We start from the raw sequence: 107,347 nt of genomic DNA, 5'->3' as shown, positions 1-107,347 counted from the left end.
TTTTATTAATAAGTTCATTTGTATCATTTTTTTAGATTCCATATGTAAGTGACATCATAGGATATTTGTCTTTCTCTGTCTGACTTACTTCACTTAGTATGATCATCTCTAGGTCCATCTATGTTGCTGCAAATGGCATTATTTCATTCTTTCTGTGACTGAGTAATATTCCATTGTATATATGTACCACATCTTCTATATCCATTCGTCTGTTGATGGACACTTAGGTTGCGTCCATGTCTTGGCTATTATAAATTGTGCTAGATGCATGGTCTTTAAGCAAACATGCTTAGAAGGTTTTGTTTTGTTTTGTTTTGTTTAAAATCTAGCTGAGAAAGCACAGGAATTAACATCCCGTTTGTTTTTTTTTGTTTTTTTTTTATAATTTATTTTATTTATTTATTATTATTTTTTTAAATTTTATAGCTACTTTATTTATTTATTTATTTATTTTTGGCTGTATTGGGTCTTCGGTTCGTGCGAGGGCTTTCTCTAGTTACGGCAAGTGGGGGCCACTCCTCATCACGGTGCAGGGACCGCTCTTCATCGCGGTGCGCGGGCCTTTCACTATCGCAGCCCCTCCCGTTGCGGGGCACAGGCTCCAGACGCACAGGCTCAGTAGTTGTGGCTCACGGGCCCAGCTGCTCCGTGGCATGTGGGATCTTCCCAGACCAGGGCTCGAACCCGTGTCCCCTGCATTAGCAGGCAGATTCTCAACCACTGCGCCACCAGGGAAGCCCCCCTGTTTGTTTGTACAAGCAAAACAGAGCTTGGAAAACCAGTGAGGAAGCCACTTCCACTCCTCCCACCCGACAGAAGCGTATTGCTTTCACATTTTCCCTCCCCGTACTCCCCATTGGCACAAATGCTTCATATGGTTGTACATGTAAGATACGTACACCCAAAAGCACAAATTTTGTTTTGTCTTTCCGCAATGTTGCCACATCTACATTCTTTGGTTTCACAGATATAGCCAAGCTCATCATTTTATTTTTTTTATTTTTTTACCTTTCTGTAGCATTTGTGTCTTGGCCTGACTCTTAAAAGCCCCCAAATATTAGGTGTTTTCTGTCCCACCTGAAAGCCCACTGCTCTTATTTCCATTGTTTGTTTGTTGCACTCATGGCTGTGCCTGACCTATGTCTGTCACATTATTTTCTGTGGTTTGTTTATTGTTCTATCACCTGACTTTGGCTCTGTAGAATATTTTATTTGTTTATCATTTCTGCAAAGGTTTGGACAATAAATATATGCTTGGTAAATCTCTAGCAGTGGTTGTTCAAAACAGCATGAAACTCATATTTATGTAATTATTGAAGACAAAAACTGGGAAATGAAGAGAAGTCAAACAAAAATAGTAACTTCACAATATGAAGAATTCAGTGTCTTTGCTTTTTACTGCTCTGGTCCCAGTTCTTCATCTCTATTGGGGTTACAAAGCCAGCCATTTTAAACTGATACTAAGCATCCTATTCAAAATAAATTTTTTAGTTCAACATCTGCAAATCAATGTGATGCACCACATCAACAAAAGAAAAGACAAAAACCCCATGATCATCTCAATAGATGCAGAAAAAGCTCTTGATAAAATTCACCATCCATTCATGGTAAAAACTCAAAATTAATTTTTGATTTATATTTAGTAGTTTATAGCATTTAAAACTATATTTTTCTAATTATAAAAATTCTTATTATAATATATAAATGTAGATTATCTAGAATTTATACAAATATATAGAACATGTAATGAATGCTTATTATAGAATATATGAAGGACACTGAAAAGTATGGTATAAAAAAGAAAACTAATGTCACCCATATTTCACAACTCAGGGAAAAATCACTGGAAGAGTTTTGATGTTCCTTTTTGGTTTTCCTCTATGTACACATTCACACAAACACACGCCCCTAAAAACATAGGCTATTGGGGCTTCCCTGGTGGCGCAGTGGTTGAGAATCTGCCTGCTAATGCAGGGGACACGGGTTCGAGCCCTGGTTTGGGAAGATCCCACATGCCGCGGAGCAACTAGGCCTGTGACCCACAACTACTGAGCCTGCGCGTCTGGAGCCTGTGCTCCGCAACAAGAGAGGCCACGATAGTGAGAGGCCCACGCACCGCGATGAAGAGTGGCCCGTGCTTGCCGCAGCTAGAGAAAGCCCTCGCGCAGAAACAAAGACCCAACACAGCCAAAAAAACAAAACAAAACAAAACCATAGGCTGTTAATTGTGCACCTCATCTGGAACGTAAGTCCATATTCTTTCAATAAAGTGCAAGTCTGGCTCTCTCAGGCCAACATTCGACATCAAGGGCGGGGGGCTTGGGCACAGTTCATCCCCTGCTGGCCATGCTTACCCCCCACCACTGAGGAACAATCTGTCAGGGACACTGAGACTTTCTGGTGACCTCCTCCTGACCTTTGACCCCGAGGGCTGGCTCAGATGTGAGAGGCAGGGGCGGGAGGAAACGTCCCAGAGGGCAGGGGTCATTCCCAGGGGATGAGACAGGGGTGCCCGGCAGCCACTTGTCCTTCACTGGAGCCCTGATGACTTACACCAGTACCTGGGCCCTCATTCAGGACAGACGCTTGGGCCGCCTCCTCTGGGCCGACAGTAGATTGCACAGCCGTGAAGGGCAGGAGTGCTGTGACCGCGGACTGGCCTGTCCTTGTCCCAAACAGCGTCTCAAGAGCCATGATTACAAGTCCAGCGGGAACTGACCTACAGCAGAATCCTCCTACAAGAGGCCAGAGGCCTCAATAACCCTGAGAAATATCTTTGCAATGACCACTTTATTCAGATTATTTGGCAACACTTGCCCCTTTTTAAATCTTCTAAACAAAGAGTTGTGAAAAAGAGTCTTTTAGGTGTTGAACTTTGGAAGACCCATTTCTCCTTGCAACTGGGTGAATTCACTCTACTTTCTAAAGAAACGCTTCTGTCAGCCGTACTGGACTGAGGCCGGTGTGGATCTTTTCTCTTCACGGTTTGGCCTTGGTGGGCATTGCCACTTTCCTAAGAGAGTCACATTGGGAGCTGGAAATTGGCCACAGTGGGGACATTTACACCATGACAAACATTTTTTCCCTCCAGAGACCCAGGTGTTAAACTTTTACCAGCACACCACTGGAGTCACCCCCAAGAAATGATAAGAACCAGTTCCCGGTGTTCTTGCCAAAACGTTAAGTTCTAAACCACAGAAGAGTGCCCCACGCCAGTGAATTCTTCTCCAGCCACCAACCTAGCCTGGTAGTCCTCCCCCTGCAGCACTTTGAAGACCCACCATCACACAGGTACTTCAGGTCCTGTGGGTACATGTCAACCAGGCTTGCAATTCCTTTGGCGTGTGGGCTGTTTCTTGCCAGGGCAGGGCTTATCTTCCCTGCTCCAGCTATGCTGAAACCCGATTCTCCTCATAGGGCTGGAATCAAAGAGGCACGCTGAGAGGAGGTCTTGAGAACAAGCATCATTTTGCAGGGCACCTGCTCCAGGTGAGGCATCCAACAAGGACAGTCAGCTCTCTGGAAGGGGGAAGTGATTGTTTCTGCCGACGAGGAGACTCCTGGGAACTTGGGGCTTTGAAAATTTCAGCTCATCCATAACCCAGGATCATTCCCTATCTGACTCCTGACCTTGACATAAGGGACCTGTCAAGCCTGTGACTTGGTCTCCTTTGTAGCTCTGGGAACCTCATAATCAGAGTCTAGGCCTGATTTCCACCAGTCTACCCAGTGGCCGTGGGAGATGTGAATCTGCTGGGCTGCAAAGGAGCCCTCAGGCTTACAGAGTTGGTCAAGTTGGCAGTGAGCTGTCCTAAGCCCACCAGTTTCTTTTTCCAAGGTCTCCAGCACCAGCATAAGGAGCCACTCTTCTCCACGATCAATATCATTACCATTGTCCCCTCTGATGAAGTACCACCTCTGCTTGATCCCCCAGGGCCTTGCTCTCTGCCTGTGCCCCATCATAACTGACCACCCGAGAAAACCTAAGGAACTGCAACGCTCCTGCCTGGCAAGTTACTACCAGCGGTCAGCAAACTTTCTCTGCAAATGGCCAGAGAGTAAATAATCCAGGCTTTGTGGGCCTAGTGTGATCTCTGTAGCATATTCTTTGACTTTTTTATTCCTCCTTTTTCCCTTTAAAAAATAAAAACCATTCTTGGGACTTCCCTGGTGGTCCAGGGGTTAAGACTCCACGCTCCTAATGCAGGGGGCCCAGGTTCGATCCCCGGTCAGGGAACTAGATCCCGCATGCCACAACTAAGACCCGGCACAGTCAAATAAATAAATATTTAAAAATAAAAACCATTCTTAGCTCAAGGACCATACAAAACAAGCCATGACCGAACCCTGGTTGTTACAATCCCACTTACCCCTAGGAATGGATAAAGCTGTGGCTTTAAGACAAGTGGGCAGTTCAGTTCCAGAATGAAACCCTGAGGGTCTGCTTTCTAAAACCATTTTCAGTCTCCAGTATCTTAGTTTAGATTCCCTGGAAAACAGAGCCTGAGGAAAGGCTTAAGAACTCACACTTTATCAGGAGGCGCGATCCCAGGGCAGTGAGCGCGAAGGAATAGGGAAGAAAATGCGAAATGCAGCATTTCTGTGGCCACCTCTGCTTCCCAATGAACCACGTGAGACACACCAGACAGTCAGCAGGTTCATGTGCTCAGCCCATGAATTTCTCTGGAACAGCTGGGATTTTTGTTCCCTGGAGGGTGAAGGGTGAGGCACTGGTGAGCTGGCCCTCTCCTGCCTCTTACTGGAGAAGTGCAAGGCCGGCTCGACAGTCCCACCAGGGACATGGGAACAACCAGGACAGCAGTTACCACAGTGACCTTTCTTGGGTTCCATCTGGGACCCCAGGCCTAGGATCCCTCCCCTTTCCAGCGTATATGACACAGAGGCTTCAATCCCCACCCAGGCCCAAGGGAGCAGAGGGCCAGGGCCTCAGTCCTCATCTTCTTCTGGTTTGAAGGACTCAGGGTGTAGGGAGGCCCGACCAGGGCTGGTCTGGCTGGGTGGACCCTCCAACCACAAGCCTTCCTTTCAGGAATGCGTTTCAATGTTGTTAGAACCTGGCATGGCAGCTCTTCGGCTCCACTCCCGAGTCCTTCAGAGGCGCAGGAGCTCTGCAGGGTGGACCACAAAGGTGAGGGTGATGGGCTCCTCTCTCCTAGGGACCGCCCCGGCCCCTGTCTTCCTCTTGCCCTCCCTTCCTAGTTTTCATCACCATCTCCCCACCCCTGTCCACACACTTCCTTACAAACGGTCCCTTCCCTACTCTCGCCATGGGCCCCTTTGTCCTTCTTCGTGATCTACCAGCCTTCCATGGTGTAGGGTTAAGCAGGCCACCATTTCCCTACTCAGCACCGTTTGTCCCCAAGCCATAGCCACACCGTTTGGGAGGGGGGCAGGCCCTCCCCCTCTTTGCTCCCCTTTCCTATCTCAGGCAGAGATCTGGGAGGACCGTTCCATCCCTGGCACTGCCTCGGGGCTGGAGGAGCAAAGCCAAGGACATCCCCCCTTGGAGGCCTCACAACGTTAAATCACTTGGCATTTTCTGACTCCAGAAACTGTAGTCAGGGGTTCTTCCTGGTTTCCCACAAGTTCCCTCAGTGACCCCATGGCCTCAGTGGGGTGTCCTAGTTTATCCCAAGGTCTCAGGAGCTCCCCCGGGTAGAGTGGGGGGTGTGACGGATACCCTTGAGCACCCACTCCAAGACGCAGGTGGGAATGCCAGTCTCCAGACCACAGACTCCGAGGCAGGGGTCCTGGACTGGCCCCCGCCCCCTGCCCTTTGCTTCGCTCGGCAGCACCACTGTTGGCTCTCATTGTGCAGACGAACCCTCCAGGCTTCCTGAGAGTCCGGAGTGCTGGTGGCAGCAACGCCAGGGGGAGCCCATCTCTTTAATGAGCACCCACATATATCCCACCAACACGTGGTCTTCTCCCTGCACCACGGGGCCCCAGAAGCTTCAGTAGTGCCATGGGGGTGGGGGTCTCCTATTTTCCCTTCCTCCTCCCTCGCAGGGCTTGATCTGTTGAGGAGGAGTGGGGGATGGGCACACAGCGGCCTTCTCCCCTCAAGGGTCTCTTTCACAATGGGACCACCATGTGCCCCAAGGCTGCTGCCTTCCACAGCTAAGTCACCTGGGCTCCTGCCTTGGCAACTCAGCCAGGTGACCCATCACCATCCCCAGAGGTGGTGTTGCCCATCCTGCGAGTGGTCTAGTCAAACCCCTTTGTTGCTTCCAAGAAGGTTTGGTCCGGGCACAAGTGGTATATTTTCCACGCTGGGCAGCAAGGAGAAGCAGGTGAGCAAGGACCAACACGGCAGGTAACGCAGGTGAGACACACGCCGCAGTTTACTGGAGGGGAAACTTAGAGGTTCAGGCGGAAGGCAGGGGCCCTGCCATCCAGGGAGGCCCTGCGGGTGGCAGGGCCAGTGGTGGGTGGTGGTCCACGAGGGGGACCTGAGCTCCAGCCACTCCCGCCCCCCATTCCCCACGACCGTGAGCCTCTATGTATTTAAAGGCGGGTGCGGAGGGTGCTGGGACCTGGCCAGCCACATCACAGAGGGAGATTTTGGGTGGGCTTAATGTTCTGGGGACGAGAGAGACATTGGAGCTTGGACTTTGGTTGCCTTGTTCCCAGGCTCTGCAGGAGCAAGCAGTGAGGACGGCCACGAGATCGTCCTACAGACAAAGACCGTCTCTCCTTGATGACATGAGACACGGCTCTGCACGATTCCTTAGTGCGTCCTGACGTCAAGGGTGTCTTTTGCGCAGGGACCGTGGGGATCTGGATACGCGCCTCACAGAGCTGTGAGGATGAAGGAAGAGCATTCACGTAAAGTGCTGCCAGTGGTGAGCACGTGCCAAGTCATAGCTCGTCCGCAGGGTGAGAGGCCTCCTGAGGTTCAGGCCCGTTCATGAACGTGGAGCTCACCTCAGCCTCCTGAAGGATCACACGCCCTGACAGGAGGGCCCCTCTGGCCTCCCGAAGCATGCAGTGTTCCAATTCCAGACTCTGCCCAGGATACGGATGTTTGCGGGGGTACCGGCTGGGCTACCCTTCAGCACCAACCCCAGCAATGCTGGCAGAACCAGCCTCGGGGACACACAGCAGGCAGAGTGTGACAGGGCGAGAGACTCCGCCCCAGGGGCCTGCCCGGTCCAGTCCAGGGGCCCAAAGACCAGCTGGACGGCATGCCAGCCGATGAGAGACCTTCTGCCCTCTGAAGAAAGGGGCACCTCGGACATGGGGGTCACCTTGGACATGGGGGGTCTTGTTGGTAAGCTGTCTTTCTTTGGGCTGTTCCAGGAGAGTGAGGGATATTAGTGGCCCAGAAACTCTAGGAAGGGGCTCAAGCTTCCAGAGACCAGAAAATCTGACCCATAAATCAGCCATCAAAGTCTCGAGGCAAAAATCTGACCAGCAAAATCAACCTCCCCACTGTCACCTCCCTCTCCCTCACCAAAGGGCACAGGTTTCAGCTCAGTGAAACCCTCAGGTTACCTTTTAATGGCCTCCTGATTAGGAAGTTTGAAGTTTTAATCCCTTCTCAAGTGACGGAACAGCAAACAGTTTTTTGGCTTCCGTTAAAACCATGCCTTTTATTTGCAAAATTGATAATAAGAGAATTCCGTTGGGTACACATTTAATCATTGGGTTCCGATAGCAAAAAGAAGAAACTGACAACATGAAAAAGGCAGAGTCTTAGGCACTAATTTTTTCATTCATTAATATTTTTTATTTTAAGACACAATCATGAAGTAAGCAAGTCTATACACAGTGTTGCATAGTAAAGACAAAGTTATGGTGATTTTTTAAAAAAGTTATGGTAATTTAAATTATTTGCAGATCTAAGAAAATAGATTAGATTTATTTGTGGGGGATTTTTAAAATAATAATAATTGCCATGGATTAAAAGTCATTGAACCAATGCATGAGTTTAAAAAAAACTCTCAAAGGGACTTCCCTAGCAGTCCAGTGGTTAGGACTCCGCACTGCCGCTGCCAGGGGCCGGGGTTCGATCCCTGGTCTGGGAACAAAGATCCCACACGCCGCGCAGCATGGCCAAAGGAAAAAAAAAAAGAAAAAAGAGAAAAGAAAAATACTCTCAGCAAACTATACTAATAGAGAATAATATTTACATTAGTAATATAGTAGATAACATGATTATATTAATAATAATATAATAGAAGGACACTTTCTCTATGTGACAGAGGACATGTGTAAAACACTAAACACCTAAGGCTCACATCATACTTCGTGGAGAACTATTGAGCACTTTTTCTCCAGTTGGGGACTGGGCACGGGTGTCCACCGTCACCACTTGTATTCTACGTCGTACTGGAGGTCCTAGCCTGTGCCGTCAGGACCGTGATGCTGGGATGTCACCTGCAAAGGGGCCGCGGGGATGCGGGGGCCAGCGCTCCCGGCCAGGTAATGCTGTGCAGACTCGCTCAGTCATTTTCAAAGTCTCTTCTCCGCGGTGAGGTGAAGAAACATGTTGGCTGCACACTCACTGTTGATGGCTCGGTCTACCACTTCCCGGGGGAGGACTATGGACACACACATGCACACACACGTGTGTCGTGCACGTGCAACACAAACACACGTCTCCCCAAAACAAAGTACAGCCTTCCCTGCATCTATATTTAGTTTAAAAAAAAAACAAACCTTTTCAGTAGATGGCTAGCACAATAAAGACACCTTCTTTACACTGGTCCCCAGACCACCTCACAGCCAGGGAGGAGCACCAGCCCCCTGGTCACTGCCTGGTTCAGGAAACTTCCCAACCATGAGGCGCAGGTAGGCCTTGTCTCACCCGTGTCTTCAGACCCTGGACACAGCTGCCCCTGCCTTTGGACCCACCTCTGGGAGATGGCTGAGGGTGTCCCTGACGGGAGCTGCCTCTGTGCCCAGTGCCCAGCATGAGGGAGGCTGGAGAGGGAGGATCAGGGTCCGGCGTTCTCATGTCCAATGTCCCTAGAGCCAGAAAGATCCACAGTGTCCCCTCCATCTCCCTAGAGAGGACATGATAGCCCCCTCCCCATTTACAGACCTAATTCTCTTCCCGGCCCCTGTCCCTTGCCTTCCCAGCTCGCGCCCCAGCTTGCCAACTCACAAACCACGTGATCCAGGAGGCGAGGAAGCAGTGGCCAGCACCGTGCTCATCGCACAGTAGTTGCCCAGTAAACAGCTGGCCGACTGGGTGCAGGAGCAAACGAGAGAGCCAGTGCCCTGGCAAGGGCACGGGGCCCAGGGGCAGAGGGGCCCTCCAGGCAGGGCCCAGCAGGAGTGGGCAGGGCTGACCTGGGCCAGGCCCCCTGGAAGAAGCGGGCTGCTGGGAATGGACCGGGCGTCCGGGCAGAGCAGCTTGGCTGGGAGGCGGGGTGAAGGCTGAGACCAGAGGCCAGCTCCTTCCACAGACAGCATTCCCCAGGCACCTGGGGACCCTGGCTCACCACCCCTGCACCCAGACTTCCTTCTCGCCAGCATGCCTCCCCCACTGCCAAGAGCTCTGCGCTAGAGGTGACGGCTAATCTGAACACATTTCCAGGTCAGCGTAGACTGACCAGGAAAGGATATATGCCCCCCTGCCCCTCCAACCTGAAAGCACTAATGTGTGCACCTGAGTGCACACACACACAATCTCTCACACACACACACACACACACACACACACACTCACCCACCATCTTGGTTCAGTGAGAATGTCATCATGGACTTGGCCTGGTACTAGGGGTTTGCACCCTATTGGAGCTGGGGTGGACGCTTCCACCCAGGTCTATGCAGTTCTCCTGGGACTTAAAACCCATCTTAGATGAAATTGCCTTCGGACCTGCCTCGTCACCCCTTCTATGTTGCAAACTCCTTACAAGCAAAGGATCCAATGAGATGCATTTTTCCACACCCCCCAATACTCAGGTGTCAACAAATATTTGTGGAGTGAATGAAAATTTCCAGAAACAAGAATAAAGAAACCGGATGTGAGACATTGAAAATAGATTCAATTCCAAAGAGTTCTCGAGGTCCATAATGTTTGATAATTTCTAAAATAATGGATTTCACTTTTTACCAGATTTATGGGTGGAAATACAAATGGCTAAATTTAGGGAGGAAACGTGACGTTAAGCTGAAGGCTGAATAGGGAGCAAGACCAAAGAAAAGCTGAGCAGGAGGAGAATCTCTGTGTGATGTGAATGATCTGTCTGTTTTCTCCCGTTTCCAGGACAATGGAGCTCACCACTGTTGTCAACGTATGTGAAGAAACAAAAGGCCTCTGGGTGTGTGCAGGGTGCAGCTGGGCCTGGATTTGCTTGGGTTTGTGTATGTGTATTTAGGGAGGGGGGTGGGGAGTACGTCGTCAAGGTGTCAATGTCAGAGGAACAGGAGGGGCCGCTCTCACCAAGGAGTGTGCGGCACGCAGCGGGCCTGCCAGGACTTATGTGGGGAGGATTGTCCTGATGAACTTGGCATTGCTCCGCTTTGCATCTGTGTGTGATGAAGCTGCACACACACTTTGCCCAGGAGAGGGAAAGAAGTGACTTGCACATAGGAAATCCTGAATGTGCCTTTGGCTTTGGGAACAAGCAGCTTGGTTTGTTGCAGGCCACCAGATCATAACTCTTCCCTCCCTCCCATCCCTCGTCCCCAGGAAAGCCCAGGAAGAAGAATGGACAAATGGAGGGAGATTCTACAGGCCACTTCAGCCCTTCGGAGCCCAACCAGCCTCGCCTCCCCCATCAGACCCTGCAGTTTCAGAGCCCGCTGCAGCTGAGCTACCTTGGAGTCTGCCTGCTGTTTCATGTCCCACGGGAAAGTCTTGGCCCTCTACCTGGTCTGAGAGGAGGTTCTACTCTCTCCTGACACTTTAGACGGAAGGCTGGGGCTTCATATGCCACAAACAATGCTCACTGAAGAACAAATGCCCACAGCCAAGGTACTCAGAGTACAGCGCTCTCTCCCAGAACTGCCCACACCTGGTTCATTTGTCTCTGTGGCTTCCGCCTTCAGAAAACCCTCCTTCGGGGGCTTCCCCGGTGGCGCAGTGGTTGAGAATCTGCCTGCCAATGCAGGGGACACGGGTTCGAGCCCTGGTCTGGGAAGATCCCACATGCCGCGGAGCAAATAGGCCCGTGAGCCACAACTACTGAGGCTGCGCGTTTGGAGCCTGTGCTCTGCAACAAGAGAGGCCACGATAGTGAGAGGCCCGCGCACCGCGATGAAGAGTGGCCCCCACTTGCCGCAATTAGAGAAAGCCCTCGCACAGAAACGAAGACCCAACACAGCCATAAATAAATAAATAAATAAAATTAAAAAAAATAATAATAATAAAAAAAAGATGGCAACTTTAAAAAAAAAAAAAAGAAAGAAAAAAGAAAACCCTCCTTCGACTTCCCTGGTGGTGCAGTGCTTAAGAATCCGCCTGCCAATGCAGGGGACACGGGTTCAAGCCCTGGTCCAGGAAGATCCCACATGCCGCGAACAACTAAGCCCTTGTGCCACAACTACTGAGCCTGCGCTCTAGAGCCCACATGCCACAACTACTGAGCCCGTGCGCCTAGAGCCTGTACTCTGCAAAGAGAAGCCACCGCAACGAGAAGCCTGTGCACGGCAACCAAGAGTAGCCCCCGCTCGCCGCAACTAGAGAAAGCCCAAGTGCAGCAACGAAGACCCAACACAGCCAAAAATAAATAAATTAATAAATTAATTAAAGAAAAAAAAGAAAACCCTCCTTTTCCAAAGGCCTTTCCCACTCTTCAAGCGCTGCCTCCTCCATGGAGCCTCTGGCATGACTCTAGCCCCGGTTAATTTATGATCCATACAGCCCAATTTAGTATTTGATTAAGCTCCCTTTTCATGAGACGTCCTTTCTCACTAATGACGTGGTTGGGGGCAGAGACAACATCATTTATTTCTTTTGTACATCCTTCCAGTAACACGGACCCTATTTGCTGAACCAAAACTTGAGACACATGGTCTGAAAAATAAGAAAGGCCACCTGGAAGCTAACTGTCCGGGCAGATCTGGGACAAGTGTCAACCTCAGTGGCCTGGGTGGGCGTGCACCGGGAGCTCCTGCAGGGGCGCCCAGTCTCCTGGGCAGCTACAGCGCCTAGCGATGAATGAATGAGAGTGAGTAAATGAATGAATGTGAATGAGTGAATGAAAGATATCTGCGGGGGGCGCGCCTCTGGCCGGTTGCTCGAGGTGACAGCCTCTGGGGGCCTGGGCTTCAGCGGGGGTTCGGCTGCCCGGCGGGCCGGCGCGGGTGCACAGGAGCCCCCGTCCCGCGCCCAACTCCCCCCGCCCCGCGGTGGTAGGCGCCACTCCGCACTCCCTGAGCCGGCGGACCCGAGCTGTCTTGAATGGAAGGCGCCGAGGCCGGAAGTGGAAGGGCCCACTCGTGAGGACAAGGAGGGGGGCACGAGCGCGCCGCGTCTTCATTGAGGAACCGAATCTGTGAACATGGAATTCCATGTGCGTCTTATGTAAAGAAAGCGACGGGCGCCGCAGCCAATGGACGCGCGGCACTTGCAGGCCCGGCCCCCCTGGTATGCAGATGAGGCGGCACCCCGGCCAATGGCGGGTGCCGGGGGCGGGCGCGGCGAGCGGTCACGTTTTCCACTATGTGACAGCGGCGAGTCCCCAGCGGCGGCGGAGGCGGGCGGCCCTGCGGGCTCAGTGCAGCTTTTGGCGGCGGCGGCGACGGGGTCGGCGGGCGACTAGCAGACGGTCTTGCGGACAGGCGAGGACGCGGTTCCGGTGAGTGCGCGGCGCGGCGGGAAGGGCGAGCCAGCCTGGGCGCCGACCGGCGTCTGGCCGCCTGGCTCGCTGGTTACGTAACCGCCTCCAGGCCAGCCTCGGCCCTGGCCTCGGGCTGGCGGGCTGGCGGTCTGGGGTCTCGGCGGGCGGGCTGCGGGAGGCGGCAGAGGATCCTCTAGCCCACGGAGGCGCGAGCCGAGGGTTTCCTGGGCCCTTTTACTCCTCGTCTTGAAACCAGCCTCCTCGTCTTGAAACCGGCCTGGGGTGGGGACTGTTATTCCCATTTTGCAGATCAAGAAACTGAGGTCCTGAGTGGTTAGGCCCATGTCTGAGGTCACAGAGCTACTGAGTGGCTATATGTCGGACTGTCCTTCTCTAGACGATTTTCTTTTATGAACCCCTCCTCTTCTCCCTCCCTGACCCCGTCCCTCCCCCCCCACCACCCCCGTGGGAGAAGGCTGAGAAAGGCCAAGGCAACTGAGGGTCAGTGCGACAGTCCCTGGGAACATGGAGGGACCCTTGGGGAGCCGGCTTCCTGCTCTGAGGCCACAGAGTCAAGTCTCTGGCTGGGGAAAGGCCACTGCTGGGCACTAGTCTAGGAGCCCTACCTGGACAGCCCATGGGTCCCCTGGAGTGGGTGAGTAGAGAGACAAGACAGTTCCTGGGCCAAGCCAGGCCTGAGCACCTGATGTTCATCCCCTTTGCCCACCCTGGACCTCTCTGTATTTATTCTCTCTCCCCAGGTTGGGTGGAAGAAGGGGGAGGGTTGTACTTTGTGATGCAGCAATCGCATCATCCTTCTGGGGGGTACTTTGGCTGCCAAGTCCTGGACAGGAACCAGGGGGTGGGTGGTGGCCTGCTTAATCCCTCCAGGAAGGCCAGGATAAGGGATGACAACTCGGTTACCAGGGTTTCTGATATACAGAAGAAACCAATTTGGAAAGCTGATTCATACTCACAGAAAAACGGAGCCAGAAGGTACCCTGGAAATCACCCAGGGTAACCCCTTAGCTTGACAGATGAGGAAACTGAGGCCCAGATGCCTGCTGGGCACACATCACGGCAGGGCCAGGCCCAGGCTCAGGGTGCCAGCAGGGTCTTTCCATCGTCCTGAAGGTCTTGATCTGGCTCAGGATGAGCTTCAGAAGTTCCATGAAGGCCTGAAATTGGCTGCTGCTGCATCTTGAACGAGCTGGAGTTTAGGGAGAGGGGCCTCAGGCCCCCCAAACGTTACGAACCCTAGCACCATGGCAGAAGCCCCTCCATGAATACCTCTCCCCTCCCACGTCCAGTGCAGCAAGGCCACTGGCCTTCTCTCTACCTGCCAAGGGGAGATGCCCATCCCCTGTCCCCAGCCGGGGTTTCTGGTCCTGGGCTGGTTTGGCTGAGGAGGGAACAGCACTCTACCTGAAGGCTTTCACTGGAAATTGAGTTTTTAAATACAAGGCTAATCACTTTTTATAAGGCATCTGAGTAAAATGAGGAAAGGGACTCCTTTTTCTTAAGTGGAAGCTACGTGATATGCCAACAGGGATGGTACCGTGGGTGTTCACAGTTATCTGTCACTGTCATCTTGGTGTGATTCACTGGTACAGAACCAGCACAGCCCTGGCTTTCTGTGGAGGCTGGGGTGCTGGTGAGGAGGGGGTGGCCTGTCACCAGCCAGCGGGCTGCTGCTGGCTGACTCAGCTCCACCCTGGGGCTGGTCTGTATAGCGGGGCTCAGGGTAGGCGATCTTTGAGGTCTGTTTCCATCCCTAGCTTTTTGGATTCCTGTTACTCCACAGGTGATTTCCTTAGGCACCTACACAGGAGACACAAGTTTCTGACTCTGGGGCACATAATGTTACCCTGTGAGGCTTAGAAGGAAACGGGAAAAATTCCTGTCTTTGTACTATTTCTCAATCACATTTAACTTTCAGAAAAATGCTGGTGGGCACGCCTCTGTTTTTAAATGATGATGTAACCTGTCGGGGCCTCAGCAAATCACAGGCTCTGGCGGGTCACTGAGTCTCTGGCGGGACCTCTCAGCATTCAGTCCAAAGAGAGAGTGACGCAGAAAACTACCGTATTCGGCAAAACTAACTAGAAACACATAACCTGGCATCGCTGCAGACGCTCTGCACCCCTGCCCAGTGACAAGCTGGCCCACCTGCCAACTCACAGAGAACCAGAAAGTCTGGACAGGGCCTCTGATGGGCCTGCCCCGAAGCTTTTCTGTGAAGCGCTCCTTTCAGCTCTGTGCTCTTTGTAGGCACCTCTGTAACAAACTTGTTACTGTATTTCCGAGTCTAGAGCAAATCAGAAGCAGTAAGTGAGCATCCCAGCAGTGCGGGTCAGGGCGAGGCCAAGGCCACTGTGTCATCAGAGGCGGGCAGTTCTGAAGGTGGTGGGGCTCTGGGCTGAGTGCTGGACCCTCCCCAGCCCCCGAAGGCTTTGAGAATCCTAGCACTCTCCCTGGGGTGACAGAAGAATCAGAACAGCTGGGCTATTCCCAGGCACCCCGACGCTGAAGCCAGGAAGCTGACGCCTTTGCATTATTGTTGTTTTAAATTTTGTGCGTTTCTGTATGTGAGGTTTTAAAGGCCGAGCTGAGAGCGCTTGAAGGGGTCTTAGTGAGGCGGAGACAAGCCTCTCCCCAGCCATCTTCCCTGCCATATTTGGACAGCTGCAGTCACATTTTCCTCGGTTACCAACCGTTTCCATGGAGAGTGCGGGTGTTTATTCAGCAGGACAAACATTTTCTCCGGATTACAGCAGGCTGGCCTCAGGGAATTGGCTCCTACCAGGAAGGAGCAACCGTGTTACAATATTTGGGGTTGTAAAGTAGCGAGGGTTTGCAGAGACAAAGTGCAGGCTGTGAGATCCCTGTTACATAAAGTTCGGAAACAGGCAGAATGAACCAGGCTGCGAGAATTCAGGCTCACGGGGCCCTGGGGTGGGAGGGGCAGGGGTGGGGGGACCACCCGGGGCCCCTGGGGGCTGGCAGCATTCTGCCTCCGGGGCTGGGGGCTCAGTTTGTGGACATAGAGCAAGGCCTTACCATCTCAAGTATCTTATCTTCCATTTCAAATCATTGATCGTCTTAAGTGATTGAACCTACACCGGTTTCCGCTTTCCACAGAGAAATGCGCGTTCCCCCTTAGACTCAGGGGTACTGAGTGCGGGGAGCCTTTACCAGTCCTGGCAGTGGCAGTGGAAGGTGGCCCTGGGGCCCAGGCTGTGTTTTTGTTCTCCATTTTATTTTTTTTTTACTATTTATTATGGAAACTATGAGTACATGTGCAAGTAGAGAGGACAGGGTAATGAACCCATAAGCCAGCTTCGCTCTTGGCCCTTCTCCTTCTGTATCCCTGCCCATTTCCTTCCCGTCCCGAATACTGTGAAGCCATCCCAGACGGAGATCTCATCATGGACGGCACTTTCTAAGTGTTCCTCTGTCCAGTCAGGGCAGCCCTCGCTGCTGAAGGTGTGGTCAGGGGCCCGGAGTCAGGGGTGCGAGCTCAGCTCCTTTCCTCCGGTCTGACCGTTTTCCGGGGCAGAACCCGTGTGTGGACGACTGAGAAGCGGCTGCGATGGGCCTCTAGCATTAGGCGCTCGAGCTCATGCCCAGCGGCACACCCGGCTTCTCCGCAGCCCCTTTGCAGCAGGGCTGTCCTTTCCTTCGCGGGGCCCCAGGGCTCACGAGGACCCCCCACTGCCCTGGTGGAGACACAGGTTTCCCGGGGCTTCCTCGGGGCCCTGGCAGTGCTGGCGCGAGCGGACGCTCAGTGGACGTTGGTGGAAGGCAGGAGGCAAAGTCTGCTTTGACGGGCACGTTGGTTTTGCTGACTTGGCAAGATGAGGTCGGTCAGTTAGAGCTGTCGATGCTGAGCGACGCGTTTTTTTGGAATAATGAAGCTCAGATGGTTTGGTTCGTTGTTTCCCATTTCTGCCATGCTTGCCCTACCCTCTTAGCAAAAAGATTCACCTTCCGCCGAAGGTCATCTTGTGACCCCTGCTCGGTGAATCCTACTCAGACAGGCTCCCAGGGGTGGGACTGGTGAAAGCCAGGAGGCCCTCCGAGGAGCCGAGCGGCAAGCCTGGGCGAGCGTGGAAGCAAAGCGCGTGACGCGTCCGCCAAGGGTCGTCCTCATTGCCTGGGGCGGCCAGAAACAGCGCTCGTGACAATGAAATTCAACTTTTTTTTTTTTTTAATTTGCTTTTTGTTACCCTGTCTCTTTTCCTCTAGTGATTGGCAGTGATGGTAAAATCCAGCGTTTGCTGGACACTTACTGCATTCCAGACACTGCACTGCTGTCCTTTAACCCTCTGAGCAACCAGGAGGAGGCAGGTGCTGCTGTAGCCCCATCTCACAGATGAGGAAGCAAGGCACCGGGACGTGTAGGAACTTGCCCAAGGTGGCGGTCAGGAAGTGGAGGAACCCGCCAAAGCCCCCGCCGTCCAGGGTCTGCTCACTTAGCCCTCTGCTGCTGCCCTGTCACCTTCATAACTTACTCAGCAGGAAGGACCGGCCCTGCTGCTTGTCTGGGGAGGGCTGTGGGATGGGACAGGTGGTGTCCAGAGAGTGGAGGGGACAGAGTGAACGTCCTCTGCACCCTGGGCGGCCCAGAGCCCCCTAAGAGGTGTCCTGGCTTCCACCTTGCCTCTACCCTGTGGCCCTGCTAACACGTGAGTCATACCTTGTTGCACAGGATTCTACAGCAGTTCCACCTCACTCAGAAAGATCCAGGGCCCTGGCTCTGCCCTGCGAGGTGCCACATGACCTGGCTCTGACCTCACGTCAACCCCTACCTTCTGCCTTGCCCTTTCTGCTCCAGACTCGTCCATTGTCCTCAGACCCATCTGCCTCAGGACCTTTGCATGTGCTGGCCTCCTGCCTAGAATACTCTCCTTCCAGCACCCTCCTGGCCCGTTCTGTCACTCTCTTCAGTCTGTCTTAGTTTGGGTTCTCTTAAAAGCAGAGTGCGGGCCGAGGCTTAAATGCTAGTGCTTCCGGCAATCAAAGAAGAAAAAGAAATAAAAGGAATACAAATTGGAAAAGAAGAAGTAAAACTGTCACTGTTTGTAGATGACATGATACTATACATAGAGAATCCTAAAGATGCCACCAGAAAACTACTAGAGCTAATCAATGAATTTGGTAAAGTTGCAGGATACAAAATTAATGCACAGAAATCTTTTGCATTCCTATACACTAATGATGAAAAATCTGAAAGAGAAATTAGGGAAACACTTCCATTTACCATTGCAACAAAAAGGATAAAATACCTAGGAATAAACCTACCTAGGGAGACAAAAGACCTGTATGCAGAAAACTATAAGACTGTTGAAAGAAATTAAAGATGACACCAACAAATGGAGAGATATACCATGTTCTTGGATTGGAAGAATCAATATTGTGAAAATGACCATACTACCCAAAGCAATCTACAGACTCAATGCAATCCCTATCAAATTACCAATGGCATTATTTACAGAACTAGAACAAAAAATCTTAAAATTTATATGGAGACACAAAAGACCCCGAATAGCCAAAGCAGTCTTGAGGGAAAAAAACGGAGCCTGAGGAATTAGACTCCCTGACTTCAAACTATACTACAAAGCTACAGTAATCAAGACAATATGGTACTGGCACAAAAACAGAAATATAGCTCAATGGAACAGGATCGAAAGCCCAGAGATAAACCCAAACACCTATGGTCAACTAATCTATGACAAAGGAGGCAAAGATATACAATGGAGAAAAGACAGTCTCTTCAATAAGTGGTGCTGGGAAAACTGGACAGCTACATGTAAAAGAATGAAATTAGAACACTCCCTAACACCATACACAAAAATAAACTCAAAATGCATTAGAGACCTAAATGTAGGACCGGACACTATAAAACTCTTAGAGGAAAACATAGGAAGAACACTCTTTGACATAAATCACAGCAAGATCTTTTTTGATCCACCTCCTAGAGTAATGGAAATAAAAACAAAAATAAACAAATGGGACGTACTGAAACTTCAAAGCTTTTGCAAAGCAAAGGAAACTACAAACAAGACAAAAAGACAACCCTCAGAATGGGAAAAAATATTTGCAAACGAATCAACGTACAAAGGATTAATCTCCAAAATATATAAACAGCTCATGCAGCTCAATATTAAAAAATCAAACCCAATCAAAAAATGGTCAGAAGACCTAAATAGACATTTCTTCAAAGAAGACATACAGATGGCCAAGAAGCACATGAAAAGCTGCTCAACATCACTAATTATTAGAGAAATACAAATCAAAACTACAATGAGGTATCACCTCCCACCAGTTAGAATGGGCATCTTCAGAAAATCTACAAGCAACGAACGCTGGGGAGGGTGTGGAGAAAAGGGAACCGTCTTGCACTGTTGGTGGGAATGTAAATTGATACAGCCACTATGGAGAACAGTATGGAGTTCCTTAAAAAACTAAAAATAGAATTACCATATGATCCAGCAATCCCACTACTGGGCATATACCCAGAGAAAACCGTAATTCAAAAAGACACATGCACCCGAATGTTCATTGCAGCACTATTTACAATAGCCAGGTCATGGAAGCAACCTAAATGCCCATCGACAGACGAATGGATAAAGAAGTTGTGGTACATATATACAATGGAATATTACTCAGCCATAAAAAGGAACGATATTGGGTCATTTGTAGAGAAGTGGATGAATCTAGAGACTGTCATACAGAGTGAAGTAAGTCAGAAAGAGAAAAACAAATATCGCATATTAACGCATATATGTGGAACCTAGAAAAATGGTACAGATGAACCGGTTTGCAGGGCAGAAATTGAGACACAGATGTAGAGAACAAGCATATGGACACCAAGGGGGGAAAGCAGCCGTAGGTGGAGGTGGTGAGATGAACTGGGCAATTGGGATTGACATGTATACACTGATGGGTATAAAATGGATGACTAATAAGAACCTGCTGTATACAAAATAAAATAAAATAAAATTCAAAAAATTCAAAAAAAAAAATGCTAGTGATTCCCTGGAAGGTGCAATCTCAGGACAGCTGGAGTGAGGGAGAGGGGAGTGCGGAAGAGAAGGCTGTGACACACACAAACACACACACACAAACACGCACATACATGCACACACACACAGGCATGCACACACACGCACACATGCGTTGATACCCTGCTTCACAGACAGCTGGCCGCTCAGCCCCTTGGGGCCTCATCCAAAAAACTATCAAAAAAAAGGAAGGAAGGAAGGACACGAAGAAAAGCTCCAGGACAGTCTATTCGAGGGAGGGGTGGAGAGGGACCATCCTCCCTCCGGGTGCTGTGGTCAGAGCTCGCCCAGGGAGTACACTCTCCCTTGGGTCCAGCTGCCTCGCCGGGCCCTTTGGCAGCAGCGGGGGAAGCAGGGCGCTTCATCCAAGGTCACACGTGTCCGGCAGAGCCAGAGGCTCCTGACGGCCTCAGGTGTGGAGCCAGGAGGGCCGCGTGGGTGTGTGCCTAGCGGTGGCCGGCGGGGAGTGAGGGGCTGCAGGCCGTGGGGAGAGGGAGGCCAAGGGGCTCTGAATCACCACCACGTGGGGGTACAAGGTCAAACATCACTTATCCATGGGCCTCCCCCGGCCACCCTTCCTAATTCACTCCAGCTGCTCCCACACGCCTCCCGGACTCCTGCTCTGCTTCTTTCTCTTAGCACTTACCCTTAATCTGCTCTACACGCCGTTCCCTCTTGATGGTCTGTTTTCCCCACTAGAATGTAAGCTCCATGAGGGCAGGAAAGGCGGCTGTCCCGTTCTCTGCCATCACGGTGGCCCTCAGTGCTGTGCGCAGTCAGAGCAAGTTAATCAGCAGAAACTGCCCTGGAGCAGTGCTGGCACACGCCGAGCCCTGCAAGGTGCTGCCTGTCATTTTTCCTGTCACGCCTCGCTGTTCTGTGGCTTGTCCGTTTACGCCCCAGCGTCTTCCCACATCAGTGTGTCTGGTCTCCGTCTTTTTGATGGAGTGCGTAGTATTCCACAGGGCAGATGTCCCAGGGTTTATGCCTTCACACCACGCGCCAGGCCCTGGGGTACAGCCGTCAGCAAAAGCACCCACGCGTCAGTGTGCAGTCGGGCAGTGTCGGTGCCACGGGAGAGAAAGCCGAGAAGGGGATGCGGGGCTGGCAGGGCCGGGGAGAAGGCAGTGCTGTTTGTGCAGGACGGTCAGGCCATCTGCTGGACAAGTGCTGCGGGCACCAGGGAGCAGCAAATGCAAGGTCCCCGAGGTCGGAGCACAGTGCCTGGGCCAAGGGGGTGGCTGCACGGGAGATCCCAGGAAGCAGCTGGAGGCCTCGCTGAGCTGTTGACCCCTGTGCAGAGCAGGGCTGAGCTCTGCGCCCAGGGGAGAGAGGAGCTCACGTGCCCCGTGTGGACCACAGTGGGGTCAGGTGAGGCAGGGGGCCCAGTTTGGAAGTTGCCCTGGACAGGATGCAGGTAGACTCCTTGCTGGTGGTTCTTTCCAGGTTTTTCTTCCTCCAGACCGCGTGCTCACACACCTCTGGGCGTGGACGAGCGTTCCCACGGCGCAGCTTCCTAGGAGTGGGGAGGGGCTGGGGTGTCAGCATTGCCAGACACGCCCAGAGGCCCCCCAGGAAGACGTCATTAGTCCAACACAGTGCACAGGAGTCCTGCTCCTGGCCAACCCAGGATGCTGTCGGTCCTGTTAGATTTTGGAAACCTCATGCTTTGCGTTTTCCTCATGTCTAACTAGGTTGGGCATCCTTCCAGGTTTATAGCTCTTACCTGGTGTTTCTCTTTGTGGGAACAGTCTGTTCTTAGTCTTTGGTCTCTCTCTTCCCAGATGTTAGCGCCTTTCATTCTTTCATCGAATTAGCTAGAACTTCCCTGAAATGTTGACGACCGAGCAGTAGACTTGCTTGTTTTGTTCCTGACTTTCACTGCAGAGAGCTGGCGTTTGAGGTTCTTTGTGATTCGGGACCAATAAACAGCAGCCATCTAAAGCCATAGCGAGATCCTCTAACTGAGGCTTCCTCCCTGTGGCCGCGACCGTCTCCTCTCAGAGTGTATAGACTTTAGCTTGTGAAAATTTAACATTACAGCAGAGGTGTCCAAGACTAGCAGGACTTAGCATCCTTCGCAGGTAACCTGTTTGTTTTTCCTGTTGGGATGCGGGTAGAATTCTCTTTTTTCTTGAAAACATCATTTTCATCAGGACATAGATGGGCTTTGACACTTCTCGCATAATTTTGCCTGGTCCTCAGGGAGTCACGCAGATGCAAATCTGCCTTCGGGATGGTTTCCTTCACACGTATCTTTCACTGTAGTTTCTGTTTCATTGCTATGGTGTCTTTTTCAGAAAGAGACGTTATCTGCAGGTAAAAATGTGCCTTTAATATCGGCCCTTTCCCTGGGCGTGTTTAAAAAGTTTCTCACTCTCATCCTCCCCATCACTGAGTCTGAACTTTAGCTTTCTAATTATCTGTTGTAATGTGACATTTTCACGTCACTCTGCAGCTTTAGCTCATCCTTCGTTACGTGTTTCATCAAATCCGTCGTTTCTTGATTTTTGTTTATGATACAGAGTTGGTGCTGTCCTAAATTTGCTTGTTTCCTCGTGCCATGGAGGTTGTGTGCATCTTGTCTTCATTGCACTTCTTTTCAGAAGCTGCATGTTGGCTCTTTTCTGTTTATCTGGTTCATGAACAAGACAGGGTCTGATCAGACCTGCTGTTTTCCAAAGAGTAATGTGGTTGGATTCTGCGCGGGTCCCCATCTTCGGCGGGTGGGGGAGCCTGAATCCAGCACTGTCTCCTGCTGTGTGTGGCCTTGGGCAAGTCACCGGCCTGTTTTCCCATCCCTAGAAGGGAATCCTGGTGCGCCGTGGCTGGTGATCATGAGGGTTACGTGAGCCAGCATGTGTCACATCCTCAGCACAGTGTCCACAGAGCCCTCCCTGCGGCCTCTGGTCCAGGTGCCTGAGCACAGGAAAGCTGCAGGGGCACATTCTGCTTTCTGGGGACCCCCCTCGGTGAAGGCACCGCTGCCTGGGCCCTCCAGATCTTCCCCCACTGCTCGGTGACCGAGGCTAGCCTTTGGGGACTGTGTCAGTGGGTCCCTCCGCCTTCTGGCTTCCTGACCTCCGAGCTCAGGAGGTTTATGCCCCCCACAGGCCACAGGTTGTCTGGGTGCCTCTGGTTTCAGTAGCCTTCCTCCTCCTGCCCCTCCGGGCCCAGAGAAAATGACAGCTCCCTCCCCCTAACTGGTTGCCCCCGAGCTGCACATCATTTGTAGTTTCCTTAACCCTGACCACACCCTTTCGTGCCGGGCCTTCCTCGACCTCTCCACTGGGGTGCATGAGTGCCTGCTTCCTCCCGGGACCTCGCAGGGGAGCACCATCCCAGGTCCTGCTTTTACCCTGTGACCTCTCAGTCTCCTGTCCTTAGGCTTCTGGTCGACCCCTCCTGCCCTGGCTACTCACTGTCTTTACTCATCCCAGCCTGTGACCGGTCAGTCTCTCAGCCCCGCTCCATCCACCTACCCCCAAAGCACCAAAGCTAGACTTCTGTCCAAACGCGAGCGAAGTTACAGGAGTGTACTGCCTCCGGCGCTTCAGCGGCCCCTCGCCAATCCCAGGTAACTCCGCGCTGGCCTGTACTGGCCCCTCCGCCTCCCCGCCCCACTCGCACACACCTTAGCCCTCACCTCAGCCAGCCGAGCGCCCGGACGCCCTGCTGCTGCTGCAAGGGCCCCTGCCGCTCCGCCGTCCTCACGCAGTAACGCCTGCTCCCCGCAACATCATTTCTCCCGGAAGCGTCCCTGGCCCGCAGCCTGGTTTCAGGCTCTCCCCCTGCCCGCGGCCCAGTTCAAGGGCCCCCTGTAACTTGTGATGGCCAAGATTTCTGAACCCCGCTGCCCCCTCACGTCACCTGGGGAGGCCATTGGCAACTTGGTGTCTGGGGCTGCGGCCACCTGATTCATCCGCCTTCGCGGTTCACGGCAGGTGGGAGCCCTGGGGATACAAGCGCAGAAGACCCACGGTTGACCGCACCTCCTGCCGGCTCCTCCAGCGAAACGCGGAGAAAGATTCCCACGGGACACTTCACCTGATGGCTGCACGACCCCCTGCCCCCTGAACCCGTGACCTTCTCTCGTTTGCCAGCGTCACTCAGGAGCCAGCATGAACGGATGCGCTGACTACGCCCCCAGCCCCAGTGACCCTTCCAGGGAGGCTGCGGAGCCCTGGCCCGGCCAAGCCCCCCTCCAGGAGGACGTGGACGTGAGCGATGGCGCAGGCGGGCATGAAACCAACAAGAACGGCGTGACGGGGCGGGACTCACGGGGCAGCAACGGTGACGGCAGCGGCCGGGAGCTGGGGATGCCGCGGGGGCCGCCTGGCACCTGCCAGGGGTGGGTGTGTCCGAGGCCCCCACGGCGAGACCGGGCATTTGTTTTCTCAGTGTCTCATTCCGGGCTATTGCGATTGCTTTTGCAGTCTTTAAATCATGATGACCAAGTTTTTTAAGATTTTTGACTCAGAATAACTAAAATTTGCTAGGGTCTGTCCTTCCTTATGACGGTGATTTTGGGTGTCAGACCGCCAGTAGCTAGACACGTAGCATGGTGACCAGATCTTGGGAGGCGGAAGAGTCAGGGAACCCCTTGAGCAGCTACTGAACCGATGCCCCGTGGTTTATAGAAAACAAACTTCTCCTCTAGTCTTGGGTTTATATCCCCCAGTACTTAGTTTTTCCGGTATCCAGAGGTTTCTTGTTCTTTTTCTCTTAAGCTCATTCATATTTTTTCCTAATTGACTTACTGTGATGTAATCCAGCCCGTCATCGCTGGGTGGATGGGGGGAGAAGTGGATGGATACACTCTTCTGAGTTTGGCCTTTATTTTTTGTTCTTTTAGTCCAGGTACATTTAGCCTGATGATGGCGAAGTCTGAACACCACCCGTCCACAAGTGGCTGCAGGTAAGACCAATTAGAACTCCCTCAATTTAGAGCCTTTAGAGAGATGGAAAGATTTGTCATGAGATAAGGTTTTGGGGGTGATGTGACTTTTTTCAGGCTTCTGCTAGAACCTGTTAGTCTGAGCAGCTGTCCCCCTTGTGAACCCAGCCACGCCCTTTCAGACGACTGTCCCCACGGGCTGCTCACAGCCCCTGAGGTTGCCCCAGACCTGTAGCTGCTCCAGCTCTCACTAGGCAGACCTTGTCTGCGTCTTAGACATGTATCTGGAACACTCACTTTTTTTTACGTGTTTGTAACAAACGTGTCCTTAATTTCATATTGACAGACGCTTTCACATCACCACTGGAGCAAAATCCAGATCTCTGTCCTGGGCATATGGGGCCTTTGCCGTCACCCCAGAGGCCCGAGCCCATCACTCTCTCGGTACCCTCTGTCTAAACAGGCCCATCTCCCTCAGCAAGTGCCCCCTGCCCTGCCTCCTACCCCTTCCATGTCCTTGAGTTTGAAATCCTCCTTATAAACCTCCTTTCCTCTCTGAGGCCTTCACACATCATTTATGTCCTCGCCCCAGGACGCCACTGTGCTGCCCTCTGGGGTCTCCGTCACTGTCTCCCTCTCTGTCTGAGATGGGGGTGGGCAGAGCTCAGCAGTGGGGCCGCTGGCCGGGCTGCGGCTGGACCAGCAGGTGGGAGGGCACCCTCCAGCATTCACCTGGGTCAGAGCACTGGTTCTCCCGGGCAGTTCCTCTCCCCGCGAGAGACACGAGGCGATGTCTGCAGACGTTTGTGGTTGTCACAGCTGCTGGGGGCTGCTGCATCCTGCATGCCCACCAGGAACACGTGGACTGCGGTGTCCTCGCGCCCTGGTGGAGAAACTGGACCAGAGGCACGTTTCTTCCGAAAAGGGCACTTAGGGTACCGACGTCTTTCTTTAACTCCGTAGCAGCGAGCAGTCCACCAAAGTGGACGCTCACAAAGAGATGATCAAAACGCTGAAGGAGCTGAAGGTCCACCTCCCTGCGGACAAGAGGGCCAAGGGGAAGGCCAGCACCTTGTTGACCCTCAAGTACGCCCTGAGGAGCGTGAAGCAGGTGAAAGGTACGTCCGCCTCACGCGTTTGTTCCAACCTGTAGAAGTAAGTTTCCCGTCTCCCCAGATTAGAGCTTCAGTTGTGTTGATTTTCTAAAATTCAGTCCTGAAGTAGCAGAAGGAAGTTGGGGAAGTCTGATGAAATCTCAGCTGGTTGGAAATCTCAGTTCATCGGAAGTTTTCTATTGTACTTGATTTTAGAGGAAAAAAAAGCAGGTAGAGAACCAGCTGATAAAAGAAACCTATTTACAACATGAAGCTTTTGTGCCCGGGGCTGGGGTCAGGTCACGTTCAGGAGTGTCCAGCACCTTCCAGGCTCTGGCTGGAGAGTTGTGACGTGTGTGGACACTGGCGACGTGAATAGCCCCCAGCATTTAGCTGAGGGCTTGCCCCTCCTTTAAATAATAATGTGAGGGAAGAAAAGGAAACAAACCAACAGAAAAAGGAGAAGATACAAGGAGGGTATTGCCTGATCTTATCCTTAAAGGACAGTACTTTCGAGCTGCTCCAGATTCAAGACCTTGGGCAGTTCATTTCTCATTTTTCTAAAAATATGTGAATTTCCATCGTGGTGGTCTTTGCACCAGCAAGGCGGGCAGGCGGGACCAGGCGCCCCCTTTCCGTCACGGGCACACAGTAACAGGACCCACGTGATCCAGGTCCTGCTTCCCTTTGGGGGTACGTTCGGGTTTTCCTGTTAGGTGGAAGAACTCGTAAGAGCTTTCAGAGCCGGTCAGTGGAATCGACTGAGGCTTTTACCTGAGATGTGTGTGCAGAACTTTTCGCAGATGCAGTGCAGGAATCCACCAACACACACTGCAGATTCCAAAGGACTTGTGTCATCAAGCTCAGACACTTTGCATTGCAATAAATTCCGGGTCCCTGCCGTAACTTCCAATAGCATGTAGTCTTCCTTCAGTTGCTCGTGTGGCTGGCCCTTCCACTGAGCTGGGGCCCCTTCCCTGGGTGTCAGGTAAACGCAGGTGCCTCTGTCTCCGGGGCAGGTAAGGAACGCACTGCCATGGAGGGAGCGCCAGCATCTCCAGCGCACTGTTCTGCCGACAGCCCATCCCTGGAGACCAGGCCCAGGTCACCCACGCCGGGGGTCACCTCAGCGCGGTTTAGCTGTTGAAGTCGGGCATTCTGGGTTCCACTCGCCTGAGGGCTCCCCTCTGGGTGGAGATAGCTTTGTCACCCTGTACGGGGTGTCCCGGGATGAGCGGGCCTCGTCTTCAGTTCTGTTCTGAACAGTTCGTTCTGAAACAGGGTTGTTTCTCATGCCCGGTGCTTCTAAGAGTCGATTCTGTCCAGACGGGAGCGTCTGACCCCCGAGGGGGCAGATGCAGGGGCTGCCACAGCTGTCCTGCGCGGAAACATAGATGCTGTGTCACGGTTACAGGCCTTTGGGGAAAGTGAGGCTTAGGTAGAACCGTGTGGCTGTGCTATTGAAAATAATGTGTCTTTATCGTTTTAAAAATTTCTGTAATCGAAGGCCTTCTGATTTCTCAGGGAATAAAATCCCGGATTTCTGTTTGTCTAGCCTTCCCATTTCTCTGTGTTCTGTGCCCACTTTCTCATGAGAAAGGTAGAGCCCCCAGCCATGAGTTAGGGCCGCCCTCAGCCCTCCCCTTGGTCTCGCCTACAGCCAATGAGGAGTACTACCAGCTGCTGATGTCCAGCGAGAACCACCCCTGCAGCACCCACGTGCCCTCCTACACGGTGGAAGAAATCGAGAGCATCACTTCCGAGTTCATCGTGAAGAACGTGGTAAGTGTCTTAACAAGCGACGTCTTCACCCAGGAGGCTCAGCTCAGGTGGCCGAGGTCTTCACCCAGGGAAGCTGGCTGAACCTCGGTTTCATAGCAGCAGGGTTGGGAGTTTCAGGAAATGAGTTCCTTCCTTAAAAGAAAAGAATGTAAGTCAGGGATTCCGAAGTGGCGGCCGTGTTGCCGACTTGTGCTGTTCTGAGGCTGTCCTCTTGCGCTGTCCACCCCACACCCCGCGTGTGTGTGTGAGCCCCCCTTGACCAAGGGCGGGGCCCGCACCGGGGGAAGGGACACACTAGGTGACTGTCAGTTCACTCGCGGGGTGGGCGCTTCGTGAGACTTCACAAGCCCATGCATTTTTAAGCAACCCATAAAGATGAGGCCTCCCTGGAGGTCTGGGGAAGGGGGGGGGGAGTTACCCCCAGTTCTCAATTAATGAGAGGAAACCAGAGGGCAGGTGGGGACCCAGAGGTGTGGAATCGCAGCAGTGATGGCCTGCAGAATGGGACTCCCCGGCCCTTCCCGTCTCTTTCCTCCCGTGCCCTCCCTGCAGCTTAACCTGCAGGGAGCCCCACCCTGAGCTCAGAGGGCCAGCCAGCGTGGGGAGAGCCCGTGGTGGGCCAGGGGGCCTGAGGCCTCCAGCCCCCCAGGCAGCCCTGAGCCCCGGGAGAGAGAGGAAGAGGCCCCCTTCCCCCTCCCGCATCACCCAGGCTGGATGCCAGGGAGCTCCATGCCCAGAAGACCGAGCAGGTGACAGCTGCAGGGAATCAGCACAGCTGGGGTTCCTTTTGGCGGTGGAACCCTGATGTGTTTTTTCAGATAATATCCGCCTGGGACCCCAATATATGTGAGAGGGGAAGCAGAGTTACCCTGGTCAGGGCTGAGGAGAGGGGCGCAGAGGCTTCCCCTGACCCTTCACGCGTCCTGCTGCCATCCCGTCTGTCGGCCCCGATTCTCTGCCCCTCGGGGGAGGGTGACCTGTCCAGTCCCCTCCAGCCCGGCCTCACCAGAGTCGTGTTCTCCATTCCAGGACATGTTTGCTGCAGCCGTGTCCCTGGTGACCGGGAAAATCCTGTACATCTCTGACCAAGTGGTCTCCATCTTCCACTGTAAGCGGGGCACCTTCCACGACACCAAGTTCGTGGAGTTCCTGGCGCCCCACGACGTGGGCGTGTTCCACAGCTGCACCACGCCGTGCAAGCTGCCGCCCTGGAGTGTCCGCCGCCGAGCAGGTGAGGGCCCCGCGGCCTGGGCTGCCTTGTCCTTCTCCACAGGCAGCATGGGGAGGGGGCCGGGCGGGGCCGCCCCCGACGGGCTGCTGCCCACCTCTCCTCCGCTGGAGGCCTGCAGTAGGCCCCCGTGAAGGGGCCTGAGGCTGCCTTGTCTGTCCCAGGTGCAAGATTAAAGGTGGTTTGCTCAGAATACATTTAGAGAGAGAAAAAAGTCTTTTCATAAATTTCAGAAAGGGAAAAGTGCTTCAGAAGATTTTAAGACATCAGGCATTTTAGAAAGGAAGTGGATCGGAGCTGGAGTCTGGACATGAGGCTGCAGGGTCAGGGGAAGGACGGAGGTACATCTGGAAGGCTCCCTGCAGGTGTTACAACGATGTCAGCATAGCGGGGGGCTCTTCACCTCCGCCAGAGGCCGCGCCATCCTCCCGGGCTCAGACCCCGGCCTTCCAGGCGCTTCAGGCTCTCGTCTGCGCCCAGGTGGCTGCTTCCTCGGACCTCGGGCCCCCCACCCCCGCCATGTCCCTGGCCACAGGGCTCTCACGGTCAAGTGTCGTGTGTCCTTCTCCTCCTGCAACGTGGTTGGGGAGACTTTGCTTCTGGAAGGCATGGAAGCTCTCTCGTGACCAGCACGGGCCTTCACATGAGTGGGTGCAGGAGGGGACTGGTTGACCAGACACGTCTCAGCAGAAACATGGCATGGGGTCCTGGCAGAAGGTACTGGAGAGGAGAGGGTCCCCACCAGCTCAGGCCTTTCAGTGACCAGGTGGCCAACGGCGTAAGTCCGGCAGCGTCTGTCCACCTGCACCTAGACTGTCATTAGCCCCTCGTTGGGCTCTGATTGCTCAGAGCTGAGATGGACCCAAAGAGGAGAAGCAGGAAACGGACGGGGCCAGGAGTCACCCAGAAAAGCTGGGCCTCAGTCATGATCTTAACCAAGAGCCAGCCCTGGCCGCATCCCCCAAAGCTGACTCCCATTTCGTCCTTGGCTCCTGGGTCAGCATCTCTGCTCACGTCGAAACGCTCCTCAGCCCACGGTCACCACCTCCTGGATCTTGGGTCCCTCCACGCCATGGTGCTCCCCGCGTCCCCCTGCTCCCAGGCAGCCGGCAGCGGGGCCGTGACTGTCACAGCCACCTTTCAGCAGCTGTTCCTCCCTGACAACAGACAACCCGGGGCCAGAAGCGCAGTTTGCTTTAGGGTTGACTCATTAAAGGAGGAGACACTCGCTTCGTGTTTCAGAGGTAGAGCTGTCTGCTTTCTCCCAAAGTCCCAGCGCAAGGACTGTGTAGTCAGATCACTAAAGTTTGTGGTGCACGTTACTAGGACCTGTCAATGCTGGGTCACTGCGTGGAGGGAGGGAGGCAGCTCTGCGTGTGGATTCACAGCACGAAAAGGCCGGCTCCATCTCCCCAGGATGCTTGCCACTGAATTTTTGTCTGAATAGAAAAGAAGGACCAGGTGACTTCTTGAAGGCCTTTCCAGGCCGGAAATTTTATATCATTTTCCCCAACCAGCAATCATCTACTTTTCCTCATTTCTTTTGAGTAGAGGAAGCTTTACGTGAAAGACCAAAGTCTAAGATTTCTTTTTCTAAAATGCGTTTATTGTGGAAACACCATTCCGTCATCTCTGATGAGGTCACCCAGTCGAACTCATGTTTTTACTAGACATTTTAAATTTTAAAGTAAGTTAATATTTAGGAAAAGGATTGATGTTAACTGTGAAATGCCCTGAGTTGCTTCTATTAGAATTGAATATCCCCCAAAATATGTAGGTTGAAATGTCCAGGGCTGTATATGCAAAAATTCTGCACGTCCGTCGTACGTCTTCCACAGTTAAATTGGTCATTAGTTAGTGTGTTCGTAGCAGCGCTTTTAGCACGGCATAATTTGGTGAGTGCACGCTCGTGAAATAGATTTCTCCTTAGTCAGAACTGTGGTACAAGGTCTCTATCTAACCTAAGGGCTCTGCTCAGTGCCAGGTAAATCTGCATCACACCTTGGCTCTCGATTCTCCTGCTTCTGCCTGGTCTGTGGGAAATAAAACCACTGTCCCTGGTCAGTGGTGTGACTGGGTGAGTGACTGGGGCCTTTTCTTTTAGACTCTTTTACTCAAGAATGCACGGAGGAGAAATCTTTCTTTTGCCGTGTCAGGTAAGCCCAGGTTTTCCTGAATTTCATTGCACAGACGTTTCATCCTGAGGGCCTCTCGTGAAGGTGGAGGAGGTGCGGGGGTGCCCTCCACATGCCGCCAGCCGGGGCCACAAACCTGCCCAGGCCCCGTTCTTTGGGGCTGAGGTGCTGCAAGAGCATCCCTGCCACACAGCATGAGTGTTCCTGAAAAGTCCGCGTGCAAACACGTTTCCATAAGCGGAGTTATTTGTTTTGTTTTGTTTGGGGAGGGGGGGCGCCACTCGGCTTGTGGGATCTTAGTTCCCTGACTCGGGATTGAACCCAGTCCCCGGCAGTGAAAGCGCTGACCTAACCACTGGACCGCCAGGGAATTCCCGAGCCGTGTTTTAAATGTGCACAAGATATTAAGACAGCCTGGTCAGCGATGGAGCGGTTTGCCTGCTCCTTGGGGGGAATGTTGGCCTGGGGAGCCCAGACTTGCCGTCCGTCACCCGGGAAGCTGGCCGGCGGCCCCCACCTGGGAAGGCATGAACCCCAGGGTCCGCGCGGACCCCGGAAGCATGTGTGGCCTTTGGTTCGAGTGTACGTTTTTTCAGGGAGAGCCCCGTAGCTTTCCCAACAGGTTTGTGGCCCCAAATCGAGTGACCAGTTGAGCGTCCAGCTGCGGGATCAGGAGTGACCCTGGCCAGACACTGGCACCCCCAGAGGCTGGGGCTGGGACCCCACTGTTGGAGCAGCGTCCTCTCCCCAGTTAAAATGCGAACTACTCCAGAGAAGGGCCCCTGAAGCTCCCACAGCTCAGGCCGGTGACTCTCCAACTGACCCCTCACTGTCACCGGACGTCTGAGGGTGAGGACAGAGGAGCAGGGTTGGGGGTTCCAGACCCTTGGGCGGGACAGAGGCACAGACCACAGACCGAGGGAGCACGTCCGGCTCAGCCTGGGTCCCCAGGTGAGGGGCCTGGCTCTGCTCTGCAGGCGTCCATGCAATAAATAAAAGGATTGCTGAGACGTAACAGCTGCTGCTGGGGGAGAGGTAACCAGCAATGAAGGATGATTCCTGCGGTCGTAATCCCAAACCTCTCATCGTGCCCTCCTCTGCAGTGTCGGCGAAAACCACGAGAGCGAAATCCGCTACCACCCGTTCCGCATGACGCCCTACCTGGCCCAGGTGCACGACCAGCAGGGCACCGAGAGCCAGCTGTGCTGCGTGCTGCTGGCAGAGAGGGTGCACTCGGGCTACGAAGGTAACAGCTGGCCCAGGCCGCTCCCTCGCTTCCTCCCGTGGTTCAGATACATGTGTGTGGGGTGGGCTCCCGGCCCCTGCCTCTCTCCCAGCCTCGGGCAGAGCCTCCATCTCCCTCGAGACTCGGCACCCAGCTTTGTCACCTGGCCCTCCCTGTAGTCCCATCCACACCACCTCCCCTTGTCGGCTAAAGGCTCCGGGCCCTGGCGTCTCTCACCTGGGTCCAGCCCGTCGCTGGACCGTGGGTGCCTTCCCCTTTCCCTGGCCACAGCCTTCCGTCCACGTAGCCTTGATGGGTCCAGGGCCCACGTCCCTTCTGTCCTCGCACCCCCCGGCCTCTGAGGCGCGGAACCCCAAAGCAGCCACCGCCTAAGAAGTAAGTGCTGGGCATTCCTCCCTGCTCACCTGGGCCCGTCCCACCTCCTGCTGGTGTCCCGCCCTCTGGTACAGCCTGGCTTCTGCAGACCAGCTGTGGAGCCTCCAGAGGCCAGCGTTACCCTGACCCCCAGTATCTGTCCTGCTGTTTCCTCCCCAGGGCTCCTCCCCTCCACCTTTGCCTGTAGAAACACAGTCATCGCAGCAGGCTTACCTCACCAGGGGTCCTTATCTGGGCCTGCTGGCTCCTCAGGCCACCCCCTCCCAAAGGACCCAAGGCACTCTGCCACGCTGCTCGTATCCTTCCAGCAGCCCCTCCTCATAGACTTTCTTGTGGCACGGCCTCGCGCTGGCCACAAGACCTGGCCAGGAACCTAGGTCCTCACCATGGCGACTCGGCAAGTCACGTGATTTCAAAATTCTCTGAAAGCAGGGCCATCTGTAACTCCTGAACCACAGGGATCCAGTTTAGTCCAGGTTTAATTGTATTTATAATTGTCTCTCAGTGGTTAATGATGTCTTTTTTAAAAAGGCATTTCTTAAAAGTGGTAGAAATGTTTTAGGTATATGAGTTTCTTTCAGATGTTTGATGGATTCCCACATGTAGAACATTCTCTTCTAAATATTCAGTAAAGATTTAGAGGGGTTACTCAGATCTCGGCAAGTTATTCCCCAAAATGATGAGAGTCTCCTTCAAGAATGAAGAATTTTGGAATTTTGAATGTTTAGTCCATGAATTTGGTAGTTGAGGAAAATTCTGCATATGTGACTTCCTTTATGAAAATTACTCTTATCACCTCTGCCCACCTTAGAAACTGTGAAGTTCCAATACAATGACGTTTGCTGAGAATTTTGAATCCAAATACTTCACTCCTTTAAAAAAAATAATTTGTTCAATTCACTCTTGTTGGACCTTAAACATCATGAAGAGGGCCTTCTAGCGTGATTTTGCCGAAAGAAACCTAACCTCACCACGTGGTTCTGCTAACATGGCAATTCCTGGCTTTCTAGACTAAAACTGGTCCACAAAGAAGTTGAGAAGTCTGGCTGGTGGTCACCAAGCGTAGGGTCTGTTCTTCACCCTTCAGGACGTGCTCTGTTATTGAGTCCACTTTTTTAAAAATTTTTATGTATTTATTTATTTATTTATTTATGGCTGTGTTGGGTCTTCGTTTCTGTGCAAGGGCTTTCTCCAGTTGCGGCAAGTGAGGGCCACTCTTCATCGTGGTGTGCGGGCCTCTCACTATCGCAGCCTCTCTTGTTGTGGAGCACAGGCTCCAGGCGCGCAGGCTCAGTAATTGTGGCTCACGGGCCTAGTTGCTCCGCGGCATGTGGGATCTTCCCAGACCAGGGATTGAACCCGTGTCCCCCGCATTGGCAGGCAGACTCTCAACCACTGCGCCACCAGGGAAGCCCCAGAGTCCACTTTTAATTTTTTCTCTAGCTCCCCATCATTCTGAATCTATCAACACATGGTGTTTTCCAGTAGTTGTAGTATAACTACATAAAGTACGTATGTCTTAGAATCAGAAATCTGTGCAAAATTCTTTTCTTTCAGCCCCTAGAATCCCTCCTGAAAAGAGAATTTTTACGACCACACATTCGCCAAATTGTTTGTTCCAGGACGTGGACGAAAGGTAAGCGATGCAGTGCCGTCCCCCTGCCGGCGCTCGCCTCTCCCGCGCTCCTGGCCTTGAAGTCAGTATCGCATCCTTTATGTCAGCAGTTCGCCCCCTCTCCCCAGATATTTTGTGTTTCAGCATTACCTTGGTAGTTACTTAGTAACTAAATAAAGCTCAATCAATTTTCATGTTTTTGATGCTGAAGCTGTCTAGCTAAAGCTAAGGCTGCATGTTATGTGTAATGATCAACTAAAACATTTAATTATACGTAGACAATGAGATAATTATGGAATTACACTAAAAACCTCCTAAGGTATGGACGCTGTGTAGATGGGGCATTCTAGGGAGCTGGTCATCGTTCTGACTGAGCCTGTCTTTATTACCTTGTTCAAACCCATTTCAAAAATTGGGCACATGAGTAAAGGCTGGTACGACCAGGGACCGTGTGCCTGGGACGGTGTTAGGACACCCTTGGCAGGATCCCAGCACAAGTGCATCTTCCAGCCTGCGTGCCACAGGCTGCTACAGGGAGGGGGCCACCTCGTACCTCTGCCCAGAGCCCACTCGGACTCCCCTTCTGCGTCTCCCACCCGGGGTGCTGTAGCTGGTGCCCATGGCCCCGCTGGAGTCGGGAGCACTGACCATTCTGAGAGGGCTCTGGGTTCTCTGGCATCGGGTCAAGGGCCCTGTGTGACTTCCCCGGCTCCTGGGCAGACGCACAAAGACACAGAGAATGCGGCGGCTGCCGGCAGTGATCGGGGAGAAGTCTCCTCGGAAGACACACGGGAAACGCACTGGGCTTCATGCAGTGGCATCCGTGGAGGGTCAGGGCCTCCTCACTGCCCGCACCTGGTCTGGGGACACGAGGTGCCCCCTCGGATGCAGGCCACGGGGCCTGCTGGACAAGTTCTGCTCTTGGGCAGCCAGGGCCCATCAGCCTCCACCAGCCCCTGACTGCTCCGATGTGCACTGCTGGCCACCTGCGGCAGAATCTCCGGAGGGACAGCGTCGAGGTGCAGGTTCCCAGGCCCAACCCAGCCCTGCCCAACAAGATGTTGGAGGCGGGGGACTGGGAGCTGCATTTGGTAGCAATCCCAGGATAATTCTTATTCCTCCAAAAGACTGAGAACTCCTGTCTGCAGCTACCCCAGGTGTCCACTCATCTGTGTGCAGGAGGGCTGGTGAGCAGGTCGTTACGGGCCAACAGGCTGCAGAGCCTTCCTCAGCAGAGCCCAGGGGGGCAGCCCAGCCCACGGGCCCAGGCTGGCTGGGGCTCCCCCCCCTCCTCCCTCTCCTCCTCCGGCCGGGCCTTGACCAGGGACATTCTGTACATCCTGTCCAAAGGAAGACACGAGGCCTGGAGAGCATGCCTCAGACAAGGAGGAGGGAATCCAAGAATGGCTCCGGGCCCAGGAGGAAGTGCTACCCCGCACAGAACAGGGAGCCTTCACTCTAACGACGCAGGAGGACGTCCTCCACCAGGGCAGAAGGGTTTGGGAAAACAGCTGTTGGGATGAAAGAAGACGGGCCTGAGAATGGGAAGGCCGAGCTGCAGCTCAGAAGAGGGGACGGCAGCTGAGCTGGCAGAGGGTGCTGGACACACAGAGGGGACAGGACACGACAGAGAGAAGGGGGACTACAGAAGTTCAGTGCAAGACATTGCCCAGAAAGCAAAGCAACAGCTCCCAGGGAAGAAGAGCTGATGGGCACAGAGCGAAGGTCCCCAGCCAGTGGTGGCGACTCCTGGGGAGCCGCGGTCAATTGGACCGGACACAGTGACCACACTTAGAACAGAAGGAGAATACCTTGAGCTGGAAAAGACACACGTGGGCGGGGTTTTCCTGGTCCCGGCAAACTCGTTAAAAAAAAGTCCATGTCAGGCCACAACTAGCCAAACTTACGAATGACACAAAACAAGAAAAAGGTCTTAGGAGAAGAAAACAACATTGTCAATGATTGATTCTTTCAGGAAATCAGACACAGAGCTAAAGCACTGAGCCTGTAACGGACAGGGATTTGTAGGGCCTTATTTCCTATCGCAGACCCTCGGCGATGCTGCCATCTTTCCTTTGCTAATTAGTTAAAAGACTGACTGTTTCTTTGTTAGCATGATACCCAAATTTTGGTCTTTGGGGAATTTGGAGTCAGACTTGTTCCTGGAGATGGTCGGCTGCCCCACTTGGAGGCTGTGTTCTGGCTCGTGTCCTGAAGCGCAGCCCTGACCCTGTGTGCACTTGCTTTGCAGGGCGGTCCCCCTCCTGGGCCACCTGCCCCAGGACCTGATCGAGACCCCTGTGCTCGTGCAGCTGCACCCCAGCGACAGGCCCCTGATGCTCGCCATCCACAAAAAGAGTAGGTCCCCTTCTCACGGTCCCTCCTGGGGGCATGGACAAAGCTAGAGCACTCTGGGAGTGTCTCCCCGAGGTCAGCACCCACCGGGAGGGGTCCAATGGGCTGCGGGCAAGGGGTGCCCCGCCTCCTGCCTGAGTCCTGGCCTGTCAGTTGGTTGAGAGTCGCCCTTGACCTCTCATCTTTTACCATTGGCTTCGCCAGCAGGGGGGAGGAGGAGAGACAGGATCAGCTGCCGTGGGGGCTTGGGGGGTGGTCTGCCCAGGCCAGGGTGTGGACGACACATGTCCCCACCAAGCCCAGGCCTCACCGACACAGGTGACACTGAGCGTCCCGCTGACAGCAGACCTGTGAGGCTCGCAGGGAAGCGTGTCCTAGAACATGTAAGGACACTGCCGCAAACAGTCCCCAGTCGCAATTTAAAGCAAGACGGGGGATTGACAGTGGTGGCTTTGAAGAGGTATTGGCATCTCCTAAGTTTTCAGATGATTCCAGAATCAAGTGCACCTCCACGTGTCTTTTCTTGTACCGCGAACACCGGTTGAATCTCTTCGCGCCCTGAACTCTGTTTTCGCTGTCCTAGTCGTGCAGTCCGGTGGGCAGCCTTTCGACTATTCCCCCATCCGGTTCCGTGCCCGGAACGGGGAGTACATCACGCTGGACACCAGCTGGTCCAGCTTCATCAACCCGTGGAGCAGGAAGATCTCCTTCATCATCGGGAGACACAGAGTCAGGGTGTGAGTGCTCCCACTTCCCCGGGGGGCTGGGAGACCAGGACCCAGGTCACCTCCCACCACGTACCTGTGCTGACCTGCCCCCTGCCCCCTGGGGGGGCCGGGCCTCGTTCCGGCAGAGCAGTGAGCTGGGGGGAGGAAGGTGGTGCACAGGCAGGTGGCGGGCCGGGGGTCTGCAGAGAGGAGGCGGGGCCCCGACTCACAGAGACAAACGAAAACCACGCAGGGGGCCTTTGAATGAGGACGTGTTCTCGGCTGAGCCGCACGTGGAGGAGAAGGCCCTGCAGCCCGGCACCCAGGAGCTCACGGAGCAGATCCACCGGCTGCTGCTGCAGGTGGGTGGGCCGCCTGCACGCCCTCCCTGCTGCCCCCGCAGGCAGCCCAGAGCTGCCCTGAGGCCTGGGGTGCCTCCCCCCGCCGTTCTCACGCCCTCTCCTCCTTCCGGCTCTGCCCTGCGCCCTGCTGCCCATGGTGGTGGTCTCTGTCCCACCCGCGTGGGCCTTGCCCGCCTGGGGGCTGCCCCCGCCTCGCACGTTCAGGGTGTCTGTGTCTGAACCACAGGTCTGGGCAAGTGGCTGAAGGGTGCACCCCTGCACCCCAGCCCAGTCCCCACGTCCCAGGCGCCAGCCCACACGTGGCCCCCGTGGGTGGAAGGGGGCGGGGGCATCCCTCCAACGCAGGACGTTGCGCTGGCCCCAGGGGGAACTGAGGGCGCCCCTCCCTGTCCCTGGGGACACAGCACTCAAGACAGATTCCTGCAAGCACATGGGCCCCACGAGGAGTGGCCTCCTGCTTTTCACCTCGGGGGCTGTGGGAACTCTCAGGCACCTTGTTTTGTTTCCAGGCCCCGTGGCCGTGGACTCCCTGTTGGTGGAGTCTCCTGGGGATTGGGATCCGGGACCGGCCCCGTGGGTGGAGCCTGGGAGCCCACTGCAGCCTGACCCTGGGTCCAAGCCCGGCCCCACCTGGTCCCCGCCGAGGGCCCCCGGGCAGGTCGCGGCCCGCCCTGAGAGCAGGCGGGCGCGCCCCGGCCCGTCCAGAGTCCTTCTGTTGCTGTCTCCCCAGCCTGTCCCGCACAGCAGCTCCAGCGGCTACGGGAGCCTGGGCAGCAGCGGGTCCCACGAACACCTCCTGAGCCAGACCTCCTCCAGCGAATGCACCGGCCAGGAGGACCCCTGCCGGAGGAGAGCCGTACGTGCCCCTCTGTGCCCCTCTGTCCCCCTCTGTCCCTCTCTGTCTGTCATCTGTGACTCAAATGACTGAGCACTTTAGAAACAGCCCTCGCCGGGGCTGAGCCTTTCCGACCTCACCTGCTTCTGGCTGCTCTGAACTTGGCTCACCTGGGACTTGCTGTGTAACCTCGAAAGGGTGGAGGCAGCCACAGACTGTGGCTAGAGGTTCGGGTGAAAATTATTTCACAGGCCAATCAAGCAAAAGTGAGGATTTAACTGTAGGGTTAGGGTTAGAAAGAAGAAAGTGTAGCCTGCCATTGCCTTTACTTCTTATCCTTCAGCATTGTAAAATCTGCTTTACCTAGTTCTGCCTCTCAGGTCTCATTCAGAACTTGCTTCTTTTGCTGGGATTAATTCTGCTTTTCTCTTTCCAGGGTGGGGCAAAGGCTGTGGGGTCTCCCAGGGTGAATGATGTGTTTTTCTTCCAGGAGATTTGTAAAAATGGTAACAAGGTCAAAAGCAAAAGCCCTTATCCGGATGAATCTGGAGAACAAAAGAACAAGTCTGCTGCAGGTAACAAATGATCCAGCATTTCCTTAGTGAGACTTCAGCGTGGTGAGGTGAGGAGACAGAAAGCTGTATTGCCGGCAATTATTGTTATAGTTGTTACTCCCGCCAAGTCATGTTTGAAAAGACTGACCCTCTCCAAGGCAGGGAGCGTCGATTGACCATAAGGCGCCTGTGATCTTACTGGCCCTGAAAGTTTCAGGAGTTCACGTTAAGAACTGACCTTTCCCACTGCTGAGTCCCTGACCCTGGGGACAGGCCAGACCGAGTGCCGCAGAGAGAGCACCCCCCAGGCCCCCCTGCGGACGGCACAGCGGTACTGGCCCAGCAGGGCTGCGTGAATACCAGGCTGTCACCGGGTCTCTGTGTCCATGAAGCATATTCTGAGGCCCCAGCCTTATCCTTAGGTAGAATTAAAGTGCTTTGTAAGTATAGAGTACTCTGGGGGAAACGAGGATTAACTGAAAAAATAATGTTGTCGTTCCTCCAGAAATGCAAAGCAGTTCCCCAGCTCAGATGAAAGCTGTTCCAGCCACGGAAAAGGGCAGCTCCAGGACCAGCCTGCCCGAGGCCGGCCTTCCTGAGGAGCTGGCCTTCAAGAACCCGCTCGCCGGCTCCTACCAGCAGATCAGTTGCCTGGACAGTGTCATCAGGTGCGGCCCTTCTGGCCTCCCTCTCCGCCCAGCTGCTCACACTGCGGGGTTCTCTGTTACATGAGGCCCTTACCACCCGCCCGCAGGTACCTGGAGAGCTGCAGTGAGGCCACCACCCTGAAGAGGAAGTGTGAGTTCCCCGCACACCTCCCCACAGCGAAGGCCGGCGACAAGCGCAAGGCCACCGCCGGCCCCGGGCCACATGCCGCAGGTACCTGGTTCGTTTGAACTGTTAACTGCGGCGTAACTTAGACCTTCTCTGGTGGGATCAGGCGTCATTTGAGGCCCTGGAGCCCCTTCTCCCAGGTGGATTCTGAGTGGCTTCAGGGACACGGTACTGGGGTATAGGCTCTTTTTTAAATGACCAAAGTAGCTCAGAACTTTCTTATGAGCTGGAGATAAAGGTGGTTCTGGACTTTGAGGGCAGGATCCTGCGGGGCTGCTGGAGGCCGGGGCCTCTCGGGGTGTCATTCTTGGGCGTCTCAGAGGAGGACTGGCCTCTGAGGGTCAGTGACCCCACGGGTCAGATGAGACCTCAGGCCCTTCCAACGTGAGGGCACCACCAGGGTCAGAAGTAGGGTCTCCCATTGTTGACGGAAGCCCAGGCGACCGGACAGCCGTGCCCTGGCGGAGTCTGGCCCAGCCCGCAGGGAGGGAGCGCCACCTGCCTGCCTGCACTCAGCAGACGGGGTCCTGACTGCCGCGCGGCCCCCCCCGCAGGCCCACGGCAGAGGCCCTGACCCCGGGCGCCGCGGCCACCTGCCGCCTGCCACCTCCCTCCTCTCAGAGGACTCGGGGGGTCAGGGCGGCGTCGTTCCCATTTCACAATCTCCTCTTCTCCGCCATCCCCCGTGAATAAACACCTGAGGACACAGTGTCAGTGTCACCTGCCAGGACGTGTGCAGACTTGCAGCTGCCCCCGCCCCCGCTGCCGCCCCCGGTACTGGGGCACCTCCTAGGCCTCCACGCGGCCTATCCCGACAGTTCGTTTTTATCACGTCTTTGTGTCTTGCTTCCATTTTCCCTTATAAAGAGGCCGCGTCACCCTCCGAGGTGAACAGCCCCGCGGACGGCAGCACGCACTTGCCCTCGCTGACGCTGCCCAGCAAGGCGCAGAGCCTGCTGTCCCTCACCAGCCAGTGCAGCTACAGCAGCACCATCGTCCACGTGGGCGACAAGAAGCCCCAGCCTGAGCTCGGTACGCTTGCTGCCCGTTGGGTGATGTCGGGAGAAATCGGACTTGAACCATAGAGATGAGAAGTTTGGACTGGCGTCCTCAGGTTCTCTTTAAGTTTATCCAAGTGCGGAGGAAGCTACACAGCCCAGTAACAGGGGTGCAGGAAATCCGTGCAATGCCGGGCGGGGGCGGCCACACCTGCCCTGCCCCCGCTGCGCTCTGGCTCCACCTGTGACAGGTGGCTGCTCAGGGGTCGATACGGAGGGGCCTCCCAGGACTGAGCAGGGGTCCCAGGGCTCCCCCTTCGTTGGTGCCGAGAGAAGCCTGGGGACGAGCCCCCCCCACCATCCCGCTTCCTTGGACGGGATTACAAGCCTTGCCGTCCCCATCTGAGGACAGGAGCCAGTACGGGTCGTAATAGTGGGACAACCAAGGGCGTCACGCTGAGCTGTCCTTCCGACACCGCGAGTAAAACGAATCCTGAATTCGTTCTTTGCTTGGAAGAGGGGCGCGATGTGGGCAAAAGTACACGTCAGAGAGTCAGTGCCCAGCCCCTTTCAGGATGGTCCGTGGTCCCACCTGCCCCATCCTGTCTGCACCCGCAGCTCCACGGGCCACACTGTCAAGCCCGTGGTCCTGAGCCAGGATGCAGCCGTGCACCAGCCTTAGCCTCTTATGCTCTGAAAGCACAAGACAGCCTGGAGTGTCTTCAGCGCCAGAGGCTGAGAAACCCCCGAGGTGCCCCAATTTAGAGGACTGATCCCAGAACCCCCTGGGTAATGGGGCTTCCTACCCCTGCTTTTTGCCTTTTGTCATTAACTTTCTCAGAAAGCTAAACAAATCCATCATGAATTTCATCCCCATGCTGTGGGCATCGTGAAGGAATCTTATGTGCAAATGATTTCTGTTCTTTGTAGGTGCAGTATGCGTTTTTTCAGTCGTTTTAAAATAGAAGGGCCCTTGCAGATGAGAGCTCTGCGTCTTCTGTTACAGAGACGGTGGGAGACGCTGCCAGTGGGCCCGAGTCTCTGGACTGCCTGGCGGGCTCCGTGCTGCCCTGCGGCCTCGGCCAGGAGCAGGAGCCCTTCCGGAAGCTGGGCCTCACCAAGGAACTGCTGGCCGCCCACACCCAGAAGGAGGAGCAGAGCTTCCTGCTAAAGTTCAGAGAAATAAGAAAGCTCAATGTTTTCCAGTCTCGCTGCCATTATTACTTACAAGACAGATCCAAGGGGCAGTCGAGCGAAAGAGGTAAGTGGTAGTACCTGAACTAAAAGTGGATTTATTTTTTAACTTTATTCTTTTTTTTTTTTTTAAAACAGAAGGCTGTCTCTCTCTCTTTTTTTTTTTTTTTTATAAATTTATTTATTTATTTATTTTTGCTGTGTTGGGTCTTCGTTTCTGTGCAAGGGCTTTCTCTAGTTGCGGCGAGTGGGGGCCACTCTTCATCGCGGTGCACGGGCCTCTCACTATCGTGGCCTCTCTTGTTGCGGAGCACAGGCTCCAGATGCGCAGGCTCAGTAGTTATGGCTCACGGGCCCAGTTGCTCCGCGGCACGTGGGATCTTCCCAGACCAGGGCTCGAACCCGTGTCCCCTGCATTGGCAGGCAGACTCTCAACCACTGCGCCACCAGGGAAGCCCTTTAACTTTATTCTTAATGCTGCTGAGTCTAGTGCTGCTTTCAGAAGGCGAAATGTCCCCAGTTTGGGACACGTGGGTTTGTAAGAAGCTGTTGGAACTTGACCAGTGATGCTCTCAAGGATGTCACTTTGTGTTCCCAAGGGAGCAGTGCTGTAAATAGTGGTGACAGTCCCAGCCCGGCCCCCTGTGGAATGCAGGGCGGGCAGCTGCAATGCTGCCGTGTCAGACATTTCTTGCCTGGGTGACTCTGAGGAGCAAGAGACCCTACCCCACCTTCCCACCCAGACAGGACCCTCAGAGGACCAGCTGGGCCAATGCACCGCCCAGAGAAGGAGCACGGCACTGACGGCTCCTGAGGGAGGAGGGAGCCCCGGACGACACCATAGGAGGGAACGGCGCCCTTCTCCCCAGAGCACGTACGCTCCTGGCGGATTGGCCTCAGGGCCAGGCTGCAGACTCCAAGCCCGACAGAGCCCAGGGGTGCGTGAAGCTGCCCTTTAGGCTGAGAGCCGTCAGGTGGTCAACGGGCAAGGGATGAAGTGGAACAGACGAGCTTCTCTGCCCCTTTTCTGGTCCAGGCGCCTGGCTCCCAACCCCCAGCCACCTTCCCAGGCCCCACGGACAAGGCCGAGCTAGCTGATCAGAGATGCCGCCTCTTCCCTGGGCTCCCAGGCTGCGACACAGGGATCAGAGCTGAGAGCTAGTGAGCCCAGGGGACACACACCACGAGGACCCAACTCCCCCTGGTCTCTGGGCAGACACACCGAAACAAATGTCCCAGAAGTGAGAGGCTGACAGGCTCCTTAAGGAGTTTATCTTTTCTCCTCTCCTCCTTTCCCCCTTCCTCCCCAGACCCAGGGTTACTGCCAGCGCATCGGGAACCTCTGTGGAAATCAGGAAACGGTGCCCACACCACCGTAGCCCCGGCTTGGTGCAGAATTCCAGCCCCCTCTTGCCCCCTTGGCCACGCATTTTTTGCAGTGTACAGACTGCACAGCTGTCCGCAGCAGCCCTGCCCAGACCCTGGTGTGGCATCCCAGGAGCCCAGTGCTGTAGCTCTGGGTCCCAGTAGGGGACAGATTTCCTGTAGGAAGAACACCAGGCAGAGAGGCTGAATGGCAAAACCTCCACCCGCTTAGCAGTCTGCTTTGGGCTGGCCCATTTGCCTTTAGCATGTAGCACGGCCGGCAGGGGATGTCCTCACACACCTGCTGCAGGAGCCCGGAGTTACCCTCTGTGACAGGAGAGGAAAAGCTGAGGTTCCTGGGACCCGTCCCATTGCCCAGCCCACCCTCCACCCCCGCTCGGCGTGAGCCCCGAGCCCACAGTACTCCCAGCACTGGCTGGTGCCCAGGGGAGGCGGGGGGGACATGCCCAGGGTCCCTTATGTCACTGGGTGGAGCCCCTCCAGCCTCCTGAGAAAGGCCCTCTCAGCAACACTCATCATCAGAAAGGAAGACCTTGGTTCCAAGGGCGAGCGTTCCTTTGGCCTTTTGACTTCACTGGGCTGGAATCACAAGCTTACTAAGCAGGAAACATCTCTTTTTAAGGAACAGCAATGATAAAGCTCGTAAAATTGACAAATAAGGTTAGATGAGATCAGTGGTTCTGCCTTTAAGATTTCACAAACCACCATTGGGGAATAGCATCGACCTGCCAGCCTTCCTACTGTTTTGGACAAATAAAACCTTCTTAATACCACTTATCACTATTAAAGAAACGGCATTTTAATATGAGAAGAAAGCAAGGAATGTGATCTTGCAACAAAGGGTGGTCCTTTAAATGGATTGAATCTAGTTTTATGAAAACCTAACGTTTTGCCCTGATTTTTCTCACTTTACTGAGGATCCGGGAAGACGGGATGGTGGCCGCATGATCCCCAGGCTGGCGATGGGGAGGGTGGGACTGACTGCTGAACGGGGAGGTGTCTTCCGGTTTCTGAGGTTCTACAAACCTCTGAGAATTGACGTAACGCGAAACATAACATAATTTTTACATTTTAACTCTTGTTGTTTTCCCATGATTCTAGCTGCTCCCGGACTAAGAAATACCTCTGGAATAGATTCATCTTGGAAAAAAACCGGGAAGAACAGAAAACTTAAGTCCAGACGGGTCAAGCCTCGAGACTCCTCGGGCAGCACTGGGTCCGGGGGGCCCCCGCCCCAGCGGCTGCCACTGGTGGGCCTGAATGCCACAGCCTGGTCACCGTCGGACACGTCCCAGTCCAGCTGCCCCGCGATGCCCTTCCCCGCCCCAGTGCCCGCTTACTCCCTGCCCCTGTTTCCAGCCCCAGGAGTAGTGCCAGCTCCAGGGACCGTGGCAGCGGCACCCGGAGCTCCCCACGCCGGCCTGGCACTGCCCGTGGACACGCAGCACGAGTTCGCGGTCCAGACCCCATCGTTTGCCGGCCCCTTGGCCCCGGTCGTGGCCTTGGTCTTACCCAGCTGCTCCTTCTCCCCGGTGACCCCGAGCCTGCCCCCGGCTTTCTTCCCCAGCAAGCCGAACTTGCCGTCCGAGGTGATTCCTGCCTCGCAGCCCGAGTTCGCTGGTCGGACCTCATCCCCCAAACAGCCGCACGCGTGTCCGCCGGCAGAGCGTGGGCCGCCCGTGTCGTGCGTGGCTGCCCAGGCTGCCCCGCCCTCAGCCGCGGGGCCCGCAGGCAGGACCTCGCCGCCGCTCTTCCAGTCCCGTGGGAGCTCGCCCCTGCAGCTCAACCTGCTGCAGCTGGAGGAGGCCCCCGACGGCGGCTCTGCGGCCGCAGGGACCACGGGGCCCGACTGCAAGCCTGGCTCAGCCTGGGACCGGCGGCCCGAGGCACCGCCAACCGTAAGGATCTCCCGATGCCCTTTGTCTAACTAAGGCAGGTGGCGAACGCGGGCGCCGCGGGCGGGTCACGGACACCCTCTTCTCAGGTGGTCCCTGCACGGAGGTTACTACCAAAGCATTTCAATTCCGACATAAACACATGTGCTAGGAAGTAACATTTTCCAGGTAAAGGACCCTATCAGAGTAGACCGATTTTTATTGTCTTGGGATCTGAAGGGAAAAAGGGAGATGGATTGTCTGATGGTGGATGCAGGCTCCAAATAGCCACAGGTGATTTTGTGACTCGTCGTCATGGGCCTCCAAGCTTTCAATGAATACTTCGAGGATAAAGCACAGTCAGGCTAAAGGTCAGAACGGAGGCTCCTTGGAGGGCAGCTGGCAGCAGAGGGGCTCACGGTGAGGGAGCAGGGCCAGGAGGGAGCTGGAAACCAGTGCCATGGGTGCCCATCCTCCCAAGTCTTGAGGGACGTTGGCGTGTGACCCGTGGGCCCCCCGGGGAAGGAGCTGCGCGGGGCTCCCCTGCCCGTGCTCCTGGGAGAGCGAGTGGGAACAGGGTGGCTGTCCCAGCACGGCTGCTGCCCTCCTGCCTCCCGGGCCTGCAGTCTGGGTTCCAGGATTGGAGGGTTGGGGTGCTCCCAGGCCAGGCCCCCCTCATGCCCAAGCCCGTCCCCACTCTGGGGGTGCGGGAGCCGGGAAGCCAGAACCCTTCCTCTGTGAGGAGCAGCTTTGGGGTGCTGTCGAAGACACTTGCCCGCCGTGGCGGAGGAACAAGCGTAAGGCTTCCCCCGCGGGGATCCAAGAGCTGCCGTCTTTAGTGGGACTCTCCCCAAATTAAATTTAATTAGATGGCATCCATCCCACCACCAAGAGTCCCGCTGTGGTCCCAGTAACCACGGGGTCTGCGCATGTGGCACGTGAAGGAAGGGCCAGCGGTCCAAGGAAGGGCGCACCCGCTGTGTCCCTGAGAGTCTGGTGCAGACAAGACACCTGACTTGGTGTCTCCTCCCTGTTCCCAAAGTACGACAAGCCCAAGGACGCCCAGAGCAGCGACGCCCTGTCCGTGTCCAGTGGCCTGCTCCGCCTCCTGCTGCACGAGGACCTCTGCTCGGCCGCGGGCTCAGCCCCGTCTGGGAGCGGGGCCTCCGCCACCTCCTGCTCCCTGGGCTCCGGCTCGCTGGGCTGCGACGCATCCAGAAGCGGGGCAGGTACGTAGGTGGTGCTGGGAGCACCTGGGAGTCGGGGCGGGGTGGGAGGTGTTAGGTGTGTTTGGAAGAGTCTCACGTGGTACACCTGGGTGTCCTTGACTCTCCACACCCCAGGGAGCCAGTCACCCCAAAGCCGCAGGCTGACTTGGGCAGGGCCCCGCGTCAGGTGCAGCCTGGGTCCTGACATCCAGGCATCCAGCTGCACCCCAAGCAGCTCCTCGGAGCCCACGGCAGTTCAGACAGGCCCCTGGGCTCCTCCTACCCGGCTCCACCTGTGCGGACGGCAGCCCTGGCCCGTCCCAGTTCCCTCTGTTACCCGTCACTCTCGACCTCAGCGGCACTGCAGGCCCCCACCCCAGCTGGCCCTGGGTGGACTGTCCCTGGGGCTCCCCGGGTGTGCCAGGAGGGCTGGCAGTGGCTCGCCTTCCTGAGTTAGATCCCCTGGTGAGAACCTAGCGTGTGGACCGACCAGGGTCGTTCAGGTGTGATCTGGAACCGCCCCACGGGAAGAGCACACGCTCTCCCCAGACTGTAAGACCCCCGCTTCCCTGAAGTGAGCGGGCCCCTCCCCCTGCGGGAGGCCGGCGGGAAGCGCTCCGGGAGAGCCACCTGCCACTCACAGGGGCAGCTTCTCTGTGGCCTGGCTTAGTCCGGAGGTAGCAAGCCTGGGAGAGAAGAGCACGGCTCCTAAGATACAGCCCCACCTGGACTCCTCGGGGCCTCCCCAGGAGAGAACCACCTCCATGGTACCAGCTGATGTCCCGTTTTTAAATTATCCAGACAATTCGAGAATTGGAAAGAGAAGGGAAGATCCACCAACCCAGGCACCAGTTACCAAATAAAACTCTTCCGCTCCCTAATATTGCCGTTCCTTTACACGAACACAGTGTGCAAGGTCAGTGCAGTAGTCAAGGTTTTGACCTGCCACGCTTTGTGTTTTTAAAGGCAGCAGCAACACAAGTCACACCAGCAAGTATTTTGGAAGCGTCGACTCCTCAGAGAATAACCACAAAGCAAAAGCGAAGGTGGACGTGGAAGAGAGTGAGCGCCTCAAGTACGTCCTCCAGGACCCCGTCTGGCTGCTCGTGGCCGACACGGACGACAGCGTCATGATGGCGTACCAGATGCCTTCGCGGTAACCGTTCGCCGCCGGCTCGGGACGGCGGAGGGCTGGGTTCAGGATTCCCCAGAACCACAGGGCCAGAGGCCTTCCCTCGGGAGCCTTATCTCAGATTGAGCTGAGTGCACAGATAGAAGCAGGGCCCCTCTAGGTGGTGCCGCTGGCCGCACAGAGCCTGCAGAGTGACCTGCTACAGGCCTCCAGGATGACGGGCTCTGGGGACCCGCCACGGTGTCACAAGACGTTTACAAAGCACTCGTGCCAACGTCGTCTCTTTTGCTCTGTTGCCAGCAACCCTGTGTGGTCAGTGATGTGTGTGTGTGTGTGTGTGTGTGTGTCTGTCTGTCTTAGAGATGCAGAAACCAAGAGTCAAGGTGGGTGACCAGCCCAAGGCTGCTGGCTGCTCTGTAGGGACCTGGGTCTGTGCCTCAGCTCTGACCACTCCAGGGAACCTGGAAGCCATCAGGGTCCCTACCCCTGCGCAGTGCCCCCTCGGTGGAGGGAGATGGGGGGGAGGAGGACGGATTAACCCTGCGGCTCAGAGCAGCCAGGCCTCTGGGCCAGGGGAGCCCAGGGCACCGTCTCCAGGACTGCTGCGGGGCAGGCCAGTGTCGGCAGGTGGCAGGGGAGGGCTTCTCTACCTACCACCTCGCTGGTGAGAACCTCCCGGGCACAGAACCAATTGTCTGCACGTACCCGGCTCCCACGGCTGCGCTAAAGTGAAATGAAAATCATAACTCGATGTATCATCTTCAGAGAAAAACTACAGATTATCTACTAGAGAGATGAATTTACCTTAAATAGGGTAATTTATTTTAAATGGAAAGGAAATTTAAACAAAATCATCTAAAGTTACATGATCAATACTGGAAGTGTTGGTAGAAAACGAGCATATTCTTTAAAAAAACAAAGCGCTTGAGACGTTCTAAAGCTTCCCTATTTCTCAATATCTCTTGAAGAAATCCAGAAACGGTCCTGCAGGAGGACAGGGAGAAGCTGAAGGTGCTGCAGAGGCTCCAGCCCAGGTTCACGGACAGGCAGAAGCGGGAGCTGCAGGACGTGCACCCGTGGATGCGCTCGGGCGGCCTGCCCGCGGCCCTCGACGCGGCGGTGAGCTCCGGGACGGCTGTCCTGACTTTGCGTTAAGAGGCACTGTGACGAGAACGCTCTGTGCTGTCTTTGCGACCGTCCTGTACATTTACAACTTCTAAGGTCAAAAGTGCATTAAAAAAAAAAATACCACGACACTGTTAGGTTTCCTTCAAAGAACTGTCTTCCAATGGCTTTTCAACACTGTTTCCAAAAGGGTCTCCTAAATATCTCGTCTCAATCACATGCTGAAATTTGAATTTTTTTTCTTTCAATTCCGTTTCCAATGAAAACACACACACACACTTCCTCTGTCATAAACCCTCAACATCCACATAGACCATTAAGTAACAGGGGGACAGCAGGTCCCCACCACCCTCCCTCCCACTCTCGCCAGGCTGCCCCTCCTGTCTCTGTTCCTTCCCGAGGGTCCCAAAGGTGTCTCCGTACCCCAGCTCCTCTCCCCCGCTCCCCCCAGAGCACCCCCATACCAGCACTGCCCGGGAGGCTGCTCTCGTCAAGACCTCCACGTCCAGCAGCTGAATCCACTGACATCTCCGCCCTCACCCTAACCGACCCACTAGCGGCATTCCGCCACGGCCGGCCCCTCCTCTGAGAGCGCCCCTCCCTTGGCCCCGGCCCCTTGGCCCCTCGCGCTTGTCCCCGTCAGTGTGGACGCGCCCAGGCTCAGGGTTTGCACCTTCCTCTTCTGTCTACACCCTCTCTGGCGCTGTCAGCTCTCTCCTCCTGACCGAGAGTAGCATCTCCGTGCCGAGACTCCCTAGTGTCCACCTCTGTCGAACTTCATCTGCCGTCCTGGTTATGCTCGGAGAGAACCAGCCCACCCACTCGAGGGCGACTCCGTCACCCCTCTTGCTCGGGCCACAGACCTCTGGACTCTCTTCCTCTCGTGCCGCATCCAGTCCACTAGCAGGTCCTACTGGCCTGACCTTCAGGGTGGCTGGAAACCAGCCCCTTCCCATCCCCTCCAGCATCACCACCCCGGCCCACGCCACAGTGCTGCTTCACCTGATTGTCACAGTATCCCCCCCGCTGCACTCTGTCCCCCCTTGTCCCCTACAGTGAGATCACGTCACCCCTCAGCTCTGAGCCCTTCCAGCGGGGCCCTTTCTCAATCAGAATAAATTGCTGCAAAGCCATTAAAATATGACACCCCCTCCCCACAGCTCCCATCTCCCCTCACTCCCTCCTCTCCAGTTGTTCCCTGAAATCAAGCAGGCTTCTGCCTCAGGGCCTTTGCACCTGCCCTTCCCTCTGCTTGGAATCCTCTTTCCTCAGACAGACACATGGCTCACTCCAGCTTCCTTCAAGTCTTTTTTTCACATGCTGCTGTGTTATTTATCTAATACTACCTAGCAAATAACTGCAGAACTTAGCAGCTTAAAATAATAATCATTTATTATCTCCCACTGTTTCTTTGGGTTAGGAATTTACGAGTAACTTAGCTGGGTGGTTCTGGCTCAGGGTCTCTCCTGAGGTCGAAGGTGAGATACTGGCCGGGCTCGTGCCATCTGAAGACAGCATGGTGGCTGGAAGGACCCCTTCCAAGGAGGCTCCCTCACGTGCCTGCACGTTGGTGCTGGCTGTTGGCAGGAGGCCTCAGTTCCTTGCCATGTGGATCTGTCCATCGGGCTGCTTGTGTGTCCTCATGATATGATCCTGGCCTCCCCAGAGAGAACCGAGGGGCTGCAGTGCCTGTTACAACCCACATGTCACCTGCATCACCTCCTCTTTGTTAGTGGCAGGTCACTGAGTCCAGGCCTCCACCTTCTGAGGAAGGGGTGTCAAAGGATTTGTGGGCATATTTTAAAACCACCACAGTCACTCTGTCAGTGGAACGTCAGTAAAATTACAGACATCCTCACATACCTCATTCCATGTCAGCCCCGCACTTCCCATCTTTTAATACACTGTGGAGCATTTCTCATTCGGCTACTAGGAGATCACCTCCACTGGGACACAGATTTTTCGTCTTTGTTCACTGCTGACTCCCAGTGCTTAGAACGTGCCTGGAACACGACAGGTGCTTAACAGATAGTTGGGAAATGAACAAATGAGACAGTACGTTGTTGCTATCCCATTCTACAGATTAGAAAACTGAGGTTAGAGAAGGTAGGTAGCAACTCCAGGTCCCACAGGCAGAAAGAGGAGGAGCTGGCACTAGAGCCTCTGGTTGATGCTGTCCCCTCGCTATGCACAGCCACCTCTCAGACAAGGGATGGGCCTGGGGAGCTGGGAGCGGGGACCCCTTGGGAAGAGCTCTGGCTCCTTGGAGAGCAGGCAGGGGTCCCACGCCCAGTGGCACCTGCTCGCCCTCCAGCAGCCTCACGGCTGACACCTGATCACCTGCACCTCTCTCAGCTTGAACTACTTTTTCGTACCAAAGATCTCATTTTTGGTACTGATTTACATTTTTTCTTTTAAGGAATGCGTTTGCTGTGAAAACAAGGGAAAAGACAACATTTGCGTGCGGTACGAGGAAGCTACCCCTACTCTGGGACTCAGCGGAACGACCGACACCACCGAAGAGGAAAACGGACCCTCCCTGAGTCACAGAAACGAAGGGCAGACGTAACCCCAACCCCCACAGCGGGACAGCCAGTGGCGTACGTCAGATGGTGCTCTGAGGAGAGGGAGGGTCTTCACCTGTGTTTCTAATGAAATGGACGGATATACTTACATGGCTTTTTTTGTTTTAGAAAAAAAACCCATCATTTTCTGAAGGGGTGATTTAAAACCATGGAGGGTAGGAGAAGTTTGGGAAGAAATAGTTTTCTTTATTTAAAATATAAATATGGAGTTTTCGGGGACAGGGGAGGAGATTTTCATCATTGTTTAACTTGAGAAAGGCTGCTTCCCTCCTTGTGTCGGGGAAGCGGCCGAGTGCTCTCAGCCAGAGCGCCGGTGTCTGCTGGCTCCCCGTGGGCGGTCCCGAGGCATCGCACCAGGCTGTGACCAACAGCTGGGATGCCACCGGTGACTCCAAGCTGAGGGGCCGGCCTTTCAGAGCTTCCCCAGGGTGTGTTTGGGTCAGATCAAATTATGTCCTCTCTGGGGGGCTGCTTTTTATCTAAATTATTTAGTCAGACTAGATGTTTTTAAAACATAACAAGTGGAGATCACAGCCTCTGCTAATTTTCTTTCAAAATGTTTTGCGTTAAGTGGCGTGAAGCGTAGTTTGGCAGACCAGCAGCTTCAGCTTCAAGTGTGGTAGCAGCAAACATTTCATCTGACGGAGCTTAAGTTTGGGGTGAACGAAGTTGAAATGCTCGCTCTGGACTAAAGAAGCCTAGTGGTTTGTGTGACCAACTCCATCATAGAAATATACGTCCTCAGGAATACACAGACCCTTCTGTATATTTGATATCATTCTCGTATCCTTTTTAGACCGGGATAGCCAATATGTGGATAAAAAACACATTGTCGGTCATCCCCTTATTGTGACTTCCCTCTGCAAACCAGGCTTTGATCGCCACACTTGGGACCCACTCGTATTTATTCTTTGATTGGCACTTCCCAGACATCAGCTCTGGCCCAGCCAAGACAGCATTTTCTCCTGACTTAGCTAGTGGCTGCATCTGTGTTTTCCAGGGTGCCGTGAGCTAACCACTCCCACCACACCTGGGCTGGAACACTGACCCTCATTCTTTTCATGAACCTGACCTCATTGGTGCGACTTCCGGTCTCTGTGGTGATGTCCACTGGTGTCGCTGGCACTTTCAGGTGAATGGGACACTTGGGGAAAAGTGAGACCAGACGGCCCAACTTTTTGCAAAACCTCGTATTGCATCGTCTATCCCAAAGATTGTCTGGAAAAATGTTACATTGGTCCCTAGGGTGAATGAGAAGCTGCCAGTGATGAAACAACTGACTTACAATTGCATTACGTCTGTAGAAAGTTAAAAGGGGGCAGCTTCCCTTGTTCTTTGATGGAGAAGCAGCTACTAGAACAGGTGAAGTCTCCTTGTAATCCAGTTGGTTTTCATAGTAAAACCACTTTATGCCTGAATATAAATCCTATTTTTCATAAACTCGAACACAGAAAGTTTAATTTTTTTTTTTTTAATTTACAAAGCAACATCACCTGCAGATACCCAAGACAAGGTGTCGTCTATGCATTTGTGTGCAGACTAGATGCTACAAACTGCTTCCTGCCACTAAAGTCAGATCATTAAGGGATTAGATGGGAGTCAAAGTGGCATTGACTTTCCCTAAACACAAGACTGCCAACATGTTCTCTCCTGTTAAGGATGTTTACCGCCAGCATTATCTTACCGTTTATGTATATTCATTGATAACTGCTGCGTAGCTTTGACGTGTGCTGAGAAGTTGACAGCAGGAGCATTTTGTGAAATTGTTTACACGGTACCACGCATCGGGTCTTGCATTTTCGTTAGTACGTGCGCTTACACGGGTGTTATAGAAAACTTCTTCTCGATTTTAAACTGAGCCTTCTTTTTAATATATTCCTAAAAAGATATGTAAATAAGCTCTCAGAGTCTGTGTAATGACGTGTTAAGCCTTGCTGGACAAGTGGTTTGTTTTTATGCGCAAACCAGACTTTCTTCACCCAGTGCAATATGTTTGTTGGACTGCTTGTGTCTTTTTATGACTTTTTGCCTTTTAGAAAATTGGTAAATAAAGCAAGTATATTTTTATTTTTATTTGTGTGTATTTTTAATGTAGCACAGAGGAACAGGGACCTGAATAGAGATCAAAGATTATCAAAATCTTTTTTTAAAAAAAAGAACCCTAGAAATCTGGGTTAGGAACTCTTCTGTCACAAAGGCCCCCCTCACCTCTTCCCCTGCACAGGGTGCCTCTCGCTGGTCCCTTCCTGTCTCTGTGTGTCTCTCTGACATGCAGCCCTACCCCAGTGAACTCCCAACGATTTAGATCTAATCCTGGTGTCCCGTTCCCCCATGGTTTTTCACTCACAGATGGGGAGTAGGGCCACTCAGCTCAGCCCCTCGTGCCCCGTCCACTCTGCGGTGACCCCAGGCACCTGCTCCATTCTCTTCCTGCCTCCTCCAGGGTAGTCTGTCTCACCTGGGCTGGCTGCCTGTGTGCTGGCCACGGGGCTGAAGGCAGAGTGGTCTAAAGGACCTCACGTCTCCATCAGAGGTGATACAGGCAGCGCGGCAGTCTCCTCCCACCCCACCCCCCAGTCCCGCCTTCCACAGCGATGAAGTCGTGCGGGGCCTGGTCAAAACAGTGGAGGCCTGCTCCCCCCGCCACACCCCACTTTTCACACCAGGACCGTATTGTGGTGTCGGAGCAGGGAGATGAATGGATCCTGGCCCTGGTGGCCAGCCTTCCAGAAGCTCCCTGAGCAGGAGGGAGGGCTCAACGCCGTTTCCTGTCCTGGCTGCCTAAATCCAAGTGGTGATTGGGGGCTGCGGAGGCAAAGTCCTCCCAGTGAGCATGGAGGGCTCTGCAAACCCGCTAAGTGGCCAGATACGGCTGTTTCACTGAACGTCTGAGTGCCTTCGGGGGCTCTTAACTGCATTGTTAATCTACCATATATCCCCAAGGGCATGCCCTCCCCTTACTTCTAAACCAAAAGGAGCTTCTCCAAGCCCCTGGGCTGATTGCCCACAAGGGGCCTGGACATCCATAGGCTGGCCACTGTCTTTGTTCCCTGCGGATTTATGGCTCGCCACCCCTGCCGCTAACTGGTCCCCCTGTGGCCACTGCAGCCCTGCCCAGCCTCTGTTGGCCTCTGTTTTTGGATATGAGGGGATCAAAGAGCCCAAATGCTCAGGAAGTCTGTGCTCAGGCAACCTTTGAAGGGGGTATCAGTCCAAGGGGCAAATGGCAGGAATTGTGTCTGCTAGGGGAGGCCATGCAAAGGAGAAAGAAAGGGTGTGGTGGTCCTGAGACGGAGTAGCCAGGCTTCTGGGAGGAAAAGGCCAAGCCAGCCAGCCAATGGGCGCACTCAAGGAAATGGAGGCTGACGTCGAAGATGAGGCCTTCGGCAACTTCCAGTCTAACCAAGAAGGATTTTGCTGACTCACACTCCCTGCTCTATCCCTATACTTTCTTCCCCAAGGGTACTTGGTCAGACTGAGGCATATCCCAGCACTTAATTTCTCCATCCTTAACTCTAGACAGCATTCCTCAATCCCCCCACCCCATGTAAGACAAGGGTTATGAGGTCCCTAGCCCATGCTTCAGCCTCCTCCCTTCTCCTGACAACTGTCATCCGTCCTTTTGTTTTTACAAAGCAACTTTATATCTGTAACCATAATTAAGCCTTCCTTGCCTTTTCTATAGATTGACTCTAAAATGTTGAAACCCTATGAACAGTGTTACATTGTTCTGACTGTGAAAGAATTGGCTACTGGGCCAAGTAAGTGCTAAGATTACACTTCTCTTCTTCAGCAGCTTTTTGTTTTTCCCGGAGCTCCTAGTTGCCTTTCATTTTTTGCTTGCACCATTTGCCTTTATCATTCTTCCTCCACCTCCCACATTCAGTTCCCCTCCAATCAGGAAAAGATTAATAGTCTTTTCCCAGAGGCCTTCCCCAGAGCCCTGATCATCCTGTTCCAATACAAACTGCCTTTCAGGGAGAGCATTCTAAAATACTTGTTTGATCTTATTCAAACAATATAATCAATAACGGGAGGGGTATGAATCAGAGTACAAGAAATATCACTGAGTTTATTTTTCCATATCTGAGTTCCCCAGAGTAGTAGAAACTTAATTGTAGTTTCTTGGGGTGGGGGTGGGATCTCCTTCCCTGGGGTGATGTCTAAATGGTGAGGAAAAGTAAAGTTATAGGCCAGCTATCGGCTCTCTTGGGGTTCACTACTCAAGCCCCTCCCCCACTCTGTCAGTCCCTCCACTAGGAGTACAGGGGGAAGGGTAGTCAGGTCTCTGACCAGGCAGGGGAGGATGGGAGGAAGAGAGCTAAGCTTTCTGGTTTGTGGGGGAGACTGAGGACAACACAGGGTGATTGAAGGAAAGGAGTAGGTTCATACCTGGGTGAACAGTGCAGGGCTGGGGAAGTCTCCGGGCCCTGCTCACAGAAAAGCAAAGAGACAGCCAGGTGAGAATCAGCAGAAGGGGTTCCCAGGTACTTATAGAGGTCAGTGAGGTGACTTTGGGAACCATCAAGCCACTCACCAAACTTGCCCTACCTACAGAGGTCCCTCTGGCGGGGAGCTGAAGTGAAACAGTCACCTGAAGGGCTGCCAGATCCATCTTCAGATGGCTGGGGGCACAGGTGGGTGGCTGTGGCCTAGGCCTGCCACCCCACCACACTGCAGTCCCTGGATTTTTCTCTCCCCTGCTGCCTTCCAGCCAGGCTTGGGACACTCTCTCAATTTCCCTACCTACCCAGCGCTTCTGCTAGGCCAGGCTCTGTGCTGGGGGTAGATAAGGGGTCCTAGGTCAGACTGTACCCCCAGGGATGCTTGGAACCTGGAGGGGCACAGACCAGACCCTGACAATCCCAGTCCCGGGAGGGAAGCAGAGGACTGGGTAAAGGTGCAGTGCTACTCTAGAGCAGGTCCACTCCCACTGGGCTGGGTGGATGGATAGGGAAGCTGAGACCTGAACAGAGAGGAAACAGCCACTGAAGGGAGATCCCAGGGTGTTCCAGGTGTACGGCGCTGTGTGGGCAAAGGCTTCGCGGTCTGAAGGCAAATTGGTATTCTGGCTGTGCCAGGAGACGCCGTGGACCTAGGCCGGTGGGGCTTCGGCCAGGCTGGGGTCCCCAGGGAGCTGCCCCACCGCCCACGCACCCCACCCTCAGGGAGGCTGGGCCAGCAGATGGGCGGCCAGCCGTGGGGGTGGCGGTCTTCTGGCGGACACAGGCGCACCCACCGCCCGCTCCCGCCCGAGTGACAAAGCGGCAGAGACAAAGGCGCGGCCAACACCTGTCGCTCTTGGCTAGGCTGCCGCTTTTCTCCGCCCGAAGCGGCTGCAGCTGCCAACTGTCACGGGCATCAAGTTACGGGGACCAGACGGCGGCCTCCGCCAGCCGGGCGGGGAGTGGGGGGAGGGCTGGGGGGGGGGAAAGGGAGCCGAGGGGGGACGGGGAGGGGGACGAGGGGGACAGGAGGCGGGGAGGGGGGCCGGGGCGAACGAACAAGGGTGCGCGGAAGGGTGGTTGGCAGGGAGGGCGGGGATCAGGGAAGGGCGAGCTCGGGTTGGGGATCAGGGAAGGGCGGGCGGGGGTGGGAATCAGAGAACGTGGGTTGGGGGGCGGGCGGGCAGGGAAGGGAGGGCGGCGGTGGGTGCTGAGGGGGGAAAGGGAAGTGAAAGAGGGGTCGGGGAGCAAAGGGGACGAGAATGAGATGAGGGGAACTCCGGTGCTGAGGGCGATGATGACCAGGAGAGAACAGACGGCCTGTGGGGACAGAGGATGACCCGAGAAGGAGAGCCTAGAGATGGAGAGGTGCGAGCGGGCCTGCGGACCCCGCCCCACTAGGATCCCTGAGCGGGCTGAAGGCGGTGTCGACGTGCGGATGTCAGGATCCACAAGTCCGCAAGAAACGCGCTGGGGCCAAGGGCCCGCTCCCACCCCCGCTGCCCTAGGGGCCCTCACCTCCCTGGGGCTCTGCAGCCACCCCAGCCCGGACCTGTAGCTCCCTCCAGGCCCGGAGACCGCGGCCTTTGCTGTGGCTCTGGCCGCCAGGACCCCGGCACTCGCGCAGGAGCGTTCCTCTCCTGTTGCACCTTCGGTGAACGAAGTCAAGCGTGAATGAATGAACGGGCAGATGGATGCGCCCCTGCTAGCACGCACCGCAGGCCTGGGCGCCTTGCTCGGGGTAGGAAGGGAAACAAGCACACCCAGGGCCACAGCTCTCCGGGTCATCGCCCCCTCCCGTGCCCCACAATGCGGGGGTGGCGCGGAGGCGCGGCTGGACCCCCCGAGTCCCCGGCCGCAGGCCACGCCCCGCCAGCTGCCGGTCGACCCCGGCGGCGGAGCCAGACAAAGCACGCCTCTGCCATTGGCTCTCACGAGCAATCGGCGCCTTGAGATGCAAATAAGGCGCTATAAAAGGGGCGGGCACCGCTGTAGGCGTGAGGACGCGGCGTAAGACGCCAGGGGGCGAGGGCGGCAGCGGCTGAGGGCCGCTGTGCTGCTAGGGGCGCGGGCGCGCTGCGCTCCGGGCGGTAGAGGTCATGGCTCCGCTCCTGGCGCCCGGCCGGGACCGTGCGGCCCGGGAGGATGAGGACGGCTGCGAGGCGCGGGGGGACCGCAAGGTGCTGGCTGTAGCCGCGGATGGGCGGGCGGGCGGGCGGGCGGGGGGCCGCGCAGCGCCGGGGCTCAGTTGCTCGCTTCCCGCAGGCCCGGAAGCCCCTAGTGGAGAAGAAGAGGCGCGCGCGGATCAACGAGAGCTTGCAGGAGCTGCGGCTGCTGCTGGCGGGCGCCGAGGTGAGGCCGGCGGGCGGGCGCCCAGGGGCTGCGGGCGAGCGGGCGGGCGGGGGTCGCCGTCCGGCCTCGCCTCACCGACCCTCCCCACCGGGCGCTCCCGCCGGCGCAGGTGCAGGCCAAGCTGGAGAACGCCGAGGTGCTGGAGCTCACGGTGCGGCGCGTGCAGGGCGCGCTGCGGGGCCGGGCGCGCGGTGAGTGGCGGCGGGGCGCGCGGGCGGGGGCGCGGGGCGCGTTCGCCTGGCCTGCCCCTGCCCGGGACCGAGGACTTCCCCTCCTGGAGCAGGGCGCGCCCCCCGCGTCTCCTGGGTGAGCCTTGCCCCCGCGGGCCGGGCGGGCCGGGCCACAGCAATCAGTTGCCGCTCACCGAACCGGGCGCGGCCGTCTCCCCTCCCACCCCTGAACACAGAACGCGGGCAGCTGCAGGCGGAAGCAAGCGAGCGCTTCGCCGCCGGCTACATCCAGTGCATGCACGAGGTGCACACGTTCGTGTCTACGTGCCAGGCAATCGACGCCACCGTCGCCGCCGAGCTCCTGAACCACCTGCTAGAGTCCATGCCGCTGCGCGAGGGCAGCAGCTTCCGGGATCTGCTGGGGGACGCCCTGTCCGGGCCACCGGGAGCCCATGGGCGGAGCAACTGGCCAGTAGGAGGCGCCCTGGGGTCCCCACTGCCCAGCCCCCGGGGCTCCGGGGACGACCAGTCCTCCGACCTGGAGGAGGTCCCCGAGGCTGAACTGAGCCGGGCGCCTGCTGAGGGGCCGGACTTGGTGCCCGCAGCCCTGGGCAGCCTGACCGCCGCCCGCATAGCCCAGAGTGTCTGGAGACCTTGGTGACCAACGGCAGCCTGGGGCCTAAGGGGTGGCCCCTGCCTTCCCATGCTCTATTCCCTCCTCCCTGGGGTCCAGATATCTGGACAGGGGCAGGGTCCTGGATATCTCCCAGTTCTGCTGCCCTCCTCCAGTGGATGCCTGCAGGGCAGTCCCCGATAACCAGCCCAGCCAGGCCCCTGTTTCTTAAGGGAGTAACATTTATGGACCATCCCACCCCCACCCTCTGCCCCCCTGGCCCTCTGGTGGGTGGAGGGAAGGAGCTACAGGCAGGAGGAAGTATCTTGCAGGGCTACCAGGTCTCTCACCTGCCCCAGACTTCTCAGGCACTGTGTGGGTCTGGGGCCAGAGGTGACAGAGTGGAGCTGAGCCTCTCCTGAGTGCTGGGCACTAGTGTCCTGGCAGAAGGAGACCTCAGGCCCTGGCAGCCCTGGCCATTCAGCCACGACACAGGGGAGGCATTCTGCAGCACTGCCCAGAGCTGCCAAAGAGAAGCATGGCTCTCTGTATGTCTTGCGTTTAGCACGCTCGAGTTTGTGTATTAGGTTGCCATCACTTGTTCCAATTCTGTTAAGTAAAGGGTTTTGGAGAGTTAGTTACCCTTCTGAAGTATTGCTGAATGCTGTGATGTCATTAAGGTGTCAAATGCATAAAGACTAAACCAAGCACATTTTCCCCCCATATCTAATGCTGTGAGTGGTTTTAAAACTTCTGACCCTTTGTCAGCAAAATAAGTAGTGTAATGGCAGTGGAGATGGGACACCCCGTGTCATGTCTCACGTTGGACGGTGCTTCTACCTCCCTACTGCCAGGCCATTCCAGATCGGTTTCCCCTTCAGGTCCCTGGGCCTGGCCTGCGCTGCCTGGGAATTGTGTGCATCCTGGCGATGGAAACCACTGCATGTAGTTTGTCTCCAGAGTAACTAAGCAAGAGGGAAACGGCCTGTCCCTGGACCATTCTCTTGTTTGTGAGCTTCCAGGAATAAAATGAATGCCTGATTACTAGCCATGTGGTTTGGAAGTTTCTTTCAAAAGTCTGTTTTAAGGTCCATGAGTTTGATGCAGACGTCGGTCTACTTAGGTGGCCACTTTTCTTGACTGAAGAGGGAGCTTCCCCATTGCCAGTGACCTCGGGGGCATGGAGACCCACCCAGTTCACGGCCCAGGCAGTTTGGACTTAAGGCCAAATTGAGCCCAGGAGGTCAGAACCCTTGGAAGGAGGGTGACGGGATGGGCAGCTGGCGTGTAGGGAGATGGCCCTCTTGGCCTGGGTCTGCAGACAGCATGCGGTCAGCGGATAGCAGTCACTGCCACAGGTATCCCGGCCCCTGCATCTCCTGCTCCAGGACCCCAAAGCAGCTTGTTCTTGTTCTTACTTGGGGTTGGCAGTGCCCAGGCCGGGTCAAGGTGTGACAATTTAGGATTGACACCTGGGTCTCCTCTCCAGTGTGTGCCTTTGCTTGAAAAACATCTCTCCCAAGAACCCTTTTACAAAAGCCCCCTAGCAGATCCTGGCCACCAGGGGTGTTTCACCGTGGCTCCCTGGTGATTCAGTCTTAGACCTCGGCCACCAGGCTGTAACCAGATGCAGCCTAATTTTAGCCACTGGGGATGAGTTTTTGAGGCGTTGGGGTAAGGAGGCAGGTCCATAAAAGAGAGCTCAAGAGAGATGGAGACTTTTCCCTGGGATTATCTTAATCGCCCCAGTCAGATTGATGTAGGATGTGTCCACAGGGACACGAGAGCAGGCCCACCTGTAAGACCTCTGTCCCGTGTAGCTCCCAGCGGTACCCAAAGGCCACTGTGATGAGCTCTGATGCCATCTGGGGAGCATCAGCCGGCGGCTGTTTAGGAGGAACCACTCTTTCCTCTCATAGCCACACTTGTCACATCCTCCCAAGGGATCCTAGAAGGGGGCCCAGGGGAGCCCAAGACACGGGATTCGAGGTGCAGGAGGCTGACCTGGGGGGAAAGATGTTGCTGGGACCAGGACCCCCCTAAGGTCAGACGCCACTAACCCAGAACTCTGGCCCTGGGCACCCTCCCACCTATGAGTCAGCTTCTCAGGACACCCTCAAGAGTGGTGTCTTGTCTTTTTTTTTTTTCTTCTTTTTAATTAATTAATTAATTTATTTTTGGCTGTGTTGGGTCTTCGTTTCTGTACGAGGGCTTTCTCTAGTTGCAGCAAGCGGGGGCCACTCTTCATCGCGGTGCGCGGGCCTCTTATTATCGTGGCCTCTCTTGTTGTGGAGCACAGGCTCCAGACGCGCAGGCTCAGTAATTGTGGCTCACGGGCCCAGTTGCTCCGCGGCATGTGGGATCTTCCCAGACCAGGGCTCGAACCCGTGTCCCCTGCATTGGCAGGCAGATTCTCAACCACTGCGCCACCAGGGAAGCCCATGAAAACCCATTGAAAAATGAAAGTAGATATACTAAAACTCAAAATATTTTAAGTTTAAATATTTTATTTATGCAAAAACCAATTGATAATTTTGCTTTCCTGGTTTTAGTGGAAACAAATTCAATATTTCCAAAGTCTACTACTTATCCTTTTTTCTTTTTTTAACTTTTATTTTTTGGCTGTGCTGCGCAGCATGTGGAATCTTAGTTCCCCAACCAGGGATCGAACCCGCACCCCCTGCATTAGAAGCATGGAGTCTTAACCACTGGACTGCCAGGGAAGTCCCTACTTATCTTGTTTTTAATGGAGAGAATTGCCACGCTAATTTCTTTTGACCAAGTGATCTTAAATAATTTTTCATTAACTGCTACTCACTGAAATGTCTTACATGATGCCATGGTGACTGGGAGTGCTAACAGCCTTCTCAAGGCCATGTCCAAATTGGAAGGGATTGCACTAAGCAAATCTGTGAATCAGTCTTCGAAGATCCAAGCACAGTGTTAATTTTATATTATAAATTACTGACATTGCATGCTGCTTAAAACTATATCTGATGAAATCCCTATAGGACTTAAATCAGAATATTCGAGTCAAATAAGTGGCTGCTTTGTGTAAATCAGATGTATCCATAGAAAATAACTTCTCCAGTTAAAAATTCAAAATGTAAAGACACTTTAATTTTTCATATCTTTGTATCAAATGTGAAATTAGAGCATCTATAATCTCCTTTCCATTTGATATGCAGGTTTCTCATAACTGACACTCATCCAGTGATTCATTTCCAATTTCTGTACTTTTATTTTAAAGCTGAAGTACAGCATTTGTGGTATAGTGGTAAGCATAGCTGCCTTCCATAAAATTGAAGCAGTATACCCATATCTTTTGCTAAAATTTTACATTCATCAAACATTCTTTCAAAGTTACTGTTATTTATTGTAAGCAAAGGGACAGGCCTTCTGTTAGGCATGCAACTTTATGCACAGTCATTCTTTTTTTATTGTATAGCCTTAATAACTTTTCCACTTGGTTTAGAATATCATCCCACACAGGTAGATTGCATAAAATTATGCAATTATTTACACCAAGATGCTTTTGATGTTAGCATAATGTATTTTTTATTTGATATATATATATATGTTTCAATATTTATGTCTTCGTGTGTGAAGTGCCTTGATTGCATTTAATCTTGATCCTCATGGGGTATCTAGATGTGTTTTTAATGTAGGTTTTAGAACAGACATAAGAATATCCCATCTGCTCATCCATTTTTAAAAATTCACACACAAAATATATATGTATGTATATATATATCTTTTGTACAATGCTTAAAAAGTTATCAAATTTGACTTCCCAGAAGCAGCATTTTTGCATATTAAGGTTATGAGCTGAGGAAGGCACAAATCTGGCATAATCACATTTGGGGAAAATAATGTCTTATACACTCCTGTATAACCTGCCGTATTTTCTCCATTAGCATATACCTGGCCACAAGCGTTTTTCATGTCAATATCTTTTTCCAACCTCTAATTTCATAAGCTAGACTTAGAAAGTTTCTTCTTTCATTCCAATAAAGTCTATGCAACTTATTTTATTGTTATGACATTGTTCTCAATGTGAGCAGACCTCATAGTCTGACACACTTGTTCACAACAGGCTACTTCTGGTGGAAAATCAAAAAGTAAAAAGTACTTGTTCCCGGGCTTCCCTGGTGGCGCAGTGGTTGAGAATCTGCCTGCCAATGCAGGGGACACGGGTTCGAGCCCTGGTCTGGGAAGATCCCACATGCCGCGAAGCAACTAATCCCGTGTGCCACAACTACTGAGCCTGCGCATCTGGAGCCTGTGCTCCTCAACAAGAGAGGCTGCAACAGTGAGAGGCCCGCGCACCACGATGAAGAGTGGCCCCCGCTCGCCGCAACTAGAGAAAGCCCTCGTACAGAAACGAAGACCCAACACAGCCAAAAATAAAAAATAAATAAATAAAAGTGAAATTCTTAAAAAAAAAAAAGTACTTGTTCCCTTCATTCTTTTTTTTTTTTTTTAATTTTAAGTTTTATTTTCACTTCTTTTTGTCATTAGGCTATATCCCACTGGGGATATACAGCTAAATTACTGCTATTTATTTATTTATTTACATACTTACTTACTTATTTATTTATTTATGGCTGTGTTGGGTCTTCGTGTCTGTGCGAGGGCTTTCTCTAGTTGCGGCAAGTGGGGGCCACTCTTCATCGCGGTGCGCGGGCCTCTCACTATCGCGGCCTCTCTTGTTGCGGAGCACAGGCTCCAGGCGCGCAGGCTCAGTAATTGTGGCTCACGGACCCAGTTGCTCCGCGGCATGTGGGATCTTCCCAGACCAGGGCTCGAACCCGTGTCCCCTGCATTGGCAGGCAGATTCTCTACCACTGCGCCACCAGGGAAGCCCTCCCTTCATTCTTGATAGTATTTCAGACCTCCTGTGATTTGCTTGTAGCATGATACATTTGTTTGAATTTCATTAGACAAGACACACGGACTTCCAATAATTTCCTGTGATTCTCTAAGATTGACATTATGTTTTCCTCAGAGCGTAACATCTAAAATCACTCAGCATATCGTCTTTTTGTTTCTTTGATTTTATCATCTTCTGCAAAACATCATCCATTATACTGTCAGTTTGAATGTTTTTAATTATTTTTTAATAGACCTTTATTGGAGTATAATTGCTCCACAATACTGTTAGTTTCTGTTGTACACCAAAGTGAATCAGCTATATGCACACATATGTCCCCTTATCCCCTCCCCCTTGAGCCTCCCTCCCATCCTCCCTATCCCAACCCTTTAGGTCATCGCAAAGCACTGAGCTGATCTCCCTGTTCTATGCTGCTGCTTCCCACTAGCCAACTATTTTACATTCAGTAGTGCATATATGTCGATGCTACTCTCACTTCACCTCAGCTTCCCCCTCCCACCCCGTGTCCTCAAGTCCATTCTCTATGTCTACATCTTTATTCCTGCCCTGCCATTAGGTTCATCAGGACCACTTTTTTTTTTAGATTCCATATATTCTAGAGTCCACATATACGCATTAATATACAATATATGTTTTTCTCTTTCTGACTTACTTCACTCTTTATGACAGACTCTAGGTCCATCCACCTCACTACAAATAACTCAATTTCGTTTCTTTTTATGGCTGAGTAATATTCCATTGTATATATGTGCCACATCTTCTTTATCCATTCATCTGTCGGTGGACATTTAGGTTGCTTCCATGTCCTGGCTATTGTAAATAGTGCTGCAGTGAACATTGTGGTACATGTCTCTTTTTGAATTATGGTTTTCTCAGGGTATATGCCCAGTAGTGGGATTGCTGGGTCATATGGTAGTTCTATGTTTAGTTTTTTAAGGAACCTCCATACTGTTTTCCATAGTGGCTGTATCAATTTACATTCCCACTAATAGTGCAGGAGGGTTCCCTTTTCACCACACCCTTTCCAGCATTTATTGTTTCTAGATTTTTTGATAATGGCCATTCTCACTGGTGTGAGTTAATACCTCACTGTAGTTTTGATTTGCATTTCTCTAATAATTAGTGATGTTGAGCATCTTTCCCTGTGCCTCTTGGCCATCTGTACATCTTCCTCGGTGAAATGTCTATTTAGGTCTTCCGCCCATTTTTTAGCTGGATTGCTTGTTTTTTTGATTTTGAGCTCCATGGGCTGTTTGTATATTTTGGGGATTAATCCTTTGTCTGTTGTTTCCTTGCAAATATTTTCTCCCTGAATGTTTTTTAAAAACACTTCCATTTTAGAGAGCATCACAATGAGATACCAAATTTTCAAGGTCACACCTTCTGTTTAAATTTTTTTAATATTTGAAACCTTCTTGAAGGTTGCAAAAATTTGATTCTGTTGTATTATTGTGGGAAAATATGCATGAAAAATAAAGACACTTCTTTGGAATAAATGAGCCAGTCACAGTGAATTTACTTGCTATTACAATCGTTAAAAAAAGAAAAAAAAAGATTTAGAAGAATCTTTGGCCATCATGTGAAATAGATTCTCTAAAACTACCCTTGTCCTTTGTTGGGTCTGTGTTGCATTACAATCGTTTTTATTTTATCACAAAGTAGCAGCCACAATGGAGAACTATTAAAATGTATTTCAAAATGGCATCTTCTTACTTTTACTCACACTCATAGTGACTAGTTTCTGAAATTTCTAATATTTCTCTTTATTTTCCAACTAAAAATCTTTGGCTCTGAATTTGATGGTAGCTCTGTTCTAATAATGTCAGTGTTAAGGGACCCTCATTTTTAGTAGCTGGAATACTGTTTTTCTAGTCAAACTTGCAATTGTCCCCTATAATTTTGATCCATTTCTGCACATATTTTTCTTCCTTTCCTGAATATTGCACCACTTGGCTTTTTAGTTACCATATTTGTTTAAAACAATTTAGTATACATTTAAAATATATTTATTAATGAATTATTTAATTATAACATAGATAATATTTAATTTACATTAACAATATCAATTATAATATTTAACAAGTAGGCATACATAAAGTTTTGTGTCAAAAATAGAGAAATCAATTGCTGTTTGGAATGTAAAATTGTATAGTCACTGTGGAAAAGAGTTTGATGGGTTTTCAAAAAGTTACACACAGAACTACTTTATGACCTAGCAATTCCACTCCTAGGCAAAAACCCAAAAGAAGTGAAAACAAGCACTCAAACCAATTGTTGTACATCAATGTTCATAGCAGTGTCAGTCATGATAGCGAAAAGGTGGAAACAACTCAAGTGTCCTTCAACAGGTGAATGTTTAAACAAAATGTGGTATATTTATACAATAGAATATTATTTAGCCAAAAAAAAAAAGAATGAAGTTCTAATACAGGCTACACCATGGATGAATCTTGAAAACATTTTGCTAGGTGAAATAAGCCAAACACAAAAGAACAAATAGTGTATGATTGCACTTATATGAAGTACCTACAACAGGCAAATTCATAAAAACAGAATAGAATTGGGGTTACCAGGGGTGGGGGGAAGGGAGGGATAAGGAGATGTCATTTAATGAGTACAGAGTTTCTGCTTGGGATAGCGACAATGTTCTGGAAATAGATAATAATGATGGTTGCCTAACATTGTTAAAGTATTAAAAGCCACTGAATTGTACACTTAAAAATGGGTAAAATCGGAAATTCCCTGGTAGTCCAGTGGTTAGGACTCCACGCTTCCACTACAGGGGGCACAGTTTTGATCCCTGGTCAGGGAACTAAGATACTGCATGCCGTGTGGCATGGCCAAAAAAAAAAAAAAAAAAAGAAAGAGAAGAAAAATGGCTAAAGTGGTAAATTTTCTGTTATGTATATCTTACTACAATAAAAAAAAATCAACTAAAGAGAGTATCGACTAAGCTGAACATAAATGTACCCTATGACCCAATAATTCCATCTCTGGGCATATCCCAATGGAAATGGGTACCAATGTTCACCAAAAGACTCATACAGGAATGTTCATAGCAGCACTATTTGCAATAGCCCTAGACTGGCTACAACTCAGCTTTTCATCAACATGAAGATGCACAAGTAAGTGGTGGTACATCCAGATGAAGAAGTATTACACAGCAATGAACAGGACTGAACTATGGCTAGCAACAATGCAGGTGAATCTCACCAACAAAATGCTGGGCAAGAGAAGTCAGAGGTGGAGGAACACAGACTGTATGACGCCATTTACATAAAATCCAAACTCGGGCAAGACAAATCTGTGGCATAGTGCTAATCTTGGGGGGGGAGTGGCTTCTGGGGTGCATGAAATGTTCTGTTTTTTGATCTGGGCCCAAGTTAATGGGCATATTTACTTTGTGAAAATTCATCAAGCTGTACACTTATGATCTGTGCTTTTCTTTAAGTATGGTTTTACTTCAATTTAAAAAAAAAAGCTTACTTAAAAAAACACACAGAAATCAATTACTACAAATAGCAGAAAATTATGTACCCAGTGGAGATAAAGTAGTAAAGACCTTTTCATATAAAAAGTAAATAATGCTGAACTATTTCTCACAGTCTTAAGTGAATAGAGTATGAAAGTTTCCTGCTAAGTTTATTTTTCTGGTTAAAAAATTTCAGAAAATGTTTGATCAAGTCTCATTTAGGGAAGTCAAATTATATTCATAAATAAAATTTGTATTGCTCACCTAAATGCCCGAGATGGGGGGATCTTCCAATTGGATGACTTAAAGCCAGGAGAGCAATGGGCTGAGTCATATTTTCAAAGAGCTCTCTCCTTTTCTGGAAAATCAGGAGAGCAAGGAATCTACCAGAGAGAAGGCAGTCTCATTTGTCTAGGAAAGAAATACCAGGGCTTGGTGTGTCATCATGGTCGCAGAAATGGGATGTTGAAGAGTTTTGGAAGCAGGACAGGCAAGACCTACCACCTGAATTGGACGTCGGGGTGAAGGAAGGTGGGAATCAAGGGTGACACCCAAGTTTTGGCAGGAGCCACTGGGTGGATGGTGAGTTGAGACAGACTGGGGAGAACAGGTTTGGAGGGAGAGGGCAGGAGTTTTATTTGGCGTATGTTTAATCTGAGATGCCTGTTAGTCATCCAAGTGGGGATGATGAGGCGACAGGTGGAGATGTATGCATGCAGAGTTCCGAGAAGAGGTCAGGGCAAGAGTCATGCATGGATGTGTCATCAGAATATGGTGTCTTTAAAGCCAAAGAACTAGTAAGGATGACTTTGGAAGAGAGTAAAGTGAAGACAAAAGAGGGTCTAAGGACTATGCCCTGGGCACACCAACATTTAAATAAAGAGAAGCCAAAAAATTGAATCTGAAAAAAGGGGCTCAGAGTGGGTCCGCATTTCCCTCTAATGTGAAGCAGGTGGGATTGCAAGGCCTCTGGGGCTCTTTCTGCCCTGATAATATCTGGGTCTATAATTCTGTGAGACGGCTACAGATTGCAGACAGAGGGTGGAGGCAGGGGAGGGTGCAACCGTCCACCACCTTTCGGGAACATGGAGATTTTTCTAACGGTAAAAATGTCTATGGCTCCCCCATTGAGATTGGCTCACCCTCTTGGCATTTAGGACCCTTGCAAAGTGACCCCAAGTTAACTGTCCCACCCGCCAACCCAAGTCCTCTCCATCCCTTATGGAGGCCTAGCAGCCCCATACCCGTGCCTTCCTGCTCTGCCCTCTGCCCACAGTGAATCTCTCATTTTGGTATCTGAACATCACACCCAAATTTCAAGGAAGATTTTCCACTCTGGCTAGTGGATATAGGAACTATTCCTGGCCCTGTGTGAACTGCAAGAATTAGGGTCCCTCTTCCTTCCTGGTTGTTCTTTCCTCAGCCTTAGGGAGATTTCTCACCCAAGTGCTAATGGGTTCTCACCTGAAGCGCCAGGGGCACCCTCTGAAGCCTATCAAAAGGCAATATTACCTTCCTTACAATTTGAGAGACCTACCTGTTTGGTCCCAAACAGGCAAGCTGTGGTCTCAGTTCTCTGCCCCTTTCTTAAAGGACACGTTTCACAATAAAAATAGCACCGCCAATTAATTTTGCACAGTGTGAGAGATTTTCTGACATTTACTCCAATTTCCCCAAAGCAGTGTTGCTATAAAGTTCCTTTACCCATTGCCATGGAAAATAGAACAGTTATTTCTCATTTTCTTCCTTTTCCAGTCCTTTCTCACAGTGCACAAAACATGCCTGAATGACAGGTTGTTCAATTATTATTGCTGCATTTTACAGACCCCCAAACTTGGCAGTTTACGACAACCCCTTCATTTGTGCTTGGCCTGGCACTTCTTGCTTCAGACCCTTCGCTTGGTTGCAGTTGGAACTTCCGACATTTTTCCTGGCAATCTTCTCTTTTTTACTATTGTGGTACTGTTGTACATCCCAGTTGTTGATTCATCTATATTTTTATTTTTATATTCTTTCTAACATATCTGTTAGTTTCCTAGTCTAATTTTATTCTTTACTTTGTTATTGTTCTTTGTTTGTTTGTTTGTTTTTGCTACCCCACGTGGCTTGGGGGATCTTGCTTCACGAGGCGGGGGTCAGGCGAAACTCCTGCGGTGGGAGCTCCAAGTCTAAACCACTGGACTAACAGAGAACCTCAGACCCCAGGGAATATCCATTGGAGTGAGATCTCACGGAGGTCCTCATCTCAGCACCAAGACCCAGCTCTACCAAACAGCCTACAAACTCCAGTGTTGGAAGCCTCAGGCCAAAAAACCAGTAAGTCAGGAACACAATCCCACTCATAAAAAAAATTAAAAAATGAGAGAGCAAAAAATATGTCACAGATGAAGGAGCAAGGTAAAAACATACAAGACCAAATAAATGAAGAGGAAATAGGCAATCTACCTGAAAAAGAATTCAGAGTAATGACAGTAAAGATGATCCAGAATCTCGGAAATAGAATGGAGGCACGGATTGAGAAAATACAAGAAATGTATAACAAAGATCTAGAAGAATTCAGGGCTTCCCCAGTGGCACAGGAGTGAACAATCTGCCTGCCAATGCAGGAGACATGGGTTCGAGCCCTGGTCCAGGAAGATCCCACATGCCGTGAAGCAACTAAGCCTGTGCACCACAACTACTGAGCCTGTGCTCTAGAGCCTGCAAGCCACAACTACTGAGCCCGCATGCCACAACTACTGAAGCCTGTGCGCCTACAGCCCATGCTCCATAACAAGAGAAGCCACCGCAATGAGAAGCCTGCACACCACAATGAAGAGTAGCCCCCACTCGCCGCAACTAGAGAAACCCCACGTGCAGCAACAAAGACCCAATGCAGCCAAAAATAAATAAATAAATAAATTTATAGAAGAACTAAAGAACAAACAAACAGAGATGCTAACACAATAACTTAAATGAAAAATACACTAGAAGGAATCAATAACAGAATAACTGAGGCAGAAGAACGAATAAGTGAGCTGGAAGACAAAATAGTGGAAATAACTGCTGAGGAGCAGAATAAAGAAAAAAGAATGAAAAGAAGGCAATCTCAGAGATCTCTGGGACAACACTAAACTCACCAATATTTGAATTATAGGGGTCCCAGAAGAAGAAGAGAAAAAGAAAGGGTCTGAGAAAATATTTGAAGAGATTATAGTTGAAAACTTCCCTAACATGGGAAAGGAAATAGTCACCCAAGTCCAAAAAGCACAGAGAGTCCCATACAGGATAAACCCTAGGAAAAACACACAAAGACACATATAAATCAAACTAACAAAAATTAAATTCAAAGAAAAAATGTAAAAAGCAGCAAGGGAAAAACAAAAAATAACATACAAAGGAATCCCCATAAGATTAGCAGCTGATTTTTCAGCAGAAACTCTGCAGGTCAGAAGGGAGTGGCAGGATATGCTTAAAGTGATGAAAGAGAAAAACCTACAACCAAGATTACTCTACCCAGCAAGGATCTCATTCAGATTCAATGGAGAAATCAAAAGCTTTTCAGACAAGCAAAAGCTAAGAGAATTAAGCACCACCAAACCAGCTTTACAACAAATGCTAAAGAAACTTCTCTAGGTGGGAAACACAAGAGAAGAAAAAGACCCACAAAAACAAACCCAAAAGCAAACCCAAAACAATTAAGAAAATGGTGATAGGAACATACATATCAAGAATAACCTTGAATGTAAATGGATTAAATGCCCCAACCAAAAGACACAGACTGGCTGAATGGATACAGAAACAAGACCCATATATATGCTGTCTACAAGAGACCCACTTCAGACATAGGGACACATACAGACTGAAAGTGAAGGAATGGAAAAAGATATTCCATGCAAATGGAAATCAAAAGAAAGCTGGAGTAGCAATACTCGTATCAGACAAAATAGACTTTAAAATAAAGACTGTTACAAGAAATAAGGAGGGACACTACATAATGATCAAAGGATCAATCCAAGAAGAAGATATAACAATTATAAATGTTTATGCACCCAACATAGGAGCACTCAATACATAAGGCAAATGCTAACAACTATGAAAGGAGAAATTGACAGTAACACAATAATATTAGGGGACTTTAACACCCCACTTACATCAATGGACAGATCATCCAACCAGAAAATAAATAAGGAAACACAAGCTTTAAATGACACAATAGACCAGATAGATTTAATTGATATTTATAGACCATTCCACCAAAAAGTGGCAGGATACACTTTCTTCTCAAGTGCACACAGAACATTCTCCAGGGTAGATCACATCTTGGGTCACAAATCAAGCCATGGAAAATTTAAGAAAATTGAAATCATATCAAGCATGTTTTCTGACCACAGCGTTATGAGATTGGAAATCAATTACAGGAAAAAAACTGTAAAAAACACAAATACATAGAGGCTAAACAGTGCACTAATAAATAACCAAGAGATCACTGAAGAAATCAGAGAAGAAATTTAAAAAAACGCACAGAAACAAATGACAGCTAAAACATGACGACCCAAAACCTGTGGGATGCAGCAAAAGCAGTTCTAAGAGGGAAGTTTATAGCAATTCAATCTCACCTCAAGAAACAAGAAAAATCTCAAATAAACAATCTAACCCTACACTTAAAACAACTAGAGAAAGAAGAACAAAGAAAACCCAAAGTCAGTAGAAGGAAAGAAATCATAAAGATCAGAGCAGAAATAAATGAAATAGAAATGAAGAAAACAGTAGCAAAGATCAATAAAACTAAAAACTGGTTCTTTGAGAAGATAAACAAAATTGATAAACCCTTAGCCAGATTTATCAAGAAAAAAAGGGAGAGGACGCAAATCAATAAAATTAGAAAGGAAAAAGGAGAAATCACAACTGACATGGCAGAAATACAAAGGATTATAAGAGATTACTACAAACAGCTCTATGCCAATAAAATGGACAACCATGATGAAATGGACAAATTCTTGGAAAGGTACAATTTTCCATGACTGAACCAGGAAGAATTAGAAAATATAAACAGACCTATCACAAGCAATGAAATTGAAACTGTAATTAAAAATCTTCCAACAAACAAAAGTCCAGGGCCAGAGGGCTTCACAGGCGAATTCTATCAAACATTTAGAGAAGAGCTAACACTGATGCTTCTGAAACTCTTCCAAAAAATTGCAGAGGGAAAACACTTCCAAATTCATTCTACGAAGCCACCATCACCCTGATACCAAAACCAGAATAAGATATCACAAAAAAAAGAAAATTATAGACCAATATCACTGATGAACATAGATGCAAAAATCCTGAACAAAATACTAGCAAACAGAATGCAACAGGACATTAAAAGGATCATACACCATGATCAAGTGGGATTTATCCCAGGGATGCAAGGATTCTTCAATATAAGCAAATCAATCAATGTGATACAGAACATTAACAAATTAAGGAATAAAAACCATATGATCATCTCAATAGATGCAGAAAAAGCTTTTGACAAAATTCAACCCCCATTTATGATAAAAACTCTCCAGAAAATGGGCATAAAGGGAACCTACCTGAACATCATAAAAGCCATATATGACAAACCCACAGCAAGCATCATACTCAATGGTGAAAAACTGAAAGCATTTCCACTAAGATCAGGAAAAAGACAAGGATGTCCACTCTCGCGACTCTTATTCAACATAGTTTTGGAAGTTCTAGCCACGGCAATCAGAGAAGAAAAAGAAATAAAAGGAATACAAATTGGAAGGGAAGAAGTAAAACTGTTGCTCTTTGCAGATGACATGATACTATACATAGAAAATCCTAAAGATGCCACCAGAAAACTACTAGAACTAATCAATAAATTTGGCAAGGTTGCAGGATACAAAATTAATGCACAGAAATCTCTGGCATTCCTATACACCAACAATGAAAAATCAGAAATTAAGGAAACACTCCCATTTACCACTGCAACAAAAAGCATTAAATGCCTAGGAATAAACCTGCCTAAGGAGGCGAAAGACTTGCACTCAGAAAACTATAGAACACTAATGAAAGAAATCAAAGATGACATAAACAGATGGAGAAATACACCATGTTCTTGGATTGGAAGAATCAACACTGTGAAAATGAATATACTACCGTAAGCAATCTACAGATTCAATGCAATCCCTATCAAACTACCAGTGGCATTCTTCACAGAATTAGAACAAAAAATTTTACAATTTGTTTGGAAACACAAAAGACCCCGAATAGCCAAAGCAATCTTGAGAAAGAAAAACGGAGCTGGAGGAATCAGGCTCCCTGACTTCAAACTATACCATAAAGCTACAGTAATCAAGACAGTATGGTACTGGCACAAAAACAGAAATATAGATCAGTGATACAGGATAGAAAGCCCAGAGATAAACCCATGCACATATGGGCACCTAATTTACAACAAAGGAGGCAAGAATATACAATGGAGAAAAGACAGCCTCTTCAATAAGTGGTGCTGGGAAAACTGGACCACTACATGTAAAAGAATGAAATTAGAACACTACCCTACACCATACACAAAAATAAACTCCAAATGGATTAAAGACTTAAATGTAAGATCAGGCACTATAAAACTCTTAGAGGAAAACATAGGAAAAACACCCTTTGACATAAACCACAGCAAGATCTTTTTTGACCCACCTCCTAGAGTAACGGAAATAAAAACAAAAATAAACAAAATGGGATATAATTAAACTTAAAAGCTTTTGCACAGCAAAGGAAACCATAAACAAGACAAAAAGACAACCTTCAAAATGGGAGAAAGTATTTGCAAATGAAACAACAGACAAAGGATTAATCTCCAAAATATACAAACAGCCCATGGAGCTCAATATCAAAAAAACAAACAATCCAGTTAAAAAATGGGTGGAAGACCTAAATAGACATTTCACCAAGGAAGACATACAGATGGCCAAGAGGCACAGGAAAAGATGCTCAACATCACTAATCATTAGAGAAATGCAAATCAAAATTACAGTGAGGTATCACCTCACACCGGTCAGAATGGCCATTATCAAAAAATCTAAAAACAATAAATGCTGGAAAGGGTGTGGTGAAAAGGGAACCCTCCTGCACTATTAGTGGGAATGTAAATTGATACAGCCACTATGGAAAACAGTATGGAGGTTCCTTAAAAAACTAAAGATAGAACTACCATATGACCCAGCAATCCCACTCCTGGGCATATACCCTGAGAAAACCATAATTCAAAAAGAGACATGTACCACAATGTTCATTGCAGCACTATTTACAATAGCCAGGACATGGAACCAACCTAAATGGCCACCGACAGATGAATGGATAAAGAAGATGTGGCACATATATACAATAGAATATTACTCAGCCATAAAAAGAAACGAAATTGAGTTATTTGTAGCGAGGTGGATGGACCTAGAGACTGTCATACAGAGTGAAGTAAGTCAGAAAGAGAAAAACAAATACCATATGCTAACGCATATATATGGAATCTAAAAAAAATGGTACTGATGAACCTAATGGCAGGGCAGGAATAAAGATGTAGACATTGAGAATGGACTTGAGGACACGGGGTGGGAGGGGGAAGCTGGGGAGAAGTGAGAGTAGCATTGACATATATGCACTACCGAATGTAAAATAGTTAGCTAGTGGGAAGCGGCAGCATAGCACAGGGAGATCAGCTCAGTGTTTTGTGATGACCTAGAGGGGTGTGATAGGGAGGATGGGAGGGAGGCTCAAGGGGGAGGGGATATGGGGACATATGTGTGCATATAGCTGATTCACTTTGGTGTACAACAGAAACTAACAGTATTGTGGAGCAATTATACTCCAATAAAGATGTATTTAAATATATATATATATATATATATATATATATATATATAATTGAATCACTTTGCTGTAGACATGAAACTAACACAATATAGTCAATCAACTATACTTCCATTTTTTTTATAATCTAAGATTTTTTTTTAATTAATTAATTTATTTATTTATTTATGGCTGTGTTGGGTCTTCGTTTCTGTGTGAGGGCTTTCTCTAGTTGCAGCAAGTGGGGGGCACTCTTCATCGCGGTGCGCGGGCCTCTCACTATCGCGGCCTCTCTTGTTGCGGAGCACAGGCTCCAGACGTGCAGGCTCAGTAGTTGTGGCTCACGGGCCCAGTTGCCCCGCGGCATGTGGGATCTTCCCAGACCAGGGTTTGAACCCGTGTCCCCTGCATTAGCAGGCAGACTCTCAACCACTGCGCCACCAGGGAAGCCCTATACTTCCATTTTAAAAAAGAAACCTTATTTTATTTTGCTTGTGGTTTTGTGCGTCAGGATTTCATAAAGGGCTTAGCTGGGCAGTCCTTGCTTGGGGTCTCTCATGAGGTTGTAGTCAGCTGTTGGCTGGGGCTCAGAACCCTAGTCTGAGTGTTCCCCTGGAATGGATGTCCAAGATGACTCATTCGACTTGGCTGGCAGTCACTGCTGGCTGTTGGCCGGCAGCTCAGCAGGGTTGTTGAATACAGTGCCTACGTGAGGCTTTTCTATCACGGGAGCCTCAGAGTAGTTGGACTTCTTACTTGGTGACGGACTTCCTCGAGAGCAAGCATCTCCAGAGAACCAGGCAGAAGCTGCGTGGCCTTTTATGACCTAGCCTTGGAAATCATATAATGGTACATCTTCCACTCTCTATCGGTCCAAGTAGTCACAGCTCACCCAGGTTGAAGGGGAGGAGACTCAGAACCTACCTGTTGATGGGGGGAGTGGCAAGGACCCATTTAGAAGAGCACAGGGGATGGGAGACATTGTTGCAGCAAACTTTGGAAAATACCGTCTGCCACTCAGGCAGCTGATAATGTCCTAGGACATCCGGTACCTTCCTTACCTCTAGACAGTTCAAGCTCTCAAAATCAGAAATCTATGATCTTTCTCTAAGAGCACAACAGTGAACTCAGTCTGGGCAGTCCTGTGCAAGCACACAGGAGGCAGCACTCTTGCCTCCAAACTTCCTGACATTCCTGAGGTAGGAAGGCTTGTGTCATGAACTTTGAGCATCAAAAATGGACATATTCGGGTTTCCCTGGTGGCGCAGTGGTTGAGAATCCGCCTGCCAATGCAGGAGACACGGGTTCGAGCCCTGGTCTGGGAAGATCCCACATGCCGCGGAGCAACTAGGCCCATGAGCCACAACGACTGAGCCTGCGCGTCTGGAGCCTGTGCTCCGCAACAAGAGAGGCCGCGATAGTGAGAGGCCCGCGCACCGCGATGAAGAGTGGCCCCCACTTGCCGCAATTAAAGAAAGCCCTCACGCAGAAACGAAAACCCAACACAGCCATAAATAAAAATAAATAAATAAATAAAACACAAAACTGACTCACACTCACAAAATTAACTTAAAAAAAAAAGGACCTATTCATCCATTCACTCATTCGTCCATTCGTTCATTCATTCATTCATCATTCATCTAGCCAGTGTATGTGAGCATCTTCTGTGTGCCAGATGCAGTAATGTGCAAAACCAAACATAGTTCCTGACCTCCTACAGCTTACATTTTGATAGGAGATCCAGTCGTTAATGACATAGTCACATAAATAACTGTAAAACGGCAACTATGACAAAAGCCATAAGGGAGAGGTGTAAAGGGGGATTGTACTTAGGTCACTCAAGAATGGTTTTCCTGAGGAATCGATGACTGAAATCTGAGGAACAGATGAAATTTTCCTGGAGTGGAGGACCTAGAAGAACAGCCCAAGCCAAGGGACCCACATGAGAAAATGTGCTGGGACCAGAGAGAGAAAACCTAGTACAGGGATTGAGAAGAGGCCTCAGGGAGAAGCCCGAAAGGAGGTCATGATTCGGTGAACACAGACTTGGTGGGCGCAGGGGTCAGGGGGTGGATTCAAAAGGCAGTCAGGGGATAAAACTGATAGGACTTGGTGACGGAGGGTGTATTCGTTATCTGTTGCTGCATCACAAATTACCACGATTGAGCAGCTTGAAACCACATCCATCCGTTACGGCACAGTTTCCATGGGTCAGGAGTCCAGGCACAACAGAGTCGTCTGCAAGGCTGCAATCAAGGTGTGGGCCTGCACTGGAGTCTCATCTGAGGCTCGACTAGGAAGGACCAGCTTCCAAGCTCACAAGCTGTTGCAGCACTCATTTCCTCGTGTGCTCCTGGATTGAAGCCCTCCGCTTCCGTCAGCTGGAAGCCACCCTCAGGTCCTCGCTGTGGCCCTCTCCATTCTGCAGCTCACAGCATGGTGTCTTGCTTCTTCAAAGTCAGCAAGAGAGAGTCTCTTAGTGTTGCTGAAACTTGGCCTCTGTACACCGGCGCCGGATTAAATCTCGGAGACAGAGTTTTGGGTGAAATTAAAAGAAATCGTTTTATTGCTTTGCCAGGCAAAGGGGGCCACAGTGGGCTACTGCCCTCAAGACTGTGTGTCCCCCCTGGAAGGGGTGGTGAGGAGTCTTACAGCGTTCAAGGAACAGGGGGTGATCAGCTCGTGGACATTCTTCTGATTGGTTGGCGGTGAGGTCATTGGGAATCAGCATTATCAACCTTCTGGTTCCAACTGGTTTGGGGTCTACGTGCTTGTGGGCAGCATACAGTTAACCTCTTCCACTTGGTGTGGGTTTCAGTATCTGCAAAACAGCTCAAAGGAAGTGGCTCAGAATATTATCTAGAGTCCTGGAGGAAGAACTAAAGGTCCTTGACTTTGTTTAATGGCTAAAGTATTATTATTTTGTCTTGTTTGACTGTTTTCCTTTCTGCATTTTCTCACTTCTCTGATTAAATTTATTCTTTGTTTTTTTTTTTGTTTGTTTGTTTTTTTAATCTTTTATTTATTATTTATTTTTGGCTGTGTTGGGTCTTCGTTTCTGTGCGAGGGCTTTCTCCAGTTGTGGCAAGCGGGGGCCACTCTTCATCGCGGTGCGCGGGCCTCTCACCGCCGCGGCCTCTCTTGTTGCGGAGCACAGGCTCCAGACGCGCAGGCTCAGTAGTTGTGGCTCACGGGCCCAGTTGCTCCGCGGCATGTGGGATCTTCCCAGACCAGGGCTCGAACCCGTGTCCCCTGCATTGGCAGGCAGATTCTCAACCACTGCGCCACCAGGGAAGCCCTAAATTTATTCTTTGACTCAAGTTTTTCTACAGACAAAAGGCAGGTGGAGGACATGGGTGGGAGTCTATTCTGGGAAGGCCTCATAGGTTCCTGCTGGGTCACACTAGCAGGATGGGTGTCACTAACCTGTGTGAAGGAATCACATCCACGTAATCACATACCTCCTGACACTTCTGCTGTACTCTACTGACCAGAGCAAGTCACACCAGCCACGTTCAAAAGAAGGTGACCACACAAGAGCTGAATACTAGGAGACGGGGATTGTGGAAACCACCTTGGAGGCTATCTTCCCAAGAGGGATTCTGGGGTAGGGACACAGGGAGGTGTCAATCCTGGAAGGAGAAATCGAAGGGGATACGGTGAGGAGTCGAGAAAATGATTTTGGTTGGGACATGTTGAGTTTGAGGTACTTTTGAGACATCCAAGAGATATCACATGAGTGATATTTGAACATGTGGATCTGGAGCTGGTAGGAAACATAAATTAACGAATCACGTTTAGATGAGTGGTAATTCAAGCCAAGTGTGGACGAGATTTGCCGAAGGAGGGAGTGTGGGATGAGGAGCACCCAGGATCAAGTCTTAAAGAATTCCATCAGTTAATCGCCGGGCACAAGGCGTGGGCCTGCAAAGCAGACAGAGAACAGGAGTCAAACCAGGAGAGCGATGTGCTCCACAAACCAAAGGGGAAGAGACACTGACCGTGTCATACTGCTGGGATTCATGTATGGTGACGACTAAAATCATCACCTCCATTTAGCCCCAGACTGGGAAATGACTGGTGAGCTTAGCAGGAGCTGTTTTGGGGAAGTGATGAGGTGAGGCCAGGTTGGGGTGGGCTGAGAAGTGGATGAGAGGTGAGGAAATGGGACTGTATTGCCACTTTAGAGCATTTCTGCAGGGACGAGGCAGTTCATCTGTTAAAGGGACAGCAGAGAGCAGTGAGGGTTTCAAATAGTGGTGAGTGAGCAGACAAGCAGATGAGAGGCATGAAGGCCCGCTGGGCCCAACAATGTCCTCAGCCAGAGATCACCAGAAACACACCTGCAGTCGTCGTAATTGGGATATTACTCATCCCAGCCACGGAGACTGTTACCACGGGAAACCTCAGTAAACGGACGTGCAGGGGACTTAACATTTGGGTCTGCGTTAGTTGATTTGAGGAAACATTTAAGGAAGCAGGGCTTTGCTCTGGATTGGATTATGCCAGGAAAAGGAGGCAATTCCTTGACTGGATGTCTTAATAAATCGTATCTCAAAGGCAGGAAGACTAGAGAAAGCCTAAACTTGTAATTGGTAAAGAAGCAGCAGTCACTCTTATTGGCCAAGACAGAAGGATGTTTGGTCACTTTTGCGGCTTGGCCAACGCTTGTCTTTTCGTCTGTGTTCAGACATGAAGAGAGGGGCCGCGTTTTGGGCTTGATCCGTCATCAGAGCCTCATGTCGACGTTTTATGAACCTGTGTATATTCAACGGAACACCGAGCCCCAGCTGTGTGCCAGGCCAGCTCCCTGACATCACTGCTCTCTGGAACCTGCCATGGACGCTCCCTTTCCCCTCCCCCCACGTGCCCGGATGGCGGCAGTCGAGACATGCCTCCTCTCCACCCTGCATCTTAAGGGGCTGCTCTATGAGGCTTCGGCTTCTCAATCTCAAATTGGCCAGGGATGGAGGCCCACCGTGGTGGAGTGAGGATGAAGGGACGGAACCGATGTGAAAACCCCATAAAGCCTTCCGGGCCACCAGGGCTCACTACAGCTGCCCTCGAGCTCAGACATGTCTGTCTGGAAGGGCCTTCTTGGAATCGGACGCCCGTGCCCAGGGAGAGCAGGAGGGGCCCGGGACGGGCGTCCGAGACAAACATGGCACCGTACGCTGCGCGTCAGCCCCGCCGGCCCAGGTACCCGCCCGCGCAGCCGGCGGAGAGTAGCCCTGTGCGCGTGCGCGCCGCCGCCCCGCCCCCTCACCGCCCCGCCCCGCCCCGCCCCCGCGCAGGCCGCTGGGGCGGCCGGGCCACGCCGCGCGCCGATTGGTGGCGTTCCGGACCCGCCTGTGGGTGATTGACGGCTCCCGGTCCGCCACCGCCCCGCCGCCGTCGCCGCCGCCGCCGCCGCCTCCGCCTCCGCTTCAGCCGCAGGGTGTGGGGCCCGCCGCCGCTCGCGGGCTGCGCGTCTGCCGCCGCCGCCGCCGCTGCCGCCGCCGCCGCCGCCTCCCAGCCTCCGCCATGGACCTGTTCGGGGACCTGCCGGAGCCCGAGCGCTCGCCGCGCCCGGCTGCGGGTAAGCGGGTGGCCGCCAGGCCGGTGAGGAGAAGGAGGGCGGGCGGGCGGCTGGCGGCGGCCTGGAGGCCGCGGCGCCTGAGGCGGCGGCGGGGACGCGGGAGAGCGAGCGCGGCCTGCACCGGCGCGGGGAGCTCGCGGTCTCCGCCATGTTCGCTGCGCAGGAGGAGGGGACCGCGGCTCGGGGACCTTTGTGTGCGGCCCACACGTGTGGCCGCCGCGGCCCGCGCGCCGCCGCCGCCGCCGTCCCCTTACGGGAGCCGCGCCCCGGGTCCACCGGCCTGCGTCCGAACCGCTTGCCGTGTGGGCCGCGTCGTTCCGGGCGCGCTCCCAGTTCTGCGTTTTCTTCGGCTTTGTTTTTCGTCTCTGCCCCGGAGATGGAAGTGATGGCCGACTCAGTCCTTGTGGTTGTGAGGCCCAGAAGAGAGGGTTCATGCTCTCTGCTCCTCTCGTCGGATCTCACGATTCATGGTAGTTTTTGTTCCTTTCGGGGCCCCGGGAAGTGCCCGCTCTCCCCAGAGCGGAGGGCATTAGCCCAGGCCCGCTCCCCTGCCGGCCCCCGACCTCGGCCGCCGTGCCAGGTCCTTCCTGGAGGCTGGGGTTGGAGCTGCACACGGCAGCAGCGCGGGGACCGCACGGTTGGTCGTGTGTGTCCAGCGGGTGACGGCCACGCCAGGTTGAGGTTGGCAGGACCTGTGAGTGTTTTCACGGGCGAGGTGCGCAGCTGGCTGCTGTGGTTTAGGGCTTTCTTTACGAGCCCAGCTTGGTGGCAGAAAACATGGAAAACTCTAAAAACGCATTCAGACTCCAGGCTCACCTCAGCGCCGGCTCTCGGTCTGAAAGCCTGCGGGGGGCGGCGGGCCCGCGTCTGCGGTAGGAGATCCGCGGGCGATTTGGGACGGCCCGGCGCGGGTCTCCTGGAGAGCCTGGTGCGGGAACTGCCGTTGTAGTAGGGGAAGGGGAAGGTGACCGACGCCCAGCCTTTGCTCTCCAGGAGCCTGATTCTGCAGGAAGTGATTAAAATTGAACACGGCTAAGGTTAGTGCCTGCGGGAAACGCCGAGTGTCCAGAGGAGCGACGTTTGGAGTCCGTGGACGGAGAGTGGGGAAGGAGGTGGTGCTGGAATCTGGTCTCGGAAGATGAGTAGACTTGGGATTTGCAGAGACTCTAGCAAGGGAACGATGTGCTCTTTGGGGAACGTTTCGTTCTCTAGTTGGCCTGGGCGTGCCAGCGTGGAGGGCTGCTGTGACATGGGGCCCTAAAAAGAAGGCCCCCAGAGAAGGCGTTGTTCTGCCCTCCATGGGGCCTGGATTCTGGCTTGTCACACGTGGACCACCAGGCCGGCCAGTCTTTGTCGGGCCATTATTCCCAGTAACGGTGCCGTGACTTTTCCCTACCAAACATCCACTTTGTGGATTGTTTCTTAGATTTGTTTTCTAGATTGTTCTAGGTATGGGTGAAAACTCTGGCTTGTGTATGCACTCTTCCTTACTCTGTTGATAGAGTGTAACCTCTATCTGAATATGTTTGGGGCAGCGTTTGGATTCGCAGATGTGCCTGTGGGCCTGTCATTTTCTTGAATCGCAAAGGGACCCTTGAAGTGATACAGAACTTGACAACTCTTACAGGTTGGTGCTTGGGAGGGCGTATCCAGCCCTGGCTGAGATGACAGGGTGGCAGGGGTGCTGCGTGAAGTTTAAACGCCCCGTTCCCTGAAGCGTGGATTCGTGAACTGCTCCCTGCCTGTGGGGAGGGCACTGACGCTGTCACAGGTCCTGCTTGGCTGAGTGTATGTTTTTAAATAGCCTTAAAAACAAAGAAGGCACGCTTTCTGGATTTGTAGATGACAGAAAGCTGAGAGGGATAAGTACTAAAGTGAGTGACAGAATCGGGACCCAAAGTTATCTTGACAGGCATTTAGTTCAGACCAACGAGATGAGTCTTAACAGGTTAAAAAAATCATTTGAAGGAGAACAGAATCTGACTTCACAATTTTGTGGAAATGCTTTGATTTTTGAAAACTTAATTCAAAACGTCATACTTTTTGTTTCTGAAAAATTGATCATATTGATTGACAAAATTGAACGTAGAGTGAATGGAAGGAAAATAAAGTTGGTTTCATGAAGCGGATGGAGAGATGAGGCTAAATCGCACCATCATGACCTTCACAAAGGATGTGCAGGTGCCACCAATTTCTGAGCTAATGCAGGGAACAATAAAAGACTTAGACACTTTCGCAGTCCCCAGAAGGAGTTGTTCCAGACATGTTGTCAGACTGCGTGGTTTCTGATCCCAACTCTGCTCTTGCTGTCTTCGGTGGCTGTTCCTGCATCTGGGAAACATGAGTGTTGCCTCCTCCTGTTAGCCCACAAGTTAGAGAGGGCGCTGTGTGTACGGTATTTAGCACAGGTAGAGCACGAGGTCTGCACTTAGTAGATGCTAGTGCCTAGTAGACACTACTCTATGAGCAAACTTTCACAGCCATTCAAAAGGGGAAAAAAATGCACTCTTAAATGGATTTTGTGAAAACACTAAGTGTCCAAAGGGAGGAAGTATCACACTCCTCAGATCACATCAAGTGTATTTTATTTAGTTCTTTGATTTTTGTTGTAAACATCACATCTAATGTTCCTACCCCAAGCCTCTTAATTTTTATGGTCTGAAGAAAAATGTGGAAAGAACGCATTAAATGTTTTCAGATTTTGTGCTAAATTAGGAGTTTTCATCCCAGCCCCTAACATGGTTTGACTGCTGAGTGAAATCAAGTTTTTTATATACAGTATACATAGCTTACCTAAAAAAGGAAGTATGTTTGTTATTATCAGGTAGAAATGGAATTTCTCTGGTACATCATGCTCATAAAAGTGCTGACTTGATGTCTTTAAAGACTGACAGCTTACATTTGGCAGTCCAAACAAGTTAAAGGTGTCCTGGTTTAAAGTTGTCTGGGCAGTAACCTGGTCGCAGTTGTATAGGGGGGCTCTCTCACTGCACCGGTGCACTTTAAAGCTGATGGTCAGCTGTCAAGGACTAAACAAATATTTGCTTGGCAGACCATCTTCAAAATATTTCCTTTTAGAAAATTGGAGATCTAAATATAAAATAAAGGCTAAGATATTAGAAAAAACTTGGACTAATTGTAAAACTTCAGGGTTAATAAGAAAAAACTCAAGTCATAAAAATTAGAATGGACTTAGCTATGTAAAAACAAAAAGTTTCTGCAGGCAAGATAGCACAAAGGCAAAAGACAGACTGAGAGAAAGTAGTTGTGGTACACATTACTAAAGGTTACTATCCCTAGTAAGGGAAAGGCGCAGATAAATTAATAAGAAAAAGAAATGACCTGTTAGAAAAATGATCAAAAGATGTATCCTGACAGTTTATAGAGGAAGAAATGCAAATGACCCATCAGCCAGATGCTCAGCTTCCTCCGTCACTGGAAAGGAATAGCAAATCACCGATGTGCCGTATTTGTAACCCATCAGATTTAAAAATTGGCAAGATGGTAACGAGGATGTAGAGGAATGGACATTCTCATAAAGTGTGTTGGGGGTGAAAGTTACCACAACTTTTTTTGGAACAAATTTTGGCATTTGTCAGATTTATTTATTTACCCTTTGACCAGCAGTTAGCAGATAAAATAAGGATATAAGCCTAGGGTAAAAAACCAGAATCATCCTGCATGCCCATCAGTAAGGGAACCAGACCAAGTGAGTGGCAGTGCTTCCCGTAGAGAATAGTGTGCGGCTGTTGAAACGAATCATTAGACCCAGTGTGATGGCTTACATGAATAATGATATATGTATTGTGTATAGTATACTTCTACCTTTTAAAAATTAAAATGCACATACACAAGTTCAAGAGCATAAAGGAAAGTGGAAAGTATACAATAAACTGTTACAGTGGTGGGGAGGCGGGGCCTTTTTCTAATACGTCCGTGGTATTTGGAAAACATGTACAGTAGTCCCTCAGTATCTGTGGGGGATTGGTTCCAGGATCCCCTTCGGATACCAAAATCCAAGGATGCTCAAGTCCCTTATATATCAATAAAATGGCCTAGTACAGTGGCTCTCCGTATCCACAGGTTCCACATTCTCGGATGAGGAGGTCAACTGTGTCACATTTGTAGTTGAAAAGAAAATCCAGGTGTAAGAAGCAATTTAGGCAAAATATTTAAAAGCTTGTTGTTGCTTTACTGTACGTAGCAACTTATAGCTAATCTGAATATAATCAGCCCAAGAGTATTTTTCTCAGCATAGTTTGTAACTTTCAGTAGACTTAGCTTCAGAATGTAGGTAACTTAAAAAAAAAAAACACAACAACCTAGATAAGATTTTTTTAAATTATTTATTTATTTATTTATTTTATTTTTGGCTGTGTTGGGTCTTCGCTTCTGTGCGAGGGTTTTCTCTAGTTGTGGCAAGCGGGGGCCACTCTTCATCGCGGTGCGCGGGCCTCTCACTATCACGGCCTCTCTTGTTGCGGAGCACAGGCTCCAGACGCGCAGGCTCAGTAGTTGTGGCTCACGGGCCCAGTTGCTCCGCGGCATGTGGGATCTTCCCAGACCAGGGCTCGAACCCGTGTCTCCTGCATTGGCAGGCAGATTCTCAACCACTGCGCCACTAGGGAAGCCCAGAGAAGATTAACTGTAGTGAAAAACTTGTTTTCTGTCTTGTTTCTTTCTTCATGAGAGTTCTTATATTTAGAACTCAGGGGCCTCTTCCAAAGTTTAGGGTCAAGGTCACGCTTGGTCCAATGATTGCAGCCCCAAATACTTTGAATTACTGTTTATCCAAAACAGAATGTAAGGTTCTGGCTAACCAGAAGTTCCCTTTATAGCATCTGTGACCTACAGATAGTTGTTAAAGAATCCAGATGCAAGCTATTCTAACTCTGATCCTTTTGATGATGCAAAAAGGTGTTCCAGAGATCTTACAGAGCCTCGGGATTCTCTTTGTGGGGTTGTGTAAGGGTTAAATGAGATGATCCTTGTGAAGTTCCTAGAACAGTGTGGGGTGGGGGCAGTGTAGCACCTCGCCAAGAGCATGGGCTGGGAAAGCAGGCTGCCTGGGTTTGGATCTCCACTCCTCACGGGCTCTCTCTTGGACAGTTATTTAACCTAAGTGCCTCAGTTTCCTTATCAGTAAGTAACAATAATAACAGTACCCACCTCATAAGGTTATTGTAAGGATTAAATCCATTAAAATATGTAGAGCACTAGAATAGTTCCTGGCAGGCAGCGAATGTTAATTATCATTTATATAAGCCATTTTCAGTTGTGGCCAACAAAAATATGAGATGATCTCATTGTGTTTAATTGAAATAGCACTCACAGTATTGCGGAGTGACAGAAGAGCGGAGAGGCTCATTCTATTCAGCATGGGAACATAAGCCCTTCTCTGGGGCTGGTGGTAGGTTTGGGGAACTGACTTAGACTGAGTTGTCGCCAAAGGAGAGAGGCCAGGCTAGTGCTAAGCTGGAAACTCTATTATGAGGAATGCTTGCCAGGACCGAAAATGTATTAATACCTGGGTAAAAAAGGACTTTGCCCCATTGGACATTGGATTTGGAAAGACCTGGTTTAGATGGGTAGTTTAATTCAAAAATTAAAATCAGACCCTGCGTAAGTGGAAGGGTTGGTTGTCTTCAGGTTGGCCTTCTCCCTATAATGTCCCCCTCTCCCAAGATGCCTGGTGCTCGGGCCCCGCTGAATCCAGTGTGATTGTTCTGGGTCATCCTCTTCAGTTTTGAGTCAGTTAGAATGGGCATGTTGATGCTTAGACCAATACAGTTTGAGTTTCCCTTGGAAGTGGCTTGCTAGAATATTAGCAATTCTTGTAGGAGGATTAATACAGTGAGTAAATGGTTATCCTAAATACCTTTAGTGTCCTCCTAATGCTGTTTTTGGATACTTCCCCCAGAGTCTTTATGTCACTTGTGAGAAAAATGAAAGTATTTGTGATTACTTAATGTCTTTAGGGTAATCCTAAGGGATAAAAATGTAATTTATGGAGTAGACATTTCCCATTTGCGTTAGGGGTATAAAGCAGAAGAGTTACTTTTTGTTAAATTAGGAATTACCAGGTATTTAATGTACTTCTGACCTAAAGACTCCTGAAGAAATTTCCTTTCTTGGAGTTTATAAATTTTAATTAAAATTTTTACTTTTTTAAAAAAGTAAAATTGATACCCAGCTCATTTCTAGGCAAAAAGACAATATGGATGAAACTTTTGGAGCATACACGTTGAATTGGTTTTTAAATGAGTACATTTCTGTACTTGAACTCAGAGGAAAAAGATCAGTGTGTTGAACTTCATAGGACGTGGATGTCCACACCTTCATCTTTAGCCCTCTGTTTCCCCCACGTTCCTGTGGGCCAGTTCATGTATTTCATAGCTTCAATAGAAATTTTGGGGAAAGCTGGAGAAGGAATAACGGTTAAATTTTATGTGGAAAGGGATAATTGAGTATAAAACACTTCAGATAAGTACTGTTGGTAGGTAAATCTTCAGATTTTTAGATAGAAAGTTTCCTGGCTTTCTCCTGAGTTTATCTTGGAGTATCTGAAATTCCTCATTTTCCTCATAGATATTTATTGAATTGGGCACTGTGCTGGGGGTGCCAGGTTAAGGCAGATTGGCTTCCCTCAGGCCTCTCACCATCTCTGTGCTCCGTGTGTTTAAGATTCTTCCTGGTGGTTAATTCAGAATGGTACTGAAATAGGATTTTTTAAGACCTGTAGATCTTTGAAGAGTCCCTTTATCTCTGAAGTTCTGTATTGAGGTACCAAGATAGAATTATTGTTTTGCTCTAGAGTCAGTTTTTTCTTCCCAGGATTCACTTTTAAAGAAAGATTTTAAAATATTTGTTCGTTCAATAGTGAAATTATCAAAAAAAATACTTGTTTCCCTCAAAACACCCAATAGCCCTTAAAACACCTGTTGGGTCATCTTTCATTGCTTGTATTATATGTTGACTGTAACTTTTGGAAACAAATATCCGTATTAAATGGCTATCAAGAAAATATTTTTAAAAAATAAGCTTTGTCCAGCAGGGGGGAGAAGATTTGAATTTAATGGCAAACTTAAAGATCTCCCCCTTTGAATCCCATCTGGCCAATGACCAAATGCTCTCTAAGCAGGTGTTCCGTGTTCTAGGGAAAGACGCTCAGAAAGGATCTCTGCTCTTTGATGATCTCCCTCCGGCCAGCAGTACTGACTCAGGTACAGTCTTCAGGCTCTCCCAGGTGTGTGTCAACATGTCATCCTGGGATTGTAGTTGTCTCAATCTTTTTCCCTTTCCCCCATTTTCAACACACAGATGTTTTAGGTGTTGGACTGTCTTAAGTTTTGAATCCATGGCATCAGGTAAGGCAGAAAAATCCGCTAGTTGCTAGCCCTGAGAAACTGCATAAAAGTGTTGAGCAGTTTTCTCTGGTTCATTTGAGTGTTTAATATACTAGCTGGAATAAGATTTAACTCTTTAAGGCAGATTTTTTTGTTTCCTTTGAAATGATAGGACTTTAAAATAAGATAGGTTCAAGACATTATTTAACACAGTATGAGTTGCCACTGGATTGACACAAGAGTTTTGAGTTTATTTCAATGACCTGTGTAGGTGTCCTGGTGGGATGGATTCTGAAACTTAAGCCTCCTCCTGGTTTTGTGGGCTCACTCAGTGTTCTGCTGTGTTTCAGGATCGGGGGGACCTTTGCTTTTTGATGATCTCCCACCAGCCAGCAGTGGTGATTCAGGTAAGTGGTAGGGAAAAATGTCCAACGTGCTGATGGAAATAATATGTAGTATTTTACTCTTACGTAAAATTTATTTATTTATAGCTTGTAACAAACCTTAGGATGACATTAAATCATAATACAACATAAGGTTTATTAAAACTAAATAGATACCGGGAATTTCTTGGCAGTCCAGTGGTTAGGACTCAGTGCTTTCACTGCTGGGGCCAAGGTTTGATCCATGGTTGGGGAACTAAGTTCCCACAAAAAAAACCCTAAATAGATACCATTAAGTGGGAGCAAAAAGACACTTAAATGCTACATCACTTTTTGGTGATTATTTTTTACTTCTTGGGGTTTAACCTCTTGCAACTGACTTTTAAGAAGTGAGAGTCCAGTAATTTACTTTGATCTTTGTTATTAACGTTTAAAAGAAAATCTCAGTGTGTCATTCTGGTTTTGCCTTGTTATATTCCTGACAGACCCAAATGTATCCAGCAGAAGTGTCTGAATATATGAAGAACAGTTAAAATATTTTCAGTATTCTTGATAAATAAGTCATCTGTTTTATGCCACTTACATTAAAAAGAATTCTGATTTTAAGAAAATGAAGTCAGAATGACACTGCTTTACTGACTGGTACAGACCATGTGCAGGAATTTGAATTCTTGAAATTCAAGACCTTAGTTAATTATTTTCCAGTCAGTCCTTTTATGTTCTCAAGATTCTTTTTATTGATTTGATTTCATTTTTGCCAAGCCTGTTAACATTGGCTCTACCTGTTCCTGTAAATGTTTAACTTTTCCTTTTATGTCCCAATTACACAGAAGGGGAAAATAGAGCCGATTCTTCTAGGTTGTCATATGTGACGAATGTATTATTCCACTAACTGAGAACTTCTCACATGGAATTCCCCCAAAGGGAGGGGGAAGGTAGGGCAATGGTGGGGGACAGTGGGGATGCAGGCTGTCCTTTTTCATGTGCAATTATCCTCTAGTGTAAAAAACCTTCCTTATGTTGTCAAATAGAACAGTTGCTGCTTTTCAAGTGTATTTTTTGAATTATTAATTCTTTACCATAAATTCATTGGAATTAGTCTAGAAAGTATGGATTAAATTAGGTACCATTCCTATATTTAGAAAAAGTATCACATTCATCTTACATAAGAAGTCTCAGGTTTTCAGGCTATGCATCCATACCAAAAAATTACAGCATTCTCATACAATTTACCCTAAAACCTTCCCAATAAAGACAGTGCACTTAGTTGAAATGAAAGTTAACATGTGCAACTAGGGCTCTTAACAGATTTAATTTAAAAAAGGAAGATTCAGCATAGTTATGTCTTAGTTATCCACAGGGCAAGAGGCAATAAACTAGTAGCAACTTAGAAGAAAGACGTCAACACCATTGTTAACAAGCTTGATATTTTTTTTTTTTTTGGATGTAGAATCCAATCTTGTATCCAGTATTTAGGCTTTCTTGAGAAGACATATTTTTCTTCTCAAGCAGGCAAGAGCCATTTACAAAAATTGACTGCATTCTAGGCCATAAAGTAAGTCCCAATAAAGAGTCAGCTTCATATGTAGACCACATTCTCTGATGACAATGTGATTCACTTACAAGTCAATAACAGTTTAAAAAATTTCTCTGTTTTTCAATTTAAAAGAAAGGAAGATTCTTTTACATACACATTGGGAAAACTGGAACACAAACAGTAAGTGACAGGAGGCTAATGAAGAGACCATTGGGAAATCGTGACATTGTCCCGGTTGATTTGCCTTACTGTGTGGGGTGGGATGTGTGTGTTATACTGTTGCAGAAATCTGTCCTTTGCAAGTAATTGACCCTTCTTGAGGGCAGGGACATTTCTTTCCTTTTTTTCCTCAGTACTCAGAAATGTCTGGCAAAGAATAGTTGAATGAATAATAAATGGTTGCATGCTTTTGTACCTAAATGCAGAGAATACTTAGGGCCATTTATTGGATATCTGATGGACCAGGCACTGTGATGAATGCTTTACATACCTTCTCCCCAGCAGTTTTCAGACAACCCCCTGAGAGGACAGTATTCACCCTGTTACGGGTGAAGAAACTGAGGCTGGAAGGTTAAGTAACTTGCCTTAAGGGCACACCCCTTGGAAGTGGCAGAACTGAGATCTGAAACTAGACTTCTGTTGTTCCAAAGTGCATACACACTGCAGGTGCTCTTAGCTCTGGCTTTGAATACAAGTTCGTCCCTTTGCAAGTGGGAATGGCTTCAGCGGTCCTATTTTGCCTTTCAGGATACCTACAGTTCTTAAAGCCTGATGTTTATTTTAAGCCTTTTTTGGCACTTGTTACTTTTTTGAACTGGTTCAGGACATTTCACTTTGCAGATTTTGGAAACTTATTTATAAGTAAGGGCTTGTGGATGTAAAACATCATGTATGTGCCGTAGCCCCAAGATATGAATGTGTATTTTTACCATTGAGAAGCCTCTCTTGCATGTCCTCTTATGCCAGTCTGAGCAGGGCCTGGATCTTAATTTGTGGTCTCCCACTGTGGGTGCCCAGGCACTGCCCCATGCCTCAAAATCATAGCCGTGACTGCTGTGCCTCTCTCTCTGCCAGACCTCTCTCAAATGTCTTTTGTCTCTGAGGGTTGGGAGGGAGCCTGGTCTGCTAGGGACTCTTACCATCTACAGCTGTGTTTCTGTCTGGCTTTGACTTTATATTTCCAGGTTCTCTTGACACTTCGATATCCCAGGTGGTAAAGAATGAAGGGAAAGGAGCAAAGAGAAAAACCTCTGAAGAAGAGAAGAATGGCAGTGAAGAGCTTGTGGAAAAGAAAGTTTGTAAAGGTTTTCAGACAGTTTGAAAACAAATGTATTAGACTTCATATTGTAAAACAACCCAGAGCAAAAAGCAAGCTCAGCTTTCCGACGATAATATTGGATTGGCCAAAAAGTTCGTTCAGTTTTAAGTAACAATAAAAGACATTTTTCATTTTCACCAAGAACTTCATTGAACAATGTATTCATTAACTGAATGACCTTTTTGGCCAACCCATACTTCCTTTTTATGTCCGTATTTAAGAGGTGGATAGGGTTTCTTATTTGCAAATGGATTTCCAAGTTTACTTTTACTTCCCCTCTCTCTTGGCTCTCCATGTACATCTGTTACCTTTGGTCAGATAGGAAACCTGCATTTGTCCTTCAAGGGTTAAAAACCACGGGTAGTTCTTGCTTAGCCTTCGGCAGTGAGTGTTTAGCTTATTGGCCCCCCAGTTTCTCTCTGGCCACCTGTCCTTGTCCCCAACCTGTTGGCTAGCACTTGGAATTCTGTGAATGGCTCAGTAGGCAGGTCCCAAGAGACAGCCTGAGGCTGGAAAAAGTAATTGAAATTTGTAGTCAGCTTTGTAACATGTCTCAGTGAGTGGGGAAGAAACGAAAAGTATCAGCTAAAGAGAAGAACTGTGGATTTTCACTTATTGCACCGGCCACTTTGTCTTATGCCATAAGTGATCTCAAGGCAGAGGCTGTAGGCTGCACGTGGAGGTATGAGAGGACCTGCTCCGCCTCTGCTGTGAAGACGTGCACTCAGCTTGGCTTGTCACTGCCTTGAGCCTGGAGAGCACTGTGCCTGCCACCAGCCGCTCTTCAGAAAGCGCTCATTCTATCACTTTTATGGCTCTAGGTGTCAGAAAAAGCTTAAACCAGCCATTAAAGAGATTTCTGCGCCTCCAGTGAACTCCTTTTTCCTTTCCTTCCTCAGTTAAAGTAAAAGCAGCTGATCTTACCATTTGTTCAAATTCTTCCAGCCTCAAGCATGGAAATATATATTTCCAGTGTATCCAACAGGGCATTAGGGATAAACTCTACTTGCTTGCATTCCTCTAAACCAGGAATTTTTCTGTCCTTATTAAATTATTGACAGACTAGATATGCACAGAATTCCTTGCCCCAGTTCAAATCCCACTTCTGTGGGATGACAGCACATTCCTTGTTCTGGTGCTTTGACTTAATGCCTTCTCAAGAGGAGCCATTCTGTACTAACTTGCTGTCATCTGCTGTCTCCTCTCCACTGCTCAGCCTTGCAGAGACCGGCCCTGTCCAACAGTGGTCTGAATCTTGTAACAGACTTGCAGCCCAGGAGATACCTTGAGGGGTATAGCTTATTTGTTTGCAGCATTAGGGCATTGCTGAGTAGAACAGCCATAGTTCCCTCTCATTTGCTCTGGGACTAGGGCTTCTGGAGAGAAGGGCACAGTTTTGTATTGGTTTTTTGTTCTCTTTTTCTTAGGCTCTTCGGTGATCTTTGGTTTGAAAGGCTATGTGGCCGAGCGGAAGGGCGAGCGGGAGGAGATGCAGGACGCCCATGTCATCCTGAATGACATCACCGAGGAGTGTAGGCCCCCCTCCTCCCTCATGTGAGTGTCTCTGCTCCAGCAGCCTGGTGGCATAAAAGTCTCTGTTCTAATGGGAACTTTGGACTGTATCCAGTTTGTATTTATTAGAAAGACGTATTTCTTGAGCTGCTTGGTTCAACATCAGTAGTTCTCAGCTGGGGTTGGTTTTGCCCCCCAGGAACATTTTTGGTTGTCACAATGGGGGATGTACTACTGGCATCTGGTGAGTGGAGGCCAGGATGTTATCCTGTAGTGCATGGGTTAGCCCTACAACAATTGTCCTGCTGAACTTGAGAAACCCTGCTGATTGGGAAATGACTCTCCCTATTTTGGGTCTTGGGGTGTGCTGCTTTCCACCAGTATCTGAAGAGCTTCTGGCAGATAGTATTCGTATTCTTTGACCCAGGAGATAGAGGTAGAAGCTGCTAATTACAGAGGGGAATGGCGATCAGGGAGAGCTAGTGCATATAGTGAGGGCCCAGAAAGAGAACAAAAAAGCAGAAATGGCATCAAGAAGAAGACAGTGAAAGATTTCCTGCAGTTGTACAAACTAAAATGAAGGAAAAGGCATGGAGGAAAAGCCGTTGCTCACCAAGAGCAGGAATGTGCTTTGGAGTTGCTTTTAACCCCAGGAAAGGGGCTTCTGGAGAGCCCCACGGGGGCACATATTTTCGGGTTAGATTTAATTGAGGAACACTAAGCCATAACTAGCAATTACTATGCTGTAAGATTCTGAGTTATCAGCCACATGAAGTTTATTTTTTCATGGCTTGTGATGTCCCAAATTGAAAAGGAATTCCAAAAATGTTCGAAAAAAGAGCAGCTCTGCAGAATAAATGTCATTTCTCATAGGCATTTTTGTTCTATCCTTCTTGAAACAGTTTTTTAATGACATTTATTCTATTTATGTTTTTTGGCAAAACTTGAAAGGGGGATAGGAATAAGACCAGTAAGATAGGCTTTAAGAATTCTGTATCGGTCAAAGTTTGAGCAAGAATTCTGAAATTACCTATTCTCTGTCTCATAGATTTTTTTTTTATAATTTTTTTTAATATCTTTATTGGAGTATAATTGCTTTACAATATTGTGTTAGTTTCTGCTATACAATAAAGTGAATCAGCTGTAGCTCTTACAGATATTTTTGACCGTCTTGGATTAGTAACTGTTTATCTGTGTGTTAGTGTTTGAAACTAAATCTGCTCTAAATAGAAAAAAGTTCTGAATTTTAATTTAGTGAAAAATCAGAGTTAATAGATCTGATTTTTAAAAACAAGTGTGAGTTTTTAATTCTTAATTTAAAAATGTCACGGAAGTAACTTAAATGTTTGTCTCAGGTAATGTTAATGTTCGCTGTCTAAGAGTTAACAGCTTTTATGGAGAAGAGTAGTCTTTGCCGTGAGAATCTCTCTGACTCTCAGTTCATTGTTCCAGTACCCGGGTTTCATATTTTGCTGTTTTCGATGGACATGGAGGAATTCGAGCCTCAAAATTTGCTGCACAGAATTTGCATCAGAACTTAATCAGGAAATTTCCTAAAGGTGAGACTGAGCTAAATCGGTTCATGTTCTTCTTGGTGTTGGCTGTTTGTGCTGATCAGTGACATGTCACTGGCTTTAGCAAAGAGTCCTTGGTGACTCTAAAAGAGCAGGGCTGAGAGGAGGCGGCTCCGAGGTGAGCAGGTGCAGTGGCCGTGCAGGTGTGCCTAGCATGGAACTTCTCGTGGCTCTGAGTGATTGGCCCCTCTCGTGGAATGTCTTTGGGTACAAGTGAGTGTCTTGCCTTTGTATTTGGGAGACTACTAAAACCAAATGCAGATGGCACTTAAAGGTGAGGAAGTACAGGTTGTTCTTGGTCGTAATACAGAAACAAAATGACAGTGGCGGGAGGATAATCTTCCCTCCTTAAGAGTTTGTTTTCTTTTGTTCCTTCTGTAGGAGATGTAATCAGTGTAGAGAAAACAGTGAAAAGATGCCTTTTGGACACTTTCAAGCATACTGATGAAGAATTCCTGAAGCAAGCTTCAAGCCAGTAAGTGTAATAACCACATGAAGACATGTGAGTGGAGTGTGCGTGTTGTTTTCCTAAATGCATTCCAGGCCTTCTAATACAGTTTAATGCTAATGCTCACTGTCTGAAAAGTTCCTAGCACCAAGTAATCTCTTACAACTTAACGAAATTGGGAACACAAAAAAGCACATATCAAAGAAACCATCGATTTTAAAAGTGTAAGACACTTCCCATTCAACTCTGGAAATTAGTCTCAAAGTGCTAGCATGTTGGTGGTGACTGTGTTTCTGATGTGTTTCCCCCCAGGAAGCCTGCCTGGAAAGATGGGTCCACTGCGACGTGTGTTCTGGCCGTAGACAACATTCTGTATATTGCCAACCTCGGAGACAGTCGGGTATGTGGCTCTGGGGCCACCCTCTTAGATAACAGCACGCCATATGGGGGAAGAGCTGTAGAAGCACTTGCTGAATAAGGTTACAGTGACGATGGCTGGGTTGGAATCTTTCTTCTTGTGGGGTTGCTGCAGGGGGTTCTGCTGCAGAGTTTAAGTTCTGGGTCAGGGAACAGCAGCTCAGCTTGAGGCCGTTTGTTCTCTGGGAAGGCTTATACCCTGTCTGTCAGATACAGAGCTGTGAGTTGGAATTTAATTGGCCTGCAAGTACCTTAAATACTCGTCTTCATTTCTCTGACCTCCGACCGTAATGAATGAATAACTCAGAAGCTGTAGCTAAGAAGTGCTAGATGATGTGACATATGTCCGTTGAGCCCAGTACACACAGCTGAGGGAGAAACCCGATTGCTTCCCACTGGTGACGTCCTGTGTCCCAGTCCCGGTTGTGGGGCATGACTCAGAGCTGGAGGGCGGTGCTCTGCAGGGTCTCTGCAGTCCCTCCCACCTCCCCTGCCAGGAGCGGATGTTCACCTCCGTTGCCGCTTGCTTTTCAGCCATTCTCCGTGCTTGTTCCGCAGTCGCTGGGCAAAGTGACCTTCCCACTCTTAATAGCATCTGCAGACGTGGAAATAGCTGCCCCCCACCCCTGTTGCTTTTAGGGTGATTTATAAATATGGAGCACTAGGAGCCGTGAGCATCACAGATGATGGCTCTGCCCTAGTGGAGTTTATATTCTGGTGATCCTTTAGTGCATCTATCTAGGGGACTGTCTCTTGTACATAGGTGTTTAGATCAAAGGACTTAAAGAAACAACATGAGTAAAATTGGCCAAAAAAAGAGAGACTTTGGAGTCAGGCCCAAGTTTGAGTCCTGGCCTTGCTCTCTGACTCTAGGCACGATGCTTATCCCCTGGCCCTCAGGCTTCCTCCTCTGTAGAATAAGAGGTTTGTCTGGAAGTTACCACACAGTAAACATGGTGGCGGGAACCCATGGAGAGGTACTTGGTCAGCCCACCAAACTGCCCTCATCTTTGCCAGTGTAAACTCTTGGAATGGTAATGCCTAAAGGGGCCTTGGTACTTGTTAGGTCCTCCCTTTCACGTCACAGATGAGAAGATAATGGCCTAGTGAGGGTGAGCAGTGAGCTGTGGTCACCCAGCAGGGTTTGCACCAGAGTTGAGACCCAAGCCCGGGGCTTCTCTCCCTGAATTTTTTTTGTGACTCCACTTTGCTACTTGTACTTTTGATGCTTGATCCACTGAACTCAAGTTTGTCAGCAGGAGGCTGAATCTGAAACTCCATTGTTAACCTTTCTCTTCAGCTGTCAACTTTAGGTGCTGGGCTCATTAAATTTCACAGCCATTGTACTCTCCATCTTCCCAGGCAATCCTGTGTCGCTACAATGAGGAGAGTCAAAAACATGCAGCCTTAAGCCTCAGCAAGGAGCATAATCCAACCCAGTATGAAGAACGAATGAGAATACAGAAGGCTGGAGGGAATGTCAGGTAACCAGGGAGTGACGGGAACTCTGGGAAGGAGGGTTCACTTATGTAAAAGCAGCCTTGAGGCCTCTGAGGGTGGAACGTTCTGTGTCGTGCAGTCTTCAGCGTAGTGAGACTGTCTGAGGTCTAACCTGGTGATGTCGAAGTAGGTGACCGAGTGTTGTAGGATTTCACCTATGTCCAAGTGGGAGCAAAAAATGTATGCAAGAAACATGCTTCCCTACGTTTGCAAAAGGAGGAGACCTGTCTCAAATTCAAGTTCACCATTTGCAGCATTGTCTCTGGTCCTGGTAACTCTCATAAAAGCTGTCATTTGTCACAACCCGGTAAGCTACAGTTTTCGGCAAATTCTCCAGAGAGAAAATCTGAAGTGGTTAAGACAGTAAATGTAAGACAGTAGTGTGTGCTGATCACCTCTGGTCTTCCTGGGGGACAACTTATCTAGCCCAGAGGGCCACTCTTACCTGGCTGCGTCCGCGGCAATTCCATGTCATCTCTCTTTACACCTTGGAAGAGTGCATGCCGGCTCTAGTTTACCGTCTGCCGTCTCTCAGGTGGTTAAAGGAGGGCTTAAGTCTCTTCTTCACTTTAGGAGAATTATACTTTAAGGACATTGCATTATGAATTTGATCAGACATGTTTTCTGGTTCATCTTGCAGTTTGACCCCATGAGGATTTTGTTTCCTGTTGGAGATGAGGGAGAAGTAATATATCAGTGTAATAGTGCATTTATTTGTCCTTGGATGTGTAGTTTCTCTTCTGTTGTTTATTTGGGGCAGTTTTTGTTATTGCTTCAGGCTCTTTCTAGCCAGGGGTGCAGGGAGGTCTCTGGAGAGCAGTTAGAATTCTTAGGGTTGGTTAAAAAAACTCCTGGGTTAGAAAAAGGTGATTTGGGTCTTGGTTGTGGCTGTCTGCGTGAGCATCGACGGAACTGTAGGCTGGGTTCAGACCTTGGCCAGTGCTGTGTGCCTGCCTTCTCCCCCATGACTGCTGTGGAAGTTAACGCCCGAGAACGTGACCCCAGTGTTAGTGTCCGCATCACCTTTTCTGCCCTTTATTATAACTTTAAAATTCTGCTCTTGCCTGAACTCCTTGAAAAGATTTTGACATTGGCAGTCCTACGGCTGAAAGTAAGATTAGCTGCATTGCATTTACTTCCTGTTTCCCAGTCCCTACTTACTAAGAACAGCGTGGGCTTAGGGTGAGCCCCTCAATTTAGAGAAGCGGGCTGGGAGGCTCAGAGACAGCAGGGCCAGGCTGTGGCCCATCTCCTGCCTGAGGCCAGGGTTGGCATGCTTTTTCTTTTCCTCCACCCCCTCCTGCTTTTATTATTAAAATGTTCAAACATGCAGAAAAAATTTTTAAATAGTAAACATTTCAATATCTACCACCTAGATTCAGTAGTTAACATTTTGCCATTTTGCTTTGTCTGTTTATGTGTGTGTTTGGCTGAACTATTTAAAAGTTAGTTGCAGACATAACACCTAAGAAAATAATAATTCCTTAGGTTGTATTAGGTTATCTAATATCCCGTCTGTACTCGTATTTCCCCAATTGTCCCCAGAGTGTCTCTGTTTGAAACCAGGGTCTGGTCAGTGTTCGCATCTACCTTGGACTCACATCTTTCCGTGTAGAATCGTCTCCACTTGTACTAGGCTTGGATCATCACTAGTCAGCACTTGTATAGGGTCACCAGTGCTGTTTTTTCATGGTATCGTTTAAGTTGCTTGCGTGTATTTCTTGTAAACTAGAAGTTAGGTCTAAAGGCTTCTTTAAATTCAGATTAAACATTTTCAGCAAAAATATTTGATGGGGGATGCTATGTACTTTTGATAGTCCCTCACTTCAGTAGCCATGTAAGGTCACTGGTGTGATAACTGATGCCATGCTGGCTACCATGGCTGCCATGTGGTGACAACATATGGCTCCAGAGTGAAAGGACGTGTTTCCGTGTAATCAGCCCATGATCCAGGGAGATACACTTCAGCACCTTGTGAACATTGTGGCCCACCAGCCTTTCAGCTGACGGTTTTAGCATCCCTTAGTGATCCTTGCGTGAATCAGTTATTTCACAGGGATGGCAAAGATGATCATCTACTTCTGCGCTTCCTTCTACATGTATTGGCAGGCATCCTATAAAGAAAGGCTTTCCTTCATCAATAGGGGATGAACCATAGTTTCTCCCTGAAAGCAGGGTAAATGTTGAATTCTTTAATCACCATTTGCAGAGTGAGAGCCACAGACAGTTGTGGAAACTAGTGTTTTCTTTCCCTTCTCTGCTTCTCTCCGTCCCCTTTTCCTTGCTCCACGAGTCACTGCAGGTGGCTTTATGTATTCGAGGCGCTGGTTCTCACTGTAGAGACAGGGTGCTCTTGGTGCTCACGTGACCTCATCTCTGGCCAGTGGGAGGGAGCTTTGGCTTGCTGCAAACACTTCTGCCTTTGTCTTAAAACTGAGCTCCATGTGCTGGGGATGCTTGTTTCAACTGCAGCGTCATCAGTTCTGCATCTGTTCTAGGACAGAGCCAGGAAACACACACACACACACACACACACACTCTAGGCTGTGAGCTTAGATTGCTATTTCTCATTCAGATTGGACACTTATACGGCTTTCTCTTAACTTCTTTGATTCAGTAGTTTTAGTGTCTTCTTTTATGCTGAAAATCTTGGTTCCTAACATTAGTATATTTATTTGCCAAAATAGCTTGGAAATCATGGTATCAACAGTATCACTCACTATTAATGAATTTGAGTTCCTTGTGGTTCTCTTATCCTTAGTCTGTGCTTCACTGAGGATATACAGAGTACTGTGTGTAAACATGGAATAATTATTTTCACTGTGGTGTTGTTACACTCTGGTTATTATGATCATTAGTTTCATTTTGCTTTCAACTTCAGGGCTTTTCCTGCTGGTGGGAATGTAAAATGGTGCATCTGCTGTGGAAAATAGTTTGGCAGTTCCTCACAAATTAAAAATAGATCTACCATCACAACATTGTAAATCAACTGTACTTCAATAAAAAATAAATTTAAAAATAAAAAATAAATAGATCTACCATATGATCTAGCAATTCCACTCCTGGGTATATACCCCCCAAAAATTCAGAGCAGTGGATTTGAAGAGATAGGCGTGCACCCATGTTCATAGCAGCATTTTTCACAAGAACCAAAAGGTGGAAGCAACTCAAGTGTCCATGCATGGATGAAGTGATGAACAAAGTATGGTTTCTCCATGCAATGGAAATACTATTCAGCCTTAACAAGGAAGGACGTCCTGTCGCATGCATGAACCTTGAGGACATTTTGCTAAGTGGAATAAGCTAGTCACAGAAGAGGGACTGCTGTATGGTTTCACTTATATGAGGTCCCTGAGTGGTCAGAATCGTCACCGGGACAGAAAAGAGGGTGGGAGTTGTCGGGGAGGGGGAGGGGGAGTCGGTGTTTAATGGCCGCAGAGTTCAGTTTGGGAAGATGGGAAGGTTTTTGGAGATGGATTGTGGTGATGGTTGCACAACAACGTGAATGTACTTAATGCCACTCAACTGTATGTTTAAAAGTAGTTAAGATGGTAAATTTTATGTTACATGTATTTTTACCACAATTTTTAAAATGAAAAACCCCCCACATTTACGTGGTTAATTATCTAAATTAAAGGCACAGTTAGACATGCTTTCGTCTCTGTTCCCTTCATCCTTATTTCCTGATTCTTTCCAGTGTTTCTTTTTACAAAAGTAAGCAAATCCATGTGTGTATTTTTATTTTCCTACTTGCTTACACTGAAGGTAGTATACTGTATGCAGCAGCGTGTTACACTCCTTCAGGTGACTTCCTCGGAGAAGGTGAAAACAGTTTTGTGTTTATTTTACAAGGAAGGCAACTGAACAGCTGAAGGGAAGCTTGCACATGTAGCATTTAGTGTCAGATTCGCAGTACTTGTGCTGGTACAGGTCTCTGATGGCAAAAAGAAATAGTTCTGGTATCACACCTGCAGTCTTCTCTGTAGCACCCATCGTGTTAATACGCCAGATCTTGGCATCTGCAATCTTGGGAAGGTCAGAAGAAGATGGAGCTTCCACCTCCCAGCCTTCGCTTTGTGAGCCTGTCAGGACCACTGAGTCCCTGCATTTGCTCCCCTGCCAGAGTTGCTGAAGTCCGAGCAGGGTCTGGCTTGTCCTCACAGCCAGATCAGCTGTCTCAGTGCCTCCCTCTCCGATTGTGAAGGGAGAACCGGAACAGAAAATGGCAGCAAAAAGAGCTACGGTCAGGGGACTCTGTTGAACGACTTTCCCACCAATAGGACAGCAGTTCTCTGATTGCTGGACAGATGGGAAGGAGATGAGGAACAAAGCAGCATGGAGTATAAGTTGCTTGAGGGCAGGAGGCCAGGCCTGTGGACGACTGGTACCGAGGGAAGGCACATGGGTCGTGAGTGTGGACCTCAAAACCCACTCCCTCCTCAGCATGGTGGTCTTGGGGGAGAACTTTGAGGGTAGCGGGAGGAGAGTGGATTTTCAGCCATTTGTTGAGGGAGAACCCACTGCAGAGCACGCAGCTTCCTATTGTGCGTTTAGGAAGCTGGCCGCGGGTGCGTGGAGAGGAGCTCTGCTGAGGAGGATTGGAGAAGCGCGAGCCCGCACATCCACGTGGCTGGTTCCGGACAGGCCTCGTCGGGTGTGGTCCTGTTCCACTTGTCACTGACCACGGAGGGCAGGTGGTGTGGCTTTGTGCTCTTGTGATGCACAGCCTTAGAGTTGGCACTGGCCTCTGGAGCTGACTGGCGTTCGCACATGCACGCCTTAGATAGCCTGTCACACTGAGTGCAGGCAGAGTGACAGCCAGCTTGCAGTGTCCGTTTCTGAAGTGTGGCTTTTCCTGGGTCTGCGATTCTGTCCGTTGTTGCTTTCTCCTGTCACTCCAGTAGTTGAGGGACTGTAAGATTTCCACTCTGTGCAGAACTTTGCTCAGTAAACAGGAATGGAAATGGCAGCTTCTTGTTGTGGCGCACACGTTTTTCTTCATCAGACTCAGGAATTGTTCCACGTCTTCTGTACTGAGTTGTGCTGGTAGTAACTGGGGCTTTGAGACCTGCCATTGCACACAGTCTCGTTGAAACAAGCTGGGTTTATGACTTGGGGGTGGGGTTGGGTGTGCACCAGGCGTCCAGTCCCTTGGTCCTGAAGAAGCGTTTCGCCGGCTTCTCGTGGTGCTCCTGCTTTGAGCTGCTTCCTCAAAGGCGCGCTCGAGGCTGAGGGCTCCCGCAACCCCACCCCGCTGCGCTCTCAGCTCGGCTCCCGCGCACCTCGGCCCGTCCTGCTGCTCGCGGTACTGCTGGTACTTGAGAAGACTGCGCAGCTCTTCACAGACACCGGCAGGAGGCTTTGTTGCTGGTGATTCAGCTGTGACCACTGGGAGGGTGAGGGCGACTTGGTGGGCACAGTGAAGGGCCGGGAGCCAGGCTGAGCTCTGACTCTGAGACAGCAGCCCAGACCCAGGCGAGCAGCTTCTGGCCACGTGTGTCCATCACACAGCATCTCCAGAGCTTGTTCCGTCGTTTGGGGGCCCCGTGGTGGCAGTACACCTCCACGCACAGCTTTGCTGTTTGCTGAGTGCTCTGACGCACCTTGTCGAGCGTGGGTTCTGGTTTTACACATGAGGGTCTAGATGCTTGGGAGGTTGCAGCTGCCTGAGGTCACACAGCAAGTACACCGCCAGAATTGTCCTTGGGAGTGTCAGGCTAGGGACTGTTTCTCCTGCTGACAGAACTCTGTCTTACAATATGGAGTCTTTTTATAGGTCACCTTCCCATCTCCCTGTCCCTCATCTAAAAATAGAATGGGTGGAAGTATAATGCTGTGCAGAACACTACCATTTGTATTTAAGTCATATTAAATCATACTCATACCCAGTGTAAAGAAAACTCGCTTCCAAATCTGGGAATAGTCACTTTCAGGTATTTTCCAAACCTGATTAGAGTGAAATGCAAAATATCCCTCTGTTCCAGCTGTTCTTAACTCTGGTGACATGGTTGAGTCACGTAAGAAGCTTTAAGATAAAAACAAAGCCAGGTCCCCATCCAATCAAGTTTGACCCTGGGCTGTGGGCAAATCAATGGATTAGGCCCAGCGCTGCCATATGCCAGCTAGAGGGGGTGCTGTCCCCATCAATGTGCTGTTGGGCTGAGGAGCCAGGGGCAGCAGGAGTGTTAAAGACCTAGAACAAAGAAGACTCAGCACAAAAATGCTCAGACATTGCTATGTGTTAGAGGCTAAGTGATGTGGATTCCACAGGTTACATCTTTTACTCTATCCCATTTTTCTGCTTTTAAGATTAGATTCTGAGTACTGTGACCCGTGGTCTGTCAGATGGAATCTGAATTTGCTTTTCCCCTCATTTTAGGGACGGGCGTGTCCTGGGTGTGCTGGAGGTGTCCCGCTCCATTGGGGATGGGCAGTACAAGCGCTGTGGGGTCACTTCTGTGCCAGATATCAGACGCTGCCAGCTGACCCCCAACGACAGGTAAAACCTCCCAGAGGCACAGGTGTGCACACACATGGTTTTGTTTCTCTTCTGATTTCTTCCAGTTTGTGTAGTGAACCTGGGGGTGGACAGCCAGGTCTCGGGCACTATGCTAGGCCCTAGAGGTGCAGGGATAAATAAAATACCATTCCTGCTCTCGCGGGGTCCACAGTCTGCCGGGGGAGCATCTGTGAATGGGCGGTTCCAGTCTCGTGTGTCTCAAGAGTGGGGGGTGCTCTGGGAGACTTTGGCCGTGGGGGGAGGGAGACATCCTTGCTGGAGAAAAGAGAAGGGCTTTCTGGCAGAGTGGACACACACAAGGGACAGGATGAAAATGTGGCCAGGCAGATGCCATAATAGGGAGTCAGGAAAGTGATGGCAGGGTACCTGGGGACAGATTGTAAAGGCCCTGGATTCTTTGCTGAGGAGCTTGAATTTTAGCTCATAATTGGTGGAGAATTGTGGGAGGTTTTTAAGCAGAGTCAAGTTAGGTTGAGACTCAAGAGACCCCTTGTTTAATTGTCCAGCCCCTAATTCTGAGCTGCTTGAAGGTGAGGCACCATGCCTGGCGCCGGAAGCCCTCAGCAAGTCAGTGCTGGAGGCTGGAGTAGGACGGAGCCCCGAGGCCAGTTGGGAACTGATGCACTGGCCCTTGCTGCGGGTGGGGATGGGGGAGGTGGACTGAGGCAGCAGTGGAAGGGGACTGGGGAGGCCAGTGCTGCGAGGGGGGAGCCGTACCCCGGCCCCCCGCCTGCTGAGCGGGCGTCTTGGGACACGGTTCCACCAGCTCCTCTGGTTTTCTAGCTGATGCCTCAGGGGAGTCTCGTCTGTCCCCACATTAGACCAGGCCCCCCCTGTTGTATGTGCTGCTCGCGCTCCCTCTGCTTTGGATCGTGGTTGTGTGTTTGTGTGGCCAGTTTCTCAGGGTCCGGCACCGCAGTGGAAGGGGCCGGCACCTGCTTGGACCTGTGCCCTGCTAGGTCCCAAGCACGAACCATGTGCCTGGTAGATAGATACTTGTTGAATGAATGCCCAGTCAAAAGAGGAAAACCAGCACCTGGGTATTAAAATGAGGAGAGAAGGGTGTTAGATCTGTGGGGAAACTGTCCTAGGAGAACCAGAACTGTCTCATCTCATCTATCATTGTTCAGAAAGACTTTCCTTGGGAAGTCTAGAGGGGGCTTTGAAAGGGAGGTAGTCCTGTTCTCAGATGGTGAAAGTGGAAGGTGGTTCTCCCTTCACGTGGGGAGTGAGTGCTTGAGAACATTCCTTAAGTCCACAAACTGTCAGTTTATTGGGTGGGCCAAAAAGTGCCTTCGTTTTTTTAAGATAAAAGACACATTTTTCATTTTCACCAAGAACTTTATTGAAAAACGTATTCACCCTTTTGTTCCACTATTTGTTCTGCCATTTTTCAGGCAACTTCACAATCCCATCTTCCCAAAACTTTTTATCTTTTTGAGCAAAGAACTGTTCCAGGGGCCTTTTACAGTCTTCCAGGGAATTGACATTTTTTTCCATTGAGAGAATTTTGTAGAGACTGAAATAAATGGAAATCCGAAGGTGCAATGTCTGGTGAATACGGTGGATGAATCAGAACTTCCCAGCCAAGCTGTAACAGTTTTTGCCTGGTCATCAAAGAAACATGCAGTCTTGCGTTATCCTGATGGAAGATTATGTGTTTTCTGTTGACTAATTCTGGACACTTTTTGTCGAGTGCTGCTTTCAGTTGGTCTAATTAGGAGCAGTACTTGGAATTAATCGTTTGGTTTTCCAGAAGGAGCTCATAATACTCCCTTCCAATCCCACCATATACACAACATCACCTTCTTTGGATGAAGACCGGCCCTTGGTGTGGTTGGTGGTGGTTCATTTCGCTTGCCCCACGATCTCTTCCGTTCCACATTATTGTCACTTTTCATCACCTATCATGATTTGTTTTAAAAACGGAACGTTTTCATTACGTTTCAGTAGAGAATCGCATGCGGAAATGTGGTCAAGAAGGTTTTTTTCGCTTAACTTACGTGGAACCGAAACATCAAAGTGATGAACATAACCAACCTGGTGCAAATGATTTTCAGCGCTTGATTTGGATATCTCGAGTATGTCGGCTATCTCCAGCATGGTATAACGTTGATTGTTCTCAGTTAATGTCTCGATTTGATCGCTGTCTACTTCAACTGGTCTACCTGACCGTGGAGCAGCGTCCAGTGAGAAATCACCAGCATGAAACTTCGCAAACCACTTCTGACACATTCGATCAGTCACAGCACCTTCTCCATACACTGCACAAATCTTTTTTTGCATTTCAGTTGCGTTTTTACCTTTCTTGAAATAATAAATCATAATATGCCGAAAATGTTGCTTTTTTTTCTCCCATCTTCAGTATTAAAACGGCTACACAAAAATTCACCAATTTTGATAAGTCTTTTTTTAAATGTACGCTGATATGACAGCTGTCACATACAATCTAACAAAATTGTTTCGAGTTAAGTTAAAGACAACTGAGTGCTACTAGAGCCATCTTACAGAAAAAACCGAACGAACCTTTTGGCCTACGCAGTATGTTTGGGAAATGGCTCGAGGCATGTGGTGATAGAAATTTAGCATGTATTTACCATAACACCTGGTGGATTTTATTTGGTGATTTTTCTATAGTTTGCTTAAGAAGTGGGTTTGGGTTAATCCATAATTTTTGGTGAACAGAGAGGAGTCTCAATTTTGATGTATAACATTTCACCTACAAATATTTTTAAGTAGTTTTAACCTTTGTCTCGTAGAAGTTAAATTGGTTTTAAAAAATGTTTAGCCTTTGAGTAGTTGGACAAATATTTTTACCTCCACTGCCAGGCCATTTAGTAAAGTTTGCTGCTAAAACCCATGTATATTTTTTCTCTGTGTTGTAGGTTTATTTTGCTGGCCTGTGATGGCCTCTTCAAGGTCTTCACCCCAGAAGAAGCCGTGAACTTCATCTTGTCCTGCCTTGAGGTAAGAAGTCTCACAAGGGAGAGGGCGCCAGTCGTTCCAGCTGCACTTGGGCTTTAGAGGAGAAGTCCCGAAGCCCCCTTCCTCCCACGTGTTCCCTGTAGTTGGGAGTGGGAACTCCACCCCGGGGACTCACCGGTCAGTTTGTCCTGCCCACCCTGATGGGGACTGGGGAGCAGTTCTTCCTCGTGGCAGTGGTGTCTCAGGAGAGTGATGGGGTGCAGGATCCCCACTCACCAGTGCCCCTTTCCTGTCCGGTAGGATGAGAAGATCCAGAGTCGAGAAGGGAAGCCCGCCGTGGATGCCCGCTATGAAGCCGCCTGCAACAGGCTGGCCAACAAGGCGGTGCAGCGGGGCTCGGCGGACAACGTCACCGTGATGGTGGTGCGGATAGGGCACTGAGGTGCTGCGGGCCGGAGCGCGGCGTGGTGTTGACTTCCCATGTTCATTTTGTGTGTTGTGCACATTATGTGTTTCGTGTACTCCTGTGGGATTCCCATGGTTGTAAATAAAGGTTTCTTTTTTTTTTCTAGACTTTTGAGTTATCTTATTACATTTTGAGCAACTCTTGACCTTTCAGAGGTTGTGTTTGCTTTCGAATGTGCTTTGGGTCTCTCCTTGTTAAAGTCATTATAGGTATCTTGGGTTGGCCAGTGATAACGGCCCATCGTAAGCTGCTCATTGTGCAGTGCTTTGTAGTTTGTGCGCACCTTTGCTGTGCTGTTTCACCCTCGTGATAACTGGTTGGGGAAGTGGCATTTTACAATGAGGAAGTCGAAGTAATGACTGGCTTGGACAGGCCACGACCAGAGCTCAGGGCTGCTGGAGCGCTCTGGCTGCGTTCAGCTTTATATATAAAAATAAGGTTACAAAACGTTATGCGGGGCTTCCCTGGTGGCGCAGTGGTTGAGAATCTGCCTGCCAATGCAGGGGACACGGGTTCGAGCCCTGGTCTGGGAAGATCCCACATGCCACGGAGCAGCTGGGCCCGTGAGCCACAGCTGCTGAGCCTGCGCGTCTGGAGCCTGTGCCCCGCAACGGGAGGGGCCGCGATAGTGAAAGGCCCGCGCACCGCGATGAAGAGCGGTCCCCGCACCGCGATGAAGAGTGGCCCCCACTTGCCGCAACTAGAGAAAGCCCTCG

General features: G+C 50.3%; 3 protein-coding genes across 21 annotated transcripts; all 3 read left to right on the top strand.

The window, feature by feature from the left end:
- The first annotated feature begins 12,638 nt into the window (after nucleotides 1–12,638).
- On the top strand, nucleotides 12,639–53,413 carry PER2 (period circadian regulator 2). 8 transcript variants are annotated; one of them, XM_057551298.1, is made up of 24 exons: nucleotides 12,670–12,776; nucleotides 23,266–23,402; nucleotides 23,929–24,176; nucleotides 24,681–24,743; nucleotides 25,686–25,840; nucleotides 27,477–27,598; nucleotides 28,628–28,829; nucleotides 30,931–30,982; nucleotides 32,065–32,207; nucleotides 34,140–34,218; nucleotides 36,449–36,555; nucleotides 37,136–37,289; nucleotides 37,513–37,621; nucleotides 38,352–38,477; nucleotides 38,947–39,031; nucleotides 39,516–39,678; nucleotides 39,765–39,889; nucleotides 40,712–40,876; nucleotides 41,849–42,103; nucleotides 44,524–45,320; nucleotides 46,339–46,525; nucleotides 47,471–47,660; nucleotides 48,605–48,755; nucleotides 51,181–53,413. In XM_057551298.1, exons 3-24 carry the CDS (start codon nucleotides 23,947–23,949, stop codon nucleotides 51,328–51,330), a joined length of 3,810 nt encoding a protein of 1,269 aa, XP_057407281.1. In that variant the 5' UTR covers nucleotides 12,670–12,776; nucleotides 23,266–23,402; nucleotides 23,929–23,946; the 3' UTR covers nucleotides 51,331–53,413. The 8 variants fall into 8 exon arrangements, with proteins under 8 accessions (XP_057407282.1, XP_057407281.1, XP_057407279.1 ...); XM_057551296.1 differs by having other exon boundaries at nucleotides 23,770–24,176; XM_057551300.1 differs by having other exon boundaries at nucleotides 23,213–23,402; nucleotides 23,770–24,176.
- A 4,388-nt stretch (nucleotides 53,414–57,801) lies between these two features.
- HES6 (hes family bHLH transcription factor 6) lies at nucleotides 57,802–59,973 on the top strand. Of its 2 annotated transcripts, none has more exons than XM_057551410.1 (4): nucleotides 57,802–57,971; nucleotides 58,057–58,143; nucleotides 58,253–58,334; nucleotides 58,550–59,973. In XM_057551410.1, the coding sequence occupies exons 1-4, from the start codon at nucleotides 57,891–57,893 to the stop codon at nucleotides 58,972–58,974; spliced, it is 675 nt and encodes a 224-aa protein (XP_057407393.1). In that variant the 5' UTR covers nucleotides 57,802–57,890; the 3' UTR covers nucleotides 58,975–59,973. The 2 variants fall into 2 exon arrangements, with proteins under 2 accessions (XP_057407393.1, XP_057407394.1); XM_057551411.1 differs by having other exon boundaries at nucleotides 58,253–58,294; nucleotides 58,550–58,678.
- A 20,510-nt stretch (nucleotides 59,974–80,483) lies between these two features.
- On the top strand, nucleotides 80,484–106,738 carry ILKAP (ILK associated serine/threonine phosphatase). Of its 11 annotated transcripts, none has more exons than XR_009009009.1 (14): nucleotides 80,484–80,685; nucleotides 87,843–87,908; nucleotides 88,382–88,438; nucleotides 90,084–90,131; nucleotides 91,136–91,255; nucleotides 92,697–92,823; nucleotides 94,234–94,340; nucleotides 94,737–94,830; nucleotides 95,116–95,203; nucleotides 96,583–96,704; nucleotides 103,100–103,219; nucleotides 105,191–105,321; nucleotides 106,126–106,207; nucleotides 106,466–106,486. XR_009009009.1 is itself a non-coding variant. In XM_057551212.1 (13 exons), the coding sequence occupies exons 1-13, from the start codon at nucleotides 80,631–80,633 to the stop codon at nucleotides 106,604–106,606; spliced, it is 1,227 nt and encodes a 408-aa protein (XP_057407195.1). In that variant the 5' UTR covers nucleotides 80,488–80,630; the 3' UTR covers nucleotides 106,607–106,738. The 11 variants fall into 11 exon arrangements, 9 of the variants coding, with proteins under 9 accessions (XP_057407203.1, XP_057407195.1, XP_057407198.1 ...); XR_009009010.1 differs by having other exon boundaries at nucleotides 80,485–80,685; nucleotides 103,100–103,241; nucleotides 106,466–106,487; XM_057551212.1 differs by lacking the exon at nucleotides 105,191–105,321 and having other exon boundaries at nucleotides 80,488–80,685; nucleotides 106,466–106,738.
- The last annotated feature ends 609 nt before the right edge of the window (nucleotides 106,739–107,347 follow it).

The sequence above is a fragment of the Balaenoptera acutorostrata genome, chromosome 8 (genome assembly GCF_949987535.1).
Source record: "Balaenoptera acutorostrata chromosome 8, mBalAcu1.1, whole genome shotgun sequence".
NCBI classification, from domain to species: Eukaryota; Metazoa; Chordata; class Mammalia; order Artiodactyla; family Balaenopteridae; genus Balaenoptera; species Balaenoptera acutorostrata.
The sequence above is the reverse complement of the archived record's forward strand: the minus strand, read 5'-3'. Positions and strand labels throughout refer to the sequence as shown.

Excerpts from the sequence above, each read along its gene's own strand:
- PER2 (XM_057551299.1), top strand. The coding sequence starts at position 23,947 with ATGAACGGATGCGCTGACTACGCCCCCAGCCCCAGTGACCCTTCCAGG. Across the intron at positions 28,830-30,930 it reads GAGTGTCCGCCGCCGAGCAG|ACTCTTTTACTCAAGAATGC; the intron begins GTGAGGGCCCCG and ends CTTTTCTTTTAG. Across the intron at positions 48,756-51,180 it reads CCGCGGCCCTCGACGCGGCG|GAATGCGTTTGCTGTGAAAA; the intron begins GTGAGCTCCGGG and ends TTTTCTTTTAAG.
- ILKAP (XM_057551212.1), top strand. The coding sequence starts at position 80,631 with ATGGACCTGTTCGGGGACCTGCCGGAGCCCGAGCGCTCGCCGCGCCCG. Across the intron at positions 94,341-94,736 it reads AATCAGGAAATTTCCTAAAG|GAGATGTAATCAGTGTAGAG; the intron begins GTGAGACTGAGC and ends TTCCTTCTGTAG. Across the intron at positions 96,705-103,099 it reads AAGGCTGGAGGGAATGTCAG|GGACGGGCGTGTCCTGGGTG; the intron begins GTAACCAGGGAG and ends CCCTCATTTTAG.
- HES6 (XM_057551410.1), top strand. The coding sequence starts at position 57,891 with ATGGCTCCGCTCCTGGCGCCCGGCCGGGACCGTGCGGCCCGGGAGGAT. Across the intron at positions 57,972-58,056 it reads AGGCGCGGGGGGACCGCAAG|GCCCGGAAGCCCCTAGTGGA; the intron begins GTGCTGGCTGTA and ends CGCTTCCCGCAG. Across the intron at positions 58,335-58,549 it reads GCTGCGGGGCCGGGCGCGCG|AACGCGGGCAGCTGCAGGCG; the intron begins GTGAGTGGCGGC and ends CCCTGAACACAG.